Below are 144179 nucleotides of genomic sequence, written 5' to 3'. Positions count from 1 at the left end.
TTAAAGTTGTGCTGCTGAAGATTTTTTAGAATTCTTTTTTAGAAAAAAAAAGGCATTTATTTAAAGGAGTAGTTCACTTTAATGAAACATTTTTTACAGATAATGTACTCACCCCCTTTTCATCCAAGATGTTCATGTCTTTCTTTCTTCAGTCATAAAGAAATGATGTTTTTTGAGGAAAACATTTCAGGATTTCTCTCCATATAATGGACTTCTATGGTGCCCCCGAGTTTGAACTTCCAAAATTTAGCTTCAAATGGCTCTAAACGATCATAGCCAAGGAAAAAAGTGTCTTATCTAGCAAAACGATCGGTTATTTTTTTTTTAAATTACAATTTATATACTTTTTAACCTCAAATGCTCATCTTGTCTAGCTCTGTGTGTACTCTGTGTAGAGATTGAACAGTATATAAATTGTAAATGTTTTTAGAAAATAACTGATAGTTTCTCTAGATAAGACCCTTCTTTCTTGGCTCATTTAGAGCCCTTTGAAGCTGCATTTAAACTCTATTTTGGAAGTTCAAACTCGGGGGCACCATAGAAGTCCATTATATGGAGAGAAACTCTGGAATGTTTTCCTCAAAAAAACATAATTTCTTTACGACTGAAGAAAGAAAGACATGAACATCTTGGATGACAAGGGGGTGAGTACATTATCTGTACATTTTTGTTCTGAAAGTGAACTACTCCTTTAAGGCTGCACTCTGTAAATTTTGCCTCTTTGTTGCCATCTCTGTTTGAAACGTGCAATTGCAGTTATTTACTATATTATTTTTATTAATATTTTTTATTATTGTCATGTTTTGGGCTGTACTAATCAGAAATAACATTTGGAGTACTTTGATAACAAATCGAGAAGAAGAGTCCAAAAAACTGTCTGAGGAACAAATAGCATTTGTTTATGGCCAAATTGAACCAGGATTTCCAGGGCAAGAATCTTGGCAACATTCGTGTTTGTTCTTATCATTTCCGGTCAGGTAGGTGAAATATTAGGCTAATATCTTAATTAATACTGCTCGTACGTATCTTTACCATCTATTATATTTACCTTGTCAAAATATTTAGCCCTTTCCTGCTTACTTAGTCCTTCTCTATATGATTTAGCAGCTTCCACATTTTCTTTTATTGGATTAGACAGCATAAATTAGCAGAACAATGTATTCATTATAGGCGGAGCATGTGTAAGGCCGGGCCACTGGGATTTGGGGCAAAAAAAATGCAACTACATTGGGCAAAAATGCCCCTGCACAAACAAATTAATTACGTCTGTTGCTAACAAAGTGAAAATGAATAGAAAGTGTTGATTGTGGCATTAAATTAAGATCTGCTCATGATGCACCGTAATTCTTTTTAGGCGTTTTTACAGTCTTGCGCATTACAACCAATCACACGTGATTCTGTTGAGCTTGGGGAGGCAAAGGCCAATCAGAGGCATCAGATGAATATGTCAGGTTTGTTGAGTGAGCGCAAACCCTTGAATTCTTTCATCATAAACAACAAAGCCAGATGTACGTACAATGTAAGTGAGAGATTTATTTCACAGTGTAGACAGCTTTAGTGATTAGCCTATAACGATAAATTTGTTTAAAAGTGTTTAAACTCGCAATAGATAAAAGTTAGATAATGCCGCTTTCTGTAAAATGTATTCGCTGTTTGAATAACCGTGGAAATTAAATGTTATATTAATTACTATTCTACTAATTACTAATGTTTTTTTCAAATTGTAATCACGTTAAATACAAATTCAGTTCCATCAAAAATATTTTATTAGCCTATATGACACCCATTTGGGGGCAGTCGTGGCCTAATGGTTAGAGAGTCAGACTTGTAACCCGAAGGTGGGGAGAGTGAATAACCTCAATACCACTAATGAGGTGCTGCTCCCCGGGCGCCGCAGCAATATGGCTGCCCACTGCTCTGGGTATGTGTTCACGGTGTGTTCACTACATAGACTGGTTCACTACTGTGTGTGTGTGTGCACTTGGATGGGTTAAATGCACAGCATAAATTCTAAGAATGAGTCACAATACTTGGCCACACATCACATCCTTTCCTTTCCATGTCTGGTTCTTTCCTTAAACAATGAGTTTGTAGTTCCAAGATTTGGCTGCCATCTGAACATGTAGGTAACATGTAACATACCAGATTTACAATAAAGTACGCTACAAATGGTGATCAAATCTGACGGTCGCAAAAATAAATAAATTTAAAAAATCTGTGAAATTTACGGTTAAAAAAAATGCCTCGGGTTTCGTATGAAACCCTAGTTCCTCGAGGGAACGAGACGCTGCGTCGGAACGCTTTGGGAACGCCTCCAGCGTGGTAACGCTCTGAATACGTGTGAAATCCATCCAATAGAGAAGCGCGTGTGACATCATGGGCGGGTGACGTCAGGAACCAGGAAGCTATAAAAGCACGTGCGGTGAGCGCGTTCGGCAGCTTCTGCCACCAGGTGCGCTTGCAGGGATGCCGGGATTGTGGTAGGCGATGCAGCGTCTCGTTCCCTTGAGGAACTAGGGTTTCATACGAAACCCGAGGCGTTGGGAACAATATACCCACGCCACCAGAATTCCAAAGCCCTGCAATATGTGAAGCAGGAAGAGAAGGGCAAAAGAAGCCCAAGAGAGGCTGCCGAGAGACAGGGAGAAGGGGGCAGAAAGCCCGGAATAAAGGGGGCGAAAGTAGCCCACAGGTAATAGAACTGATAGGCAAGAAGAGAGGGGCCGCAGCCCACTGATAGGTTAGAGAGTTCTACTCGTAGAAGGTGCATCAGAATGAAGGGCGAGGGAGCCCGGCATATGGGGGAGGTCTAACTCATAGAACCTCACAAATGTAAGTGGCGTGGACCATCCCGCAGCGTTACAAATATCCTGCAGGGAAACCCCTGCTAGGAAAGCCTTGGACGCCGCAACTTTGCGGGTCGAGTGAGCCTTGGCTTCCAACGGAGAGGGAAGACCAGAGGACTCATAGGAGATAGAAATGGCATCCGAAATTCACTGACTTAAGGTTTGCTTAGAAGCTGGAAGACCTCTATTATGGGGACCGAAACAAACAAATAACTGGTCCGTCTTCCTCCACAGGGCAGCTCTGTGGACGTATGTGTCCAGTGCTTGCACTGGACACATACAGTTAAGCTTCTGTTGTACTGGTTCCGTGAAGGGAGGAGGACAGAAGGCCTGGAGCACTACGGGCCGTGGTACTAGGTGGGGCACCTTGGGCACGTAGCCCGCCTTAGGGTGCAAGAACGCTTTGACCATTCCAGGGGCAAAGTCGAGGTAAGAAGGGGCCACTGAGAGGGCCTGAAGATCACCAACTCTCTTAAGAGAGGAAATAGCCAAAAGAAAGGCAGTCTTAAAGGACAAAAGCTTGTCCAAGATCTCTTCAATAGGCTCGAAAGGAGGTTTACAGAGAGCCTCTAGTACCACAGCCAGGTCCCACATGGGGACCCGTGAGCGCACCGGGGCCTCAGCCTCAGCGCACCCCGGAGGAAACGTGACACCAGGGGAAGTCTCCCAAGGGAGGTAGCACTGAAGGGGGCATGGAAGGCATATATGGCCGCCACGTAGCCCTTCAGTGTAAAGTGTGCGTTACCGGCCGTAAGGCGGGCTTGCAAAAAGTCCAGCACTGAACCTACTGGGCAGTGAACTGGGTCAATCTGGCACTGATTGCACCAAAGAACAAACATGTTCCACTTCCCGGTGTACATTTTCCTCGTAGAGGGAGCTCTGGATTGGAGGATGGTCTCAACAACCTTGGTTGAGAGACCGGAAGCTAGGAGGGCCACACCCATAACTTCCATAGCTCCGGGCGAGGGTGCAGGATCGCACCCCCTGCTTGTGAGAGGAGATCCCTCCTGACAGGAATTTCCCAAGGAGGGCCGTCTAGGAGAGAAATCAGGTCTGCAAACCATGCTCGACCCGGCCAGGACGGGGCCACTAGTAGGAGGTGGATTCCGTTCCGGCGCACTCTCTCCAGAACTCCCGGGAGCAGAGCGATCGGGGGAAAGGCATACAGACGAAGCCTTGGCCACGTCTGTACCATAGCATCCAGTCCCAGGGGAGCTGGATGATACAGAGAGAACCAAAGGGGACAATGTGTGGTCTCCTGGCTCACAAAGAGATCTATCTGGGCTCTGCCAAACTTGCTCCAAATAACTTCCACCACTTCGGGGTGGAGTCTCCTTTCCCCGGGCCTCGGTTCCTGCCTCAACAGGACGTCTGCTCCGACATTGGGATGTCCAGGGATGTAAACTGCTCTCAGCGAGAGGAGTTTTCCCTGGGACCACACAAGGATCTGGTGTGCCAGCTTGTTCAAGGGGCGCGACCGCAGACCTTCTTGGTGGTTGATGTAGGCGACCACCGCTGTGTTGTTGGTGCGGCCCAACACATGGTGATTCCTTAAGTCTGGGAGGAAGTGTTTCAAAGCTAGAAACACGGCCTGCATTTCCAGGCAATTGATATGCCACGTAAGATGGCATCCACTCCACAGAGCTCGGGCTGAGCGACCACTCATGACCGCTCCCTAACCGGTTAGGGATGCGTCCGTCGCAAGTGTGACACGGCAACAAGGAGCTCCCAGCACCAGGCCCTTATTCAGAAACCAAGGTTTCCTCCACATGTCTAAGGCACAAAAGCATCGCCGCGTGACCTTGATCATGCGAAGCGGGTTTCCCCTCGGGGAGAACCCCTTGGTTCTGAGCCACCACTGTAGAGGTCTCATGTACAGCAGGCCAAAAGGAATCACGTTGGACGCAGCTGCCATGAGACCCAGCAGAACTTGAAACTGCCTTACAGTGAGTGAGCGGCCTACTTTGACTCTCTTGACTGAGTTGAGAATCGACTCTATCCGAGCGGGAGACAGACGTGCCCGCATCGTGGTCGAATCCCAAACTACTCCTAGATAAGTGGTTCTCTGAGAGAGAGAAAGAACACTTTTCTTGAAGTTTAGTCATAACCTCAGAGCTTTCATATGGGCAAGAACGACATCTCGATGCCGAACTGCCACATCTCTCGACTGTGCCAGTATAAGCCAGTTGTCTATGTAGTTGAGTATGCGGATGCCCTGGAGTCGCAGCGGAGCCAGCGCAGCATCCACACACTTGGTGAAAGTTCGGGGTGAGAGTGCTAGGCCGAAAGGAAGAACTCTGTACTGGTACGCTTTGCCCCCAAAAGCGAACCTCAGGAACTTCCAGTGTTGTGGAAGGATGGAGACGTGAAAGTAAGCGTCCTTGAGATCTATCGTGACAAACCAGTCCTCGGACCTGATTTGAGACACGACATGCTTGATGGTAAGCATTTTGAACTTGAGTCTCAGAACTGCGTGATTGAGCAGTCTGAGATCTAGAATCGGACGTAGGCCTCCATCCTTCTTGGGAACAATGAAGTAGCGGCTGTAGAACCCGGACTCTCTGAGATGAGGGGGGACCACCTCGATGGCCCCTTTCCTCAAGAGAGTTTCTACTTCTTCTTCCATGATCAGAGCCTGCTGGGGGGCCACAACAGTGGCGAGAACCCCCTGAAAAGGTGGCGGCTGAGCGCCAAACTGGATTTTGTAACCTTTTTCCACAGTATGCAGGACCCACTGAGATACATTTGGCAGAAGTTTCCACGCTGCTAAATGTTCTACTAAGGGAATCAGCCTCTCGAGGCTGACCTCTGGTGTAATTTGAGATGGCGAGTCCTTCTGCACCGCTACGCGAACGGGCGGATGACAGAAGGGAGGCTCGCGAGAGGCCGCTGCGCCCTGAAGCACCGGGGCTGGCAGGGTTGGCAGACCGGACTCTCGAGGGCACTGGGGTGATGTTATACTTTCCCCAGGAGGGCCTGCCCTCAGAGGTCCCAGACCACAGGAGTCAGGACCTCTTTGTCGAGGACTTCCTCGCCTGGAAGTCCCCTAGAAGCCCCCGACTTGGAGCGTCTTTGGGGCTCCCCCTTTTGACGTTGGGGAGGCGCCCGAGCAGCAACGCTCCGCTTCTGCTCTTCGCGGTACGAGGAGCGGGCACTCAGATGGGGCTGCTCCTGCCCAGCAGCCCCAGAGCTAGAGCGGCGAGGAAGGAATCTCTGGAACGCCGCCGCTTGCTGCCGAGACTGTTGAAACCTGTCGACGACTGATGGTACAGCGTCGCCGAACAGGCCAGTCGGCACCAGCGGGGCGTCTAGCAGGTAGACCCTGTCGTGATCTTTGATATCTGACAGGGTCAGCCAGACATGTCTTTCTGCGGCCACCATGGCTGCCATAGACCGCCCAATGGCGCGGGTGGCCTCCTTGGTGGCACGCAGAGTGAGGTCGGCAGTACGACGCAGCTCGCTGATGTCGACCGCCGCCCCTTCCTCGCCTTCACCCAGCTCTTTCAGTAGGTAAGCCTGGTATGCCTGCAACACCGCCATGGTGTGCAGGCAAGCTCCAGCCTGACCAGCTGCTGAGTAACCCTTCCCCAGCAAAGAAGATGTAACTTTAAGGGGTTTGCTGGGGAGTGCCGAGGCCTTAAGGGACGATGTTGAACTAGGCGACAGATAGCTAGCCAGCGTCTGTTCTACCTGCGGCATCGCCCCATACCCGTGCTCATGCGCCCCAACCACGTTACAATAGCTGGAGGCGGTGGGGGAGTGCACACGGGCCAAGAATGGTTTTGCCCACGATCTCGACACCTCAGTGTGGAGATCAGGGAAAAACGGAAGGCCTCGGCGTGGAGGGATGGGCTTGGGATGCAGAAACCTCTCATCTAACTAGGTCTTAGTTTTCTGGTTCCTGGCCACAATGTCCGGCCAATCGAGATTTAATTTGGCTACGGCACGTGTGACCACTTCCATGAGCTCCTTGTACTCAGCAGGCTAGGTGGGCGTGGGCCCAGCCTCCTCGACCATCTCCGCGTCTTCCTCCTCGGAGGAAGAGAGACGGAGGGACGAGTGCTCCTCCTGGCGGGAAGAAGCCGCAGTGTGGGCTTCCACACCAGAGAGGGGCAGGGATCTGCCAGAGGAGGATGGAGAAAGGGGCTTGCCCGTCTCCAAACTCGATAGCAGATCCATTTGTGAACCCCACAAATGCAAGCGCCACTCTGCCTCAGCAGAAGCAGGACCTGATCCACGGGGAACGCTAGTGAGGGCTCCTTCCTCGAAAAGAGCCCTCCGGGAGCGAAGCGTGCGGAGTGGCAACCGCAAACAATGCACACAATCAGCCTCCTCAAAGGCTGACTGGGCATGCCTCGCCCCCAAGCAAGCAACACAGAGCGTGTGTGTATCCTCAGCCGTGATGTAACGCTGGCATGGAGGAACACAACGTCTGAATTGCTTGTTATCACCCATTTCCTTTTTTTTTTTTCTAAGTCAAGCACTCAAAAAAAAGTAGAGCAAACTGGCCCTGAAAAGCAGTGCTGACAGACAAACATTCACATAGAGCGCGCAAGACAGAAGCTGCCGAACGCGCTCACCGCACGTGCTTTTATAGATTTCTGGTTCCTGACGTCACCCGCCCGTGACGTCACACGCGCTTCTCTATTGGACGGATTTCACACGTATTCAGAGCGTTACCATGCTGGAGGCGTTCCCAAAGCGTTCCGACGCAGCTTGATGTTCCCGAAAGGGAACTTGCAGCTGGGGTTGGTAAAATTTGACTGTAAAAATATGTTAGCAACATGTTCATTAACTGTACTGTAATTTCATTAACTGATAAAATGTTAATACACCAACCTTTTGAAGTACTGAAATCTGATAACAACTAAAAGCAGGTGGTGATGAGAAAGACATGAACCAAAGCTCATCACAAGTAGCTTTTAAATACTAACATATATAGAAGGTGCACAGTGTCATTCACACAAACACTAAACACCATCATGGTAACACAAATGAAACTAAAATAATGCAATAAATAATAATTTAACAATATCAGATGTAACATACAACCCCAATGTACAAAACTGATGAGAACACACTAAGAAGAAACAGTTATTTCAACAACAACAAAAAAAAAAAACATCAAATTTGAAATGTAATGCAGGGAATTCTGAGAATGACAATTTACAGTTATTCACTGTAAATTTAACATTCTTTTTCACTTCTAAATGAAATGCAATGTCCAATACAGTTTTTTTTACCGTATATAGTATGGGAATTTACCGTCAACTATTTAACAGGCTTTTTTAGATTTTTGTAGATTTTTTACAGTCTTTTACCGTTAAATTCGCTGTATTTTTTTACAGTGTTTCTTAGAACTTGTTCTGTTTGAAATACAAATCTTTTGTAAATGCAGTGTAATCCCACATATCTGTATTCCCACATATCTCGGTGAACAGAGCAGAGGCAGAGAGTTGTGTGCGCTCTGGGAAAGCAAGGCTTCACGCTCGTGCGGCAGTACCAACAAGTCTCAGAAACTAAATAAGTTTTGTCCAATAAGTCACTAGATTTGTTGTTAGGTACTTTTTTGGAAGTCGCTAAGGGGGTCTAAAAATTTGCTAAATAAATCAACAAAGTTGGCAACACTGTACAGACATAATTACAGAAAGACGAACAACCCGAACCACTCAAATTAGAAAACATTATTACAAGCTTATCATTTGGATCATTTTCAAGCAGAAAAAGTTAAGGAGTGCAGTTTTTTAATTTTGTAACATTCTAAAATATCTATAAATGTCACTTATAAAGTGAATAAAGTAATTTCTTAAAAAAATCTTACTGACCCTAAACTTGGGAACTTGGGAGTCTTTTGTCATGCTTGATCAGAACACAGTACAATGGTTGCCTGTTAGACACTAATTATTTTATTTACATTTTTTAAACAATTTTTTATCAAAAAGGAGGTTATTGTGGACAGACACTGTTAATAGCGTTTGTATGTAACCTAAAAAGCTGCTAAATTAGTCCAAGTTGCATATGTATTACAAAATTGTGTAATTTAGAGATATGAGGTTGTGATTCTAAGATAAAATCTCAAAATTTTGACTTTATAAGTCACAATTGTGAAATGTTATGTGTCAATTACAATATACAGTATACCGTATTATACTTTTTATTCTTTTAACTCCCTGGCAAAAACCATATGTTTCCCCCGGATTCCCCATGGGCTCATAAAACCTTAATCTGTCCTTGTTTAAATATATGGCTTTTTTGGAGTTTTTTGTAAATTTATGGCTGTGTGCAGGATACAGTCTCAGGGTGGGTTCTCTTTTTAGGAAATGTGTGTGTGTTTAAAGGAAAGGGTGTTGGTGTCAAAGCCGTGAGGAGGGCCGTGGTCAAATTTCCATGATTTGTTCAGGAGTGATGTTCATTTCCTGTTGGCTGGAGTGCGAGTGATTATGCTTTACTAGACGGCAGTGCTTTTGAAACCCTTAACTTTGGCATTCTGAGTGTGCGTGTCATGATTGTGTTTACTGGAAGGAAATTCATAGCATGAGTTCACAGAGGCCTTTTTTTCTTTTCTTTCTTTTTCTCCTCCTTCAAGGCTGTCCTCGGTTTGTCCGTCTGGTTCGGCCTCCTAGACACCACAACTGTGCCACGCACTTCTTCCTCCACATCTTTTCCTCTCTCTCTTTCTCTCTCGCCGTGTCTCTCTTCCTCTGTCCAGTCTCTCAGTAGTGGTCCTCTCTGCTCTCGTGGGGGAGGTTGGAATATCTGGTTTCCTGAACAATGGAAATTCAATCAGGAAATGGACCCGAGGTGTCGAAAGAAGGAGAGTACGCTCGCTCGTCTCCTCTCGCCCTGCGGCCTGCGAACGCTAAAGAGGACCTGGAGGAGAACAGGCGCATTGAGAAGTTTGACATCCCACTCAGCAGCCTGAAGCAAATGTTTGAGAATCCACCAGCGCAACATGTGGTGAGTCTTAGAGCGAAAGAGAAGGAATGAGACAATGACAATGGAAAGAAGACAAGCTCTTGAGTCTGTTGATGCATGCAGAGAGATAATGTGTGCATTAGAATGTAATTGTCTGATATTTTGCTGGGGGGTACAACTTAACTAAAGAAAGAGAGCAGATGGAAAAATAGAAGAGAGAGAGAGAGAGGAAGAGAAAAAGAACCCCACTAAAAACAGCTGCTGCTGCTGCATGTTTAAAAAGAGTCAGTCAACTATTCCCAAGATTTTCACATCTGATTTTCCAAGCATTCCAAATATAATTTGAAGATTTGTATCACTGATATTTGTTTCCCCAAATCATTCTTTGGTATTTAAATTCTATTTTTTGGGACTTCATTTATTTTATGTGAACATATGTTATAACAGATAATGAATGGAAAGATTCAAATTGGTTAGCCAGATTACTTAGGATTGTGTGTTTTTTGAAGCATACATCAGGATAGAGCATTAAACGTTTTGGGTCAGCAAAATGTATTTACACTTTTGAAAGAAGAATTTATTTGATGAAAAATGGAGAGAAAACAGTATTATTGTTAAATAATTATGTAATATAAACCTATTTTAAATTGTATTCCTGTGATGGCAAAGCTGAATGTTCCATTACTTCAGCCTTCAGTGTCACATGATCCTTCAGAAATCATTCTAATATGCTGATTTGCTACTGAAATAAGTTTTTTTTTTTCTTATTTCTTATGTTAAAAACAGTTGTACTGCTTAATATCTTTGTGGAAACTATGATACCCTTCTCAAACTTATAAACGGTAGTAAAAACCCATAAATTTCCAACAATCTGGCATCCTGTCTGACAAATGGCTGCAGAAGATATCTGGAGATCATATCAATGACTTTTGTGAGCTTCAGTTTGTTTCCCTCATCATGGTTTGGTGTCTACAGTAAGTGAGTAAGTTTTCGGATATACAGCATATGTGAGGTCCTCTTTGAACGTGAAGTGCTTATATATTAATATAAGAGACAATGAATCAAAAGGAATACCCAGTTGAAAAAACTGCTGGTTGGATATGTTTTGAAGCATGGTAGCTGTTTAAGCTGTTCTGAGCTGGTCCTGGGCTGGTTATAAGCTTGTCTTGAGGTTATGACCAACTAAGGGCCAGCTTAAACCAGCTCAAACCAGCTACCATGCTTTAAAACATACCTAACCAGCATATACTCTTTTTTTTCAATAGGGTAGTAAAGTGGCCCAGATTCTATTCCTATTCTTGCTCTAACTTGGTTGGATGGAGAAGTTTTGGTTTAACTTGCAATCAACTTGGGATTTTGTTTTTCAAAGCATACTTACACATTAGTCAGCTATGTTATCAGAGCAGCATATCCAGTTTCCCAGACCTGATCATTGGCAGGATAGCCTGTTTAAGCTTCCATGCTGGTCTGGTCTAGTTTGGAACATTGCCAAGCTATTTACCAGCACAGCATAGCAGATAAAACCAGCATAAACTTTATAGGTACACACCAGAACATCTGCATCTAATCATGGTGACCAGCATTAAAAACCTCTGCTGTCTTTTCAGGAGGGTTAGCAGGATGCCAGGTTTGTGCTACTGTAAGTTATCATACCTGTACCTGAACAGGTTTGAAAGTTTAGTGTTTGACAGTCACGGTTCAGTGAAGTGACACTGATGGGAGGGCTGAGAATGAAAAATTAATGAGACAGGGATGAGAAATAAGTGATACAAGAATGAGAACTGAAAGAGCAGACATGAAAGGAGTAAGAAAGACAGTAGATTAAGAGAGAAGATCAGTTTCAATTATGCGTTTCATAGTTTGGCGAACTGCTCTGTGCTGGAAAGCGCTTGTTTTGCTGGCCTTTTGCATAGGAACATTTAATCCATTACATTAAACTGTTGTGAGCTCAGAGAAAAAGAGACAGAGAGAAAGGTCACAATCTGGAAATGCAGAGAACGTGCATCAGCACACACACACACACACACACACACACACACACACAAAACACACAAGAAAGCTACAGACACCCACAACAGAAGCAGCCACTTGCAATAAACTTGTGGGAAGCAGAGCAACTGTGCGCTGACGTGCTCACACACACAAATGTTTCACTATGTTATTTAAACTTATTTTTGGGGTTCCTTCCACAACACTGGCTTTCGTATAAATAACCCTATAATTTGCATGTGGGTAATGTGTGTGTGGGGGCAGAGTAAAGCCAACAGAACAAAGTGAGAGAGAGATATATAGAGATATAGGGAATGAAGTAATTAGTTTAGCATGGTTTGGTTTTACTCATACTTGCAAGAACACACACACATAAACAAACAAAAGCTGCAAGCTAAAAAGAAGAGGATGAATGGTGTTTGAGTTGTGGTGATGGCCATCATATTCTTTTGGATACTGCATTGGAAATATTGTTGTAAAGTCTCACACTTGTTGTGTGTGATGACTAGAGTCACATGGAATGTGCAATAGCAGAACTGAAATGGCAATCATTCACAAAGTTCTATGCTTCCCCTTCTTTTGCATGTTAATTTATTAAATAATTTGCCTGTTTAAAGATGCTAGTTTGATATACAGTAAGCTACCACTAGAAGGGTAGTACTCCAAGCTCAGTTTAGAGTTTAAACACATTTCACCCTTTGCAGATCCATATTGTTGAGGTTTTCGTGTCATAGAGGAACATTTTAAAAGCCCAAAGAACTTTTTTTAAAGAACCTTTTGTGCAATGGAAAGGTTCCATGGATGTTAAAGGGATAGTTCACCCAAAAATGAAAATTTGATGTTTGTTTGATTACCCCCAGGGCATCCAAGATGTAGGTGACTTTGTTTCTTCAATAATACACAAACAAAGATTTTTAACTTAAACTGTTGCAATCTGTCAGTCATATAATGGCAGTTAATGGGACCCATTGCTTTGAGAGTCAAAAAAACATACACAGACAACACCAAATTAAACCCTGCGGCTTGTGGCGATACATTAAGGTCTTAACACACAAAACAATTAACACAAAATTATGATTGCTTGCTCTTCATCACTGCTGGCTGTTGTGAACGCGCTCAGGACAGTTGGATATTGCGGTGGATCAGAGGTAAAAAGTTATATAAATACCGTTAAGTTTCTTGCACAAACCATTTGTTTTGTGTGTTAAGATCTCAATATATTGTCACGAGCCGCAGGGTTTCATTTGGTTTTGTCTGTGTATTTTTTTTTTTGACTCTCAAAGCAATGGGTCCCATTGACTGCCATTGTATGACTAACAGACTGCAATGGTTTTAGTTAAAAACCTTCATTTGTGTTCTACTGAAGAAACAAAGTCACCTACATCTCGGATGCCCTGGGGGTAAGCAGATAAACATGAAATTTTCAATTTTGGGTGAACTATCCCTTTAAAGATTATTCTTGGAACCATAGATGCCAAAGAAGGACCTTTTTTTTTAAAGAGCAATTCTGTTGAAATTACACAGATTTCCCCTGAAAATGCTCTTTAGTATTGATCAGGCCAGGAATGATTCATTACTCTCCTTTCATAATGCCAAAATACATTGCAATGTGATATCAGTAGCAGTTTACATTCTCTTCAGTATTGTGACATACATGTTAAATAGATGATCAAAAACAAATAAATGTAATAGGTTGTTAATTGGATGGAGGCAGATCTGAATGCAAGCTTGTAGTCAGTTGTAAGAATTCTCACTTTTGAAAAGGATGTGTTGAAAACAACACAACCTGTGTTGTTTCTTAACACACCTCTGTGTCTTGTTGAGGACAACACATTGTGTGTTACTTTTAACTCAACCATGTTTTATTCTACACACTAATGACGCAAGACCAGCAAAAGACTATGTTCAAAACTACTAACTTAAGCTATAATTGTCCAGCAGGACAAAGAAATGCAATAGTTACTAGAGGGATTGGCCACATACAAATTTACATACTTACATTGTACAATGAAGGATGTATTGTAGACCATGCCCTTGAGGGATTGTTGCATATTGTTTGCATTTGCAAATTCACAACTATAAAGGGAGCATTAGACGACTTACTTTTTAGTTTCACATTTAAAATTGAAATAATATAAATCATCACCTTAGAATTATAAGGTTCTATCTGCATTCTGAGCACTTTTGAGATATTGAGCTTCAGAGTTTTTGCGTTCCATAGACTTCTGTAGATAAAACCCTTTTTGTTTTCTAAAAAAAGGCCCCAAATGTACACAGCTTACAAAAGAAACATCACATAATGTAAATAAGTTGTCACAGAATAAGAATAAGTGAATAACTCAATTTTGACAAAAATGTCAGATAGAACCTTATAATTCTAAGGTAACATATAAATTGAAAAATTATAAATTGAAATATTATAATTGAAATAAAGTGACATATAATTATTAGATAAAAAATGTAAACTAAGCTAAAATTACAAATGAATGGCAACTAACTGAAATTAGTTGAAGTTGAAGCACTAAAATGACTAATTGGAAATAAATAAAAATTAAGACTGAAACAAAAAGAAACTGAACCTAAATAGTAACATAAAAAAATCATAATTAAAATAACAAAAATACAACAAAAAATACAAAATTACAAACATTTGTTAACCTAAATAAAAATGAAAATATAAAAATTAAAGTGAATTCAACCTATTAATAAAAAAAACATAATAGTAAATAAAATTGAAATTTGCAGTGATTTTTTCTTTGGTGTTAGCCATCAGGGTTACCTCAGTAAAGAATTGAAATAAATGACACAAGTCTTGATGTCTTACATTTTTGTAAAGGTTTTCAAGATAGTTCCTGCATAAAGCTTCTGCTTGACAGAAAACAGAAGTAATAGCTTGGACTATTTGGAATTGTATAGAACTTTGGATTTTCCCATAGACTGTGACAGTTTGCAAAGGGTATGAATATTTTGGACATGCCACTTTTTGTTCAAATGTAAATAAAAGCTAAGTACATGCTGTCAAGTACATCGTCTTATTATCTTTTGGGAGAAGCCTGTGTCCTTTCCGGTCAAAAAAAAACAAAAACTTGCTGGCTGAATAAAAGTAACTTTAAGTCAGAATTTGCCAGGGGTATGAATAATTTCGGGCTTGATATATATACTTATTTAGTAAGTGTTTTATTTTGATTGATTTTATAATGACTTATTTAATATAACATTTTTTATGATTTAATCAATAAACTCACAAACCTCAGTTTGGGAAACCTTTGCAATTACTGTTTATCGCACTTCATATTGTTAATAACAGTGAATGAAATATATTTTGTTAATCTTTGTATCTATATGGTACACGATTGTACTATTTAAATCAATGCGATAAACGAGATAGCTCTGATTATATTACCTAAAATGTAATGTAAAATATTGGATTACATTACCAACTACAATTTTTGTCATATAATTCGAAATCAGTAACAGATTACAATTTGTAAGTAATCTGCCCAGCTCTGCTGATCAGATGCTTGATTCTTGATTCTGAGGGTTTTTTTGGACAGGAGAGCAGAATGAGTGACTGGTGTTCCTGATTGAGTGGCTAATTGTTGGCTAGATAAACACAGGAAGAGGAGAGAGATTGCTAGAGATCCATCTATCGTTTCTATCTGAAACATGACCTCTCCACCCCACAGGGGTTATTAATATTTCATGATCCCTTTGCAAAGACACACACACACACACACACACACACACACACACACACACACACATACACACTCTTTCTCTCTGTCTCTCTCATTCATTATTACTCAGTTAGGGTATACAGAGAGACTGCCATGAGTAAAGGCTGTCAAAAAAAGACTGAGAAACTTTCATTTCAGACATGAAATCCTCCTGTTATTCATCAACCACTTTAGAACAGAAAGAAATACAAATCCTCACATCCTGTTTAAAGTCTAGTTGGATTTTAATTTAGGTTCATCCAAGGTTTACATAGCAAGGACTTTTTAACTCTTCAGCAGGCCGTGAGCTGTTGTTGCGCATTCTGTCCAGGAGATGTCATAAGCAAATGTAAGACTGTAAATGTCTCGTCATAATGAACTGATACCTAATCAATATCTTCCCACAGTCTATTTATTCTATTGTAACTTCATAAATCTGCTGAAAACCTCAGCGAGGCAAAGAATGGTTCTTACGCAATAGAGTAGAGGAAATCATTGTTTGACTATGTTTGGATATGCGGTCTTTGTATAAACAAATATCTTGATAGTGTTTGAGATCTTATTTCAGTTTGTTTCTTTCAATCAAATATGTATTTTGAGTATTCAAAGAATAGTGTGAAACTCTGGGGAAAATGCCACAACAATCCAGCATGAATTCCCATTATGGTCTAGGCTGGGTTATGCTGGTTAGTGCTGGTTTAGTACATGACTAAAATGAGCAGAGGCAAAGAAATATTTTCGGACATGCTGTAAATCATAAAAAAAAAATAATAAAATAAAATTTACTCGCACATCAGTCTGTAAAAACGTTTGGGTCTATGGGCATTTCAGTGGGATAATTGTTTTTAATATATTTAAATATTACAGTTTCACACGCATACCCTTGAGAAAAAATAAGTGCACTTAATTGTATTGAACATGCACTTGTAGTGTTCTTCAAACCTTAAAAAATGAGTGTGTGTATAAACCATGCTCTTTCTGATAATATATTAATGAAATAATAGGTAACTTAAGTGTACTTAAAGAGAGTACACTTTTATGACTGTTTATTTAACACAGCTAAGCTTTTACTTTTTAAAGTGCATTGAAGTACATTAAGTTTTACTTTAAAGTCATTTTAAATTATTGATTTAAAATAAACGATTCAAGATTGTTTGTCATACTTTTAAAAAGTACATTTATTTTAAAGTACCATATTGACTAACATACTAAAGATAGTGTAAAGTGCTTGACAATAATTTTAACTGTGTTAAGTGTGTTATTAATAATAAATTTAAAGGTAGTATTTATTTACATGTAATTACAAATATATTTAAATACATGACATATAAGTCATCCTTAAGCTGTAGATTTTAACCATAAATCAAAGACTGTCTAAAGTTCAGCTAATTGCATTTCTATCATGACAACTCTCTGAAGATTTTAGCATGGTAATGAATGTAACAATGTTAATGTATTTGGTCTTGGTGGAATAGATCTGCTATGCTGCTGAATTGCTGCTCAGTTGGTTATTGCTGTTGTTGTAGATTATTGTTGTAAGTATAGAAACTTGCTACTTCCAATACATATACTGATACAGTGCTGTGAGTATTTAAGATGTACTGATGCTGCAAAAATAGCAGGTATAATAACCTGTAGCAGATCTATACACACTGTAAAAAGTGAACAGTTGGATCAACTTAAAAAAATTACTTCAATTGGTAACACCTAAACATTTTAAGTTTTTTCAACTTAATTTTTAATTAATTTATGTGATAAATTAAGTTGAAAGAACTTAAAATGTTTAGGTGTTACCAATTGAAGTAATTTTTTTAAGTTGATCCACCTGTTCACTTTTTACAGTGCAGGTGGAGCTGGGGAGGTGGAGGGTTTCAGAGAATCTCAGAGGAGCACTGCGAAATGCTCTAGTGAATGCTAACTAACCATTGAAATGTAGAGCAAAAAGCTCACTGGCTTGAACCAATCAGCTTGTGCTAAGTAGTTAAATGCTGTGAATATCATCAGTTTGCTTTAAGGACCCCTGCCATCGAGTTACATGATAGAACTTGGCATTTATTTTAATATCAAACTGTAATACTATGCAGTACTTAAAGGGGTCGTCGTATGCAAAATTTTTACATGTTGTTTGAACATTAATGTGTGTTGGCAGTTCAACCATCCTACAATGACAAAAATCCACCCAGTGGTATTTTATTAATCTTTAAAAGTAATATCCCCTTGTTAAAATCAGGTCATTCTCAGCTTCTTGTCTGTGTGACAGCACACCGACAGAGGCCTCTCCCATGATAGTTGATTGACATGAGCATCTTACCTTAGACCCGCCCTCACCGAGCTGAAACAGTCAAAATCTGATCGCCATTGTGTGACTCAGGTGCAGACAAGAATGTCTCCGATTGAGCGATAGAGGTGTTATGTTGTTGGATGTAATAATAAACACAGCAGTCGTCATTTACTCCCAACATCTGAGACGCTGACGACGCAAAGGAAAACATTACTTTCGTTTTTAAAAGGAAATCGCTGGTCCCGATTGACATATGCCTCTATGTTCGTGCGAATCGTTCCTGATACAGCTTCACCCACAGCAGAAGTGAGTATAAAGGTTTTTTTATGCATCTTTGCGAATGGCCTTTCTTAATAATGTGCTAAATGTGACTAAACATGGCTAAACGTGGCTAAATGCGGCTAAAGTAAACATTGCGTCTCATAATCCCTCAGCAGAGAGGGGCGGAGTGAGCAGAGCTCATTTGCATTTAAAGGGACCCTGCAATAAAATTAGTTTTTGCAGAGCTGATTTTGACAAGGTAAAAGGGTGTTTTTTTACACTACTATTGAGAATTTTTAAACAAAGTATATTATAGACTTTTCATTAAGACCCTAAAGAATCATATGAACTTGTGGAAAATGAGCATCAGATGACCCCTTTAAGTATATTCTACCAGTCAAAATTTTTGAACAGCAAGATTTGTTTTTTAAAGAAGTCTCTTCTGCTCATGAAGCATGGAACCATGAAAAATTTGGTATCATTCAACTTGGCATGCTGCACTGCTGTGATTTTGGCCAAAGTTAAAAGCAAAAATATCAATCTCTAATATCTCCTGACCACTAGGTGGCGCTGTGCCAAAACTATGTGAGTAGCTTCAGGTCATGGTTATTATAACACACACCAAGTTTTGGTCTCAATACGGCAAACCGTTGCGGAGATGTAGTTTCACATCCATTTTTGCATGCTGTTCGTCAAATTCGTTCACACGCTATTTAAGAACAATTTGACTAATCAACTTTATTTCCATAACTTTTTGCCAGCATGGTCTAAAGATGATCTGAGACAATTTTGGTGAAAATTAGATAAGGAAAAAGAAGAAGAAGAATGCCAACAGATACAATAGTTACCTAAGCACCTTCAGAGCTTGGCTCCTTAAAATGTTTCTTGAACAGCAAATCAGCATTTCTGAAGGATCGTGTGACACTGAACTGGAGTAATGATGCTGAAAATTTTGCATTGATCACAGAAATAAATTACATTTTAAAATATATCGAGTTTACACACTGCCTCCGAAACTTTCGTCCGTCATAAAAAAATGGATCAGGATGATTTTTTGCGTTTTCAGATCTGTAACAAGCATTTTTATATCTTTATATCTCACAATTGTGACTTTTTTCCTCAGAAATGGGAGTTTACATCTCACAAATTTGACTTTATAACACGCAATTGCATGTTTATATCTCACAATTCTGAAAAAAAGTCAGAATTCTGAGATACCATCTCGCATTTGTGAGGAAAAAATCTCGCAATTCTGACTTTATTTTTTGCAATTGCGAGTTTATATCCCACAATTCTGACTTTATAACTCAAAATTGTGAGTTTATATCTAGCAATTCTGAAAAAAATAGTCAGAATTGCGAGAAAACGTTTTTATTATTATTTCCTGCTATTCTGACTTTATAACTCACAATTGTGAGTTTATATAACATAATAATGACAAAACACAGAAAATAAAAAAGGTTTCAATCAAAATTTCTTTAAAGCTGCAAATTCACCTTATGTAGACCTTACTCTGTTTACATATCACAAAATAGCTATGTCTGTCACTTTCTCATAAACACAAGATGAAGATTTGTGTTTTCAGATCCGTAACAAGCATTTTGATAGGAAAGGATGACGAATGTGAAAAAAAAAAACGAAAAAATGCATACGAAAATTTCTCAGTGTACTTTACCTTTACAAAACTTTTGACTGATAGTTTATATTAAGTGCTTAATAAGTACTCTTTTTTAAATGTATGCTAGTGTCTTCCTTTTCACAAGGGTATAGCCATTTAAACATTAGAGATGGAAGAATGTGATAAAATTGCTTTGCTGAGCTTGTCTATGCAAAGTTATATCCAATTTGTCCTGTCATGGCTATGTAAAACTGGTACTTTCAGGGACTACATAACAATGAGAAAAAAATCCACCCACAGGAATTGGTTAGTAAAACAAAATTACACATTTATCTGCCTAAAACTGTAGTCCCACAGCTAAAAGAATGATGACTACTTATACTACTTTTCATAGTAAATGTAGGCCTACTGTATTACTGTAAAAGCATTTTTGTTTGTTTTTGTAAACCAAGCTCAGACTCCAAATTATGTTCTGTAGTAATCGACAGCATTGTCAAACCTCAATTCAGTTTTGAACCCGCAACATTCCTTAACATTCAGCTTTGAATAGACATGAACTCATGCTATAAGCTAAAGCTAGCTGGCAGTGAATCACTGCCCTGCTACTGCTAAATATACCCTACAAACACAGTAACTATACTGCTAAAAGTGTAGAAAGTATTAGGTGCTGTCATCTCACTCTTTTATAGTTATCCCTGTGCTATGTGTAGCACTCAGGCTAAATGCAGCTCCTTGTGACTGTTTCTGGCTGCCTTTAGTGTTAAAAAAAAGAAAACAGAACTGTCGGTCAAGGCCTGGGGACAATAACTCAGATATTTAGATGTTTGGATGTTCACGCACTGTCACAGGGTGTTCAGTATGTGTTTTTGTATCATCTCAAGTGTGCATGGTAATCATACCTTGTCTTCACCTTATGTAGATTAACCTGCGGCCTTGTTCAGACTACAAACCCTGTCACCCTCAATCATTCATTCTTTCTTCCTAAAAAGCCTCTCAGTTTGTTTTAAAATTGTTGGTGGGAATATTGTTTGTGTTAGCAAGAAGATGGCTATAGATCTGTTTGTGAATGTGTGTAAGAGAGAGAGAGGGAGCTGCCCCGCTGTCTTGTTTTTCTAACTCCAGGTCAGTGACTCATGTTTAAATATGTCCACTTATCACAGAGACAGGAGAGTAATGGGAGACTCTCAGTGGTGCTTACAAAAACAGGAAATCCCCTTACACACACAAACACACAAAGGTGACCAGATTTCTGAAATGAAAACCAAGGACATTTCTGGTTCAGCATATTGAATTTTTATGTTGTACCGTCATGTTGTACTGTGATGAGCTATAGTAGCCTATGTCATACAACTAAAAATTACATTTAGTCATCAGCATACACTTAAAAACTGTTATAGACTGTTAATAGTAACTTACGACCAGCTTTATTTTAATAATATTTATATACACCGCAAAAAATGCTTTTCTTACTTAGATTTTTTTGTCATTTCCAGCCAAAATATAAAAAAATTCTAGACGAGTAAAACTTATTGTCTTGTTTTCAGAAAAAACTAGTCAAAATTAAGTTTATTATTGCTTGAAACAAACAAAATAATATGCCAATGGGGTAAGAAAAATTAGCTTGTTTTCTTTTTGAAATAAGATTTTTTTTTTGCTTACCCCGTTGGCAGATTATTTAGCTTGTTCTAAGAAAAAAATTACCTAATTTTGACTAGTTTTTTCTGAAAACAAGATAATAATTTTTACTCGTCTAGAAAATTCTTCTTGATTTAAGAATTTTTAGATATTTTGGCATTTTTTGCAGAGTACTATTATAGTTTTTTTAAAAAGTTTTTTTATTTTTTTATTTACAGTTTCATTTACAATTTCAATTTTTAGTCATTTTGTTATGTGCTTTCGATTTGTTTTAATATTACCATTTAGATTAAATTAAATTATATTTGTTTATTTTCAATTAGTAGTTTTAGTTTCTACGGAAGCATATTTCTGGCATTGAATTTAAACATTTTAAAATGTAATCTCGACTTTGTATCTCGTAATTGTGACTTTTTTCCTCAGAAATCTCACAAATCTGACTTTATAACATGCAGTTGCATGTTATGTCTCACAATTCTGAGAAAAAAAGTCAGATACAAACTTGCATTTGTGAGGAAAAAAGTTATCTCGCAATTCTGACATTATTTTTTGCAATTGCGAGTTTATATCCCACAGTTCTGACTTTATAACTCACAATTGTGAGTTTATATCACACAATTTGTGAGATACAAACTCGCATATGTGAGAAAAAGTTTTTATCTCGCAATTCTGACTATTTCTTGTAATTGCAAGTTTATATCCTGCTATTCTGACTTTCTAACTCGCAATAGTGAGTTTATATAACATAATATTGACAAAAATACAGAAAATAAAAAAGGCTTCAATGAAAAATTATTTAAAGCTGCAAATTCACCTTATGTAGACCTTACTCTGTTTGCATATCACAAAAAAGCTATGTATATTCTCATAAACAGAAACACTTTCTGATTGTGTTACCATTTATTCTAAGTAAGTGAAAGCAGCTATTAAAAATATTAACCCAAAAACTGGGTTTTTTTCTTCTGGTGATTTGTATTGGTTGTCATTGTACGCTATTAGTGTGTCGCAAAATTGAAGGCGCTGGCACATATAAACACTATATTGGATTAGATGACGTCTCATGTAAACAGTTCAACTGATGCACCCAGAGAAGTCATGCTTGTCAGGTGGTTCAATAAACAAGACTTCTGTATAGGATGCACCTGTGTTTTCTTTCTAATAAGGAAGCATAAATTAGACTACTGAGAAGTGCACATGCAGAACCAAAATGGGTGTTTACCAACTAGTACACATTTTTAAAAACTACAATTGTTGTTTTTCAACTATTTTTAAATAGACTTACTAAAATTACAAAGGCTCAGCCCAAAACCATGCCCCAGTGGATTAGACCAAATCGGCTTAATCAATTGTAAATGCCCATCATGGTAAAAAAAAAAAAAAAAAACACTAGTGTTTTGCAGAGATACATGCATCATCTTGCGTTCATTAACTACAAATTGCTGTTAGTTTAATGTCACTATCTTTGCATGTGTGCTATTGAGTTTCATTAAAAAATGTCAGTGCTGATCCAACATACTTTTAACATTTAACAGTCAATCTCAACCAAAATGATGGTTTGGATCAAAATCCAACATTGTATCAATGTCACCATGCTATCTGAAAAAGTCAAAATTGTTTGGGAGAAAAAAGTCAGAATTGTGAGATACAAACTCACAATTGCAGTAAAAAGTCAGAACTGCGAAATACAAACATGCAAAAAATAAGTTTTTATCTTGATATTCTAACTTTATTTCCTGCAATTACCAGTTTATGTCTTGCAATTTTGACTTCATTTCCCGCAATTACCAGATTATATCTTGCAATTCTGACTTTATTTCTCGCAATTGCGAGTTTCTAAGAAATCTGAGCGGGAAAAAAACTGAATTGTGAGGTTGTATTACCCAATTTCTGAGGAAAAAAAAGTCAGAATTAGGAGGTGTAAACTTGCAATTGTAAGAAAAAAAGGTTCAAATTGTGAGATAAAGTCGCAATTACCTTTTGATATTTTTATTCAGTGGCGGAAATGCCTTTAGTACATATTTCAGCTTAGTGCTTATACAACCTTTTTTTTGGCCTTGGCAACATTCTTAATTTTAGTTTAGTTTAAGTTTTCATATTATAAAACTTTTATATAATTTTAACTTTATTTCACTCAACAAAAATGTTTGTTTCTCTCCAAATGAGGTTCATTAACTTCTGTTCAATCATTTCATGTTCGATTAGATTTTACTTCACTTTACAGGCCACCAAAAATTAGAAGTAGTTACCCAAAAACAGTTTTGAACACAGGTATCGGGTTTGTTTTAAAACTACAATGATGGTAGTACCATGGTATTCTCTAAAATACTTTAAAATGCCATGGTATGTGAATTTGGTATTATTTAGTACCATTATATGTATCTAATGACGAGTTCCAGGCAACCCGTTACCAGTGTTTTTCCAACCTTCTACCTGTGAAAGTGCATTCGAACGGCAGTCAAACCCGTGACTTCCCACCCGTGAACTTGTACTAGATCGATGTACTCCCATTTCTGCACTCTGACGTCACATAGCCCGCGAAACAACAATGGCAGCCCCTACAGATGCGGTGTTTATGCAAGTGGTACATGGTGAAAAAATAAACTTTAGGACAATGTAACGTTGCAATCAAATTACTAATAATATAATAATAATAAATGCACTCAGGCAGTTCAGTGTGACTTGCCTGAAACGCTACAAAGTTGTGAGTCGTGGTGATTTATGGGCTCAAAAACCTGCCTGAAACGCAGCATAACTACAATTGTATGGTCATCTGATATATGTCACAGTACTTTTTGTAAGGACAAACATATAAACACACAATATTGGCTAGGTTTATTGACTGAGATAATACTACTTTAGGAAATAAATGGCTAGAACATAAACTGAACAAACTTCATAATCTGGAGTTTGTTCAGGTGAATTAACTCACAGCTTTTTAATCTTTATCCAGCTAAAATTTTAACTGCATAAGAGATTTAACAGGATCAGCTTTTAACTAAAGTTCTTGACAACTAAATTTTCTCAGTGCATTTGAGAGCATCAGCAGTGTTCGATAGCACTTTGACAGTAATGACAACATGAGAAACTGACGCGTCTGTTTATTAGAATTCATTTACAGTAGTTAGCCTTTAATTTACTTGCAGGGTAACTGATAAAGTGAAACTCTGCCTTTCAGTGTGTGTAAATGAAACCACCTGTTCTCTGCTGCCCAGGGTGAACTTTGACCTTCTGGCTCAGTATTGGACAGACTCTGCGTGTGCGTCTTACACCAGATGAGCTGAATAGTGAAATATGACTCCACAGGACACAATCAATGTGTGTGTCTGTGTGTGCATTAGCATGTGTGGGACAGTGTTGATTTTCCCTTCCTGATGCTTTGAACTCTATTCCACAGCTGCATGAGTACTTTATGGAACATCTGATAGGGGAAGATTTGATTTGCAAATTGTTTTGTGAGCAAAACAGACAGAGAGGAGTTAAGAGAAAAAGAGTCATAGAGGGTAAAAATAGCATATGCTGATGTGTGTTTTGATATATTGTGAAATAATTGTGAAATATTATTGCAATTTAAAATAACAGTTTTCAATTTTAATAAACATTAAAGTATTATTTATCCCTGTGATGCAAAGCTACATTTTCAACAGTCTTCAATGTCACCTGATTCTTCAGAAATCATTCTGAATTATGATCAACATGCTGATTTATTATCACTGTTGGAAACAGTTGTGCTGTTTTTTTCTGGTCTTATTTCCTCAAAATGTTTAAAACTCTGCCGATATCAAAACATTACCTGACACAGCAACATTATCTCAAAAAGTGAGCTCATTCTGAATCTATGGAGGCCAATTTCTGGGACAAAATAAAAGTCAGAATTGTTAGAAGTAAACTCAGAATTCTGAGAAATAGACTGAATTCTGATTTCTTAAAAGATACTTGCAAAAACATACATAAAACATTAAAATAATGTGAACACGAACTATAACTGTACACTCTAACACTAAATGTTCATATAAATACAGCCCAACATACCATGTTAATATGCAAGAATTTTTTTTATTGAAGCCCGTTTCTGCCACTGAAAAATAAAAAAAGGTAATTGTGACTTTTTATACCACAATTTTGTAAATTTTTTCTCAGAATTGTGACATAAATGTCCAATATTTGAGTTATACTACAGGCCCATTGAATGCTTGAATCTGATTGGCTGACGAACGTTCTAATGGTGTGCATTATTTTCAGGGAAACGCACGGCGAACGTAGTTCCAGGCAGCTCTTGACCGCAGTACATGTCTATATCACTTTGCCACACGATTTCAGTTATTTCAAAGGTCCTTACAGCCCAAAACAGCAAAATAACCAAAACCCACAATGACACTGGCCAAACAAATAAATACAGTAAACAACAGGATAAAAACGACAAATTATGTCCATGTTTTTGCTACAATATTAAGTTTTATTATGTACAGAAAGCACAAACTCTGTTTCTCCCACTCTCTCTCCCTCACAGATGCACACACATACAGTTAGCACATACGTTAGCATACGCGCTAATGTTGTTAGCGCTGTTCTGAAGATTAACAACTTAAAAACGACATGACAGTTCTCACACGCAAGGTAACAATGGTGTGGTCTTGAAGAAAATTAACTTAAAGTTTAACTATTAGTAGAGACGATGCGGCCAATCACCTTTGAGAGATGCACAGACTTGAGAGAGGTAATTCATGCACTTAATCTCTCTTTCCCTCTCTCTTTCTGTCTGTCTGTCTGCCCATCTGTCGGTCTGTCTAAACTAGATTATTAACTGCATTAGTTTGCTATCAATGGCTCAAATGTTGTTACTAGGTCTAAAATGATGTTTTGGAACTAGCAACGAAGCTGTTGGATGAGCTGCATAAAAAAATTAATCCTACTCACAGTAGCGTTTTAAGGACAAAAACTGGTCGAATGTCTTGAAATATATCATCTGATCGATGTCTTGAGGTGTGGTAACTGTAGTATAAGTGGAATAATCGACTTCGGTCCATTGAATTCTATGAAAATAATGCTCCGCTTCGCGTCGTGGCCGCATCACCACCTTGGGTGTGCATTATTTTCTAAGAATTCGACGGCCCGTCGTCAATTATTCCTTATATAATATCAGAACTGCGAGATATAAACTCACAATTCTGACTTTTTTTCTCAGATTTGCAAGTTTGTATCTAACTTTGACTCTCGCAATTGCGAATTTATAACACACAATTCTGAGAAAAAAAGTCATAATTGTGAGATAAAAAGTTGCAAAACATTTTTTATTCTACTATTTCTAACACTACACTCTAAGGAAAGTTCATATAAATACAGCCCAATATACCATGTTAATATGATAGAATTGTCTGTATTGAAGCCTGTTCCTGCCACTGAGTTAAAAAAAAGGTAATTGTGACTTTTTATCTCAAAATTCTGAGTAATTTCAAGTAATAAACTCACAATTCTGACTTTTTTTTCACAGATTTGCACAATTTGGACTTTATAACTCACAATTGCGAGTTTATAACACAATTCTGAAAAAAAGTCATAATTGTGAGATAAAAAGTTGCAATAACATTTTTATTCTATTATTTCTAACACTACACTATATGAAAAGTTCAGATTTGTAAGTTTATATCTCGCAATTGTGACTTTTTTCCCACAATTGTAAGTTTATCATCATCAGTTTATCAAGTTTAAAAAAGTCAGAATTGTGAGTTTACATAACGCAATTAAACACTTTATAACACGCAATAGTGAGTTTGTAACACCATTTTGAAAAGTCATAATTGTGAGATAAAAAGTTGCAATAACATTTTTTATTTTACTATTTCTAACACTACACTTTAAGAAAAGTTCATATAAATACAGCCCAATATACCTTGTTAATATGAAATAATTTTTTGTATTAAAGCCCACTCTGCCACTGAATAAAAAAAAGGTAATTGTGACTTTTTATCTCACAATTTATCTCACCATTTTTTTTTCTCAGAATTGTGGTATAAATTTGCAATTTTGAGTTATAAAGTCAGAATTACGACATATAAACTCACAATTCAGTTTTTTATTCTCAGATTTGCAAGTCTGTATCTCACAATTGTGATTTTTTTTTCTCAGATTTGCAAGTTTATATCTTGCAGTTGTGACTTTTTTTCTTGTAATTGTAAGTTTATATTACACAATTCTAAGAGAAAAAAAAGTCAGAATTTTCAGTGTATATCTCACAATTTTATAAAAGTTTATAACATTGCGAGTTCATGTTACACAATTCTGACTTTATAACTTATAATTGTGAGTTTATATCACACAATTCTGAGGAAAAAGTCAGATTTGCATGTTTATATCTTGCATTTGTGACTTTTTAATTGTTATTGCGACTTTATATCTTACAATTCTAAGAAAAAAAGTCAGAATTGCGAGATAAAAAGTCGCAATAACATTTTTTATATTTTATTCAGTGGCAGAAATGAGCTTCCATATGTTTTACCCATTTATTTAATTATGAATTAAATTGTGTTGTGTTTTATGTTTGAAGGAAGTATCCATAAACTTACTGGAAAATGTACTGGTCATTTTCTGTCAGGACCTTATCTGTTTTTCTATGGATTTTTTTGGTAACACTTTACAATAAGGTGTCATTTGTTAACATTAGTTAATGTATTAACTAACTTGAATGAACATTGAACAATACATTTATTGCACTATTTATTTATCTTTGTTAATGTTAGTTAATAAAATGAACCTTATTGTAAAGTGTTACCATTTTTTTTCTTACGCATTAATGTTGACTGTATTTTTAACACTATGTGACTTAAACTCAGTGTAAAGTCATTAGTTATTAGTTTAGGTGTGTGTTACGGCAGAATAGCTTATATGTTTGCTTTTGTTGCGTGTCTAATGACAGTAATATTCAAAATACACAGAGACTGAAAATACATTTAAACAAATGTCATAAATACATTTCCTTTTGTTTGTATGTAAATATGTTTCACAGTTGGCAGTTTATTCCAGTGTTCTCAGTCTCGTTCCCCATTTATGTTCCTGTTTCAAGGGCATTAACTATTGACTTGGTGACAGCTTTCAAGCTTCAGGTGAACTCTAGCTTATATAACACAAAACGGAGTCTTGTTGATATACTGTTAATGATAAATAGACAAAACAAACACAAACGTGTGCTTCACGTAGCACGGTTTCTGTTCCGAACTTTAGTTTGAGGTCTCGTGGAACTGTCAAATGCAAATGAAACAAGGACTAGAAAGTGTTTTTAACCACACCTGCCTCACTCTCTCTTTTTCTCTCTCTCTCTAGGAAGTGAGTGGTTCATATTCATCTAGTGGCAGAGTTGCAGACAAATATATTGGTGTAGGGGAAAAAATGTCGAGTCAGGACTCAAACTTTGAAGGATGTGAGTATCTTTTGGCTTTTTTACTATAGTAATTCAGTTTAAATTGAACACAAGAATTTTTGTTAATTCACCCTAAATATGTATATCTTTAGCTATTTAAAGGCTAAATCAGAAAACTGCTTGCAATCTCTTCATTTTTTTTTCATGTGATTTATGTTTGTGGAAATTTAGTGTGCGTGCATGTGTATGCGTATAAAGGTGACATGATTAAAGACTTCGCACATTGCTGTCTAGCATGATGACAACTGTGATTTAGTGCTCATGCATGTATGTGTATGTATGTACATACAGTACATGTGTTTGGATTTCTGCTGCAATCTTGTTCATTAGGCACTTATTTCTGTTACTTAGAGTTTTCAGACACAGGATAGTCTTAAAAGAATCCCTATTATATCCAAACTTTACTTCAGATTCCTTGAGTGTACATGTTTTAAATATATGCAGTGACAATAGTATGCTAGTGGGAGGCCTGTGTAATTGAATAGGTTTGTTTGACAGGTGAGTTGATTTGTATGGTCAGTGTCTGCATTTGTCTGTCTTGGTTTATCCCTCTTTCATTCTTCAAATCTGGCTATCAGCTCATCTTTTAAATAGACAACCTTGTTTACGATCAGTTCACACACGTACACATGCATTCACACATGCATATCCTGATAGTAGAAGTGTGTTGCATTCTCTGTTAGTGTCTGACGTCATGTCATGCATGACTTTAAAGGGATAGTTCATACAAAAATGAAAACCCTCATGTTGTTCCAAAACCGTAAGACCTTTGTTCATCTTCTGAACAAAAATTAAGATATTTTTGATGAAATCCAAGATCTTTCTGACCCTGCATAGACAGCAATGCAACTGACACGTTTATTGCCCAGAAAAGTAATAAGGACATCATTAAAATAGTCCATGTGACATCAGTGGTTCAACCTTACTTCTATGAAGCTATGAGTATACTTCTTGTGCGCAAAGAAAACAAAAGTAATGAATTTATTTCATTTCTTCTCTTTCATGTCAGTCTCTGTCACAAGTTATATCAGTACCACAATGCATGTAACTGGGTCTTGAGCATTTCAGTTGCTTTGCTGTTTATGCAGGGTCAGAAAGTTCGCAGATTTCATTAAAAATATCTTAATTTGTCAGCGCCGATAGTCTTGTGATTAATGTGCTAACATATTGCAAGTTTGATTTCCGTCTTGAGGTGCTTTTCTTCTCTCTGCCTGATACTTTTCTGTCATTTCTCCACTGTCTTGTCCAATAAAGCATTTAAAAAGGCCATAAAAAATAATAATTAAAAAAAGAAATCTTAATTTTTGTTCCAAAGATGAACGAAGGTCTTATGGGTTTGGAATGACAGAATTTTCATTTTTGGGTGAACTATACCTTTAATGCTGTCCAGTATTTGTTATAATTGTATATTTTCTCCTCAGTCTTCTACTTTATTTCGCTTAACTTTTTATCTCACCTTTTTTTAAGGGCCAAAGCTGGCTGCCTAGATTTTTCATTTTTTTTTATTAAATTTTTTTAAGTTTTGTTAAAATTAAAGTGACATCAAATCAGGGTTATTATAGTTAGCTAAAATTTAAACCATAAATAATAATAATAATAATAATAATAATAATAATAATAATAATAATAATAATACAAAATGAAACAGTAAAAAAAAGTTACTTATAATAAAACAAAATCTTAAAAAAAACATTCTTATTTTAATGTAGTTCAACTTGATGTACTAAGTAACTAAAACTGTAAATCTTTACAATAAGGTTTCATTAGTTAATGATAGTTAACTAACATGAACAAACAATAAACAACAATCAATCTTTGTAAACAATATTAATTTTTGTTAATGTTAGTCATGTTAATTCACAGTGACTTAACTAATGTTAACAAGCACAATTTTGATTTTAATAATGCATTAGTAAATGTTGAAATTAACATTAACTAAGATTAGTAAATAGTGTAGAAGTAACTAATGTTAACTAATTAATTAACTAGTTAATGATAACTAATGAAACTTAGTGTAAAGTGTTACCACTAAAACTAATGAATCAAACTGTCAATTTGAGTGACTGAAGTCCTGACTTATTTCTAACTCTGATGCCAACACATACAAACAAATGTAAGACCTTTCTGGAAGTGCTTTATATTAATCAAAAGAGCTTTGTAGTAGCTGTCACCTCCTCCTCCTCCTCCCTTTAAATGGAGAAAGTTCTGTTGAAAACTGTGTTTATCCTTATTTATTCACCCTCATATTGTTCCAGGTTTGTATGTTGTTTTTTCCAGGAAACACAAAAGAAAAAATTTCGAAGAATTTTCCAGATAAGTTTCCATGTCTGCTAAGTTCCAAAAACACAAACACCATATGACTTGTGCGCAACAAGTCTTCTAAAGCCATAGCTTTCTATAAGGAACAGAATGAAATTTAAATCATTATTTATATAGTTTATTTATTTATTTATATTAATAATCATTTATTGAGATTATTAGGTTTTGCAGCTGTTCATCAAACAAAGCTGTCGCTTCAGAAGGCTTGTAATATAGCTAACGTGTCCTATGATAGCCTACACCAAACGTGTTTGCTAAATGATTCCTTTAATCGCTATATAAATTTAAACATGTGAAACGGACTGTTTGTGCATTTTATTAAAGCCAAGGATGAATGACCCTAAAATCTCTCAGACAGCAGGGTGCCTCTCCCCCTCAGTGTGTCTGTCTGTCTGTCTCTCTGTGACTACAGGTTAAGGGCATGTTGAGTAGCTTATCTAAAAAAAGGCCGAGCAGACTGGCAATCTTTTAAAGAGGAGGAGGGTAATGGTAGGGGCTTCTGAAATACAACCAGCTGTCTCTACCCTCCATCACTCTGAGGTGAACTGGACAGTAGACTGGAGCTGGTCTCCAAACACACAATCTCACACTTTCACAAACAGACGCTGGGTGTCTATAGGGATCTCCAGGTGGGATCTGGATTGTCCAGGTGATAATATAGAAGCTTTGAGGAACATAGAGGAAACTACGGACCCATTTAGGTGAGTGCGTTCAAGCGGAAGTGGTTTCTGATGTAGATCTGTTGTGTGTCAGTACTGTATATCACTAGAGAGGAAGTTTTTTTGGGAAGATGCATGGTTTATAATTTAACCAATTTGCTGAAAAATTAACATAATTGGTGTTACAAGTATTGATCTTGAGCCTTATTTAGGTTAAAATCAAAATAGGCTGAGTTGAAAACTAATAAGTACACATTTCCAGGTTTAAAGCGCATAAGGCCAATGGCGCACGCGCATGTGTTCGAGAGCGCTCATTAAGATTGCATGAAGAGGACACATGGCATATTGTTATCATAATGGAGTTGAGCTAAATGAATATTGATGAGTTTTATTTATAAAAACAAAAAGTAACAAAAGGCTTCTTTTGCCAACCAAAGACTTTCAGATTTTCCGATAGCTGTTATACTTGTTTACGTGGCTTTTTCAGCAACTCCAAGTTTTGGGTTTTAGCAATTTAAAAAGCATTATGCGTTTCATTTGACAATAACAGTTCACTACCGTTGAACTGATTAGTAGCAGCTGGCTTGAGAGGCACAGTTTATTGTTTATATAAACAATGTGAAGAAAAATGTAAAATGAGACGAGACATGTGAACTGTATAAACTGTATTTTGTCTAAAGTGCATTGCATTGAGTGTCATACATGTCGGCTCACTCCGTGAGTGTCTTAGAATAGAGTCCCAGAGACCGGCTTTCTGAATTTAGCCTGTAAGCTACTGCTGCATTCCATAGACTAGAGTCTAAAATATTATACAGGCCTGCTGACATAATTCTTACACACTTTAAATCACACATTTAGCTGGTGCCTACTGACAAAGTGAACCAAAACCAGACAGTAATTTATCAAAATAACAAAATAGCAGTTAATCTACACTTCCTATTTCTGTTAATTATTGGTGAAAAAAAAAGTCAGAACTCTTGGTAGAGAAGTAGAAGTCTGAATGATGGACAAGTGACCGATATAAAGATTGCCAGGGCTTTGCATTTTAGGAAGTCACCCTTCCTGGCCGTCTCACACTCTCTCTCTGTCCCTCTCTGAAATATGAAACTAACAGGCCTTGGTTTAAAATAAGTCTTCTTTAATTGCTCTCGGTAGTTTGGTTACTTCACATCATGGTAATGCGCGATAGTCTAGAAAGCCGCCAACCCCTGTAGTTCTAGATACTTGGAGGTTTTCTGGTATGTTCGTCGTCCACCTGATGTCTTTTTCTTCCCGTCATGACAAACGAGTGCGTGATCCCTCTGTCTCCACATCCCCTCGTCTCTGTGTTTGAAAAGTGTCAGATACCCTCAGGTGTAGAGTTTCTGTTCAACAGCTACAAAAGCCTGCTTATTCTGGATCTGAATCATCTCTAGCCCTCTGCTGGGCTAGTTTTACACTGGCATGCTCTGAATAACTGCTCTGCTAAAATTAACGGTTCGGGAAACATATCTTGGTCACATGGTGATACGGTCATGCTTTACTGATGCAAGAAAAGCAGTGTGGGTGTATGACACAGTACAAAGATCTGGCTTGGAATCATCAGCGAATAGCATTGCAGTACATCCTCCGTGGGGTCTTAACTTTAGCAGTGATGGAGAGAATTCAAATATTCAATCAATGGTGAATTTAAAATGTGCAGCTATTCAAAGAGCTAGCATGTGTCTGCCAATAATGTTTTGATATTTCATTTGTAAATCTTGATACAATAATCAGTTTATGTTTATTGTGTTTTCACAGTAATGTCTTGTGTGATTTTTTTTTACTTAAGAATGAAATAATTTTCTTTACTGTTACAAAATTGGACAAATATTTAATATGGTATTCTGTGGAAGTTTTACAACTTTCTCACAAGCTCACAATTCTGAGTTTACACCCACATTTATTTTTTTGAGAATTCTAAATTTACATTCTGCAGTCTTTATTTTTTTACTTAGAATTCTGAGTTTACAATTCTTTTTTTGTTTCCACCACTGAATAAAAATGTTTAAAAAGTTTATTTCTCACAATTCTGATTTTTTCCTATCAGAATTTTTTAATTTATACTGTATCTCAAGTGAGTTTATATTTTTTCTGCTAGAAAAAGCCATAACTACAAAAAACATCTATTTTAAAATGTTTTTTAAGAAGTCTTTTCTGCTCACCAAGCATGCATTTATCTGATCGAAAGTACAGCAAAAACAGTACAATTTTTGAAATATTTTAACTATACAAAATAATGAATATATTTTAAATTGTAATGTTTTTCTGTGATTTCAACACTGAATTTTAACGTTATTACTCCAGTCGAATGATCCTTCAGTAATAATTATAATATTCTGATTTGCTGCTTAAAAAACATTTTTTATTATTATGTTGAAAACAGCTAAGTAGAATTTTTTCAGGTTTCTTTGATGAATAGAATGTTCAGAAGAACAGCATTTATCTGAAATAGAAATCTTTTGTAACATTATACACGTCTTTATCAATCCTTTTGATCAATTTAAAGCATCCTTGCTAAATAAAAGTAATAATTTCTATCATTTATTTCACCCCCAAAAAATACAAAAAAAGTATACTGACTCCAAGCTTTTGAATGGTACAGTATAGTGTATAATGATGCAAAAGCTTTTTATTTCAGATAAATGCTAATCTTTGGATCTTTCTATTCATCAAAGAACCCTGAAAAAATGTAGTCAACTGTTTTATATTGATAAATATTGATAATAATAATAATAAAACAGCAAATCAGCATATTAGAATGTTATCTGAAGGATCATGTGACACTGAAGACTGGAGTAATGATGCTGAAAATTTAGCTTTGATCACAGGAATAAATTACATTTTAAAATATATTTAAATAGAAAACACTTTTTTTAAATAGTAAAAATATTTCAAAGTTTTACTGTTTTTGCTGTACTTTGGATCAAATAAATGCAGGCTTGGTGAGCAGAAAAGCCTTATTTAAAAAAAAAAATACTGTTCAAAAACCTTTTACATCAATAGTGTAACATCAACTAGAGATAATATATTTCTGGCTCATACTGATAAGCCTAAAAATGTTTCATGTAATGGCTGATTGATTATTATTGGCTATTGATGGCCAATAATAATATATATATATATATTTTTTAAATAAATGCATGTGCAGATTTTAATTAATTTTTTTTATTTTATTTTAATTGCTAATAGTTATATTTAACAGTGTTCAGAAATTCTTGGTGCTTTAAATGAGTGACAGATAAATTTATCAATATTGGTAAAACCAATACATAAAAAAAGAAACTTTTCTATTGCTACTGACAGGTAAAATTATACTGCTCATCCTCATAACTTCCCATGTAATATATGTAAAAATACCTTATATGTATACAATCCTTACCAGAGCTGGTAGTGGTGATAGCTGGGGTGATCATCCAACATTGAAAACCATGATTGATGAGAACGACGTGCATGCTTTATGACATCATTCCTCATCTTGTCATTGGTGCCATCTATAGACTGGGAGACAGAGAGAGAGAGTCAGCATTAGCTGTCACAATACATCCCTGTTGTCAGTTTGACTTTGTCTGGCTAAATTTACTTTTGAAAATATGACAGATGATGTGATCTCTAATCTAACATTAGTTTCCCGTGAACCACTCATGAGACCTGAGTCATGGAGAAGAAATGCATTTATTTATGTTACAGTTTCAAGTTTAATAGCAAATGATGCACATCCTGCAACCTGACTGTGTGTGTATTTCAGCTGCGGGCAGCGCAGGCGAATCACCATCTAGAGAGGGACACGCTGACGGTGAGGGTGAGACTGTGCCTCTCAAGCAGAGACTGGCCTTATACCAAGCTGCCACTAGCAAGGAGGAGAGAAGCCCATCTGTGGTATTTACCAGCATGAACACTCATGCATACACACAAACACGCATGAACATATGCTGGGGCACTCACTCATATCATATTACCTGTAGTGAAGAAAAAACAGGCAGAGATTTCCTACTTCTTGTCTAATGCCTTCTACTTCTTATTTAATATTTACGATTCTGAAAAAATCCTTTCAGGCCATATAAGCATGCAGTACTTAATGGCTGTGTAATACATAATAGATGCATAAATATCCACATTAAATCGATTTGCACTTTATTGATCCCATGTGGGAATTTGGGTTGCATTAAATAAAGAAAGATGGCAGTTACTGGATGTGGTGAAGTATTACACAGTGTCCTAAACAATTTGTGCTTGTATCTTAACCAGCTACGACCATGGAAATACATTTTGTCAGTTGTTTGGTTTTAATAGAGCCTTTTCATTGATATACACAGTAAGATTTTTAATGTTTTTTTTTTTTAAAGAAGTATCTTCTGCTCACCAAGTCTGTCTTTATTTGATCCAAAGTACAGCAAAAAAAGTAAAAATTTGAAGGCTTTTTTTAAATTGTTAGCATCATTACTCCAGTCACATAATCCTTCAGAAATCATTATAATATGCTGATTTGCTGCTCAAAAAATATATTATTATGTTGAAAACATGAACAGAATTTAACATTATAACTGTCTTTTTCATCACTTTGGATCAATTTAACGCATCCTTGCTAAATAAAAGTACTAATGTATACCCCCCCCCCCCAGATTTCAGATTTTTAGATCTTTCTGTTCATCAAAGAATCCAAAAAAATGTACTCAACTGTTGATAATAATACTAATAATAAATGTTTCTTGAACAGCAAATCAGCATATTGAAATGATTTCTGAAGGATCATGTGACTGGAGTAATGATGCTAAAAATTTAGGTTTGATCACAGGAATAAATTACATTATAAAATATATTCAAATAGAAAGCAGTTATTTTAAATAGTAAAAATATTTCACAATAGTACTGCTTTTGCTGTATTTTGGAGCAAATAAATGCAGGCTTGGTGAGCAGAAGAGACTTCTTTAACAAACATTGCAAATCTTACTGTCCAAAATCTTTTGACTGGTAGTATACTATTACAGTTTTTGTTATTTTTATGTTTTCAGTTTTTATTTTAATTTTAGACTTTTAGAAATTGTATTGTGTGTTTTTGACATTTGTATTATTTTTTAATGTCTATATACTTTTTAGTTTGATTAGCTTTATTATTAAAGTACTTCAATTTAAACTAAACATGAGAAAAATGAGTAATATTGCCTTGGCAATTGAAATAAAATAAGTATTAAGTTTTTCAATTTTATTTTTGGTTATAGCTTATAATAATAATCCTTCAGTAATGACCTCAGTTTGTAGACTAGAAGGTTCTGGAAGTACAAATTTGCATATTTTCTATTTTCTAATAGGTAATTTGCTGAATTTAGAATATGTTATGTTTGGAACTATATTTATTTCTGCTGTGCAATGCCATGCAGTCATGAAATCCCATTGGTTCAAAATCCTGGTCCCCATAGCTGTATATATTAAATATCAAATATGTTCTGGTTGTTTGTTATTGTGTCACATTCTGCAACATTTGTACTTTCTGTGTGGAGAGAAAAATTTCTTGCGACTAGATTTCTGGTTAGCACTATTGGTAAACTAGTCTTTAAGATCTGTACAATGTAGAATGATTTAATACTAAAGGATTAACAATAATAAATATTGATATGACTTGTCAAATGATGATGTGTGTTCAGTTCTAAGTAAATGAGGAAACTAAAAACTTTGTTTTCAACCTTGTAGTGCCCTCTAGAGGAGAATCGCAAATCTATTCTATCTATGTACTGTACTTTATGTATATTTATGAATGTGTCTTACCATTTTATGTTGTGTTTTAAGGTCATGGACAGCTCTGAGCCGTGCTCTCTGCCAGGCGGACTGGCCAGCGTCAAGAAACAGTTTGAAAGCCAAGAGCTCAGTTCCTCTTCTGCATCCCAAAGCACTGTTACAGAATACCACTACCAGCAAAGACAGGTACTGTGGATGAATACACAAGGGATGCAGTTGTTAATGCAATAAACATGACTAATTTTCATATCACAATGCACTGAGCAGCGCTTTGTTGTTGATTACATCATACAGATGCATATCGTGTATGTTTGTTTAACAACAGGTGTTCTCTGTCTTAATAGCAGGTGGTGAGCTCATCAGAGGTGACGGTACGAAGCAGTGTTAAAGAAAGCAGTACCTCAAATGCTCAGGTATACCCACACAAGATAAAATCACATTTATATAATAGGTGTGATGGCCAATAAAAAATTCTGTTATTATTTATTCACTCTCATGCTGTTCCAAACTCAATACAGTTTACAACAAAAATTGAGGTGTGTGCTCACTGTTTTCATGTTAGGTTTCCCTGGACCAGAATGTTCATCAGAGTGTGGCCTCAAGTTTTGGGGATCATTATGATGAGAAAGGTAGTTTTTTAAAATAACAAATTGCATGATGGCAGGTTACCTCATAACTTTTTTCAAATTTCATCCTTCTCACTCTGTTTTTTAACCTGTTAAAGTGATGGTAATTGGAGGAGAGAATTTGCCAAAAGTTTCTACTCAAGTCCTGAAACAGCAGCATGAAAAAAATATTGAGGACGCCACTCCACCCAAACATATCAAGGTAAAGATTTTGTATACTGATGTAATATGCTCTACCTGCAGTGGTTACTTTATTTATATATTTTATTTAATCGCTTAAAATACACTGCTGTTCAAAAGTTTGGGATGTTTTAAAAAATATATTTTCTGTTCATCAAGTCTGCATTTTTTAAAATTAAAAATACAGAAAAAAACGTAATATTTTGAAATATTATAAAAAATTTAAATAGTTGTTTTCCATTGTAATATACTTTAAAATATAATTTATTCATGTGATGCAAAGCTGAATTTTCAGTCTTCAGTAAAACATCCTTCAGAAATATACAGTGCCTTGCAAAAGTATTCGTACCCCTTAATTTTTTGACATTTTGTTTTGTTGCAGCATTATGTTAAACTGCTTTAAATTATTTTTTCCCCACATCAATTTACACTCCATACACCATAATAATGACAAAGCAAAAACCAGATTTGCAAATTTTACAAATTTATTAAAAACAAAAAAACACTGAAATAAGTATTAAGAATATAAGTATTCATACCCTTAACTCAGTACATAGTTGAAGCACCTTTACAGCCTCAAGTCTTTTTGGGTATGATGTGACAAGCTTTGCACATCTGCATTTGGCAATTATCTGCCATTCTTTGCCTCACCTTTTCATCTCTCAAGCTCTGTCAGCGTGGATGGGGGCTGGCAGACATTTTCTAGAGTCCTAGTTGTTCCAATCGTCTTCCATTATGGATAATGGAGGCTACATGCTTCTGTGAACCTTCAATGCAGCAGATTTTTTTTCTGAACTCTTCCCTAGATCATTGCCTTAACACAAGTCTGTCACTGAGCTCTACAGGCAGTTATCTTGACCTCAGGACTTGGTTTTTGCTCTGATATGCATTTTCAGCTGTTAGACCTTTTCTGAGAGGTGTGTGACTTTCTAACTCATACTCATTCAAATGAATTTGCCACAGTTTAACTCCACTCGAAGTGTAGTAACATCTAGAAGCAGTATGAATGCTCCTGAGCTAAATTTCGAGTGTCCCAGAAAAAGGTATGAATACCTATGCAACGGGATCTTTTCAGTTTTTTATTTCTAATAAATTTGCAAAGTTGTTACAAACCTGTTTTGTGCTTTGTCATTATGGTGTATGAGATGTAGATTGATGTGGGAAAAAAGTAATTTAAAGCAGTTTAACAATGCTGCAACAAAACAAAATGTGAAAAAAAATGAAGCGATATGAATACTTTTGGAAGGCACTGTATATGTGACCACAAAACTAGTCATAAGGGTCAGTTTTTTTAAACTGAGATTTGTACATCATCTGACAGCTGAATAAATAAGCTTTCCATTAATGTTTGTTAAGATAAGACAATATTTGGCAGAGATACAACTATTTAAAAATCTGGAATCCGAGGGTGCAAAAAAATCAAAACATTAAAAAAAATTACCTTTGAAGTTGTCAAAATGAAGTTCTTAGCAATGCATATTACTAATCAAAAAATAAGTTTTGATATATTAACAGTAGAAAATTCACAAAATATCTTAATGGAACATGATCTTTACTTATTATCTTAATGATTTTTGGCATAAAAGAAAAATGTATAATTTTGACCCATACAATGTTTTGTTGGCTATTGCTACAATTATACCTGTGCTACCTATGACTGTTTTTGTTGTCCAGAGTCACATGTTGTTATATTTTAAATAAATGCTGTTCTTTTTAACTTTTTATTCATCCATCAAAGAATCCTGAAAAAGCATTGATAATAAATTAGTATATTAGAATGATTTCTGAAGGATCATGTGACACTGGGTCAAAAGTGCCTATATTTGAAGAAATGCCCATATGTTAATCATACATAAATCAAGTTTGCCTACACTGACTATTCTATTCAAGCATATTTCTTTCTATCACTCCTTTTCTCTGCTTCTGCACAAAAATAAAAGTAGAATATATTTTATGCACAAGATCATGTATTGATAATAGATTATGCTTATCTTTTCCTTCTATACCTACAAAGATTGATCTTGATTACAACCAGTTTCCTTGGGCCCCAGTAAATGTTTCTTCAAAGACTACTGCCACAGGCAGCAATGAGACCATGTCTGTCACTAAAACAATGCAAGAGGCCTCTACCTCCTCTGTGGCTTCCTCACAATATGAGGCCGTGGAGCAATATTCACAACCAGTATCTGCCACGCATCAGTTTCAAGTGGCTGCCCATGTCCCGGAACGTTGTTCTTCCCCTAAGCCAACAGATGCATCTACTTCAACCAAATATGTTGTTAATAAAGAGCAGTACTCTAAGCAGAGGAACCTCTATGAACTTAAGCGTCTCTACAAGCACATTCACCCAGAAGTGCGTAAAAACCTGGAGCGTGACTTCTTCACAGAAGTGACAGACACAGAGCAAACCTATGTGGATAGTGATGAGGAGGTGAGCAGAGACATTCAGCAAGCACGCTACGTTTTTGAAAACAGCGGAAGTACCAGTCCTAGCAAGTGCGCAAGTCCAGAGAGAGAGTATTTGGAGTGGGATGAGATCCTGAAAGGTGAGGTGCAGTCAATGCGCTGGATGTTTGAGAACAAGCCCCTAGATTCCATTAAAGATGGCACACCAGATGAGGATGAGGGAAAGAACATAGCTCAACAAGAAATCATCGCTGGAAACGATGTGAAGTTTACTACGTGGATGTTTGAAACACAGCCTATTGATGCTCTAGGTACAGAAAAAACAGACTCAGCCGAGGACAGTGGGAAAGTTGATCTAGCAAGGGGAGATGTCCAGACTGCAACATGGCTGTTCGAGACACAACCGCTGGACACACTCAACAGAATTTACCAAGAGGACGAACAAGAGACACAAGTGATGTACACTAAAGACATTGCTGGTGGTGATGTGAAAACTGCTAGGTACTTGTTTGAAACACAGCACCTGGACACACTTGGACACACTGAGACTATCGATGAAAGCCACTTCCTGCAGCTGAAATCAGAGCTCGAAGAAGTCAAGGGTGAGGTAAAGAAAACAACCAAGATGTTCGAGACGCAACCCATGTGTGTCATCCGCGGTGACTCTGGCGAAATGCTGGAGATTACCAAGGTGCGACGAGAAGAAACAGAGAAAGGTGATGTCAGGACATCACGCTGGCTCTTTGAAACTCAGCCTCTGGACCTGATCAGCAAAGATCCAAGCAAAGTAAAGTTAATCTGTGGGGTCTCCATGGAGGACAATTATCAGGGTGGGGTGAACAGAGGAAGGTGGCTGTTTGAGACAAAGACACTCGATCAAATCAAAGATGAAGAATGGGAAAGCACAAGGATTCAGAAAGAGGAGATCTTAGGTTCAGATGTGAGGAGACACTGCATGATCTTTGAAACACAGCCAATGGATAAACTCAAAGATGATACCAATGCAAAACCAATGGAGCAAGAAGACATTTTAGGTGGTGATGTTACTTCTGCTAGGCATTTGTTTGAAACAGTGCCAATGGAGAATCTAAAAGAGTTAGCAGAAGTTGGCAAGCTGCAAAAGATGGTAGCTTCAGAAGAAGAGAAAGGCGATGTGAGACACCAGAGGTGGTTGTTTGAAAGCAAACCACTTGAGCAGATCAGAGAGGAGAAGAAAGAGATCACACGAACTATTAACCTAGAGGAGCTTGAAAAGGGTGATGTCACAAATTACAAAGAAATATTTGAGACCATGGACCTGAGCAAGTGTACAGACACACAAAAAATACAAGTGGAGGGTGTCACCAGTGGCTCAGTAAAATCAAATAAAGTATTATTTGAGTCAACACCATTGTATGCTGTACAGGACAGCTCTGGACACTACCATGAAGTTAAAACTGTGCGCAGAGAGGAAGTTGTAAAAGGAGATGTGAGAAGCTGCAAGTGGATGTTTGAAACTCGTCCCATTGATCAGTTTGATGAGAGCATCACTAAGTTTCAGATAATCAAAGGAATATCTAAAGAAGAAATCCAGTCAGGAGATGTCAAAACTGCTAAATGGCTTTTCGAAACTCAGCCCCTTGATGGCATTAAATACTTTAACTTAGAGGAAGAGGACAACAGGAAAAACGAGAGCATTGAGATCCAAAGAGGTGACGTTAAAACATGCAGATGGTTGTTCGAAACCCAGCCAATGGATGTCTTGTATGAGAAAGTAGAGACAAAGACTGAGGACACCACAGACGTCCAGAAAGGAGATGTTAAAACCTGTACATGGCTTTTTGAGACTCAGACTCTTGACAGCATCAAGGATGAGTCTGAGACAATCCTGAAAACTTGCACAGTAAAGCAAGATGATGTGAAAGGTAAGGATGTACGTCTAGTGCGTTTCCTTTTTGAGACTGAAAACCTGGAAAACATCACTGATGATGAGGATCATAGTGGCTTTAAGCGAATCACTCAGATTGACATTAACTCTGGAGACGTATCACGAATGAAGTACATCTTTGAAAATCAGTCATCTGATATAATGACTTCAACATCTGAGGAGACCATGCAGAAACTTAAATGCTGTCAAGCAGAGGAAATTCAGAAAGGAAATGTGGTGAACTGTACCTGGATGTTTGAAAACCAACCAATTGATTCCTTCAAAGAAAATTCTGAAGAATTCAAGGAGTCACGCACAGTGACAGATATTCAGGGAGGTAATGTTGATAAAGGTCGCTTTATTTTTGAGACATACTCATTGGATAAGATTCAGGAGGATGCATCTGATACTGAGATCAGCAAACTCCAAAGCATCATACACAGGGAGATTGAAAAAGGGGACGTAAAAAACTATACCATGATGTTTGAGACTCAACCACTGTATGCTATCAAGGACAAAGAAGGACACTATCATGAGGTTACTACCGTCACAAAAGAAGAGATTCTGCGAGGAGATGTGGTTGGGGCAAGATGGTTGTTTGAGACAAAGCCCCTTGACTCAATAAGAGACACAGATGAGGTGTACATCATCAAAGCTGTTACTGAAGAAGACATCCAAAAAGGAGATGTCAACACAGCCAGGTGGAGGTTTGAGACTCAACCTCTAGATGAGATTGCAGAGGATATGAAAGTTTGTGTTAAAACAGTAGCAGACATTCAAGGGGGAGATGTGAAAACAAACAAGCAGCGTTTTGAAATGGATGACTTATCCAAGAAATATGTAAAAACCGTTAGTGTCAGTGAGATTCAGAGAGGAAACGTGAGAAGCTCCACATGGATGTTCGAAACACGTACTATTGACAAGATCCGTGGTGAAGGTTCGGAGTATGACGAGATGGAGAAGGTGACACGTGAAGAAGTGGTAAAAGGTGATGTTAAGCAGTCTGTGTGGCTCTTTGAAAAGGAACCACTTGATCACATCAAGGAGGTTGATGAAACAGATATTGTTATTTCTCGTGAGGAAATCCCAAAAGCTGATGTGAAGACTACAACATGGTTGTTTGAAACCACTCCCCTAACTGAGTTCAATGAGAGCAGTGTGGAGAAGAAAGAGATTGTTGGTAAGAGCATCAAGACAACCCTGGAAGAGCTGTATACTCAGAAAATGGTTGAATCACAAGGTATTCTAATTGAGGCCGATGAGATTGGAGATGTCAGAATGGCTAAATTCAAACTTCTAAACCAGGACACTCCAGAGATCCAGAGAGAAGAGGTTATACATGGAGACCTGAACAATATTATGATGAATCTGCTCAACAGACGTGAGACAACAGAGAGGGCAATCACCATAGACAGGGAGGAAAGAGGAAATATAAACTCAACTGTCCAACAGCTATTTAATCAGAATAAAAGTGATAATATTGAGAAAGAGCAAATTATTAGAGGAGATATCCAAGAGGCAATTAATAACTTGCTCAAGCAAGAAGGATCTTCCAAGCGTGGCATTCTGATTCAAGAAGATGAGAAAGGAGATGTGAGAATGACCATATACTCACTCCTCAATCAAGAAAGTGAGAGCAGTATTGAGAAAGAGGATATAGTTAGAGGAAATATTCGTGGAACAGTGCATAGGCTGCTGGGCAGTGCTGATGCAAATGACTCTTCTTCTAAGATAACTGTGGCAGAAGCAGAGAGAGGAAATGTCAGTTTTTATTCTACATGTATTGAGTCTGGGGCACTGGACTACCTCAGGCAACTTCAGATGGGGACTGATGAAACTGTTGAGGAAAAAGTGAAAGAAATGATTATTGGAGGTGACGTAGAACAAACTAAACAGATTTTAAGAAAGAGCCAGCAAACAATAGGACGAACTGTTGCTGAAGATGATATTGTACCTGGTGATGTAATTAACACAGTACAGGTGTTTATGATGGAACCCGTAGTTTCCCTGGATAACATGCAGAAAGTGGAGATAGTAAAGGGAGACTTGAGAGCAGCTCTTGACTCTCTCACACAAGCTGTAAACCAAAGGGTTTTTGTAGAAAAAGAAGAGATAGTCAAAGGAGATATCTGCACAACACTTAGGTCTCTTGAGGAGGCTCAAAACCAACTGAAAGAAGTAGAAAAGCCTGAAATTGTTCCTGGTGACATCAGGGGTGCATTAGAATCTCTTGAAAAATCATCATCTGTAAAGACTGAGGTAATTATTGAAGATGTGGTCCCAGGGGATATTAGGGGAACCTTGAAATCCCTGGAGGAGGCAAAGCAGGCGGTCAAAGAGGTTGAGAAGGAGGAGATTGTTAAAGGAGACATTCAGACTGCTCTCCTTAATCTCCAAGAGGCTTCAACTGAAAAGAAGGTTTTCCAGCACCAAGTAAGTGAGCAGGGTGATGTGAAAGGTACCATTCAAATCTTCCTGGAGCCAACCTCATCCCCACATATGCAGAGGAGGCCAAGCACAGAGGGTGACATAAAATCCTCCATCAAATCACTTTATGAGCAGGAGCAAGTGCAAATTGAGAAAGAAGAGGTGATTAAGGGAGATGTTCAGGGCACCATTAAATCCTTGATGAAGAAGAAAGAGCAATCAAGCCACAAATCAAAAATGAATCCTCACAAGAAAGCTAGAGTTCTTATTAAGAATCCAGCTCCCCCTCAACAAGCAGCCCGTGAATGCCCGACCGGACCTAAAACTGAAGAAAAGCCAACAAATCCACCTCCTGTGAGAAACACGCAGCCAAGCAGCACACAACAGACATCAGAGATCAAATCTTCAGAAAGTCAGACTTCTTCTGAGGAGCATCATTCTGCTACTAAACAGATAACGACAGCTGTTCATTCACAAGAGTCCTCTCAAAGCTCTCAAAAGATAAATGTCAAGGAGCAACACATCAAGCAAAAACAGAATGCTCCTAGTCCAGTGCTAATAAAGAAGAAGAATATTGGAGGTCAAATGACTGAGAAGAAATCTGAAATTGCAGCTGTGTCTTCAGCAACGAGTGCATCAATGGAGGCATCACAAACTAACATTAGCATGAAGCAAACTCAGGAGTCAAAGACAGTCACACAGGTTCAGACGACTGTGACAACAGAACAAACCACCTTAACCCAGAAGCAGAACATCAAGAATTTAAAATCAGAAAAAAATGTTAAGAGTCTGAACCGCAATCTCAGTCCCAAAGGAATGATAAAAAAAGTGAAACCACAGCCAGAGATTCACTTTCCACCACCTCCAAGTTCTCCTCCACCCCCGTCTGAATCAGAGCTCTCTTTGCCTTCTCCTCCCTCACCAGTGGCAGAAAGTGATGTCCAGCCAGCCATGTTACCACGCCCTCCTCTGGTCATGAGACAGGACAGTGATCTTCCTCCACCACCACCTCCACCCCCTGTAATGGAGTCAGACGCTGAATTCTTTCCACCTCCTCCTCCACCCCAAGATTTCCTCCCTCCTCCTCCATCTCAACAGGAACTCAGCTCTGTTGCCCATCCTGAAAAACCAAAGGGCCGAACTTTATTCAAGGTGCCCAAACCTGAGCCTCCCAAGCAACCACAGCCTAAAACATTTAAATGGCAGAAAAAACAACCTGCACCTACTCCACCACCTCCTCCTCCTCCTCCTCCTCCTTCAGTGGCAGAGCAGAGTGAAACAGTTGCATCAAACATAACCACAGTTACCGAAACTACAGAGAACATCACCAAGCAAAAGGGATTGGTTAAACCAATTGAACCTCCGGCTCCACATATTACTAAAGTTTCATCAGCAATACCTGTGCTACAACCAGCAGCTGAGGAACCCCCACGCCCTAAAAAGGTATTTGTTCCACCAGTGAAACTCCCACCTCCTCCTGACCCTTCTGCTCAAAAATCAAGACCTGGAAGTAAATTCAAAACACCACTCATGCTTGCAGAGGAGAGGTATCGCAAACAAAGAGAGGAGGCTGAAAAGAACAAGGGAGAAACTACTCCCACCTCACCCCCACCTACTAAACCATTTAATGTCAGTGAGATGAAGGCTGAAACAGAGTCAAGCACACTGAAGGCTGAGCAGCCTCAAATTACTTTTCCGACAGAGCAAGAAACATCTAAAGAACCAAAGGCTAAAGAGAAGCCAGCCATGCTTCCCAAAGAAACAGCAGAAAAACCTGCCCCTCCAAAAAGTCCACAGATTTCACCAAAGCAAAAACCACCTGCAAATTTTCAGATAAGCAAACCTTCATTTCCAAAAGTTGGCAAGAAAACAACCACAGAATCTGTTAGCACTGTATTAGATAAAAAGCAGTCATCTACTACTGCTGCCTTAGAAATTAAAAGCCATCCAGCCCCTGCAGTTCATCCAGTTTCTGTTGCAGAGCAAGTTGAGAGTACAAAAGCTCGCTCTGTAAAACAAGAGAGCATCCAGGCCACAAAAAACATTCAAAGTCAGATCACTACTTCTGTTCAAGCAGAAGAGATTAAGAGTGTAGAGACTTCTGTGGCTCAAGAAGTCAAGAAGGTTTCTTCTCAGACCACAAAGATCCCTAAGGTGACACCTAGCTTTAAGGTGAAAACATTTAAGGTGCCTAAGGTAGAGAAGCCGGAGAAACAAGAAGAGGGAAAGGACACAGTTCAGACAATCAGCACAGAGCAAACAGTCACAGAAACAGGAAAAAGTGATATGTCTCAAGTATGCATGGGTCAGGAGAACCTCCAAAAATGTACCAGCTCTGAAGTAAAAGTTGAGAAAAAGGAGGAAATGAGACAAACCAAGCAAGACACCAAAATAGAGGTTCAGTTGAAGAAGCAAAGACCAACATCACTTAAGCAGCCACCCCCTGTGGCACCAAGACCATCAGTTGAGATACATCAAATACAACCAGCAGTATCAACAGAGGTACATCAAGGACAAGGGCAAACATCTGTCATAAAGTCCCATCAAGCAGTAAGAGAGGAACATGTCCAGATTCATGAAGAGAGAATGGTCACTCAGAGCACAGTTCAACAACAAAGCACTCAACAAAAAAGTAAATTTCAGATCAAGAAGCAGGTAAAGCCTCCAGTGCGGCCTCCAAGCAGAGAGGAGGTCATAAAACAGTCAATGCAGAAGGAGGAACAAAACAAAACCGAGATTACTGAAATGAGTGCATCAATGACAACCGAAAGTTCTTACGTACAAAAATGTGAAGAGATTCAAAAACTGTTGAGTTTCATCAAGGAGTTTGAAGGAGCTCCTGCAAAACTGAATCCAAAGTCATTACAGACAATGCTGAGTTTTATTCCTGATTGGCTAATTGGTTCTGAAGAGAAGGCTGATTTAAGTCGTACTCAATACAACAAGCAAAAAATGAGAGAGGTCATAATCTACGTGCAGAACCTTGCCCTGGCTAAACTACATTTTTTAGAGGGAAATTTGTCAGAGATGGCAAAAAGTGAGTCATCACAGGAGAAAACAATTGTAGGTGGAGCCACACAGAAAATATCTAAGATTACTATTGGCTCAGCAAAAATAGAGACTCAGAAGAAAGTAGTGGAGGAGAAGAAGATAGAGTGCCAGAGTGATTCAAGGGTAGCGGAGCTCAAAATGCAGCCTGAGCTAAGAATGCGGACACCATCACCTACGTTCATCTGTATTGAGTCAGCAAAGAGGACAGACTCTCCCTTGGGAGTGACTCCATCGCCCCCTCCGTCTTACAGGTCAGGTGCCACACCAACACCTCCACCTCGCTGGTCTGAGACACCGAACCGTCTAAACCAATCCACCCCCTCCCCTACAATGAGTCGCTCTGAGAAGCTAGCTAAACTGAGAGATACCACAGCCAAACTCTCGCAAGGCATGACTCCACCACCCATCCCTTTACCAGAGTACATGATTAAGGTCCAAACAGATTTGGAAGGGTCTCGCTCATCCAGCTGTTCAGAGATTACAGCTGAGACTCACATGATGGAATCATCCCTGACAGACATCACAGATATCCATGGAGACTCCATGATGACCGTAAAAGACAAGCGTGAGTTTTTTGAAGAGGCTCAGAAAGCAGAGGTCAGTCGTTCATATGTACGCAAAGATCCTATTGACATCCCAGAGCGTCTTGGACCAGACACAGAAGATAATGAAACAGAGATTCCAAAATCCATCGACGTCCATGAGAGAATGCTAGAGGACTTGCCCAAGGTTGACCTGTCCAGGCTTGTTAACAAATTTGAGTCTCCCCAGCCTAAAGTTTATGTTCGGAAGGATCCCATTGTGATTACTGAGAGACTTGGAAGTGACACAGAAGATGGTGAACCTGAGAAGAAGTCATCTTTGGTGGAGGACATACCAAGCTTTGATATTAAAGCCCTCAAGAATGTCTTTGAGATGGGTGAGCAAGCCCACCAGTCTCTAAAGGAAGAGAGAAAGAATCTTGAGAAACAAGAGCAAGCACCTGAAGGATTCTCTCAAACTAAATCTGTGACTGAGCACTTCTCTAGTGTAGATGACTTTGGAAACACTGTAAAAGGCTCAAAGACTGAAACAACATCCCACGCTCACAGTGTGACAACCCGTGGTGATCCACCAACTTACGCAGATGTTGTAAGAGGAAATGTTGCTGTCCTGGATGTTCCACCAGAGGCATCTGCAGAGGAGTTACTAAAGAGCTTCCAGCAGACATGGGCAGAGAGTGAAAACGTCTTCAAAAACCTGGGCTTCACGGTGTCTGAGCAGCACAGATCACGGACTGTTTCACACCAGCACCAGACTGTTGTCACCGGTAAACCTATGAGACAAGCATGGAAAGGTTAACAAGAGTGCAGAGTGATGACTAAAACAGCAATGGTGTGTTTGCATTTGACAAATAGTGATGCATTCCTTTTGTCTGCACTCTTAGTTTGTGTTCATAATGAAGTGCTGCTAAATTGGATATCATAGTCAAAGTGAATATGATTATTATTTTGTGATCACTGACTGAATATTTGAAGTATTGCCCTTTAATGAGACTGTACTGAGGTCCAAATGTGATGTTTGAATTTGTAGTGCACCACCCTGAATGCATGTAGTGCTTAAAAGTTTTTACTCTAACAACTAACAGCTTCTTGTTTCTTTTTGAGATTTTTTAACTCACCAACCTCATAAAAGTGTAATGAAACTGTCGGGTGTCTGTCCATGCAAGTCTGTGTTTGTGTGCTAATGATTTAAAAGCATTTTCTGATGCTAGTGTCTCTCTCTGACAGAAAATACGGGTGCCAGAGTCCGAACTGTGTCGGGTATGTCGGAAGAGGGTGTATCCCATGGAGTCCCTCATAGCGGACAAGCAAAACTTCCATAAAAGCTGTTTTAGATGTGCCCACTGCAGCAGCCAGTTAAGGTAGAGGCTTTTTACACTAATCCTAGATGTTTTCAACATTTTAATGTGTTACAGTGTGGAACAGGAAGGAAAAATAAGGAAAAGTTGGTATGCATCATGATCCCATGCAGGTTTAGAAGTTTATCTGATTGGAGAGTAATGAGTATGTTGGATTGGAGTAATAATGAGTATTATTAGAACACTAGAATTTTCAGTAGAAAATATCAGTTTATGTTTCCAAACATTCATTTTGCCATTAATTGTAATAATCCAGTGAGATTTTTGTTTGCACAAGGAGTCAACAGTCAGTTCTACACACAGAGATCTGATCTCATCATCCAGTCTGTCTGGAATGACATGAAGAAACAGAACAAACTGAGACAGACTAAATCCAGAAGAACTGTGGCAACATCTCCAAGATGCTTCAAGAAATCTACATGCAAAGCTATAGTACTGTTATAAGTTTTAAGCACTGAGGAAATGAGGATGCTGTGTAAATAATGTCATAAATAGATTTTCTTTTTCAATTAACTTCTATTAACTAAATTAAATCAACATTTGGTCTGAGCATCCTTTGCGTTTAAAGCAGCTTTTTCACTAGGTGCACTTGCACATAGTTTTTCAGGTAGCTTTGCAGGTAGGTTTCTTGAAGCATCTTGGAGGTGTTGCCACAGTTCTTCTGGATTTATTCTGTCTCACTTTGTTCTGTTTCTTGATATCATTCCAGACAGACTGACTAGAAGATGATGAGATCAGATCTATGTGTGGAGCACTGGCTGCTGTCAGACTTCTTGTGCAAACAATAATTAATGGCAAAATGAATGTTTGGAAATGTAAACTGATATTTCCTACTGACATACTGCAGCAAAAGATAGAAATAACTGACTTAAAACCATTTTAGCTGGTGAAAATACTGGTGTTCAAATAATTTTGGTCACCACTTAATTTCAGATTAATACGATATGATACAAATATGATATTTGTGTATGGCTGATATCTCATATTTGTGTTTATCTCTCTGCTTCAGTCTTGGAACGTATGCTTCTCTCCATGGACGAATGTACTGTAAGCCACACTACAAACAACTTTTCAAGGCTAAAGGCAACTATGATGAAGGGTTTGGAGAAAGGCCCCACAAAGAACTTTGGAGTACAAAGAATCAGAACTCATCAGAGACGACTAACACGAAAAACAACCCTCCTGTCAGTTTAAATGTCAAAGTAACTCAAAGCCCAGAAGAAAATTACCCCAACACCGCAGAGATAATGACTCAAGAAAAGATGAATGATGACATTAAGAAGCCAGCAAATAAAATGGCAGTTGTTTGGCCACCCCTCAGCGATTCCCCAAAAAAGTCTTTTAATTTGGAGGATGACATAAAGGTAGTCAAACCTGTCTGGCCCCCTCAAGTTGAATCAGAACTCTCAGGTAAAGAGAATAATGAACCAGCAGTAAATAAGAGGCAAACTGCAATTACTAGTGGAAACTCAGCAGAAAATGCTCCTAAAGAAAATAGTGGAGGGCTTATGTCACCCATAAATATGCCAGAAAAAACATCTACAGATGCTAAAATAACTCAAGAGACAGAGCAGCCAACACCAAAACCTGAAACCGCTGAAGGGGGAGAGGATGCCAGTAAAACAGGCAAAGCCATTGAGCCCTCCAACGAAAGCCAGCAGACCACAGAGCTAAGAAATAATGAGACAACTCAGGCAACTGAGACAAAAGAAGGAAATGAGATGAATGGTCAAAAAGTTGAGGAGGAGTTGGAGAATGGAGTCGTAGAGGAATCTAAGAATGATGTGGAAAGTGACAATGCAAATAATGCAAATGGTACTGAAGAAAGTGAAAAGAAAGTGCACAGTGAAGTAAATGAGGGAGAAGAGGTAAGAGTGACAATGATAGATGGTGAAATACAAAATGGCCAAACAGCCAATGGCAATGCAAACAACAATAACAACAACAGTAACCTAATATTGGACAATGAGGCCAGTTTGGCAGGAATCAGTGAAATTAATGACGAACCAGAGCTGCTGGACTTCTCCTCCTCAGGGCCATTTCCTACTCAGGAATCATTTAAAGAAGAGGTCAACAGTGAAATAAGGGCTTCTGACATTTTCCAGCAACTTGAAGAGGACAGCTCTTTCTCATCCCGTGCCAAATACTCGCATGACACGAAAGAGGCAGAACAAGAACAGCCCAAAACCAAACCATCGGTTTGCACTGAGACAGACGACAATCCAAGGTTTAGTGCCTCACGTTTTCTAGATGACATATTTGCAGGTTTTGATGACAGTTCTAGTTTGCTTCCTGACTTTAAGGATGACATTTGTAGTAAGGAATCAGCTTCATCTCAGCTGGATGACCTTCTGGGTTTTGGAATAGAATCAAAAGGGGAGACGGGCCAACACACGGAGGCGGAAATGAGGAAGAATCCGTTCGATAAAAATGACACCAAAGATGTTGGGCTGGTGAGTGAAGCCAGCAGCCTCTGGCAGGATGAAAATGACTTCTTGTCCGTAGAAGATCAAATTAAAAAGAACCGATATTATGACGATGACTGATGGAAAAAGTAAAAATTAACACTGTTTAATCTGCCATACACTCATTTATACACAATCAAAGCTTCTTGTAGAACAGTATCAAAGCTCTGTTCATGGAGAGATGAATGTTAGCATGCTCGTATTGTATTTTATACTCAGCTCGCCGCAGACAGCACATTTAACCACAGTCTGAACCTTTTAAAATGCTTTATTTAAAGCACCTGGTGTGCAAGATAAATTGGGGAAATATGATAATAGTGTTTTTTTGTTTGTTTTTTTTGCTGTAAACATTTAATTCAGAATTCACGTATCTTCGCCTGTGTCTGTTTTCCATGCCTGCAAGTTTGCAGATATTCTTTTTTTTTCTTTATAGAACATTAATAGGGGGTTATGATTTCTGCTTTTGTTTGGTAGAATTCTTCACAGATTGTCTGTCTTACGGTGGTTAGAATGAATTGTTTCTATTATACTGCTACTGCATTGGCAATGAATAAAAACATGTTTCTGGAATTATCAGTATCATCTTTTGTGTTTCACCAGCATCATGTTCTGTATTTTTCATATGAAATACATGATCCATTCATAGCCAAAAAAACATGATCAGAAAACCTACCCATAGTTAAGTAGTTAATAAAATCAAATGCTAAAGATCATTTTTAAAATAACTCTTTATAATCAACCCTCATTGTGTACAGTTACAAGCTTTCAGTGGTTTAAAGTATTTGAGAAAATATAATTAGTTATTGTACTTAAGTATTTATTTTTGTCTACTTTGTAGTTTTACTGAGTATCAAAGATATTAGCAACTTTACTCTCTACTTATGTACTCTTTACTCCAATACGTTTGTGTTGAGTAACAATTACTCATTCCCACTAATGTTTAAAAGAATGCAAATCAGAATCAAGGCAAATACCTCATCAACTGATAAAAAACATACAGCAATATCCACCTTATTCTTCAACACGGTTACCCGGATGCACGGCCATATTGGAAATACTCTGATGTAAACAACAGCATGGATTGCACAGTTAATGTACTACTAAATACGTTGTTCTGCTAATTTATGCTGTCTAAACCATGGGAAAAAACATGTGGAAGCTGCTAAATCCCCTGGTGAAAAAAACAGCTAAAACCAGCCTAGGCTGGTTGGCTAGTTTTAGCTGGTCAACCAGCCTGGTTTTAGCTGGTCATAGCTGGGAGGCAGGCTGGTTTTAGAGGGGTTTTGGCCATTTTTCCAGGCTGGTCAGGCTGGGAAACCACCAGCTAAAACCAGCCATTTCCAGCTTAAACCAGCTAAGACCAGCCAACCAGCCTAGGCTGGTTTTAGCTGTTTTTTTCAGCAGGGTCTTAAAGAGAAAGTCTTCGTAAGCAGGAAATGGCGCAATATTTTGATAAACTGAAGTTAATAAGTGGTAAAGATACATACAAGCAGTATTAATTAAGATATTAGCCTAAAATTTCACCTACCTAACCGGAAATGATAAAAACAAACACAAATGTTGTCTAGATTCTTGCCTTGGAAATCCTGGTTCAGTTTAGCCAACCACAAACACCTTTTGTTCCTCAGACGCTTTTTTTTTTTTCACTCTCTTCTCTTTGATTTATTATAACTTTTGGCATTCTATAGTACTCCAAATGTTTTTCCCGGTCCGACCGATTAGTTTTGTTTGGTTTAGTAACAACTAAGAGATATAAGAAGAATAACAATATGCAGTAAACTGTTTGCACTACAAAAAAGTGTGTTCAAAATTTATAATACATTAAAATAACATGGTAAGACACCAATATGCAATATCAAACAGCAAAACCAGCTGTTTTGTACAGCTAAAAATAGTTGGCCTACTATAAAATCTACAAATGGCCGCCGCGTCTTGAACTGTTTATCAACAAGACTATGTTGAGATGAATCAATACATAAATGAGCTATTTACCTTGGTGTCCGTTGTGGTCATTTGGAAATATGTGGAGACATATAGTTTAATTCACAGCATTTACTTCTTTAGAACAAAAAATACAACTTATATATCCTAGGTACATTAGAAAAATATCGAGCGAAAGCCTGAAAAATGGCGGGCTGCATCAGTCAGAATGTTTTTAAAGGGGTCATAGATAATGGCCAATTACGAATAATATCACTATAGCCTATTTTATATAGATTTTTTTATTTTTACAAATTAATACATTTACATAAACTATACAGTCCAATAGTTAGAACTGTTATAAAACGTATACATTTTCATATACATTAACTATCGATATTTTAATGTGTTAGGTGTTTTACAGTGAAATGAATTTAGATACCAATCTTGCCTTATCAAAAGCAGTCGTAATCTTGACCCATGCTTTGTAGAGAGGGGTTGCAGTATGAAGTGGAGAGTGTAGGTTGGTCAAGTGAGCAGTAGGGGTAGGCAAGCACTGATTCGCCTTCTGCGGGCGTGCTGCTGATTGGACAGCGCTCCATAACCCGCTGCAGCGCACCACCTCGCAACCATTCGACCGCTTGTTCCATACACCGTCCGTTCGCATTGTGCTCAGGAGGAAACTGGCTGGATTTCACCAATGCAGATAATTTGACCGAAAAGGTAGGTTCGCAATGCACTGCCTCGTTGTAGTTCACCGAGTGTGTCGAGCATCTGCGTTTGTACAGCGTCCTATTCTGTAGGTGACAGGAGCAGCGCTACAAAGAGTCATGTGATGTTATGTTCTGGTTTTGGGGTAAAAGGAGAGATGCATAAAGCATTCTTTGCGTTTATTTTGAATCTGTTACCTGGAGACCAGCATTCATCCGCTTTCATCCGTGAATACTGTGAAACGTAAACACTGTGACATAACAGCCTATAAATGATGTAATATAAAGTTCAGCTACGCCATTTTTAACATTTGTTCTTTAAAAAAACATAACTGTTATGTAAATCATTGGCATGCAGTTCAAAGTAGGGTATTTGTTTTCTACTAGTAGCTTGTAGTAATACTAACCTATTTATGTCTTTGCTAGTCAATTGCCACTGGTAACAACTGGCAAATGTGGTCTTTGATATCAACTATACACTTCTTACTAGTACCTACTGCAGTTGTTTCTGGTACTAGTTTCAGTTTTACTAGTAACTGTTTATCAGCTAATATCACTACTTAATTTTTAGTTAGACTGGATCTTTGTTGAACTTGTTAAATGCTAAAGGCCACACCTTTTCATGAATTAAAACTATAGGTTGTTTAAAACTTATGTTTGTGGATCACATTCTTTTCATGTTCACTTAACATTGTTTTACTCTTTAAAACAATCTGTACATTTTCAGTTTCCTCCCTAAACATTAAAAATATTGTGCATTGTCATTGTCTTCCTTCATTTTCCATCAGCACATATGGTTTAACCTTTTAGTTTTGGTTATGAATTACCCTTTAAGTGGATAGTTCACCTAAAACTGTAAGGTCTGTCATCATTTACTCACCTTAATGTCATTTAAAACCTGTAAGCAAAATTAGCCTCCACTGGCAACACATTGTCACAATACTTTAAATACTATTTTGTGTTTACCCCCTTAATTGGTGGTCTATGACGGAAATGTCAAATGTACTGCTATACATCATATTTTGCAGATTGAAAGAAGGCTCTCCTATGGATCTGACCTCTGTCAGTCTACATTTTATTTAGTAGAGAGAGATTTAAAAAAAAAATTTACAAGGCAGTTGGCATCCTGTTAATACCGTCAGCTATATTTTTGCCATGATTTGGATGGTTGACATGCTTTGATTATGTTCTTTTGGGAATTAGTTCTGCTGAGCTAGCAATCATGCCCTCCTGCATAATCAGGAAACTTTTAAGGATGCTTTAAAGTTGCACTATTTCCATTTTAAGCTTTCTTGTCCGTGTGATCAAACACATGGGATGACATTTAATAAGGTGTCTGAGAGCATGCCTTAACGCTGACTTTTCTATTAAATAGTTATGACTCTTAATAGCGCCTGGCATGCACCCTGAGGCCCTGGTGTAGCACATACTGTACATTTGTTTGAACTCCTAAGGTCTTGGTCTCCTGTGGTATGATTGCACAATTATAGCACAATGATGTGTGGCATGCATTATTATTTCAAATTAACTTTCTCCATGTTGATCTGGTTATTGACTTACATATAGTTTATCAGTGTTTTTGTTCTTGCATAGTGATATTTCATAGATATTGAAGTGAGAGGTATACATTCCCATTCATATTACTTTGGCCTGACTTTTTCATTCTGAAGTATGAGTTTACCGCAGCACTGGTAATATAATGTCATTGTATTAGTGTGTGTCTGTGTGTGTGTGTGAGTGAGATTTCTGTGTAAGTAGAGCAGCTTCTCCCTGAGCTGAGGGAGAACAAACCCACTTGCATACCAATCACATTTTCTTGTTTAAGCATCTCTTATCCACATAAATATTTAAAGAGTAGAGAGTGTCTTATTTTCTGAAGTGCAGTTGAAACAGTTCTGGTTTATACCAAAGCAGTTATTAGACAAAACCCAACAGGCTACCATAAATGTAAAACACATTAATTGGTATTGAGAGAGAATTAAACCGATTCTGACCATGAAACGTCTGTCTTTTTTGTTTCGCCACTTATCATTGATTTCAAATTTTAAACTTAAGCTATGTGAATGTAGAATTCAAACTAATTGACTTTAGGCTAATGGGTTAATTTCCATTTTTTTAATTGGAATTTCAATTGTGGATTTCTTTTTAAATTCTGATTATGTTCCTGAACTTATGTTGATTTTGAAAATATGTGAAAAACAGGATGCAGAATTGTAATTCGATTTTTAAGGAAGTCGAATTAACAAGAGAATACCGTTGAAAAGAATTAATGTATCTGCTGTAAGTGTAGTTACTACAATTCATTTTTCATTATGAATTACCCAATAATATGTTGTCGTACAGACATAATTTTTCTCCAGAGAAACATTACATGAAATTAATCATTAATTTTGTTTTCAGTACTACGTACACTACCAGTCAAAAGTTTTTGAACAGTAAGGTTTTTAATGTTTTATAAAGAAGTCTCTTCTGCTCACCAAAGCCTGCATTTATTGATCCAAAGTACAGCAAAAACAGTAACATTTTGAAATATGTTTACTATTTAATATAACTGCTTTTTGTTTGAATATATTTTAAAATGTAATTTATTCCTGTGATTTTAAAGCTGAATTTTTAGCATCATTACTCCAGTCACATGATCCTTTAGAAATCATTCTAATTAGAGATCGACCGATATGGGTTTTTCTATAGCCGATGCCGATGTTTAGAGGTCAGGGTCAGACGATGGCCAATATGTGCTGCCGATTTTTTTGGGCCAATTTTTAGGGCCGATATCTTGAAGTTCTTCCCTTTATTTGCATGCTAAAATGTCACACTAATAATAAGTGGATGCACATCATTTCTAAACTTAACATAATGAACAATGAACACAATGAACCATCTTTCAGTATTATTATAAAAGATTTAACCAAAGATAACCAAACAAATCGAACTGACCAAGTATTAAATATATAAAACAGATAATATTTGTCACACCCCCGGACTTTTAGTTTGGTTTCTCCCATCAATTCCCCCCGCAGATCTGAGTGTTTTGGCTTCTCCCTCATTGTCTCCACCTGGATGTGTAATCAGTCTGTATTTATTAGTGCTGGGGGTAAACGATTATTTTTAAAACGATTATTCTGACGATTATTTTATCGAATAGTCGACTATTCTAATGACTAATTAGATGATTTATCTTTTTTTTTTTTTTTTTTTACATAGTTATCAGTTTCCTCCTAAAAGATCCTCCAAAATCGAAGTTGTGCTGGTGTGGTATGCTAGCTCCATCTTGCAAAGACTGCATATAACTATACCGTTACGTTTCTGGCTGTGTTTAAAATATTCCCACACCTTTGAGGTAGGAAGGCGAGTTGTTTTCTGATGACAGGTCTTGACATTAAGCTTTGACATGTGCTTGTCCTTCGGACAAGTAAATCAGACATTCACTTGTCCGAGTAAAAAAATTACTTGTCCAAGGCAAAAAAGAGCCTTTTTTTGCCGTAAATTAATCTTTTCTGAAGCAATAGTCTCATCACTGCTCTATAAGGTCTTACTTTAATCAGAATATTTGTGATATTTGCCTTAAATTGATTCTAGGACACTTTTTAACTTTATTTATCTAACCTTACTAAATGTGTCATCATTTATATTAAATTCTGAAATTTTATCAATACATTCAATTAGAATAACTAGACTCTGTATGGTTACCATTCAGATTAAATCAGTATCAACAAACTCCATCTTTCCACTGCACAGGAAAAACCCAGTCTGCATTGAAAATGCTAATGTATTTACTTAGACTGTTTAATGAAGATAAGAGGTTCCAAAAAATGCATTCACACAGTAAAACTGCAAATACATAAATAATGTTATAAGATTAATGTTGTACTTTTTTAACATATAAATCTAAAATGTTGAAAAAATGCATTACTTTTAAATTATGAAACGAACCACCAATAGGTGGCAGTAAGTCACTGTCTTAATGAGTGAGTCACGGATTCAACCATAGACGGATTCAGCCAGTTTGTTCACTGACTCACCTCATTCATTAAATTAAATGCTAAATCATTCAGTATTGAAACACCGCTGTGTGTTTGTCAGATTTGCGACTGTTCTGCTGCTTATTTCGTTAACAAAAACAGTCAGTGATTTGTCTAAAAATGTAAGTCAGTTAATATTAGTTAATATTAAATACTAGTTTATTGAACTATTGTTGTATAAAATCAATGTCACGTTTGCAATCGTAATGTTGCTTACCTATATAATATGTTATACAATATTTATCTTTTTTTTTCTGCCGCAGTATGTTTGTTTCTTTGTGTATGCTGTTACGCCTATTAGTTTTAAAATTTCCGTGAGTCAGATAGGCTGCACGTGCTTGATCCTTGATACTGTCCGTTTTCAGTCACCGTTTACACTGTAAGTAATACACTCTGAATCATTCTCACCAAAGTTTCGGTGCTACGCTAGTTATTGTTTGTTATTGATGTATCAGGTTACTTGTCCGGTCGGGCAAGTAAAATTCTCCTTCACTTGCCCATTCACAAAATCCACTTGTCCCGGACAAGCGTTAATGTCGAGCCCTGTTTCTGATGACATGTATTGCTTGGGAGTGCAGGCTGCTGAACCTGAGAAGTGGACGGAGTTTCGTTATCCATGCTGCTTTGTTTTGGTCGCCCACATGCATCTGGTGAGTGGGCGTGATGTGTCGACTACTGGATTTGACGTCAACGTTTTTTTAGAACCGAGTCGTCGACATCATCGACGCGTCGCTGCAGACCTAGTATTTATGCCGCGTTCCAGGCAACCCGTAACCCGTGTTTTTCCAACCTTCTACCCATAAAAGTGCACCCGAACAGCAGTCAAACCCGTGACTTCCCACTCGTGAACTCGTACTAGATCGATGTACTCCCAGTTCCGAGCTCTGAGGTAACATAGCCTGTGAAACCACTGTGTCAGCACCTACGGGTGCGGTGTTTATGCAAGTGGTACACAGTGCAAAAATAGACTTTAGGACAATATAACTTTGCAAACAAATTAATAATAATGTAATAATAACGAATGCGCTTAGGCAGTTTGGGGTGACTTGCCTGGAACGCTATAAAGTCATGAGTCATGATTTAAAGTCGTGATTTACGAGCTAAAAAACCTGCCTGGAACGCAGCATTAGTGTGTGTGTTTTCCCCTCAATGCTGTCGGTCTTTAATGTTACCACTCCGTGTTCCTGTGTCTGCCTGTTTCCCGTTGGATTTATTAAATACTTCTCATTTTACTACGTCATTGTTCGTCTGTTCCTGCCTGAATCGTGACAGAAAAACAGTCCGAAACAGTTTTTTTTTTTTTGCGTCATACCCCATTTTTATTTCTCGTTTGCGTTTCCCAGTCTTTTTGTTTCCATTGTGTTTCCCCCATGGATTCCTTCCTACGTCAGGAATTCATCCTCCTCCGGCTCAAGCAGGGGGATTTACCGCTCGAGGGATTTACGCTCATGTTCCAGCTTGTAGCAAACACCACCAGCTATCCGGACGACGCGCTCTGTGTGTTCTATGACGCTAGCCTCAACGCATCATGCAGAGCGCCGTCGTCCGAGGACGGCCCTCGAGTGGACTTCGCCGCATTTGTGGAGTGGACACTGGCGAGAAACAAACCCTCGTTTTCCACCCGTTCCCAGGAGAACCTCGTCAGTGCCACTCCAAACTCAGAGCCCAGCCAGCCACCCTGACCCGCGGATTACGAGCCTGAGCCCATTGTAGACGGGAAGCTCGAGCCCGGAGCGACAGCAGTATGGAGCGCCGATGGGCTCAAAACTTCCAAACAGGTGCGAGAGCCGGCCATTACATCTGCGACGGTGGAGTGCTTCGTGGAGCAAGAGAGGGCGGTAGAGAGCCCTGCCCACTGCACCACTAATGGGGGTGAGCATGAGCACAACTCTGGGGATTTAATAGACTTTGTCACGGAAATACCCGTCTGCCTGGATTTCCCACCCACCCTCCCTCTTCTGTCTCTGCCTGATTCTCCGCTGGTTCCGCCCAGCCTTCCAGAATCCCCGCTGTCTTCTGTCTGTCCCCTTACTCACCCTCAGCCCACCATCTGTGCGGTGGGTTCGCCGTGGGTCTGCCAGTCCCTATCGGTGTCATGGCTGGAGGATCCCTCACCATCGCCTCCAGCCTCAGAGTCCTGGACTCCGCCTCGGCCCTCCGACCCTGCGGCTCCACCCCGGGTCTCTGCTCCCTCGTCTCCACCGTCGCCCGTCGGTCCACCAGACCCGCGGATATAATAATTCACTACGGGGGCAGCCGTGGCCTAATGGTTAGAGAGTCGGACTTGTAACCCAAAGGTTGCAGGTTCGAGTCCCAGGTCCGGCAGGGATTGTAGGTGGAGATTGTGAATGTCAGCACTCTCTCCACCCTCAATACCACGACTGAGGTGAGTCCCTTGAGCAAGGCACCATTCCCTCAACTGCTCCCCGGGTGCCCTCCTTTCCTTTCCTATAACCACCCACCGTGCATCAGTGTCTCCGAGCGAGGCGGAGTAATCACAAAGCTGCATTGTTTGTGAGAGCCGCCGCCTTCTCCACCCCATGCACAGAGTGAAATTCTCCGACTCCAATAGAGGAAAAATAAAACAGAACTTATAACACTGGCTAATATGTTAGCAAACAAGCTGCTGATAGTTTTAGACTACAGTCCTTAAACTTAACTGCAAGTAAACAAACCTTTAACCAGCCGTAGCATTATGCCAGTTCCCGACGGACCTATGATTTTCTTTCACTAAGTGAAAGCAACACTTCCTAGTTTACTAGTAATATATAGTAAATATTTGGCCATGGGACTTTGAAATATCAGAATTTAAGCCTTACATTTATCTCTCAGAACTGTTATTGAATCTTACAAAAGTTGTGGCTTGGGGCCCTTCACAGCAGCGTGTTTTACCGCACCAATAACAAGGGGCTGCCCGCAGACGTGCCTGACTTTAAATCGCCGCTACTAAACACGGATATCGGCCGATGCCGATATATTAAAAAATGGCAAATATCTGCCCGATATATCGGCCTAACGATATATCGGTCGACCTCTAATTCTAATAGTTTCATTTGTTGCTCAAAAAACAATTCTTCTTCTTCTTCTTCTTCTTCTTCTTCTTCTTCTTCTTCTTCTTCTTCTTCTTCTTCTTCTTCTTCTTCTTCTTCTTCTTCTTCTTCTTCTTCTTCTTCTTCTTCTTCTTCTTCTTAATAATAATATGTTGAAAACAGCTGAGTAGAATATTTTAAGGTTTCTTTAATAAATAGAAAGTTCAGAAGAACAGCGTTTATGGAAATGGAGAAATCTTTTGTAACATTATAAAAATCATCACTTTTAAACAATTTAAAGCATCTTTGTTATATAAAAGTAGTAATTTCTATCATTTCTTTTCCTAAAAAATACACTGACTCCAAGTTTTTGAATAGTATAGTGTAGAATGTTACAAAAGCTTTTTATTTAAGATAAATGCTGATCTTTCTGTTCATCAAAGAATCCTGAAGAAATTTACTCAACTGTTTTAAATATTGAAGACTGGAGTAAAGAAAATGCTGAAAATGTAGCTTTGATCACAGGAATAAATTACATTATAAAATATTTTTAAATATAAAACAGGTATTTTAAATAGTAATATTTCATTTTTTTTCTGTACTTCAAATAAACAAATGCAGGCCTGGTGAGCAGAAGATACTTTTTAAAAAAAAACATTAAAAATTCAAAAACTTTTGACCGGTAGTGTATACATTTGATATTTGGTATTTGATTTATGCATATATTTCATATCTCATGGAGGCACACAATTTAAAGGAGACTTAGTCCTTATAGCAGATTGTTAGCTGCATTCAAATTCACATTTTATGTACGACTCTGTGTAATTTATGCTGTAGAACAAAACAATCTCATATGGTAACACAAGCCTGGTTTTATTCATACTGTAAATGGACAACAGCCATTCGAAAATCCCAATGGAAATTCCTGTGGTAATCTATGGCAAATTAGCCTTCCAAGTTTGGCCTACAAATTGATGGCATGACTGTACAGCTCTATTACAATTAAACATCCTGTGGCATGCAGCCATATCAATTAAATTCCGACTCATCAACTGAAATGAATAATACTGAAAAAATATCTCATTGATTTGAAACATCTGCATATTTTAAAAAGGGTTTCAAGGCTGTAATTTATATAAATTTACCTATGTATGTTTGCTGCGTGTTTGTTTTGAGCAAACAATATAAGCAAATGTTAAAAAACATGACAGTTGTTGCTGTTGAAACCAGTATTAGGAAGGATCATACCTACACACACTGCCTCAAGATTTATCATTAGTGAGAGAAGCAGTGCCAGCCATCTGTTTATTGATCAATAAATCACAGAAAGCCTTACGTTAGCAAACACAATTATACACATGACAAATATGCAGCCATTGAACCAAGAAATATGGTTTAGACTCTGACAGACATTATTTACTTTTATTCATTACGGATTGAGTCAGTCAGAGACAGAGAAGAGAGACAGACAACTCAGAGCATGATTGAGTTGTTTTATTGTTCATTTTTCTCACTCAAATTGCCAATTTTTTGATTTACACTCAAAAAAAACAAAAGAAATTTTGAAGTACGAAAGTGGAGTTTTATGAAAACTTAAATGAAAGTATTTTTAAATAGTGATTGTAATATGATTAGATATACAGTATATTTACTGGAAAACAAAACAAAAATACTGATGAAAACATGTTTGCAGTGCATTTAGTGCAACTAAATTAAGTTATAGTCGCAGTAATGGTCAGTGAAAGCACTATTATAGCATTTCCACACACATCTTTCTCCATCTGACTAACTAAATCTGTTGTAAATCAAATTATATTACATCTGCCAGACTAAAACATAATACTCATCCATCAGTATTCAGCTGCATGTCCTGTTATTTGCCAATAACATGACGTCTAAACGTCAATGTCCAGCTAGTATAATTAGTAACAATAGGTTATGTGAACACCATAAAATATATCCAAATATATATATAGCTATGATCGCCAAGTATATATCTCTTCAGTTTCTCTCTAATTCAGCCTTAAAGATAGTTCTCCCAAAAATTTAAATTCTGGAAACATCTGTTTTTATATGATTCTAACACAAAGGAAATATTTTTGAATAATATCGTCTCCAATCATTTCCATTTTAATTTATTTTAATGAAAGAAAATGGTGGATTTGGACAGTTGTGCTCCAAAATGACAAAAAACAATTACCATAAAACTATTATAAAAGTAAATTAGCTATATACACTACCGTTCAAAAGTTTGGGATCAGTACGATTTATGTATTTTAAATAAGTTTCTAATGCTCATCAAGGCTGCATTTATTTGATCAAAAATACAGACAAAAAAATTATATTTTGAAATATTATTACGATGTAAAACAATTTTCTTCTATTTTAGTATACATTAAAAATCTAATTTATTTCTGTAATCAAAGCATTTTTCAGCATCATTACTCCGTGTCACATGATCCTTAAGAAATCATAATAATATACTGATTTATTATCAGCGCTGGAAACTAATATTTTTTTTGGAACCTGGATACTTTATTTCAGGATTCTTTGATGAATAAAAAGTTAAAAATAACAGCATTTATTTCAAATAGAAAAAATCTTCCAACAATATACACTACTGCTTAAAAGTTGGGGTCAGTACATTTTTATTCTTTCTATTTGGGAAGAAATTAATACTTTTATTCAGCAAGGATGTGTTATATTGATAAAAAAAATGATAGCAAAGACTTATATTGTTATTCATCAAAGAATCCTAAAAAAGAATCACAGGTTCCAAAAAAATATTTGGTAGCACAGCTGTTGCTAGATAATTCTAACAATAAATCGGCATATTAGAATGATTTCTGAAGGATCATGTGACACTGAAGCCCGGAGTAATAGCTGATGAAAATTCAGCTTTGCATCACAGGACAAAATAATTTTAATGTATGTTAAAATATAACCATTATTTTATATTGTAATGACATTTTGCAGTATTATTGTTTTTCTGTATGTTTTGATCAAATAAATGCAGTCTTGGTGAGCATAATAGACTTCTTTACAAAACATTACAAGTCTGATCCCAAACTTTTGAGTGGAAGTGTAGCCTACCAAGTCATGAAAAAGATAGAAAGGTATTTGAAACAAGCAGTTGAAAGAAATAGTTGATTAAGTGAAGTCATTAACAAACTGGGCAGCAAGACAGGTAGAAAAAGTCTGTGTATGGGTTTGGAATGACATTAGGGTGAGTAAATGGTGATAGAATTTTCAATTTTAGCTGAACTATCCCTTTAAGGGTGAAAGAGAGAGAAATGAGCTGTAGATAAGGAGATACATATATATTGTGGTCTTAGAAGCTATAAAACAATCCTGAATAGCTTTCTTTTTTTATGGTTAATGACCCAGAAACTATTTCATGCATATGCAAATTCACTGTCACAGAGAGACACTCACATACAGACATTCATAAAAGTGATACCCTACTTTGTTTTGCCAAAGTAGCATGCTGAAGGTTAATCACTGCACTCAGAACTGTTTGACTGGATGCCCCATGGCAACAGCAGAGTATCCCACGGCAACTGTAGACAAATGCTGTATTCCGAAAAGCAAAATGGTGCCATCACTTGGATACATAATTACCAAACAAAAGACTAGAGCAACAAGATGGAGGTTACATATGACTGTGACTGACAAATCTGAAAACACTGAAAGTGTGTAGGTGTGCATGTGTGTGATCATCCATAAAACAAACACACACACACACACACTTTTTTTATTCCAAGAAAAAAAAAATTAATAAATGAATATGTAATGTGTATCACTGCAAAACTTGTTCTTTAGCTTCCATACTGTGACATTTGCAGTATTTGCATGTTTCTGACCTTTTTAAAGAAAAGGAAAGGGAGTCTGTTGATCGGAAGCAAAGAAGGGGGACTCAGGATAAAGAATAGGTTATGTTTGTATAGTGGAGAGTCTTGCTTACCCATTTTATTTTTAGGACCAGAAAACCCATCATTCTCAATCTTAACCTATTCTCCCTCTGTTCCTTTGCTATTTCTACCTACTTTTGACACACCTATTAATAGACATGTTACAATGCATATTTATACTATATGTGTGTGTGTGTGTGTGTGTGTGTGTGTGTGTGTGTGTGTGTGTGTGTGTGTGTGTGTGTGTGTGTGTGTGTGTGTGTGTGTGTATATATAGCAGTTTGGGATCAGTAATATTTTATTGTTTTTTTAAGACGTTTCTTATGCTTATCAAGGCTGAATTTATTTGATCAAAAATCCAGAAAAACTAAAATTTATTTCTGTGATGCAAAGCTCAGGGTTCCCACAGGTCATGGAATTTCTGGAATATCATGGAATTTTAAAAGGTCTATTCCAGATATTAAAAGTCAGGGAATATCAGGGATTTTTGTTTGTCGCTTTAAATTTTGGTTTCCATTTATCAAAATGTTATTTTTCTTTACTGTATTTTTTGTTTTGTTATGGTTAGGCTATTTTTCAGTGCCGCTTGTCCACTGGCAATCATGCAGTTACCAATCTGTACATATTAAGTAAGGCAAACATGCCAGGAAAATGTAAATGTGAAGAGCTTTGGCTGCAAAATGACCATTTCAAACACTGGGTGTTAAAAGTAGATGACAGAAAAGCACAAAGTAAATGTGAAGAAAAATAACAAGAATGAATGATGAACTTGGTGACAAAAAAATCCCTCCGAGTGTTTAACCCCTGAAAGTATCAAAAACATAAATGGAATAGAAATACAAAGACTCCGGTTCCATTCTTCAGGTTCACTCCTGTACTTGAATAGGAGAAACTGCAACGCACAATATGGCGAAACCTTCTAAATGAGGCTGGTCTACACTCTTAAAAATAAAGGTGCTTTAAAAGGTTTTTCACAGCGATGCCATAGAAGAACCATTTTTGGTTCCACAAAGAACCATTTAGTTGAAGGTTCTTTAAAGAACCATCTCTTTCTTGCCTTCCTTCGCCACAAAGAACCTTTTGTGAAGCAGAAAGGTTCTTCAGATGTTAAAGGTTTTTTATGGAACCTTACACAAAAAAGGTTCTTCTATGGCATCATGAAGCACCTTTGTTTTTAAGAGTGTAGCCTGAAAAATAAGCTTTTTAGACACTATTTGAGCATAAGAAACAACATTCATGGGGCAGATCATTTCAAATTTTGTTGATGATTTGAAATATGTAATTTAATTGCGTGTTCAGCGAGCAGTTTTTGAGATTTTAGGATTCCCCCATTTATTTAGATAGGACTTGGTCTTGTATGAGCTGACCAGAGGCATTGCAAATATGGCTGCTGAGCGAACACACTTTACTTACAAGGGACTTTGGATTACCTTAGTTTTGTACTAGAAACGTCTGTGAACAAGTAAATAAAGCTTGCAAATGGATGAATTTAAAATACTGTCTGTTGCCATTTTTTTTTTTATCTGCTCAGTGCTCAGCAGAACAGCTGCCTGTATTTTCGTTCATTATAGATCATGGAAATTCAGCTTTTTAGTCAGTGAAAATCATGGAATTTGACATTTGGCTTAGAGTGGGAGTTTTCAGGGTCATTACTCTGGTCTTCAGTGTCACATAATCCTTCAGAAATCATTCTAATATGCTGAAATATTATCAGTGTTGGAAACAGTTGTGCTGCTTAACATTTATTTGGAACCTGTGATACTGTGATGAATAGCTTTTATTTAAAATAGAAATCTTTTGTAACAATATAAACTACCATTTAAAAATGTGTGGTCAGTAAATCTTTATTCTTTAAAATTAATACTTGTATTCACCAAGGATGTGTTAAATTGATCAAAAGTGGTAGCAAAAACTTACATTGTTAGAAAAGGTTTTTATTTTGAAAAAATGCAGTTTTTTTTTTTCACTTTTATTCATCGAAGAATCCTGAAAAAGTATTACTGGTTCCAAAAAATATTAAGCAGCAATGTTGCCATCATTGATAAAAAAAAGTACTAAATCAGCATATTAGAATGATTTCTAAAGGATCAGGTGACACTTAAGAATATATATATATATATATATATATATATATATATATATATATATATATATATATATATATATATATATAATGCATGCTGATTAGTTGTCAACGTCAGAAACAGTTGTGCTGCTTAATATTTTGGAATTTTTGGAACCTGTGACACTTTTCAGGTTTCTTTGATCAAAAAAGTTCGAAAGAACAGTATTTATTAAAAATATTAATCTTTTATTACAATATACACTACTGTTCTAAAGCTTGGGGGCAGCACATTATATATAAAATTGATAAAAATGATAGTAAAGATTTATAGTTCTAAAAGATTTTTAATTTGAATAAATTTTATTGTACAGTTAAAAATAACCCAGCTCTGGGTGAAATATGGACAAACGCACTAACCCATTTTATTTAACTCATCTATTGCTTAAAAATTACTGTTAATAATAATATATTTATAATAATAATAATATTTATTAGTAATGTGAATAAATATAATTAAATAATATAAAAAATAACTATTAATAAACTCACTTTTTGATTATTGCTAATGCCTCAAATAATTATGTCTTATTTTTAATCAATTTATTTTTATTTGTTTTTACCTATTTTGGGTTCATTTTAAGCCAGCCATATGGTAATTTTTAAACAACAGTTGAGTTAAAACTACCCAGAAGGCTGGGTTAAATATTTAATTCAACCGCTGGAACAAAACAACCCAATCGCTGGGTTTGTCCATATTTTACCCAGTGATGGGTTGCATTTAATCCAGCATTTAACTTAATAAAAACTATATAATCATTAAAAATTGCTAAAGTTTTAGCTAAAATTTAAATAAAAACAAAATATAAAAACTTTGATAGTATAAAAAAGTGGCATATGATTACATGATAATATGGTTTATGCCTGGTGTGTTATGTGTTGAAGACACTTTATACTGACAGAAAACATAGCGATGCCTCAGTCACTCCTGTGTCTAACTAAGGGTAATAGAGGTTCATAGAAACAATACAAACAGGCCAGAAAAAAGGGATGAGTCACTTTTCTCTCCCAAGTGAGGTTCTGAGGGAGCTAAGGGGGCCCACAAATTGCCTCTGGCTCCACTGTTGGAATCCTTCCCAGACAATTGCTGCTGATGTTGTTTGTTTGCCATCTTTTGTGTCTTCAGGTGCAAAAATTCTGCTGAAGTGCTATTTTATAATAGAGACAGATAGATCTTTTTACCAGGTCTGCCTTTCATTTACAGTCCCACTGGTAATACTAACACCTTCTGTTTATGTGTATTTTCGGTTTGTGGGGGATTTCAGTGTTCTATTAAGTATTCTTTTATATAACATGTTTATGCTATATTTTGTATGCTGCAGTGTATGTACACATACTGGAGTACATAAGACATGTACATACTGTACTGTAAGTCTAATTCGAACAAATTTATACTTGCATACAGTTTATTTTGCACTTACTGTATTTGTTTGTCTGTCTAATAATTCAGATGCAATACGGTAACTGGAGAACCCAACATGCTGAGAGGGCTAAATATAGAATGATGATCATAAGATATCAGTACAGCATGTGTGTTTTTCACTACATACAACATTCACAAACATTTCTCCTATATTTTTCTGTTTTTCTATTTTAGATTCACATACAGCCTAAAAGTGGGATCTGGGAAGAAAACAAACACCCCTCATATGCGAAGAGCACATCTCGGTTTTCTGTGACCTACAGAGAGAGGCATCCTGCAGCACCTGAACTGAGAAGCATCTCTGTCCACTCCAGCCTATATGCTTTATTAATGATGTCGGAACAGACGCAATGCAGTGATGACCCACAGTGATAGAAGGTCAATCACTGGAAAGTGGATGCAAATCTCAGCACAATTGGAATTGGAGTATAGACGCTTCTAGAAACATCTAGAACAGTGGTTCTTATCTATTTTGACTTTTTGTCAGCAGTTTTCAATGCCTAAGGTAGGATATTTCTGCTAGTATTTCTGCTATAATCATGAAAAAAATTGCTTGTTTTTAATCTTTTTATAAACACAAATTGGGAAAAAAGATGAAATAGTAAATGAGGGGATTTTAAGTATTTTAAGCATTTGAATATGTTTTAATTTATTAATAATATTATGAATAATAATAAATAAATAATAATATATTCAAGTGAATAATTTTAAGTTATCCTGCAGCCCCCTTGCGGGCCCTAGTGGGATTGCCTGGTTGAGAAAAACTGATCTACAGTGAGAGAAAAATTTATTTGATCCCTTCTGATTTTGTACGTTTGCCCACTGACAAAGAAATAATCAATCTATAATTTGAATGGTAGGTTTATTTTAACTGTGAGAGACAGAATAACAACAAAAAATCCAGAAAAAATGCATTTCAAAAAAGTTATACATTGATTTGCATTTTAATGAGTGAAATAAGTATTTGATCCCCTATCAATGACCAAGATTTCCGTCTCCCAGGTGCCTTTATACATTCTTTTAAAATAAAGTGTTACCAAAACCTGTCCACAGAAGCAGTCAATCAATCAATCAGATTCCACCATGGCCAAGACCAAAGAGCTGTCCAAGGATGTCAGGGACAAGATTGTAGACCTACACAAGGCTGGAATGGGCTTCAAGACCATCGCCAAGCTGCTTTGTGAGAAGGTTGACAACAGTTGGTGCGATTATTTGCAAATGCACAACTGTCAATCTCCATCGGTTTGGGGCTCCATGCAAGATCCCACCTCGTGGAGTTTCAGTGATCATGAGAACGGTGAGGAGTCAGCCCAGAACTACACAGGAGGATCTTGTCAATGATCTCAAGGCAGCTGGGACCATAGTCACCAAGAAAACAATTGGTAACACACTACACTGCGAAGGACTGAAATCCTGCAGTGCCCACACGGTCCCCCTGCTCAAGTAAGCACATGTACAGGCCTGTCTGAAGCCAATAAACATCTGAATGATTCAGAGGAGAGCTGGGTGAAAATGTGGTCAGGTGTGACCAAAATCAAGCTCTTTGGCATCAACTCAACTCGTGTCGTGTTTGGAGGAGGAGGAATGCTGCCTATGATGTCAAACATGGAGGTGGAAACATTATGCTTTGTGTTTTTTTTTTTTTCTTCTAAGGAGACAGGACAACTGTACCGCATCAAAGGGACAATGGACTGGGCCATGTACCATCAAATCTTGAGTGAGAACCTCCTCCCCTCGGCCAGGGCATTGAAAATGGGTTGTGGATGGGTATTCCAGCATGACAGCGACCCAAAACACACGGCCAAGGCAACAAAGGAGGGGCTCAAGAAGAAGCACATTAAGGTTCCAGAGTGGCCTAGCCAGTCTCCAGACCTTAACCCCATAGAGGATCTATGGAGGGAGCTGAAGGTAAGCCTTGAAACTCTAATGACTTGGAGAGGATCTGCAAAGAGGAGTGGGACAAAATCCCTCCTGAGATGTGTGCAAACCTGGTGGCCAACTACAAGAAACATCTGACCCCTGTGATTGCCAACAGGGGTTTTGCCACCAAGTACTAAGTCATATTTTGCGAAGGGATCAAATACTTATTTCACTCATTAAAATGCAAATCAATTTATACAAATTTTTTTTAATTTGTTTTTTTTTTTTTGTTTTTCTGCCTCTCACTGCTCAAATAAACCTAGCATTAAAAGGCTCTTTGTCAATGGGCAAAAGTACAAAATCAGCAGGGGATCAAATAATTTTTTCCCTAACTGTAGAATGTGAATCAGTCTAAAGCCCCGTTCACACCAAGAACGATACTGAAAACTATAACTATAAGGATGAGAATAGCAATGTTCACACCACAACTATAATGATAATGATACAGGGCAATGATATCGTTGGGATCACTTTCAGAATGATTTTTTTTTAGCTGATGAATGATAAAACACTGACAGCTAATCAGACTTCATTCAAATTTAAAAGGCTTGTGCATTTGAAACAGCAGGCAACATTGCAAACAGACATTGCACAGCAAACAGAGTAAAACATAAAATTGCCTCAGGAATTCAGCGCTAGTTTGGACAACATCATCTTGAGTCCATATTGTATTTATTTCCACTAGCATTACATTGATTATGTTAAAGACATGCTAGATTCACTGTTTAGATGCGCTCGAAACGTGCATGCTGAGGACATCTACTGGTTAAAATCGTGTAAATGCAACAAAAATAGACAGTTATCTTTTACTAGTGTAGTTATGGTTGTATTTATAGTTATCGTTATCGCTCTTGGTGTGAACGGGCCTTTAGTCTGTTTTCAATAACCGCAAATGAAGGAACACTGATATCCATTTAAATGACTGGTGGCATTTGGTCTATGAGGAAAATGTTGAGTAATGTTTGTGTTTCTAGAAAGAATGCTTCTGAACACATCTAAACCAGCACTGACATCAAAAGATGGATGGTTTGTGCTCAACTGAGCAATGTTTGTCAAATAACTCCAACGTGATTGGCCCTGTGGGCTGTACGCGTGTGATTGACAGGTGATCCAGCCACTGACGAGATGCCATCAAAGGTGTCATGCCTGTATTTGCTGACTGTGGTCTGCTGGGCCAGCGCGCTGTGGTATCTCAGTGGCTCTCGGCCTTCAACCACCTACGTGGGTCAGATAAACTTCACGCCCCGGAAACCTCTCCCGAGGCTGTCGAAGAACGACTCCTTCAGCAATATCCGAACGCGTACTCTGAACCCACACAATTTCAAGTTCCTCATCAATGAGCCCAACAAATGCGAAAGCACAACACCCTTCCTCGTTCTCCTCATCAGCACCAACCACAAAGAGTTTGATGCCCGCCAGGCGATCCGGGAGACGTGGGGAGATGAGAACACGTTTGGTGACATTCGCATTTTGACGCTGTTTCTTCTTGGGTACAGCCCTGAACCTGTCCTCAACCAGATGGTGGAACAAGAGAGCCAGATCTTCCATGACATCATAGTCGAGGACTTTGTGGATTCCTACCACAATTTGACTCTGAAGACTCTCATGGGTATGCGATGGGTGTCCTCGTTTTGTCCCAACGCGGAGTATGTCATGAAAACAGACAGTGATATATTTGTCAACATGGACAATTTAGTCTTTAACCTGCTGAGACCCAACTCCAAACCAAGACGCCGCTTTTTCACAGGTCACGTGATAAATGGTGGACCCATACGTGATGTCCACAGCAAGTGGTTCATGCCCAGGGAGCTCTACCCTGATACCAGGTACCCACCATTTTGCTCTGGCACTGGATACGTCTTCTCCGGAGACATTGCGGAGCTGATTTATAAAACATCCCTCCATACAAGACTCCTACATCTGGAGGATGTGTACGTGGGACTGTGCCTGCGGAAACTAGGCATTCAGCCTTTCCAGAACAGTGGATTCAATCACTGGAAAATGTCCTACAGTCTTTGCCGCTACCGAAAAGTCTTGACTGTGCATCAGATCTCGCCAGAGGAGATATTGAGAATATGGAACGATATGTCTAATAAGAAACATCTCAAATGCTAGCGAATGCGAGATGGTTGTGGAATAATGTGATGTTGAAAACATGGTTATTTATTGGTATGAACAGGACTGGTTTGATACAGCAATACAGTTGGTTTACTTGCAACACAGACCACACTCATGAAACCGATTTCAGTCTGTGGAGCAATATGCGCAGGGTTAAACTGGATTCACAAGGTACTTGCAATGATTATAATGGTTTTAAACTGGTGTTTTGGGCCTTACATACTTACAAACATTATTCATATACTGTACCAAGCCGCTGTGAATTGCTTTATATTGAAGGGATAGTTCACCTGAAAATGAAAATTGTGTCATTATTGACTTACCCTCATGAGGTTCCAGACCTGTAAGGACACAAATTAAGAATTTTTTGAATGAAATCCGACTTTGCTTTCTGACTTTGCATAGACAACAACGCAACTAAAACGTTATGGCCCAGTGGTTCAACAGTAATTTTATGAAGCTTTATGAAGAATTGTTGAATAAAGTCGATTGTTTTGTTTTCTTGGCGCAGAAAAAGTATTCTCGTAGCTTCATAAAATGAATAGTCACATGGGCTATTTTTTAAGATGAACGAAGGTCTTACGGGTTTGAAACGACATGAGGGTGAGTAATTTTTCAGTAAATTATCTCTTTAATAATACCAACTTTCAAAGGAACAAAGTATTATATGAGAAATAGCAGTGCAATATTTACTATCCCAAATGTTTGCCATAAACTACATTTATTCTGTATATCTCTCTAAAAATGAATGATAACTAGAATAACCCATGGGAATGCATATTTATGTGTAGTTCAAGCCTTTGCAAAGCAGTAGAGCTCAGTTTCATAACTGTGGTAGGTAAATTATGTTGCTTTTTTAGGTTACAATTAAATAATAGATGCAAAAATAGATGGTGTAAACACACTTTAATTCTGCATGCAGTACGCACTTTTTTTAAAAGGGGTTGTATTATTTTTTTGTATTATTTAAATTGTATATTTTATTATATTTTTTATATAATTAATTTTGTAAATACCTTACTGTTTTTTTTCTGCAAAATTTAGTTTGTGACTATTTTCCAATCTCTCTTTTACCTTTAAATCTGAAAGCTACAGTATGAACATTTAGTTGCTTATGATGACCTCTTTAACATAAGGAGCTATGCAAAATACTCCAAGCAATCTGGCTAAATTTGAGAAACATGCTTAAACCAATCGCCCAAGCATACTGTAACCCTGTAATACCACTGGGACAAAAGTGTTCACTTTTCACTTTTACTAATAGTAGGTACTTTGTATTTTTGACAACCATCTTGAGTGATTGTGTGCTGTATTACTGTATATTTATCCATTTGATTGTACTGCTGATGGATGAAAGAAACAGGACGGGAGTAAATCTGTCTTCTATTGTAATAATGTAACACATAGCACATATGACAAGGCCATGCTGGGACCATGCACTTTATTTTGTATCTGAAAACTCATAGACAGGCTCGTTTTACACTGCTAACTGTGTATTTAATAAACATATCCACTTTTTCTTAAACAAAAGTGTACTGTAAAGGTGCCTCTGCATGTATCCTGACATGTCTTTTGTCCTTAAAAATAAACACTGGTATATCTATAGCAGTAGGCAACAAAACATTGTATGGTTCAAAAAAAATTATAGATTTTTCTTTTATGGCAAAAATGTTAGGATATTAAGTAATTTCTTACCGTAAATCTATCAAAACGTAATTTTTGATTAGTAATATGCATCGCTAAGACAACTTTTAAAGGCGATTTTCTCAATATTTTCATTTTTGCACCCTCAGAATCCAGATATTCAGATAGTTGTATCTTTGTCAAATATCGTAACAAGCCATAAATCAGTGGAAAGCTTATTTACTCAGATGAACTGAGTCTTATGGTTTTGTGGTCCAGGGTCACAATTGTATGAATCTTCTGTTGGATCAAAACTGATTCAATTTCCACAAACCCTGCTTATCTTACTAGATTAGCTGTTAAACTGTTCAACATTACTGACATCTGTTGGCCAAGAAATGCCAAATCAACCTTGTACTGTACAAAGAGATCCATCCATCCATCAATTCTCCAAACCACAAGAGAGCAATGTCAAAAAATCTGATCCTTTAAGACTATTTCTGTTAGAAACTCTTGCCACAATTTCACCAATATTTGGGTGCTTATTGCATTTATTATCGGACACTGGCTTCTAGATTCTGCCATTAGAAAAAAGGTTAAGTTTCTCTTAAAGAAAACAAGCAATAAGTACATTTTAATGACCCTTTTAGTACATAATTAAACAGGTTTTACATTCATGACCTTCATTTACATTCCCATCCTGTAGTGCAATAAAGAAAGAATGTTGCTAAACTTTGATTAAAATACAACAGACAACTTTTGAAGAGTAAACTTAATGGAAGGAAAAATCACAGTAAATCAACATGACCAACTTCAACCCCTTACTTGAATATGCAACAGGAAAGCTTTCACCCTTGATGCCATAGTTTTATATTAAAACAGCCGTAGCTAAAATCTAATCTATTGTAAATTGTACATTTATAAAATTTTATTGTTGTTCCATGATAACATATTTCCAGTCAGCTGTTGTCAATGGCTCATGGCTAGTAGTTGCTTTACACAATGTTCCTTCCTGCGGTGCTGTACGGTTGTGATGTGGAGGGGTGGAAAGAGTTTGATTTCAGGGAGGAGGAGCTTGAGACTGAACGGCTCCGTCTGTCTAAGCTCCGGCGGAATGCACGAGGGCTGCAGCGATGGATTTCCATTCCTACATGGGTGCTGACCTGAGACGGACTCAGACTGAGCCTGTGATTCTGAGCTCTGGACTCGTACACTTCTACTGACGTCTTCTTGTAGCTAAGAGAGGGAGAAAAATATTTACAAAATATCTAAGCATCATGGGAAGGCTAATAAAAAAGATGAAGAGCTCAGTTGGAACAACTATACCTGCCTTCTTGTGACATGAGTTACAGTATTTGAATTAGTATTTATCACATGAATTGCGGTTGTTTCCAATCCAGTTTATTTTTCAATTCAGAAGTAAGCTATTTCATGTAAATGTGTGAAACTTCTTTTTTTATTAACTACTATAATTAAATATCTAGAAGAATAATGAAGTAAATTAAATTGTAAAACTGTTTCCACTACAACCCAGTGTGTTTAAGACTATACTACTATAGAGGGTTTTCACGATGTGTCATCAATTGGCCATTTTGGCAGCAATGAATGTAAACTATTCCACTAAACTGAACGAAACTCGCAAATTTAGCTGATTATTGCTGCTGAAAATGGCCAATTATTGTCATGTTTTGGGCTGTACTAATTGGTCAGACAAGGAAAAACATTTAGAGTACTATAGACTACCAAAAGTTATAACAAATCAAGGAGAGGAGTGCAAAAACTGTCTGAGGAACAAAAGGCGTTGTGGTTGGCCAAACTGAACCAGGATTTCCAAAGTAAGAATCTTGACAACATTTGTATTTGTTCTTATCATTCCTAGTCAGGTAGGTAAAATATTAGGCTAATATCTTAATTAATACTGCTCAAATCTTTACCACCTATTCACTTTAGTTTGTCTAAATAGTGTGCCCTTTCCTGTTTGAAGTCCTTCTCTATATGATTTAGCAGCTTCCACACTTTTTACCCATAGTTTAGACAGCATAAATTAGCAGAACAACATATTCAGTAGTACATTAACCATGCAATTCATGCTGTTATTTACCAAATTGTGACGTAAGTCCAAACCCTCCAAAAAATCATATCAGAGTCATATTATGCATTTTTTAGGTTATCTAACAAAACATATTCAGTGCAGCTTATCCACTTTTTTCTTCATGTAAGAGTGGGCGCGGCCATTTGTAAATTTAATGGGTCTGGCTTCCGGTCTCATCCGCGTCAAACAGCTGTACAAAACAGATGGTTTTGCAGCTTGATATTGCAAATTGGTGTTTGTATTGTCTTAATTATGAACACACTGGTTTGTAGTGCAAACGGCTTCACTGTTTACTGCACGTTATTCTTCTCGTTATTTCCCGTAGGGCATTTCTGCATCGAAGAAAAGGGTGGATATGGCAGTATTATTTCCTGCATGCCTGCTGTTTAAAGCATCCATTGTTTCGGGACTCCTATGATACCTAAAATGTCTAAATGGGCAGTACTCTTGGTTTTGGAACAGGGCTATAAAGTGTGTGTGGGTAGAATGTGAAGACTTCATCACGGTGTAGTGTAGTGTGCACTTACAGTCGCAGCAGTAGAGAGGAGAGCACAACTGAGACAGATGAAGCTGCCATCGCAGCAGAACCCATCCACGGCTCCACAACCAACCCAACCGGCATAAACACACCTAAAAACCCAACCAGCATAAACACATCCATCTCTTACAGAATGCACACAGTACTAGATGTCAGAAAACACTGGTAACACTGTGTTTGGTTCTATTTACCTGCAGCAATAGGGATGCCAAGCAAGTTGTAAATGAGAGCAAAGACAAAGTTTATCCGGATTCTCTGCACCGTCTTTTTCGATAGCTCAATACTTGCCACTACATCCAGCAAATTATTCTACATCCAAAAAAAAAAACATATAATGAAGGCCTGAACTGTTTAATTGTTGATATTTCATAGAATTCTGAGAAATAAACTGACTCACCCGTATAAGGACAATATCTGCTGCTTCAATGGCAACATCTGTGCCTGTTCCTATAGCAATGCCCAGATCGGCATGGGCAAGAGCGGGCGAATCATTGACCCCATCACCCACCATTGCAACTTTCAGACCTTGTTCCTGCAATTCCTGGATTCTCGCCACTTTATGGGAAGGCAAGACTTCTGCAAACACCTTTTTGATGCCGACCTGTGTAACAAAACACAGTGTATAGCACACATGCAAATTGGATGTCAGAAGTGTGGCCTTTCCATTAGTGACATTTTGGTGAAGTTTCTCAGCCAAAAAGAGGCATTGCTAACAGTGTAGCAATTTATGAGGCAAAGTTGGGTCTTTCTGTGTCAAATCAACCAAATTTCAAAAACTTCCCTGGCTTGAATTTTTGATTTTGCTAATATTTTTTCTGAAGAAAGTTAGACCTATATGGTAATTAAAGCCAAACTAATAAATGTAATTGATGAATAAATGGCAAAATGGTAAAAATTACTTCAGAAAGCTGGCAGCATCATGTTTGTTATTTTTACACAGAGATTGGTAGGTCTGTTAGTAAAATATGTTGATATTATCTTTGTTGCATTATGTGCCAATAGTGACCATCCAAAAATGGGGAAACAGCACTTTTAGTATTAAAGTATTAAAGATATCTTAATGCCCTTTTAGATATTCGGCCTTGACAAACTTTCCTTTTGGCATCTTCATTTTTAGGGCTCTATATGATTCGGTTCCAGAGATATTGGAATGTTATGGATATTATGATGCTGCCATCTTTCTGAAATTATTATTAATTTTACCCGCTTGTAATATTTGAATCTCAGGTAAAAATTGGCATTTTGACCCCCCCCTCCACAAAATAGTGGGTTCCTCAGTAAATATTCATCCATGACATTTAATATTTTGGCTTTCATCACTATTCTTTTTTAGAAATAAATATTAGCAAAATCAAAATTTTGAGCTGGGGACCTCTGGTTGAGTTGACACAAAATGACCCAGCTCACAAACCAAGTAGATTTTCACTGGTCAACATGGTGAATCAACGTGACCACATTTTGTGAAATCTCCCTGCGAGAATTTTTGCTGTCATGTGAAATTCCTGGAATACTGAAATTACAGGATGTTTTCTTTAATAATTTGTCAAACAACAGTAAATGAAGTCACATAAGTGAAATTTAATCGTAGAGATGTATGAATCACTGCTCATAGAAAAGTCAGTTTCAATTAAGCAGCTTTCTGTTGGTCAGTTTCATGAATTCTTGAGCGAAATCTGTTTTCACCTTAATGTGAAACTCACAATGCGCAGATTCCTACTAGAATGACTGGATTTTATTTGTCCCACAAATTCTTTGGCATTGTTGTGTATTTGAACCCTTTCCAAAAATGACTATCATTTTGAGATTCATCTTTTCACACTGAGGACAACTGAGGCACTCATATGCAACTATTACAAGAGTTTCAAACAATGCATTAAGAGCCAGGGGTGTAAACCTTTGAACAGAATGAATATGTGTACATTTTTCTTTTTTTGCATAAATATCATATTTTTTTCATTTAGTACTGCCCTTTAGAAGCTACAGAAGTTACTTACATGTTTCCCAGAAGACAAAATAAGTTACATTTACCCTGATCCTAAAATTCAAAAAGTTTTCACCCCCCAGCTCTTAATGCATTGTGTTTTCTTCTGGAGCGTCAGTGAGCATTTGAACCTTCTTTAATAGTTGCATATAAGTCCCTCAGTTGTCCTCAATGTGAAAAAAATGGATCTAATGGTTCTAAATTCAACTATTTTCTCTTGTGGACTATATGTAATCGTCTTTTATGTCAAATATTTTATTCAGGTGAGTACTAAATAAAAAATAACATGCATTTTGTATGATCCTCTTATTTTGATAACATAATTAACATTTTCCAGATTTTGCAAGGTGTATGTAAACTTTTGACCTCAACTCTATATGCACCTGTGTGGCGATGGCCCGGGCTGTGCGTCTGTTGTCTCCAGTGATCATAAAGACCTCAATTCCCATACTGCTCAGGGTATGAACAGCAAGAGCTGACTCTTCCTTCACTGTGTCTGCCACAGCTAACATAGCACACAGCACACCTGAGAAACAGAGACAGGAAGCCAGAGAAATGGGGAGGGGGTGATCTTGATCTTTTGAAATAAAAACCTAGAGATAATTCGAAGATGGGCTAATTATAACAAACTACAATCTGAAATTTTCTAAGATTATATGTGGAACTAAAAAAAGTTTTTTTGATATAATAGTATCACATAACATACCATCGATGGCCACAAGTATGGCTGTCTGTCCTTTAGTCTCATGGCTGCTCATGGCATCATCTACATCAGCTGTGACCTCCAAACCATTCCTCGTCATCCACTGTCTGTTCCCAATCAAAACAGAGTATGAAGGGCTATCTGGAAAAACACATATACATATATCTGTACTGTATATCTGTCTTCATACATTAGGAGTTTAACTCATTCAAGAAAATTTGAGCCACAACCACATGGAAATAAAAAAGTGAAGGGGACACATCATGGAAAACAACATTTTCTTTTGCTTTTCAGGTTTTGAATAATTAAGATTTTTTTTAAAGGTTTTTGGGAAAAAAAAGTCTGACCAAAGCTAAATTTATTTTAACATAAATACAGTACGAATTGATATATGTGAAATATGATTACAATTGAAATGGAATATTTTCTATTTTTATATGTTTTAAAATGTCATTTATTCCTGAGATGCAAAACTACATTTTCAGAATCATCTCTAATCTAGTATTCAATTAATAATAGTGGTTTTTATCAAATTGAAAATTAATGTTTGTGGAATGTTTCTTGATCTTTCATCTAATTAGCATATTAAAATGATTTCTGAAGGATCACGTGACACTGAAGACTTTATCATCACAGTAATAAATCACAAATTAAAATAGTAAAGTTCTTGTAAATTCTAATAATATTTCACACTATCACTTTTTACTGTATTTGCATCAGTTAAATGCAGTCTTGGTAGCATACAATGCAAATATTAACAGAATTATTAATTGATTATAAAATGTGATAAAAAAAAAAAGAAGAAATGTTACCAAAGGTTAGAAAAGAGTAATGCACAAAACTCACACTAGGAGGCAGCAAAAACACACGTTTACCTTACCTGACCCCGAATCCGTGTCTGCCACCAGACTGCTCTCATCTGTGGTGACTCCTTGGAGGGTAATAAGAAGTGGTGTCTGCTTTGCATCGGATGTGTTTGTTTCTTGTGTCTTCGGGCTGTTCTGCAGCAGATCCTCAATGTTGGAGACTTTACAGCTGATTCCACAGCCAGGAACAGCCTGGAAGTCATGGCAGTAGCCCAGAGTTTCTGTTCCCAACTCCTACAGAGAAACAGATTTAGAAGCAGACAAACCGATTTAGAAACCTCCTTTAACACCAAAGAGCAGTTTTATTTATATAAACAGATAGTTTAACTGGAAGTGGATGGAAAACAGGCTCTCCTGAATTTCCTGAACATAAAGCCCAGAGGCTGCATCATATGAAATTGTACTGCTGCTTTTCCCAAACCTGTTTGCAGTGCTTGGCGACAGCCATGCCCAGTGGGTGTTCACTGCTGGCCTCTGCGGTGCCCACCACAGCCAGAACCTTCCGGAGAGGAAGCTTTGCCCGGTCCCACAGGACCAGTACTCGCGTCACCTGCGGCACACCATTAGTGATGGTCCCAGTCTTATCGAACATAACAGCCCTAACCTGCAGGAACAACAGGGAAGGGAGTCGAATTCTAACAGACTATTCAGTGAATCCTTAAAGAATCTAAACATTTTGTCTGAGCAATATTTATAACTGCATCCTATCACTCTACATGAATATACTTGACAATTTTGGACGTAAAAAAGAACAGAATTTTGTAAAGTAATAGGTAGGCCTGTATATACAGTTGAAGTCAAAAGTTTGCATACACCTTGCAGAATCTGCTAAATGTTTATTATTTTAACAACATTTTAAAGACATTTACACATAATATATGTAAATTATTAGTTGAATTCATTAATTCTTAATACTGTGTTGTTACCTGAATGATCCAAAGCTGTTTTTTTTTTTTTTTTTGCTTTTTTTGCATTTTTGTATATTTGTACCCTTTCCAACAATGACTATGATTTTGAGATCCATCTTTTCACACTGAGGACAACTGAGGGACTCATATGCCACTATTAAAGAAGGTTCAAACTCTCACTGATGCTTCAGAAGGAAACACGATGCATTAAGAGCCAGGGGTGTAAACTTTTTGAATTTGAAGATCAGGGTAAATTTTACTTATTTTGTCTTCTGGGAAACATGTAAGTATCTTCTGAAGGGCAGTAATACCTGAAAAAAAAAATTATATTTAGGCAAAATAAGAAAAAAGTACACATTTTCATTCTGTTCAAAAGTTTACACCCCCGGCTCTTAATGCACCGTGTTTCCTTCTGAAGAATCAGTGAGCATTTAAACCTTCTGTAATAGTTGCATATGAGTCCCTCAGTTGTCCTCATTGTGAAACGATGGATCTCAAAATCATGCAGTCATTGTTGAAAAGGGTTAAAATACACAAAAATGCTGAAAAACCAAAGAATTAGTGGGGCCTGAAAGAATTTTCTGAAGAACAGTGGGCAGTTTAACTGTTTAGGACAAACAAGGGAATCATGAACAACTACCACTAAACAAAAAAACACACCTGTGGATTATTCAGGTAACACAGTATTAAAAATCAAGTTTATTTTTTATAAATTCAACTATTATTTTCACTTGTGGGCTATATGTAAAGGAGGCCAGGTGCGGTAGGACCCGGGTGTGAGGGGTTACATATATGTAAACATCTTTTATGTGAAATATCTTATTCAGGTCGGTACTAAATAAAAAACAACATGCATTTTGTATGATCTCCCTTAATTTTGGTAAAATAATTAACATTTTGCTGAATTTGCAAGGTGTATGTAAACTTTTGACTTTGACTGTATATTAATTATAACAAATTACATTATAAATATTATATCTATTTTTTGATGCTATGCTGGATTTTTATACATCAGGGTTATTAGTTAGTTAACTTAAATTTAAGAAAATGAAACTAATAAATATTACATGAACACTCAGCAAAATTACTAAAACTAAAACAGAACTAAACACTAAAACTGAAAATTTATAATAAATATTTAAATATTTAAAAAACTAGAAAAAATTGTATTTCGATTCTAAATGGGACACTACCATTTAAAATTTTGTGGTCAGTAGGATTTTTAATGTTAGTGTTTGTAAAAAAAATAATTAGTAAATAAAGTTTCTGAAAGAAAAAAAAACGTCTCATGCTTACCAATGTTGCATTTATATAAACAAAACAGTAAAAATAGTAATATTTGAAATATGACATTGAAATATTATTACAATTCCAACGAAATGTTTTCCATTTTAAAAATGTAATTTATTTCTGTGATGGCAAAGCTTAATTTTCAGCAGCCATTACTTCAGTCTTCTGTGTCACATGATCCTTCAGAAATCATTACGGATGAATAGAAGGTTAAAAAGTGTTTTTAGTTAGTTGGTTAGTTAGAAATGTCTACTGTTATCAATTGAATGCATCCTTATTAAATAAAAGTATCAATTTCTTAAAAAAAAAAGCTTACTGACCCCAAACTTTTGAACAGTAGTGTATATACATAAATATCCAGCAAAGTTCCTACAGATACCATTGCAGCTGGGATTTCAGCCTAATAAATACAGACTCAAAAGAAGGACTTATGATTGAGCATTGCCTTGTGGGCCATCTCCAAAGGTTCTCCTCCCTTTATGAGAATGCCATTCTGAGCGCCCACTCCTGTGCCCACCATAACAGCAGTGGGGGTCGCCAGGCCCAGAGAGCAGGGGCACGCAATGGACAGAACCGTGATGGCGGCCTGGAAGGCAAAGCGAACGATCACCTCTGCTCGGGGGATGTTTTGGTCATAATCCTGTGGAGATCATATTAGGTTAAAGATGTTAAATTGTTTTTTACTCACATGCAGATCTATTTGTAATATAAGTTCATGAATAGCTGTTACTCACAGGAAAATACTTTGCCAAAACGTTAAAGTCCAGAAAGCCAACGATGAGCCATGCGACCACTGTCAGCACGGAGACGACCACTATGAATGGAACGAAATAGCCACTCAGTTTGTCAGCTAACTGTTGAATCGGTGCCTACCAAGAAAAGAGGACAGTAACATCACAATTGTAAATTTGCATAATGATATCTAACATGTTTTTTTAATCAAAAACTAAAGGAAAAACATGAATATGTGCAAAATGAGTGCTGTCAGAGTTCACATGTGAAAGGATGTTATTGATTAAATGTTTCTCATAAATAAAATGAAGAAATACTTTATTTTAAAGAAACAGTTTAGCCAAAAATTTTAATTAGCTGAGAAAATGAGATTTCAAATACTGTAGCTGATAAAAACATCACAAGTAATCCAAACGGCTGCAGTCCATCATTTAATAACTATGTGTTTGTAATGTTTGTATAGACTATTTTGGCCAGAACTGACTGTTTAAAGTTACTTAAAGGTTGTATCAGCGATTTCTAGCCTGAAACATAAAGTGTCAAATTCAGCTGACCTTTCATCACGATCCGCTCACAGTGTTCCAACCAATCAGCGTCAGGGGTTTGGTGTTGTGGACTTTCGCTCCGCCTCCCTCACATCCCTGCACCAGTAGGAAAGTCCACAACACCAAACCCCTGACGCTGATTGGTTGGAACACTGTTTGTTTATCTGTGGAAAGGTTGGTAGTGCCGATTGTTTTTTTGGCATATCTCGGACCCTAGGCTGACCAGAGAGACGCGTTTTTTTCACAGACAATTTATGGGGCAGGCAGCGAGCGGATCGTGAATAAAGGTCAGCTGAATTTGACACTTTAAGTTTTAGGCTAGAAATCGCTGATACAACCTTTAATGATCTATTACATATACAGTATATCACAAAAGTAAGTACACCCCTCACATTTCAGCAACCATTTTAGTATATCTTCTCAAGGGACAATACTATAGAAATGAAACTTTTATATATTTTAGAGTAGGCAATGTGCAGCTTCTATAGCAGTATAGATTTACTATACGTTCTGTGCGTCGGGTGCAGAACCTGGATTCAAAAAACAGAGTGCTGTAAAGGCTGCAGAAGTAGAAAGTCAGCTTGTCAGTGCTCAGACCATATGCTGCACACTGCAACAAGTCGGTTTGCGTAGGCGTCGTCCCAGAAGGAAGATTCATCTTAAGCTGGCTCACAAGAAAGCCCACAAACAGTTTGCTGAAGACAACCTGTCCAAAAGCATGAATTACTGGAACCATGTCCTGTGGTCTGATAAAACTGTAAGATAAACTTGTTTGGCTTAGATGGTGTCTAGCATGTGTGGTGATGCCCTGGTGAGGAGTACCAAGAAAATTGTGCCTTGCCTACAGTCAAGCATGGTGGTGGTAGCATCATGGTCTGGGGCTGCATGAGTGCTGCTGGTACTCAGGTGAAGGTGATGAGGTGGCCAAGTTCCAGACCTGAATCCTATTAAGCACCTGTGGGGCATCCTCAAGCATAAGGTGGAGAAGCACCATGTGTGTAACGTCCAGCAGCTCTGTGATGTCAACCTGTGCAGTAGAGCTGCACGATTAATCGCACGATGTTGTGAGGCGCGTTTAGTCAATGAAACCGGTACTTTGATTAGTAGTAAATCTCCATCACGTGCGTTCAGCTGGAGCGGCAAGTAATACACAGAGACGTAAATCACTGACAAGCTACGCCAAATCGTGCTCAAAATCGCATTCGATTTTGAGCGCGATTTGGCGTAGCTTGTCAGTGATTTACGCCTCTGTGTATCAATTGCCGAATGCTGAACGCATGTGCTGAATGCACGTGATGGAGATTTACTACTAATCAAAGTACCGGCTTCATTGACAAAACGCGCCTCACAACATTGCGTGATTAATCGTGCAGCCCTACTGTGCAGCTCTGGTCAATTCCATACCCAGGATGATTAAGGCAGTGCCAGATAACAATGGTGCTAACACAATATATTGACACTTTGGACAAGTTCACTTAGGGTGTACTCACTTTTGTTGCCAGCTATTTTGACAATAATAGCTGTATGCTGATTTTCAGGGGACAATAAATCTATACTGCTATACAAGCTGCACATTGACTACTCTAAAATATATCCAAGTTTCATTTCCATAGTATTGTCACTTGAGAAGATATGCTAAAATGGTTGCTGAAATGTGAGGGGTGTACTCACTTTTGTGACATACTGTATGTAGCGTTTCACTTAAAGGGATAGTTCAACCAAAAATGAAAATTCTGTCATGAATCACCCCCATGTTGACAAATTAAGATATTTTTGATGAAATTCGAGAGCTTTCTGATGCTGCATAGACAGCAACGCAACTGACACGTTCAAGGCCCAGAAAGGTAGAAAGGACATCATTAAAATAGTCCAGATGACATTAGAGGTTCATCTGTACTTTTATGAAGCAAAGTCATTATTTTGGTTTTCTTTGTGCACAAAAAGTATTCACTTTTCGAAAAGTATTCACTATTCTCGCAGCCTTATACAATTACGGCTGAACCACTGATTTCACACACTGCAAAAAAATTCTTACTCAGATTTTTTGTCTTGTTTCCAGCCAAATTTTTTAAATCAAGAAGGATTTTCTAGACAAGTAAAAATTATTGTCTTGTTTTCAGAAAAAACAAAGTCAAAATTAAGTGGGCTTTTGCTTAGAACATTTAGAACTTTGTTTCAAACAAAAAACAAGACAATAATTTTTACTTTTTCTAGAAAGTCTTTCTTGATTTGAGAATTTTTAGATATTTTGAATGGAAACAAGACAAAAATTCAAAGTAAGAAAAGCATTTTTTTGCAGTGCATGGACTACTTTTTTGATTTCCTTATCTTTCTGGGCCTTAAATTTGTCAGTTGCGTTGCTGTCTATGCAGAGTCAGAAGCTCTCTGATTTCATTAAAAAATATCTTAATTTGTGTTCAGAAGATGAACAAAGGACATGAAGGTGAGTAATTAATGACAGAATTTGGTGAACTAATTTAATTTAATTAGCTTTTCATCAACTCACAAACCCCCTGCCGTTCTCTCACAACCCCTGCTCTAAAAGGTTTGTTTGTGCACATGTGTGTGCATTTTATGTTTGTGCACATGACTTACCTTTGATGTCTGGGCCTCTTCCACTAGTTTGACTATCTGGCTGAGCGTGGTCTCTGCCCCTACATGTGTGGCTTCCACTAGCAGAGCTCCATGAGCGTTAATAGAGCCTGCAATCACACAACTGCCTGGTTTCTTAATGACCGGCATCGGCTCCCCTAGAATGACGAATTGACTTTCAGTTAGGATTTCAGATTCGTATCCATCAGGCAGCTTTGGACCTTTGGGCCAATATAATGCCAGTGTAACTAATGAACATGATAGATCACTAGGAAAAAGCAGAAAAAGCTAAAGAGGAGGTGAAGCCAGAAACCAAAAATCATACTTTGAAATGGAGCAGGCACAACATTCAGTCTATATGAAAAATGAATTTTTCGACAAATGAGATTTGTGTAATTTTGAGTCCTTTCTCTTATCCCAGCTTATATGCGCACTGCACCTGTAAATGTGAATGAACATGATTTTTTGGTTGCACATTCTCCTTTTTAAAGTCACTGGGAAAACCCACAAAGTATTTACTATGACACTGTTTACAAATGTAGACAGATTGAACATCCTAAACCACACAAACTCCCACTGACTGAGTCAAAGTCTTACCAGTGATAAGGGACTCATCTGCCATTGACGTGCCTTCAATGACCTTCCCGTCAACAGGGAACTTTCCCCCTGGTGCCACCTTTACCACGTCGCCTCTCTGCACCAGGTCCACAGAAACCTGTTCTTCTCTGACACATGACAGCAAATTGACAGGTTAGTCTTACAAGTCTCGAGCAACACGGCACACACATCAATCAACACCATTCAGTATTCTGAGGTTCTACTAGATCTAATGAAATTCATTTATGCCAAGGGTGCTCAATCCTGCTTCCTTTGAGAGCCAACTTCTATTCCAAAGGTCGACATCCCACAGCATGCTAGCTATTCAACTGAACTAACATTTTACTTGCACTCACAGCAGTGCTGTTGCACTAAATCAGGTTATTCTGTATTTTTGTTGCTTTTTCGCTCTTAATAATTATTTGAGGAAGTCATTTATTTGGAGTTTTATTTATTATTATATATTTAGATTTAATTAAACTAGATTTTAAAGAAGTCTCTTCTGCACACCAAGCCTGCATTTATTTGATCCAAAGTACAGCAAAAGCAGTACAGTTTTTAAATATTTTTACTATTTAAAATAACAGTTTTCTATTTGAATATATTTTAAAATGTAATTTATTCCTGTTATCAAAGGTAAATTTTCAGCATCATTACTCCAGTCTTCATTGTCACATGATCCTTCAGAAATCATTCTAATATGAGGATTTGCTGTTCAAGAAACATTTTTATTATTATTATTATAATTATTATTATTATTATTATTATTATTATTATTATTATTATCAATATTTAAAACAAGCAAGTTATTTTTTTTTTTAGGATTCTTTGATGAATAGAAAGATTCAAAGATCAGCCAAAAGCGAGAGTCAGTATGTTTTTTTTTTTTTTGAAGGAATTAATAGAAATCAATACTTTTATTTAGCAAGGATGCTTTAAATTTATCAAAAGTGATGATAAAACATTTATAATGCTACAAAAGATTTCTATTCCAGATAAACGCTGTTCTTCTGAATTTTCTACTCAATATTTTTTTCAACATAATAAAATAATACATGTTTTCTGAGCAGCAAATCAGAATATTAGAATGATTTCTGAAGGATCATGTGATGAAGTAATGATGCCCAAAATTTAGCTTTAAAATCAAAGGTATAAATTACATTTTAAAAATTTTTCAAATAGAAAACTGTTATTTTAAATAGTAATATTGTAATAGTAATATTTAAATTTTTTTACTGTTTTTGCTGTACTTTGGATCAAATAAATGCAGGCTTGGTGAGCAGAAGACACTTATTTACAAAACATTAAAAATCTTACTGGTCAAATACTTTTGACTGGTAGGGTATATATTTATATTAGTGCAGTAAAATGTTTGAAATTCTGTAAATTCTGAAACTTATTACAATATAATAAAATATTAATAAAATATGCACTAATGTTCATATGTTTGGATTCAGTAAGAATGTTTTTTAAAGGTTATTTTAATTCAGCAAGTACATGAACATGATAATAATTAATAATAATAATTAATTAATTCAAATTAGTTTCTTGAGCACCAAATCAGCATATTAGTGAGTTATTGTAATTTGTTAAAATTACAGTTTTACTGTTTTTACTATTTTTATCAAATAATTATAGCCTTGGTGAAAAAAGACTTTATTCAAAAGAATTAAAAAATCTTACCAATTCTGAACTTAGTGTAATAATACTGTAAATAATCACTTTTACTTGTAATAATTTTATTTTTATAACTAAACTTAAATGTTTACATTATTTAATTATAATTATTATATTATTAAATGCATTATAAATACATTTTCTGCTTTAAAATACAATGATTCACACATGTTTTAATAATTATAATTAAAGGTGCTGTAAGGAATTTTATTTTGTATTTATTTATTTTTAATATTGCACATACAATGTCTCTAATATCTGGCAGATGTCATTGAAATGTGCCCTGGGAAATCATAGCTGTCTCTGTGACAGCCCTCTGTAAACAGAAAAAAAGGAGTCAGAGAAGCACTGCTTATTTTTGTCAGAAATGCTCTCTGCCTGTCAATCATTTTGTGCATTCGGGTTTGCAGGCATGTCCTTGGAGCATGGGGTTTTGGGCCGAGAACTTATCACGGGAGTTAAGGTATTCATTTTGATAACACTACATTTGATACATATAAAAAATAAGGCTGATATCAAAATATCATGAAATTAGAAAATGGAACATCATGTCAAAAAGTATCTAATGACTAGTTCACTAATGAGCTTATTGAGCACCCCTGAAAAATACTCCAACAGCAGCTAGTTTCTAATTAAAAGCTCATATAATGACTTCTTTATAGAGTTAAGTGAACCTGATGATGGTGTTGTCTCTTCCCAGGGACACTATAGTGGCATCCGTGGCCTGAAGTGACATCAGTTTTGCAAGAGCTTCAGATGTTTTACTCTGCAAGGACAAAAAAAAGAAAAAATGTTTTTCTAATGCTCAAATGGCAAGCCCACAGACACATTCCAGCCTTAAGACCACCTGTTTTTTGTTCACTAAGACCACTGTGTCATTATTTGAATTCACTGTTTGTTGGCAGCTTGTTGTACAGTAATGGTGTAATCTATTTTTAAATAAACACCCACCAAAATGGCATAAAGAAAAAATAGTACATAAGTTGCCATCCTTTCAAAAGGTACTACACTTTAGCTACTAATATGTACCTTATTCTAACTTTTAAACTACAAATCTGTAGTGAAACTATAAAAAAAAAACTTATGTATTATCAAAACACACATTGCTGGATATTTTGTGGCTGTTCTTGTTACTAATTAAACCAAAGACAGTTCAGAACCACTTGAGAAAACTCCTCAAACTGCAAAGAGCATTTTATTACTTTGGCATTTTTATAACATAATGACAGCTTTGTCACATGAAGCATGTCTGTGAATGCATGAGAGAGAGATTACAGCAGTAGACATACCGTAGTAAACATATGGTCATAAACCACCGGTTCTGCTATATTTAATAAGCATTTTTCCAGTATAATGAGTACATTAATACAAGAAATGCATTTAAAAGCAATCAAAAACCTCAATGTGCAGACTAGTGCTGTGACATATGGCCTTACCAACTTGCTAATAAATTAGACTGTATGTGAAATATCAAAATAAATATCAAAATATGGATACATTTCATTCTTATGGTAACAATTAAATTAACAGCCTTTTTTTTCAAGTCAAAAACTTTATTTACAGTCCCTCAAGAATTTTTTCAACTTTTTGTTGCTTAAACTGCTTTAAATTACTTTTTTTCCACATCAATCTACACTCTACACTACACCATTATGATAAAGCAAAAATAAAATTGTCACAACTTCGTAAATTTATTAATGTCAGTATTTTGTCCTGTCTTGTTCTGTTCTCCTAGTGTTTTTCCCCCTATGTTTCCAGTTCCTATGGTTTAGTCCTTGTCTCCCCCTTTAGTTCTGTCTCATTTGGTCTAGTCATGCCCATATTTGTATTTCCCCCTCGTCATCCTATTATCTCGTTTGTAACCACGCCCAGTCTTCAGTGTATTTAAGTCTGTGTCTGCTCACTACCCCTTGTTCGTTGTTAATGTTACTAATGTTTCATGTGCTCATTTCTTGCTCCTGGTTTTTGTTTGTATCATTTTCAAGTATTTTTGTTTAATAAACTGTTTATCTCATCTACTCCGGATCTCCTCCTCCATCTCCACTCCTCAACCCAGCCAGACTGTGACAATTAAAACTAAAACAACTGAAATAAGTACATTGCATAAGTATTCATACCAGTGAACTCAGTACTTAGCTAAAGCGCCTTTACAGCCTCAAGTCTTCACCTTTCAAGCTCTGTCAGATTGGATAGAGTCTGCCAGACATTTTCATGCTTCTCCAGAAATGTGTGATTGAGTTCAAGCCCAGGCTCTGGCTGGACTACTCAAGGACATTCACAAAGTTGTCTATGAGCCACTTTTGCTGTGTGTTTACGGTCATTCTCCTGTTGTAACATAAACCTTCTGCCCAGTCTGAGGTTCTGAATGCTCTTGACTGGGTTTCCATTAAGGCTATCTCTCTATTTTGCTGTGTTGAGCTTTTCTTTTACTCTGAGTCTCTCAGTCCCTGTTGCTCAAAAACAACCGCACAGCATGAGGCTGCAACCAGCACACTTTACTTTTGGGATTGTACGCTCCAGGTGACGAGCAGTGCCTGGTCACCTTCACATATGATGCTTGGAATTGAGGCTCATCAGACCAGAAAATCTTGTTTCTCACAGTCTGAGGGTCCTTCATCTGCTTTTTTGCAAATTCCAAGTGTGTTTTCATGTGTCTTCACTGAGGAGAGGATTGAGTCTTGCCACACAGTGTTGCAGTAATGTTTGTCCTTCTGAAGGTTTCTCCTATCTCCACATTTAATCATAGAACTCAACTACAGTGACCATCAGGATCTTGGTCACCACTCTAACCAAAGCCTTTCTCCATTTGCTCAGTTTGGCCAGGGCGCCAGCTCTAGGAGAAGTCCTGGTTGTTTCAAAGTTCTACCATTAAGGGAGACTACATGCTTCTGTGAACCTTCAATGCAGCAGAATTTTTTCTGAACTCTTCCCCAGATGTGTGTCTTAATGCAGTCCTGTCTCTGAGCTCTACAGGCCCTTTTTGTTTTTTTTGTTTTTTTACCTCAGAGCTTGGTTTTTTGCTCTGATGTGCATTTTCAGCTGTTGGATCTTTTATTAAGACGTGTACCTTTCCAAATCATATCCATTCAATTGTCTTTGCCACATCTACAAGCAACATGAATGATCCTGACCTACATTTCAACTGTCTGAGATAAGGGTATGAATACTTATGCAATGGAATCATTTAAGTTTTTTATTTTTAATAAATTCGCAAAGATGTTAAAAACTATTTTTTGCTTTGCTATTATGGTGTATGGAGTGTAGAGTGATGTGGAATAATTTAAATCAGTTTAACGTAAGGCAGCAACATAACAAAATGTGAAAAACATGAAGGGGTATGAATACTTTCGCACGGCACTGTAATATGACTAATGCAAAATACATTAGGATGACCAATCAACAATAGATTACATTAGGCTAATATTTACATATGAGATCACTTTATTAACCTAAGCACCGGTTAATATGTCAAAATGCATATTTACTATACCATTAACGTATTAGGCTGATACACCATGCTGCTTTTATTTGACGTTATTATAATCCATTAAGTATTGTCAGAAACGGCACTTTGTCATTGTCTTATAAGCTAATAATAAAGAGAAATTACAATACTGATCATTTGACTGAGCTCTGAGCCACAAGTACTGTATTTATGAGAGTTTTTTGATGTTCCTTTACCTTTGCAACATGCTCCAGCCAGCGTCCCAGAGCGATGAACATCAAAAGCATTGGAGGAGTGTCAAAAAAGGTTGGGGGACTCTGTTTGGCTCTTTCAAAAATGGCTACGATCAGTACTATAAATGAATACAAGTACGCAATGGTGGTCGCCAATACAATGAGCACGTCCATGTTGGCTACACCGTGTCTTAGCGAACGGTATGCTTGTTTGTAGAAGTACTGGCCACCTAGAAACTGAATGGGAATAAAAGAAAATCAAAAAAGAGAGAAATACGATATTATTGATTAATCAGATGGTCATTCAAACTATTATGTATGATCTCAAAGTGGCACTACACTAAATTCTAAATGTTGAAATTTTGCATGAGAACATTCTATGCCCACATAAAAATAATCAATTATTATTAGATGAGACCCAACGTTCTTCTATAACCTGTAGTGGAAATACCTGAACAAATGTGCAGAGTATGAAGAAGATCAAGTTAATGATGGAGAGACCAGGTAGGATGTTCTTTTCCAAATACATGGAACCACCATGTTCCTTGTATTGACTGTCATTCACCATCATGTAGATCATCAGAGCCAACACTGGGATCCCAAAAAACAGGCTGATCAGAAACGAACGCCTCCATCTGCCAATACAGACCAGTTTACACTATAACTTATTGCAATACATACACTTACACTTTGACAGACACACTCACGCACACACACACAGAAGTAAGTGAGGATGAATAATAAAAAAAGATACTTTCTGTCGAATTTCCTTTTTGTGGTCTAGTGTGTTGTTCAATCCCTCATTTTTAATTAAAGACGCACCAAAACCCAAACCCTAGAGAATATAGAGAGAACAGACAAATGAAATGAGAGATTAAGCATGACAACAATACAATGATTAAATAACATTAATATTAAAACCTAATTGATCCTCATCCTTCTTAATAATATAAATATAACTTTACCTCAATAATTTGGATGATATTTCTAATGCCTATCAAATCCGGGTCAAACTTCACATGAGCTTTGTTTGTTGCCAAAGCAACAGAAGCGTGCAGTATTCCGTTTGTCCTCATAAGTTTGGTTTCGATGTTATGGACACAGGAAGCACATGTCATACCGGTGACCTGATGAAATATCAGTGTCAAGACTGAAATCCAAGAATGAAACAGGCTCACAGGGCTGTAAATTGCTTATATCAAACTATTCTTTTGTTGAATTCTACATTAGACCTTCATAAGGATTTCTATTTCATCTCTTTTCCCGCTGGTTCATATAAAAAAGAGGACAAAGTAAAGTTTTTTCTTTAGCTTTTCTTTTCTCTAATGTAAATGTATTGCCTTATGTAGAGATCATGTGTCCGCTAAATACAGGCACTTTTCAATCCAAGCAGTGAATTTTTTTTTTTTTTTTTTTTTTTTTACTGTTTAAAAATAGCTAATTGTTGAACGCAGGTACTGGAAAAGAGAATCAGTCATGTGATTTGGCAAATACAAAAGGGAGAAAAAGCCCATAAACTTCCATACTCTTACACTTTAGTTTTAATTTTTGCATTATTGTTTAATTATATTATTATGACTATTGTTAGCATGTTATGATGATATTATAATTTATTGTCTAAATTTATATCATTATTACAACTTCATAATAGCCACAAAGTATCATTACCACGGTGTAAATCATTTACAAATAAATACAAGTGTTTCAAACAACCTGTGTAAAAAAATAAATTTTATAGGAAATTGCAATTAAAAAATATTTAATATTTAAAATATATATATATGTAATATACACACTACCAGTCAAATGTTTTTGAACAGTAAGATTTTTAATGTTTTTTTCAAGCAGTTTCTTCTGCTCACCAAACCTGCATTTTTTTATCCAAAGTACAGGAAAAAATTGTATAATTTTGAAATATGTTGACTATTTTAAATAATTGTTTAATATTTGAATATATTTCAAATATTATTTGTAAATGTAATTTATTTCTGTGATTTCAAAGCTGAATTTTTAGCATCATTACTCCAGTCACATGATCCTTCAGAAATCATTCTAATATTCTGATTTGCTGCTCAAAAAACATTTAGAATTATGTTGAAAACAGCTGAGCAGAATTGTTTAGGTTTCTTCTTAGGCTTCTGATGAATAGAAAGTTCCGAAAAACAGCATTTATCTGAAATAGAAATATTATGTAACATTATTAGTTTTTTTCATCACTTTTGATCAATTTAAAGCATCCGTGCTAAATAAAAAATGATTTGCTGTTCAAGAAACATTTATTATTATTATTATTATTATTTATTATTATTATCAATATTTAAAACATTTTTTAAGTGAGTGCACTTTCAGGCTTTTTTTATGAATAGAAAGATCCAAAGATGGGCATTTATCTGAAAATTTATCTAAAAAAAAAAAAAAAAAAGATTATATATATATATATAATATATATATATAACAGATAACTTTTCAGATTAAAGCAAATCATTATTATTGCTGAAAAAAATGAAGCTTTGAATTAACAAGAATAAATTACATTTTAAAAGACATTCAAATAGAAGCAGTTATTTTAAACAGTAAAAATATTTCACAATATTACTGTTTTTTCTGTATTTTGGATCAAATAAATGCAGGCTGGTGAGCAGAACTACTACACTAAAAACATAAAAAATCTTTTGATTGGTAGTGCACTTATAAATTAATAAAAATGTGGTGGTAAAGATGTTTTTGTGAAAACATTAAATAAATTACTCATTACAAAAAATATCAAGTCACAAATACCAAAAAAGAGAATAGGACAAGGAGAACATATTGTTTGGTTCACCCATAATTGCACCCAGACACTCACAGAAAGATCCAAGACACCGTCCTGGGCTGTATTGTCTTCCATCACTGTGGCACCAAACCCTAAGCGAGTGATGAGCTGGACGATCTGTGGTGGGTCCAGAAGCCCTGGATCATACTTTACCTCTGCCTTACCAGCCATCAGAGCGACTAATACCGATTTAATACCTAGACATCCATCAACACAAATAAAAATCAAACCACTGTTCTACATACATATGTGACCCTGGACCACAAAACCAGTCATAAGGGTCAATTTCCTTTAATTGAGATTTATACATCATCTGAAAGCTAAATAAATAAGCTTTCCATTGATGTATGGAAAATAAATTGGAAAATCTGGAATCTGAGGGTGCGAAAAAATCTAAATATTGAGAAATGCCTTTAAAGTTGTCCAAATTAAGTTCTTAGCCATGCATATTACGATAGGAAATTTACAAAATATCTTTATGGAACACGATTTTTACTTAATATGATTTCACTTATACAATGTATTTTTGGGTATTGCTACAAATATACAGTGCTACTTAAGACTGGTTTTGCGGTCCAGGGTCACATATATGACATTTAATTTATTTGCTTGATCACATAAATAGAGTTTTAAAAAAGTACATCCTGAATGGCATTTTTACCTTCATGTTTTAACAGATTTCTCTCAATGTTGGCCACACAGGATGCACAGGTCATCCCTGTCACATGAACAAAACACTTCCGGGTCTCACTTCCTTCTTGGTTGTCTTTGGTGATTTCACTTGCTGAGGATTTGGATCTATGGCTTTGTTTTGGAGCACTTGGCTTTTGATTACTTGATGAAGCCTCATGAATTCCAGAATCTTTGAAAAAGAGAAATTATGTGTGAAAGAGAGGGAAAAAAGCGTTAAAGACATTCAATGCTTCTACTAAATAAATGCACAAAATTAAATTTTTAATACAGGTTTATTGTTATAGCTTGCTAAAATGATTTTTAGATCCCAACAAACTATGCATTTTTGGATTTAAGTTTACTTAGGATCACAGCTTAAAAAGTTATAAACATTTCTAAGAGAGAGAGAGAGTGAGAGAGCAGTCTGCCTAAAGCCCCTTTAATCCGATTAACTCTCCCACTGTTCCTTTTAAAGGTTGCCATGTCTGGGTTTTGAGTCATTCAAGAACACTTCATGTTATTCTAGAATGGCAACCTGTGTGGTATCCAATGATACCATTGTTCTGGATAGATTTTGCTGGCAGAGGAGAAGCCACTGTCTAGACAAGATAAAGATTTGGCCAATTTGGCGATATCCACTTGGTTTTACAGTCAGTTAAAGATTTAAGCCCTAAAGCCTCTAAACTACACATTTAGTACAAACAAAAATAGGTGCTATTTAGTAAACAGTAAGCTTGTGTTGACTTATCAGGTACATATATAAAGTTTCAGTATCATATGGTCCTTGTAAGTATGTGTATTCTGATATGTATTCACAACCTTGATCCAGCCACGCTTCGAATCCCATGTCCTCAATTGCCGCCCTCAGTTCTTCTGCACAGGTCACGCTAGAGTCAAATGTTACAATTCCCTTCTTTTCCTGTAAGTAAACTTTAATGGTACGTACTCCGGCTCTTTGGGACACCATTCCCTCTATGGCTTGAACACAAGAGTTGCATGTCATTCCTTCAATTCTAATGGTGGCAGTCTGAATTCGGGCAGAATTTGATCTGGAGTTCCAACCAGGAATGGAAACCCTAAAATTCCCTGGTGGAATCTCCTCTAAGAGGCCTTTAACTGTCTCCAGGGTTAGCAGTGATGGGTCAAATCTAAGGTCCACACTTCCTTTTTCAAGTGAAACGAAGACCGAGTTGACACCTACCACTCCTGACAAAGTCTCTGTTATGGTCTTTACACATGACCCGCAATGCATCCCTTCTATGCCTAATGTCACCTCGGACCAATCAGTCACCGAAGGCTGCGGTTGACTTGGCATGGCCAGAAGTGAAGCATCAAACCCCATATCTTCGATATGTTTTCTCAAAATTTCAGGTGTTATCTTTGCAGGGTTAAACTTCACAGATGCTTCTTTATCACTCAAAGACACCTGGATACTAACAACACCTTCAAGACTTCCAATCCGCCCTTCAATAGATCGGACACATGACTGACAGGTCATTCCCAGCACGCGGATCTTCACCTCGCTCTCCTTAATGGCTAATTGGTTGCCCAAATTGCGCTTCTGTGCATTGTTGCCTTCTGGTTCATAGCCAAGATTATCAAAAGCAGCCGAAGTTCCGTTTTCCTAAACAAACAGAAAAAACTGAGAATAAACTGATGAACATAGCATTTGTGAAATATAATGTAGCTTAACTTTGAATTAATGGCATATACTACCAGTCAAAAGATTTTTTATGTTTTTAAAGAAGTCGCTTTTGCTCACCAAGCTTCCATTTATTTGATCCAAAGTGAAGCAAAAACAGCAACATTCTGAAAAATTTTTACTATTTAAAATAACTATTTAAAATAATTGTGTTCTATTTGAATATATTTTAAAATGTAATTTATTTTAAAGCTAAATTTTAGCATCATTGCTCCAGTCATATGATCCTTCAAAATCATTTTAATATTCTCATATGCTGCTCAAAAATATTTTGTATTATTATTATTATTATTATTATTATTATTATTGTGTAAAAACAGCTGAGTAGATTTTATTCAGGTTTCTCTGATGAATAGAAAGTTCAGAAGAACAGCATTTATCTGAAATAGAAATCTTTTGTATCATTATACATGTCTTTATCATCACTTTTGATCAATTTAAAGCATCCTTGCTAAATAAAAGTATTCATTTCTATTTAAAAAAAAAATACTGACTGCAAGCTTTTGAATGGTTTAGTGCAGCGGTTCCCAACCGGGGGGTCGCGACCCACTAGGGGGCCTCAGTGATCCTCCAGGGGGGCCGCGAGATATCTTAAAATTGATGTAAATATTATCCTATAATTGTTTAATTTCATTATTAATGCGCTAAATGAGAATAATAAAAGCACAGCCTCTCTCGTGTTCTGTGATTGATTGCTTCAGACTCGGCGCAGCAAGCCTCGCACTGTTTAATACAGACTGAATGGCGGCTCAAAACTTCCAAATGCTGTACGCAAACTAATGTTACATCTCTCGTCTGCACGCATGAAGCAAACTGTCGTAAAGGTAAAAGGTAAAAACGATTAGAGTCATAATAACGAACTTGCGCGTGCCTAATGTCTCGTGTAAATCAGAATCGTGCATGAGACACGCATAAGGCCCCGATCACACCGAACGCGTCTTTTAGTTCTAAAAACGCAAGGCGCACAGCACTGCCTTGTTTGGTGACTTTTAATAAAAGAGCAGTGTGCTGCGTTTTTTTTATGTTGCTAAGCAACGACCAAGACAGCTGTCCTGTCAGTCAAATCAAAGGATTATAGCGCGAGCGCTCTAAAATCTTACGGTGCGTTCACGCTACAGCGTCAAATCCACGCTCAGTGCCGCTAGCAACGCTACAACGCCACTGCTTTGGGGAGTGTCTAATTTAGGGCTGAGCACACCTCTGAAAAACAATGTTCACACCCTATTTACGTTCCATTGTCTTCTTTTAACGGCGGTCCGCAAACTAAACTGTAGCGTATACTAACAACATGCAAAGTACATTTACTTTTGCGTGACTTTTTCAATAATATGTGATTTCAGCTCAGTAATCCACCAGTTTCGGAAACACGCGTCATAGTCTTTCCTTGCCAACTTCTCACACCGATTGGTTGTCGCCGGCGTTTTGCGCTCAAAATTTGCATAAAGTTGAGGAATGCCCAACCTTTTGACGCTGTCAGCTGCTCTCAACGCTTTCTCCGCGCCGCTTCCGATCCCAAAATGCACCACGCAACTGTTTACGTGCAACTTCCATGTGAATGAATTGAAAACGCTCGCTTCGCCCCGCTCGCTACGTGCCAGTGTGAACGCACCGTTAGTTTTTTTGCTGTTAAGTAAACTGTCATATTAGCAGAAACCCTAAATAATACAGCTCCGGGTTACTCACGATAGACACCAAAGGTTTCTCTATTTCTTGCAGTCTCCGGACTTTTTAAGCAACGGTAAACTTTCATCACCACAACAGAAGGCCCGCCTCTCCATTCATTCGATTGGACAATGGAAAAGAACGCGAATGACGTTGGGCGTTTTTCCGCTCAGAGTTGATTTTTTTTCAACTTCAGGCGCTCAGAGCGCTCCTGCAAAAACGCGAGCCGCAGCAGGCGGCGAAAACGCGAGGCGCCCGGTGCGCATAAGCGGCGCGCAGAATGCTCACTGCCAACAGAAAACCATTCAAAAGAGGCGCCTCCAACTGCTAAAACGCGTTCGGTGTGATCGCGGCCTAACGGTGCGTTCACACTACAGCGTTAAATATGCGCTCACTGCCGCTGGCAACGCTACAACGCCACTGCTTTGGGGTGTGTCAAATTTAGGGCAGAGCACGCCTCTGAAAAACAATGTTCACACCCTATTTACGTTCCATTGTCTTCTTTTAACGGCGGTTCGAAAACTAAACTGTAGCATATAATGAAAACATGCAAAGTACATTTACTTTTGCTTGACTTTTTCAATAATATGTGATTTCAGCTCAGTAATCCACCAGTTTCAGAAACACGCGTCATAATCTTGCCTTGCCTACTCTTCACAGCGATTGGTTGTCGCCGGCGTTTTGCGCTCGAAATTTGCATAAAGTTGAGGAATGCCCAACCTTTTGACGCTCTCAGCCGCTCTCAACGCTTTCTCCGCAACGCTTCCAATCCCAAAATGCACCACGCGACCGTTTACGCTCAACTTCCATATGAATTAATTGAAAACGCTCGCTTCGCCCCGCTCGCTATGTGCCAGTGTGAACGCACCGTAAGTCTGCTATTGATTCACAAACTATGCGCGCTCTCGGGGCTCTGATCCCTATCGTATTTTTGCGTGAAATTACAAACATTTGCCTAGTTGTCCAAATTAATGTGAGTGTTTTATAATAGATGCTCACCCATAGAAGAGGAGTAAGGCTCGGTGTTTATGAGCATCAGGCGCGCACTGACAGAGTTCACTGATCCCGTCTGGGTCGAACCTTCACATTGATGTGTTTCAACAGATTTAGAATGTATTTGCTGTAGTTTGAATTCGTGTATTATTTTTTAATGGATACAAACAGTAGCTATTCAGTCAGTCAAGTTCAAAGGGATAGGTTTAGTGGTCTTTCGGTATCTCCCTGTTGTAGAGCAGGTTCACTTATTTAAGAAAAAGTACTCTTAAGTTCTCTCTTAAGTAAAGAATGTCTGAAGTAAAATAATTTTAAAAGTTAGAATTGAGCAGAGGTTTTCTTTAAAGATTATAAGGTATATTTGAAGTTTTAATTTAAATTTTATTTGAATTTTGAGGTTTTTTTTATAACATGCAGTAGAAGAATAATTAAGGCAAAACAAATGTTTTGGTTAATAAAAAAGTTTTAAAAATAAATTATTTTTTTCTTTACTGTGGAAGTACAGTATAAGATGACATGTCAGGCATAGGGGGGCCTTGCAAAATTGTCCGGAGAAGGAGGGGGGCCCCGGAGTAAAAAAGGTTGGGAACCCCTGGTTTAGTGTATCATGTTACAAAAAGCTTTTTATTTCACATAAATGCAGATCTTTGGACATTTCTATTCATAAAAAATCCTAAAAGATTTTGACATTTTGGATCAAATAAATGCAGGCTTGGTGAACAGAAGAGACTTCTTTAAAAAACATTAAAAATCTTACTGTTCAAACATTTTTGACTACCTTCAAGGCATTTTAAACATTTAGTCTTGTGGAAACACATATATGCACTCAACTGAACTCAATAAAATTGCTGAGGCACTACAAAGCACTTGCTAATCACACACAGAAGTATTAGCACAAAATTTTCCCATTACACAGCATCAAAGAGCAGATTAGTAAAGGTTGTCTGACTGAACAATCACAAGACTTGGAATTTACTCCTGCTTACTACTAATGACTTTTGCACTATTGAGTGTTGATCCAGAAAGGCATTTTTATTTGTACTTAACTTTACATTACCGTTAAGACCACTTACTATCTTATACGTGCTAAAGTTTCTCTGTGACCAGAATATCACAAGACTGAACAAAGTTTTACAGTGGCAATCATTATTTGTATTTATTACACGCCTCTTTGGAATGCTTGATTCTGATTGGTCAGTTGAGACATTTGCAGGTTCGTTCTTTTCAAATAATCACCGCTCCAAAGTAATAACGCATAGCCGGTACTACTTGTATGTTTAAAATCCCTCCGTGCCAACAAAGATTACCGTTTGGCGCCATCTTGTGACAAACACTGGAAAACCACAATTAACAATGGAAAATTTCGACATTAATCTATTTAAATGGTCTTACTAAAGTACATAGTTTGAATGTTAGTCACGTGGTACTATATCGGTCCGCGGAAGGATAAAAATGTTAATCTAAAACAAATATGCCAATAAAAGGTTTCAAATTCATATTCATGTCCAGTTTTCTTCCTTATGTGGCAAGTAGCCGTGTAATAAGCGGAATAATGTACAGGCAGCCTGTAGTTATCGCGAAATAAGCCCCTTCAGTGTGATACAAGACCCTCCGCTTCGCGTCGGGTCCTGATCACACTGTCGGGGCTTATTTCTGTGATAAGTACCGGCTGCCTGTACATTATCCCTTACATAAATGAATGTCATTGACATTTAACCTTGATTTAAAAGTCAAGAAGTTAATGCTCATTCAAGTGGATAAAGATGGAAATATATATAACCTAACAAATTGTAGTTGAACGAGTTTTTAAGTGAGGATCTACTTGTTTAGACTTCAAACATGTGGTTTGTTAATAAGGGTAAAGTCTATTTGAAAATTTGCTTCTATGTATTCACAGATGTGAGCTCCAGGGCGTCAGCGGCCATTCAGAACTTATGGACTTGCCGAGAGCACCCTTACCTCAGCCAGATCTTCTGGAATTTGCTGCTGGCTCTGATGTCTCTATAATAGTTAAACATGAGATTTAATTCATTTTGGGTAAATCTAACAAGCAGTCTTTGGTCTAATTAATCTATTATTTGTTCCAGAGTAAATAGTTTTGGCTGAGGGCAATCTCATCACGTTATATTTTATATAAATTTAATTCTGTATATTCAGAGCCCTGCCTATGTACTTTTGACTGAATTGCCTATAGCAACATTTATGATGGTTGTTGTTGTTCATTAAATATTAGTTTTCAATAAATGTATATAAATAATTTTAGTATTTAGTATTGGTAAACGGTGTATATTTGTGATGGTGATTTTAGTTACATTATTCTGTCATTAGATGGTGACAAGAGACTGTTTTCATGAATAAATCAGCAGTAAAGACTTTTATACTGAGAGAGACTAAAACAGGGTTGTAAACAAGGAAGTTCTATTTACTTCAACAACACATTGTAAGATGCAGCCAACAAATGCACTAAGCAGCGCTATCATCGGAAATCACTCTTAACAAAAGAAAGGATAGTATGACAAAGATATTGCTTTCCTTAGTGCACATTCAAACTAATGTTTTATTGTGAATATGAGACTGACCTGAAGAATGAATACTGTATCAGATGCAGGTATTCACACTCATTCAGTCCATCTCTCTCTCATAATACTCTACGTAATAAAGTGAGCTTTTAATTCAGCAATATTTTAAGCTCAACGTTCCTCCATTACTAGTTCTGAAGTGACATTTTTGTTTTAGTAACGGGGGTTTTGGCTTAACTGTTAAACTGTCAATTTGAGATTTTAATCTGTGGCAGAAAGAAGTAGTTCTGCGCAAAAGAGGGTTTTTAAAGACTCTTCGTTGTTTTTTCTTGCCGTCAAACTATTGTATAAACGCAATATCATATGGCTGTATATTGGCACGCTGAGATTACCTACAGCACTCTGCCTTGTGTCTACGGCAAAATCACAGCCCTGCCGATCAGTGGTGGAGGTAACGAATTACAACTACTCACGTTACTGTAATTAAGTAACTTTTTGGGGTATTTGTACTTTCATGAGTATAATTTTAAGTCTGTAATTTTACTTGTACTTGAGTACAAATTAAGCTAAGTAATTTACTTCGTTATTTTTAAAATCACAATTCATTATGGAGTACTGTAATTTGAATTAATATTTCAACCACTGACCGGCATTTCGGTAACCAATAAAAATATCTCAACTTAACGAACCAATGAAAAGCCTGGTACGTTATTTGAACCGAAAAACAAGTTCCAGCTACTGCAGATTTACGTGAGATGACCGTCATTTTACAGTCAAGAAGTTATTGATTGACACATGGATTATGTATTATTTATTATTATTTGTTTTTCTAATTAAATCGTCTCGTTCAGTTTCTGCTGAAACTGAACAAAAGGTTCATAAGGTAAACTGTGATATGATATGTTAGTATGCAAGGTCCGTGTTGCCGAGCTGTTTGTTATCCCACGGCACTGGGATAAGTTAATACTGTTTACAAAGTTACAAAAGTGTTTTTATTATAAAACACACAATGGTAAAAAGACTTACAACTTAATTTTTGTGACGTTGTTTTAATTATTTTATTGTATGTATGTTTAGGGGTGTTGTTCTGTGATTCGCACATAAACCACACTTGACAGTTCAGTTAATGCCGTTTACAAAGTTTCAAAAGTGTTTATAGTATCTTTAAATGTGTTTTGTAAAATGTGTTTTATAGTCTGGATCTTGTCTGATTTAGCAATTATGGATAATTCAATAAATACCACCAGCTAAAAAGTAATTAGTACTCTGAGTAGTTTTTATGAAGAGTAATTTGTACTTTTACTTAAGTACTTTTTCACACCACTTTTACTTGTAATTGAGTATAATTTCAGCAATATAACAGTACTTGTAATTGAGTATAAATTTGCAGTACTCTTTCCACCACTGCTGCCAATATACAGACATATTGCATACCTACTATATATATAAAATTCAAAATGAAAACAAAAAGGCAGCACAGTTGATCTGCTTATGTTGAAATACCTACTTCAGGACAACTGACTTCATACAATGAGAAAAAAACACAATGAGACCAACTAGTAATGGCAAAAAAGCACAAGAAGTTACATTTGAGAAAAGACCCAGCAATTAGTCTTACATTTTTTTTAATCTAATGAAGTTCAGACACTTTTGTGTTGCATAAGTGTCCAAATTTCCTGGCAAGTGTATGTATACAGTAAAATACATATAGGCAGGATAATAGGAGGGACTATTTATTATTTGTAGAAAAGCAACACCAACACGAGAATTTTAAAAATCATTAAATATTAAGTATTAAAATATCTTATTGTGAACACAATTTTTTCTTAATGAAACTTGCTCTGTGTCCTGTTCAAACTGTTATGAATGAAACTAACCTTATATTCTTTGGATCCATCTTTACTATTTGGTGAGTAAGGACAAACGCACGGGTCCGGCCCACAGCGGCACACAGGTTTGCAGTCTTCCATGCAAAGTTGCTCCCCATTGACTGACCCATTATCAGGCGACTTTGAGATAAACTTGGCAAGATTACTGAAAGGACTGAGTTTACTCATTGTGCCGGTGTCCCAGCAGACCTAAGTCTAGAGTTTAGATTACTCTTCCTTAACCAACTGTCGAAAACCGAAATTCGCTAGTCTGTGGCATATCGGTGCTGTTGAGTGAAACGATTGTCCCGTGGCGTGACGGTCCCAGCGCATTTAAATCTCCGCAGGTTTTTGCGCTCCGCGTGTCATCGCTCATCTGCCGCTGTGGATTTTGCACTCGTCACCGCCTGGCAAACTTTTTCGCGTCACATTTTCTGTCAATGATTAAACTGAATGATGTTACCGAGCGCAAAATGTAAATAAATAAAGGTTATAAATCAGTTCCGTGCAAAGAACACTGTTATGACTCTTCTGTGTTTCCAGTGTTAATTCTTCTTAGTCAGGCTTCTACACTAGAAAAAAACGACATACACTGAAGGGACCTCCCAATGAGCCAAACGAGGACAACCACTTGATATGGCAAGCCATTCAGGAAAAAAATTCATGTGTATTGTGTGAATATGGATTGGTTCACTGGTTGAATGTATGGTTTAATCACAAACGCATTTGTTCATAATACATTGGTATAACCAGACATGTATTGGTTTAGATACATCGGTCTGATCACATGCAAATGGATTTACTCCTGTATACGTTGGTTCGTTCAAGTAATCATTGGGCTTCTCAATAATGCATTGGTATCGTCAACTATGTATTGGTTGAGATAAATCGGTTTCCTCAATTATACATTGGTTTGTAAGTATATTGTTTTCTTCAGGTATATTATGGTTTAGATACATTGGTTAGCTCAAGTATACATTGTTTTTTTTTTATCTGTAGATTGGTTTAGATACATTGGTTTACTTAAGCTTATATTGTTTTTTTCAATTACATATTGGCTTAGATATATCGGTTTCCTCAACTGTGTATTGGTTATTATATATTGGTTTATTTAAGGATACATTGGTCTGTATATATTGGGTTCTTCAGGAACATAATGGTTTGTATATATATATATATATATATATATATATATATATATATATATATATATATATATATATATATACATACATATATATATATATATATATATATTGCTTTATTCAAGTATATATTGGTCTGTATATATTGGTTTCTTCAGGAATATATTGGTTTGTGTATTTATATATTGGTTTATTCAAGTATATATTGGTTTAGATATACTGGTTTCCTCAACTATGTATTAGTTAGTATATATTGGTTTGTTCAAGTATATATTGGTCTAGATACATTGGTTTTCTCAACTATGTATTGGTTAGTATATATGGGTTTATTCAAGTATATATTGGTTTAGATACATCGGTTTACCAGTGTTTCTCAACTCCAGTCCTCGGGACCCACTGCTCTGCACATTTTGTATGTCTTCCTCATTTAAGGCACCTGATTTTGATCATCAGCTCATTAGTAGAAAGATTCATGAACTGAACTGAGTGTGTCAGACTCAGAAACATACAAAATGTGCAGAGCAGTGGGTCCCGAGGACTGGAGTTGAGAAACACTGGTTTAGACTAATCTAAAGCTGAACAAACCAATGTATACTTGAGCTAACCAATGTATCTAAATCATAATATACCTGAAGAAAACAATATACTTACAAACCAATGTATACTTGAGGAAACCAATTTATCTCAACCAATACATAGTTGAGGAAACCATTGCATTATTGAGAAGCCCAATGTTTACTTGAACGAACCAACGTATACAGGAGCAAACCCATGTGCATGTGATCAGACCGATGTATCTAAACCAACACATGTCTGGTTATACCAATGTATTATGAACAAATGCATTTGTGATTAAACCATACATTCAACCAGTGAACCAATCCATATTCACACAATACACATGAATTTTTTCCTGAACGGCTTGCCATAATTTGAAACTCAATGGACTGATTAAACTCTAAAAATGTAAGACTTCTGTAAAGGGTGGGATCAGATTTACCTTATTATAAAAATAATCTCATTTCCTAACAAACAATTCCCCTGTGGCACAACCCAGATAGCATACTGATATGTTGATGGTAAAGAGGTAATAGTGATAATCTGTATCAATATAAAAATAGTTTTTTATAATATCATATAGGAGTAACATTGAAGTGCATACTAAATTAAGTATACAAGTCAAACGAATCTGCATTGTGATTAGATCAGATAGTGTGTTATATGTTGTCATTCCCAACAAATCTATTTCCTACGATTTTTTTTAATACATGAACATGAGCTTTTTCAGTTGCCAACTTAACAGTGTTTTGGGCCTTGGCCTTTTTACCAGCAAAGAGGGCTTTTATCCTTTCACTATTCACTGAATTAATATATTATAATTGACAGTTTTAAAAAAAACTGAGATTCATAAACATTATTTTGAGTCAAATGTACTAATATTTTACGGACACAAATCTGCATCATGACTGTTAAAAGTTAGATAAAATCACCTCAAAATTATCCTTTAGAAATAGTGCATAGCCTACTGTAGAGACAAACTGGTGTTTGGTAAGTGTTTTGGTGGTTTTTGTTGCTATTTCGTGATTTAAGGAAAAAACAAGATCAGGTTGTAGCCTAATGCTGTTGTTAAACAGCGAATCAGTAGCAACGAGTGCAACACCTTACTGAAATACTGAGTAAAATAAACGCCAACCAGCGGTGAACAAGTCAAAAACAATTGAGGCATGATACAGATGTAGTATTTTAGTCTTCCACTAGGGCGCATGCGTGCAAAGCTCAAGAGTTGCACATGATTTATAGCATTGAGGTAAATAAAGGTCTGTACATAATTCATTGCTCTTTAGCGAACTATGTAAAGTAGATATACCACATGGTAGGCTATATGAACATGGTAATCTACAGAGTTGGGGGCTATTATATCAAATTACCATGGTATTATAATCTGATACCATAGTGTTACAAAACGTACTACCACTGTACATTTTGTAAATGTTTTCAGTGACTGTTATAGTTAAACAAGAATGTAATAACTGACACAAAAACACATTTGTGAAACCTACATAGTCTATCAGTCTTAAGATAAGGTTGTTCTTTTTAAATCTAAGAAATGCAGTATTTTGCACTGACTTTTCTGCCATCTCTTACCTTCCCCATACTGTACACCAAGAGGATCTTCATATCGCCTTCAGAGAAGCACACGTTCACGTTGTTGCTTTGTTTCGATCAGATAATCTGACTTTTCACATCAGTCACATGACAGTCATGAACTTTCAATTGTCTTTAATTACCAATGACATCAGCATCCACAGAAACCTCTTAAAAAATGCAAATGCAACCGGTGCGAACATAGCCTACTGTTTTTTTTTATCTAACTTAATGGAATATAACTATGCAGTCATTGAAAAAGTCTGGCCAGACTAAATTTAATGATTTGTTGATATAGGGGAGACCAGGGAGTGTGACAAGTCAGAAAGGAGCTGTGGTGATGTCCTCAATATCATACACTCCAATCACATTTTTACTGTTACAGGAAAAGTGGCATATGAATGTGAGCAACATTGTAGATTTTATGACCAAAAAACTGATTTTCATATTTTTTTTTTCATTAAGATTATTTTTATCAATCATTGTGTTGTAGATACAATTATTTTACTTACATAACCTAAAGTAGCTTTTTCATGCTAAAACAGTCTGATATGTTATGCCTGTTTGGGGTGGGGATAGTTGTAACAGTTAATTAAAAATGTTACAAACAACTCCTTATGATGATTCCAATAAGTCCAGTTATCCAATCACATCCTTTATTTAGGCAAAGTAATGTGAGGTTTTTGTTGCACATTAAGGGATTTATGTCAAATGTGTTTCCATCATAGTTTATGCTCATCTTCTTATTGGATAAAAACACTATCCTCCTTATATGAGCACATACAATTTATTTTTTTGTGCACACGTTTAGCATTTATACGCATCTTGACATTCCAAAATTCACAAAAACATAGGAGGATGGCAGCACAGCTAGTGACAGAATACAGTACACACAAACCCCCACGCAAACACAAACAAAGCAATTGTTTTTGTGCTAAATTTAAAGTCCTAAAATGAATACAATGTTTTTGTCACTTTAAATGGTTCCCTTTATTCAAAAAAACTGATTATTCTTTGTTCTTCAATCAAGTTTTTGCATAAATTTGCATAAAGTGTGGGTCTTATTTCAGCAAATTACTTCACACTGTTACATCTATCCCTAGACTGTGTTACAACTAGGTTGTAACAACAGAACTTTTTGTATTTGACATTAACTCACATACTCTGATTATGCAGTACATGTCCAAGTGAGTTTTAATTGTAGTAGATAAATGTGGCTACCATATATCAAAGTTTGAAAGATCTAGCACAAACAACCACTAAGTTACTGATGCTCAAACAAAAAGTGTTACTTTCATACCTGGCCTCCCCATCAGCCCTGAATATAAGCAGCTAATGCACTAATTTACTTTGTCTGTATTTGTTTTTCATTTATACGCCATGTTGTGATTTAGAGTGATTTGTTTGTGAGTTCATTTACCAAATCCCATCCATCTGAACAGACCATTGGGAGTTGACTTTAGAATCGACCCTCGTTGTCAACTCCGAAATCGCTGATGTTTTCACTGATTCTCAAATCCCTGCAGTATATCAGCAAAAAGTGAACGAAATTAAGCAAGGAAATGTATGCAGTACAGTCAGTTTGCGGTTCGTAGCCTATGTGTTGCAGAAACAGCACAGGCTCAGTGTAAATAAGATGCGTTTGAAGTGCACTATGGTCCGCGGCTGTTTACTACCATTATTTTGATTTCAAATTCAAATGTTGTTACTGTCTCTTAGCATAGTGATTATCTTTTTACACAGTAAGACTACCATTCATAGACATATTGGTTTAAGCGCAATATTATTAAATGCATTTTACTTCTGTATAGATTTATATTAGCAATATCACATGAGTAGAGTTGAGACATATTGGCACGGTTGTAATTCACCATAGTCTAGGAGTGTGATATTGTGTTTATACAACACTCGGCACGAGTGTGTAAATACGTAAACAAAATAACCACAGTGTCTTTTAAAGCTCTCTTTTGTGCGAACTACTTCCTTCTGCCACAGATTCAAATCAAAGTTTGACGGTAGATCCGCTGAGCATAAGCTTCCGTTGCTAATTCCAAAACGTCACTTTTAAACTAGTAACGAACGAACATTTAATTGAAAACCTGCAGTTGTATGTAAGGAATAATTGACTACGAGCTGATGAATTCTTAGAAAATAATGCACACCCGAGGTGGTGGGTCTAAGCGGAGTGGTCGTTACACCTGTGGTGTGCATTATTTTCGTAGAATTCAACGGACCAAAGTCAATTATTCTGCTTATACTATGGTTACCACATCTCAAGACATCGATCAGATTATATATTTCAAGACATTTGTCCGGTTTTTGTCCTTAGATTGCTATTGTGACCCAATATTTCCCCTTTCTTTTTTATCTTTTTAAGAAGAGAACAACAAAATATTCCTCACTATCACAGGCTGGTGATACACAGGGCTACTTTTTGAGCGATGTTGCTTGGGCACTTTCCCATTAAAAATGGGTAACAAATTTCTATCTGGATACTTTAGATCAGTAGTGGGCCCTGTGATCACCTGGTTGCCTGTTGACAGCAACATTGCCCAAAGTTGCCCAGCAACATTGCTCAAACAGTTGGCAAGTTTATCATCAGCTTAAGTGTGTAAGGTTTCTGTGTGTGACAAATTTTTAGGATGACGAATATGAAAAAATGCATACGGAAACTTTGGACACAGCAGTGCAAGTGCGCCAATGAATGTTAAACTTTAATAAAATATTGTCCGAAACTTTTAAACATGAAAAATTCTGCAGTTGTAAATGCCTCAAAGCATGTCGATTTTTCTCAAAGGAATTCTTTTACTCTATTCCGTGACTTTCTCTTTCCCTTTTCTATGTTTGGGTGAGTTAAAAAAATATATATATAGCAATTTGTATATTAGAAGTATTTTCATTGATAGACTTCATCCGAATTGACACAGTCATAATTTTAAAAGATTTTGATCTGGAGGAGTTGAAAGAGATAACAGTGAGTTTCCTCACTTTTCCGTCGAATATCCTTCAAAAGAATTCCTTTAGTCCAAATTTAATTTTGAGGAAAACTCTTGTCAGTTTTGTGAAAAAAAGTGACATTAAAACCACTGAGCACATTTTCATTGACTGTAATCACCCAAAGCTGTTAATTGTCCTGCATCAATGTTCATGCCAACCTTTTAGCTATAAAAGTTAAGTTTGGTGTATTAAAAAAATATTGTACACAACAATCTTCTTGGATTTGCTAAATTCTTTATTCATAAATGTAGGTTTTTGAAAACTTGAAATTATTGCTTCATCCCTGTGCACCTTCCCAAAAGCTATTACAGAAGCCAATTGTTTTAGATTTAGATTTTTGTAGATTTTATAACCCCTTTTTTTAGATTTATTTATTTTAATCATTTATTAATTTGCTTTTAATCTTTTGATTTGCTTTCAAATTCCACCCCTGCCATATGTTGTAATCCTTATGATGTCTTGTAATTTGATACTTGTTTTTACTGTTTATTTGAAGCTTTGTGAATTTCTTTAGTTTCAATTTTAAGAAAAATAGAGGGCAGGGTTTTGTTTTAGCACACCTCTCCACCAGTGAACTAACGGTTGGAGGGGGGGAATGTGGATATTCTGCCAAAAGCTGTCAAACATGTCATCAGAGAAGGAATGCCATTCCAGAGCAGAAGCAAATTCTTGATTACCACAACAACTTTTTTCAGTGTATTAACTTGCACGGATTAATTGTTCACCTCAAGACTAGCAATGTGCACTAACAAAGTAAATAGTGTAAATTTTGATTTTATGAGGACTCATCTCTAAATTGGACTAACTGGACAGCCACGCTATGTGTGTTGTTTTAATAAGGATTTAAGGCATTAAGTTGCAGGGAAATAAATTGTCTAATACGACTGCAATCTTGTGTTATTCCTGAGCTGTTTTGATGTAAAGTCAACAGAGCCTGAGTTGACTCCAAATAAAATTGGAACATCCCTAATAAATCTCTCTGTATAAAGAGACCAAACCTTCCTTGTAAGGTTTATTTATTCTACCCACATATAATACACAGGTCTTCACAATACAGTCTATAATATTAATAAATTAATGAACATGAAACTATTTCTGTCCAAATACAAGATAAATTGCAACAAAAAAAACTCTTAAATACTTTGGCATCTTCAAAAGAATACTACCAAAAAATGAAAATTCCCTCATCGTTTACTCACCATCGTACCACCCCAGATGTATATGACTTTCTTTCCTCAGATGAACACAAAGATTTTCAGAAAGATAATCAATTTCTGTGAGTCAATATAATGCAAATAGAAAGTATGGATGTGACAGTGTGGAAATGTTCACAGCGGTATATAAACTTGCTACGAAACCAGTATTACCAGTAACACTGAGGGGACGGGGCTCTGGATGCTTTCGCTTTAACTTTGAAAAAATAGCTGTCTGTTGCGGATACATCTGGGACTGGGTGGTGTATAGAATTTCCCCTTGCTAGAAATCATGTTCAATTACCCTCGGTAGAAATTGTGGCGGGTGGGTATAGCAAATAGAACTCACATTTTGGGGGCCCCCTCAGTAGAAATCGCTCTTGATTTCCCTCAGTAAAAATTGGCGTCCGGGTGAGGGTATAACATCCCCATCAGTAGAAATAGTGTTTGGTTACCCTCGGTAGAAATCGTGCTTTGGGGGCCCTTAGCAAGTCCCCCGCTTTCGGTTACCCTTGGTAGAAATTGCAGTCCAGGGGCAACTATAGTGATCCCCCTCAACAGAAATCATGTTTGGGGGCCCTCAGCAAGTGGCCCCTGCTTTTGGTTACCATTGGTAGAAATTGTCCTTAGTAAGTGGTTCTGGGGTGCCCCCCTTGGTAAAAAATGACAGTCCGGGGCAGGGAGGTATAGTGATCCCCCTTGGTAGAAATCACGTTTTGGGGCCCCCTCAGTAGAAATTGCATGTTTCTACGTTGTTTTCTACTGAGGGTAACCAAACAGCAAGTGGTCCCAGAAGGCCTCTATCAGTAGAAATCGCGGCCCCAGGGACGGAGTGGTATAGCGATCCCCCTCAGTAGAAATCGCGTTTTAGAAATCATATTTTGGGGGCCCTTAGCTAGTGGTCCCGGGGGAGGGGGATGTATAGCAATCCCCCTTAGTAGAAATCGCGCTTTGGGGGGCCCCCTCCGTAGAAATCGAGTTTGGTTACCCTCGGTAGAAATCGTGCTTTGGGGGTCCTCAGCAGGTGGCCCCTTGGTAGAAACCGTGGTCCAGGGCAGGAGGTATAGTTATTCCCCTCGGTAGAAATCGCCTTTTGGGATCCCTCAGTAGAAATCGTAGTCCAGGGACAGGTATAGCGATCCCTCTCTGTAGAAATCACGTTCAGTTACCCTCGGTAGAAATCGTACTTTGGGGGCCCTTAGCAAGTCCCCTGCTATCGGTTACCCTCTGTAGAAATCGCGTTTTAGAAATCGTATTTTGGGGGCCCTTAGGTAGTGGTCCCGGGGAGGGGGATGTATAGCAATCCCCCTCGGTAGAAATCGTGCTTTGGGGGTCCTCAGCAGGTGACCCCTTGGTAGAAATCGTGGTCCGGGGCAGGAGGTATAGTTATTCCCCTCAATAGAAATCGCCTTTTGGGATCCCTCAGTAGAAATCGTAGTCCAGGGACAGGTATAGCAATCCCTCTCGGTAGAAATCACGTTCAGTTGCCCTTGGTAGAAATCGTACTTTGGGGGCCCTTAGCAAGTCCCCTGCTATCGGTTACCCTCTGTAGAAATCGCGTTTTAGAAATCGTATTTTGGGGGTCCTTAGGTAGTGGTCCTGGGGAAAGGGGAAGTATAGCAATCCCCCTAAGTAGAAATTGCGCTTTGGGGGGCCCCCTGAATAGAAATCGTGTCTGTTACCCTAGGTAGAAATATTGGTCAAGGGGTGAGTATAGCTAGTGGTCCCATGGGGGCCCCCCACGGTACAAATCACAGTCCAGGGGCGGAATAGTATTGTGATAGTGCCATAGTAGAAATTGCGTTCTAAGTGCCCCCCTTAGTAGAAATAACATTTGGTTACCCTTGGTAGAAATCATGTTTTGGGAGCCCTTAACAAGTGAATCCTTGGTACAAACCACAGCCTGGGGGTGAGGGGGTATAGCGATCCCCCTTTGTAGAAATTGTGTTTTGGGGGTCCCCCTCAGTAGAAATCACATTTGGTTACCCTTGGTAGAAATCATGTTTTGGGAGCCCTTAACAAGTGGATCCTTGGTACAAACCACAGCCTGGGGGTGAGGGGGTATAGCGATCCCCCTAGGTATAAATTGTGTTTTGGGGGTGTCCCTCAGTAGAAATCACATTTGGTTACCCTTGGTAGAAATCATGTTTTGGGAGCCCTTAACAAGTGGATCCTTGGTACAAACCACAGCCTGGGGGCGAGGGGGTATAGCGATCCCCCTTGGTAGAAACTGTGTTTTGGGGGTCCCCCTCAGTAGAAATCACATTTGGTTACCCTTGGTAGAAATTGTTTATTGGGAGCCATTAGTAAGTGGATCCTTGGTACAAATCATAGTCCGGGGTCCAGGGGGTATAGCAATCTCCCTTGGTAAAAATTGTGTTATGTGTTTTCTACCGAGTGTAACAGAACAGTAAGTGGTCCCGGGGAGCCTCCATTGGTAGAAATCACGTTTTGGGGGCCCCCCTCTGTAGAAATCGCATTCCGTTACCCTCTGTACCCTCGTGTTTTGTGGACTCTCAGCAAATGGTCGATGGGGGCCTCCCTCAGTAGAAATCGCGGACCAGAGACAGGGTGGTATAGCGATTCCCCTTAGTAGAAATTGCTCTATTGTGTGGGTTGCGTGGTGCCAAAACACACTACTGAGCATAAACTATGTAACGTTTATTAACAAAAACGAATAAGACGAGGCATAGCATACCCTGCACCACATGCTGTATTATATATTGACTAATAAATAACATAAAGTTTAGCAAACATTGTGGAATCAAATAAATAAAAAATAAAAATAAAAAAGCCTCTGTAGCATAATGTCAACAGCAAAGACAATAGCCTTTTCATAATAAAAACAAAAAGAAAATTAAAAGTACATTGGCTGTCGGTGACAGTGCTTGCATGTTTTTTTGCCATGAAAACCATCTTCTTTTACTTTACTTTTACACTTTGCTTGATAACCAAATTCTCCATCCGCTATCATTTCCTAGTAATTTTACCTGTGCACACCTTCACGCCTGTGTATACACCCGAAGCGCTCGCACTGAAACCACCTCTCTCAATCTCTTCACGTGATTAGTAAAATCTGACTCCTGCTGTGGCTCTGCAATGCACGCTGTATGGAGCAGAGCAGACACTTTCAGTTTACAGTACCACGGTGAGCAAGTTTTGTATTCAGTGTATAGTCAGTAATACAGACTACCTCAGCAAGCCTAATGGAAATTTTAAGATATTGATTCATCAACTGAGCTTGTGTGATCTAAGCATTGTGTTTGCATGATTTTTCAACTTTAAGGGACCTATCCACTTGCATTATATGGACCCAGAGAGATGGATTATTTTTCAATTTAAATCATTTTAAAGCATCTGCCTCCTCTTTTGGCTGTGAGCCGTAGGTAGTATCTTCTGCTGACTGTGCTGTGCTGCACAGGTGGACACATATTAAAATAAAAGACTTCATTTGCACCTACAAAAAGACGGTCTCTAAGGTCTGTTGATGTGAACCATAATTTAAAACCCTCTGGAGTCTCACAGATGGCTTACTACCTCGTCCCTTTCCTGCTTGTTTTGTGTGTTCCCAGAGTTTGACCTGTCTGTGTTGGAGAAGCTCCCAGACCGGCTGCCCTCTGCCCTCCTCTTTAATGAGTTCTCCACCTTCAGGGGAATCCCAGAGGAGCTGTACGCCAGTGGAGGGATGGTGTTGACCAGTATTAGCTGCAGAGGCCTCCTCTCCTCACGATAGCGACAGCGCATGTACCGGGCAAAGGCGGCACGGTAAGTCTTATTGAAAAGTGTGTAGATGAAAGGGTTGACCGCTGATGAGAGATAACCCACCCAAACAAACACATTCATCAGTCCCCCCATCAAATCTTCATCACACGCTGAACCGCATACCACCGCCATCACGTTTGTCACGAAAAACGGACACCACATGATCACAAAGAGAAGGAAGACCACGCCAAGCACTTTAGATGCCTTCTGCTCATTGCTGATAGATTGCACAGAGCGACGCCCGGATCCTCTGGAAGCCCCATCACGGCAGAGAGATGAACGCGAGAAAAGACGCTCTGAGGACAAAGAGCCTCGTGGGATGAGTCCAATAGTAGATGACCATTTTGGCCGCACGATAAGTTGGTCCAGGCACAGAGTCGCTTCACTTTGCAGAGCACTAATGGTAAGGATGTAGGTGACGACCATGATGATGAGCGGGATGAAGAACGCCACAAAGGAGCCAATCAAAACAAAATTGTTGTCCGTCAGTTGGCAGCTTTCATTCCGGAAGACTTTGGTGTGATCGTGCAGGCCGAGGACTGGGACAGGCATGGAGATAACTTGAGACAGATGGAGACAAAATGAGAGTGAGAAGACAGCTTGGAGCTATGGTTTGGCATACCAGTGCTAATAGATGCAGTCTCAGTTGTTTAGAATTTCAGAAAGCAATTTCCGCCTGCGTTTGGTGCGATCTAGAACTTACCCACAGAGATGGTCCAGGCTGCTATAATTTTGACACGGGCTCTGGTTAGAGAGTTTGAGCGGCTGTGGTGGATGGGGTTACGGATGGCGATGTATCGGTCTAGAGAGATGGTGCACAGGTGCATGATAGAGGCAGTGGAGAAGAGAACGTCCAGGTAAATCCAGATTGGGCATAAGGCCCAGGGAAGTGGCCAGGTGTAACCTAACATATGAAAGACACAAAAAGTGTTACATTTTGAACAAGACTGTAATTGTGCATCATGGGTTACAGTCATAAAGTGTATTACATATTTATAAATAAATACATGTATAGGCTACATTTAAAATACAGTTATGCAATATAAATCTTTCTGGGGTTATAGAATGAGGCATCCATGAAGCTATGTAAGCAAGAAAATCTGACTTTTTATACAAAATATGTACCGCTTTAAATTACTTTTTTTCCACATCAATCTACACTCCATCCACCATAATGGCAAAGCAAAAACAGAATTGTCACAACTTTGTTAATATATTAAAAATAAAACAGCCGAAATAAGTACATTGCATAAGTATTCATACCCTTAAGTTAGTACTTAGTTGAAGCACCTTTACAGCCTCAAATCTTTTTGGTATGGTGTGACATACCAAATACAGCTTTGCACATCAGAATTTGGTAATTACCTCCCATTCTTCTCCTCATCTCTTCACCTCTCAAGCTCTGCCAGGTTGGGTGGGCACATTTGGCCACAGACACGAATTTTCAGGTTTCTCCAAAAATATTTGATTAAGTTCAAGCCCCGGCTTTTACTGGGCCACTCAGGGACAGTCACAGATTTGTCTATAAGCCACTGTTGCTGTTTGTTTAGTTTCATTGTCCGGTTGGAAAGTGAATCTTCTGCCCAGTCTGAGGTTCTGAATTCTCTGGACTGGGTTTTCATTAAGACTATTTCAATATTTTGGTACATTAAACTTTTCTTCTACTCTGTCAAGTCCTTTAGTCCCTGCTGCTGTAAAACTGCATCACAGCATGAGGCTGCTACCAGCACACTTTACTTTTGGGATGGTACTCTGCAGGTGATGAGCAGTGCCTGGTTTCCCCCATACATGATACTTGGGAATTGAGGTTCATCACAGTCACCTGCTTCTCACAGTCTGAGGGTCCTTTACATGCTTTTTTTGCAAAGTCCAAGTGAGTTTTCATGTGTCTTCACTGAGGAGAGGACTGAGTTTGGACACACCACCATAAAGACCAGATTTGTGGAGTGTTGCAGTGAAGTTTGTCATTCCATAAGTTTCTCGTATCTCCACGTGTGATCAAGGAGCTCAGCTAAAGTTAATATTAGCTTCTTGGTCACCTCTCTAACCAAGGCCTTTCTCCATCAATTGCTCAGTTTGGCCAGGAGGCCAGTTCTAGGAAGAGTCCTTGTTGTTTTCAACTTCTTCTATTAAGGGTAATGAAGACTACATGCTTCTGTGAACCTTCAATGCAGCTCTTCCCCAGATGTGTGACTTGACAACATAATAATGTTTCTGAGCTCTACAGGCAGTTTCTTTGACCTTAGGGCTTGGTTTTGCTGTGATATGCACAAATCACTTATTCAATTGTATTTGCCAGGGTAACTTCACTCAAAGTGCAGTAACATCTACAAGCAATATGAATGTTCCTGAGCTACATTTCAACTGTCCTTTATAAGGGTTTGAATACTTATGCAATGGAATCATTTGAGTTTTTATTTTAAAAACGTATTATTATTTTTTTTGCTTTGCCATTATGGTGTATGGAGTGTAGATTGATGTGGGGGAAAAATAATATAAAGTAGTTTAACATAAGGCAGCAAAATGTGAAAATAATGAAGGGGTTTGAATACTTTTGCAAGACACTGTATGTTAATACAGCATATTTTAAAATGTAATTTATTCCTGTGATGGAAAAGCAGCCATTACTCCATTACTAATGGAAAAGTATTATATAACAATGTTAACTGGAATTTGTATTACACAGAAGCAAAAACTGTAATGTTTAAGAATTACTGACAAAAGAATGTTCTACACTCTTAACAATAAAGGTTCTTTATTGGCATTGATGGTTCCATGCAGAAACTTTAGCATTCCATTGCACAAAAGGTTCTTCAGATTATCAAACTGTTCTGCACACTTCACATAAGAATTGTTTACTAATGGAGAATCATTTTATATAGCGTTGCTGTGAAAACTCACTTTCGGAGTCTAATACATCATTGTTAATCTGAACTTTCAAATCTAAAAATCTTCTGCTTCTTTAAGTCTTTTTTACCACCAATAATAATTATCCTGAATAGTGTGGGTTCCAGTAGTCACTGGCAAAACAAAGTGTTGTATTTCGCAAGCTTCATCCTTTCATTTTGCTGACTCACAAAGAAAACATATATTTTCGAAGGCACTGTCTCTGTATTTGATTCCTTTGGGTCTGAGTTCAAAGGAATATGAAATGAGAGAGTAGAAGACTCTTGGGTGCAGATACAGACGGTTGTAGTCATCAGCAGCACAATCACACTCATTGGTGTGCTTCGAACTGTAAAGTCATAGAATTCTCACAACAGGTTCAGCTGAAATACAAAGAGCCTGGAGCATACCAGAGCACAACCATGTTTCATGTAGGCTATATAAATTCAATTACTCTTACTCGGTTATATAATACCATTACATCATAGATGTGGGAATTACATGTTTCAGGGGGCAAAAGATGATACCAGCTGTGCACTAGTTGCGGTCACTCAAAGTTCTGCGTTGTGTGTTTGCATGATTTAAAAACAATGTGTTAAGCTTTAGGTGGACTTTGTTTTGTCTATGTGTTCATGGACAATTCTGATCTCTAAATGACAAACTTCATCACTAAAGGAAGAAGAAAGAAGGAGAATAAATAATTTAGCTCTGTGTTATCGTAAATCTGCCCATACGTCATTTAGTGAAGGCCAGCTGTCATAACACCAAAACCACGTACGTCTGATAGAACAAGGAGGTGGCATGTTTTATTCTCCTTGGTCAAACTATTCAGGACATCAAACAGGAAGCATAACCGTTTTTTCTGCACAAACACACCAAAGCGCAGCATCGTTACGGCATAATTAATTCCTCATCAAAGCGCTGGAAGGAGTAGGAAGAGGGATTTCTCTCCCCATGCGTGAATACAAGCAGGCTAATTTAGGACACACCAGACGGCCCAACACACACTCATTATGCGCTGAAATAAATCACCTTGCAGCAAAATGTATGGAGGCCTAATTATTGTACTAAAGAGAAATGCATCATTTTCCAGAGATACAAATGTTACAAGAAGGTTTACAGTTTACACCGTTGACCGGGAAGAAATTCACTGGAGGCATCCGATGAGTGCTGATTCAGTAAAACAGCTCAAATAAAAAATTTGTGTGCACGACACTAGACACAAATTTACAGGATAGTTTAGGCTTCTAAACAACTTAATGTCTATAAACAGCATCTGTGGTGTGTTGTTTGCAACCACAGATGATAACACACTTTTTTCCTGTAGTAGTAAACAGCATGTCATAGATTTAAGGCAGTACATGATGATTTGTCCCTTGATTTGTAAAAATGACAAAAAATGTATTTATAGTAAAAGACTTACCATGGAAGGCAATGGTTCAAGGCTAATGTGCAGACTGTGTCTTCTGTACCAACTAAATAAATAAATAAAAGTGTACTATTTGAAATGCCTAGTTCGGCCATGAAACTCTAGATGGTGCTGGATGATGGGTTGTTGCGTACGCAACCAATGAGCTTGCTGCTTTCTAAATGGCTGGTAGCATTCACTTAGACATTTCACAGCATGCTTTCAGAGTTACTCTGAAACCCTTCACCTTCGCTAGCTCCACCTGTATAGATCTGCTACGGGTTATTTTATGCTTGTGCAGCAGCAGTATATCTTAAATACTCACAGCACCGTATCGCCATATGCTTTGATAGTAGCAAGTTTCTGTACTTGCTTGCAGCAGCAGCTGCAATAATCTACAATTGACCAAATATATTAACTTTGTCATATCCATTACTATGCTAAACTTTTCGAAGAGTTGTCATGACAGAAATAAAGTTATTGAAAGGCAGTTGTAAATGGGCCATTCTACAGAATTGGTGCTAACTGCTGTCCCACAACCAAAAAACACATTTAAGCATGTAAGTTTAAGTATTCAAATTCTAGATGTCTAATAAGATAATTTTAATATCTGTTATTTATTATCTAACCCACAATAGTATCTCAAATATCAGTAAGCTTAATATATATAAAATCATCATTTAGTGGGTACTTACAGTCGGGAGATGGCTGTCCTAAACCCTAACACCTATTGTCAACTTATGAATTTTTTTTTAAGTGAAGTTAAAAATATATATTTATTTTATATTTTCTTTGTAAATTATGAAACTTTACATAAAGTGTCTTGCATTTTCATGTCACTCACTACCGAAACAGTGTATGTTTTATGTAATGGAGGCCAGCTAGTAGGTGCTGTACAGTCGCTAGAGGTTGCAGCCTTTAGCCTCCTTGTTATTGGATGAGACTAATATTAACTATACCCCTACATTTATGATCAGGAAATATTCATGTGTCTTTATCTTATAGCTACAAGGTGTGAGTATAGGCCCCATCATTTTAATGTAAATGTGTTCAAAAATCTGTGTGTAATTTTAAAGAACTTCACTACTGACAGTGACATCTTTTTCATTTGGTAAAGTTTCCATACCATAACTGTCATAACCAAAACATGTAATTACTCAGATACCACACGTACGTTTGCAAGATAAACATCTTAAAGACATCTAATAGACGTCTATTTGATATCTGATAGGAAACGTCCAATAGACATATTGCAAATGAGCAAACTACTTCTTGCAGATGTAAATTCAGACGTCAGATAGACTTCCCCGAGATGTACGTGTGCTATCAGGGTATTGTTTTGGTAGTGAGTAAAGGAAACACATAATCCTTTATTTTGGGAAAAAAAAATAAAATAAATTTTACAGTTACGCAAAATTTTAGTATGTTTTAATAGTGTTTTAGCATGTGGGTTAAAATTCTGTAATGTGATGTGGTCGCTACCAAAACATTACTGTCACTACCAAAAATGTCCTGTCACGGCTGAAACATGGGATGTTTTGTGAGAAAATAAAGTATACTGAATTGTCAACTTATGATCAATGTTATGATAGTGTTTGGTTCAATATGTATTCAAACTAATGGATCTTTAAGTTTGAAATCAGTATGATCAACTTTTTGCCTTTTGGATTCAAAATATAACAAATCTTATAAATAACACTTGAAATATTGTTAAATTGTAATTGTTATTAATTTACCTCTGAAAACATTTGAATAAAATAGAAAAATATATATTTACAAGGAAGTTGTAATCAAAAGCTTAATAGGTCAATATAACCTCTCTTATTAAATTATATATTACTGTGTTTTGGTAGTGACAAATTTGGCAAATATTCAAATATTCCAAAACTTTCTGAAATGTGTCCCATGGATATTAAAAACAGGGTGATATTATACATTTCTTTATAAATAGATAACTTAATTTAACAGTGCATCTTTTTCTACTCAATACTATTATTTATTCATAAAATGATATGGTTTTTATTTGGTTAAAATTGTCATGATTAATCTCAACGCAAAAAGTTTATTAAAAAAAAATAAAGTTTACACATAAATTTGACAGCCCTAAAAAACATTGGCCCCTTAGCACCACCACACTTTTGATGTTTTCTCACTGTAAACAATGCCTCTCTAGTACCTTGTGCATATTTTATGTGTATGTTACATGTTTTAGTGGCTTAAAATGGCATTATGGGAATTGAAAGACTGGATTTAACTTTGCATTGCAAGATTAGGAAGCAATTTTATCACATTAGCATCAGTATTAAAGAGGGTTTTCACATTATGTAATCAATCCGGAAAGTCGGACATTGCAGTGGCACTGAATGTAAACAATGGCACTGAACTGAATGAAATTCGTACATGGGCTTGGCGAAAAAAAATGAAGTACTGAAAGTAATTTACTATGTCAGGATAAGAAACAGAAGGAAGAATTGACAGGTCATCAGTCCACGACAAAGGCGGCAGATCGTACAGATATTTACCACCTATTAGGGCTCAAAGATATGGACTGTCATATGCATGTTCCAAAATGTAATTTGTGTGGAAATATTACATTATTATTGTATTTAGTGTGTAAAAGGCCATTAACAGTCAGACATAAAGAGGAGAAAATACTCTAGCGGGCAAATCAATCTCACTGTTCACAATGCACAAAATATTGGAAGAAACTCCTAAATAATGAATTGGGGGTAGGAGTTTATATGAATGTATATCTGCGGGGAACTATCTGTTTTCAGAAAAGTTTGCTTTTTATCTAGTATCTGTATAATGCGTTATAAAGCAGTGTTAAATGTTAACTGCTGTCCAAAGGCAAAGCGCAGTAACTACACATTTGGTCAAAATTGAGTTAAGGCTTAAAATTACCTTTTTGACAACTGTTTTGTCTTGTGGCAAAGTCTCCTGGTTCAATTTTGTCCCGTTTTAGAGAAACAAGAGTGTCAAAATTGCATTTGCAAATGGCAAAATTGTAAAATTACCACGTTCTAGCTTTGTTTCACACAACAGGTTACTTGTTTGTTGTTCTTCTTTTGTTTAAATTGTGTGAATTTTTTTTTTTTCAGCTATTGTTTTAAAGCAACCTAGGTCTGTAATGAATTACTTTTTAAATAAAATGAGCAGAACACTCTCTGTTGTAAAAGGAGCAGATGACTCTTAATATTGAGGCTTACTACTGAGCAGTTGTAACATTCACAGCATGCAAACATCAATATTAAAGTTGTTAAAAAGAATCAATATGTAGTAAGAAACACAACAAGAAAGTTGAATGAACACATTTAGTTTGTAGATACTTTGCTTTTGCAAATGTGTTTTAGTTTTTTCAGGTAGTTTTTCCTAAGAAGGCATTACATGAATGCATTACCACTAATCTACCCACAACATGTTTGACTGGCTGGTGTAAAAACTTTTTTTTCTCAGTTTCAGTGTTGGTGTAGTTACTGCACTTAGCCTTTGTTGGGCAGCGTAGTGCAGCTTTGTTTACAGGAGTTACCAATGAAACACTATTGCTTTCTAGTGTTGAGCCCTGTATTAACTTTAGATTTGTTGAAATATACACCCTCTCTTGCTTACTAAGTCCTTCTCTATAAAATTTAGCAGCTTCCACACATTGTTTCTGTGGTTTAGACAACAGAAATGAGTACAACAACGTCTTCGGTAGTACATTGCAATGTACAATCCACTGCTGTTTACATCTAAGTATCGCCGCAATGGCCACGTATCCAGGTAACCGACCAGAACGTGCAAACCCTCTTAATAAAAAATGTATTTATTTTAACAGCGATTTTGGCTTAAATGCCTTGCCACATAACCTTCCAGTGTGCATTACTGTAAATGCATGATGAATACATATGTAAAAATGTAAAGAAACTCACCATAGAGGATTGTCACCATGGCTACTGGCATTACAAGGATACCCAGAAGCATGTCTGTAATGGCTAAAGACCTCAAGAAATAATTTGTTGCATTCTGTAACTTCCTCTCCAAGCTCACAGCCATGATGACCAGGATGTTACCCGTCACTGTGATGATTATGACCAGTGAAATCAAAAGTGCCACCCAGTTCTTCTGGACATACTCAGAGGTCAAAGAGTCTGTCCTGTTTCTGTCTTCACTACCATTGCAATCCATAGAGTTATTGAGAACCTTCTGCTCCATGAGCCAATGCTCAGTGCTTTTGTCTCTTGAAATCTCAGATGATATTCCAGACGACCTGAGTTCAGCAGTCGTCCCATTCAGGGCCATTAACAGATGTTTTTTTTTTAAGAGCGACATCGATTAATTTGTGGAACCCATAGTCCATAAGAAGCATTGCACTCCAAGTCTGCACAAGCCAAAACGTTCCAGTTTGAGATCGACAACATGTTCACAGTCACCTTCAAGAGCCTCCTGTTTTCCACACCCCTGGTTGTTGTAGACGGATGTTTAGAGCTCCTTGAGCAGATGGATTGTGATTCAGAGGAGGCAACTTTACAGCTGCATTTACAATGAGAAAGAATGAGAACACATGAGAGACTGGAAAACACTGATGCTTCATGCTCACAGCTGTCCTAGTTTAAACAAAACACCACATAAACACACAAAAACATGCTTCATTCCCATATTGCATGCAACCAAAATTTCAGACTAGTGGTTTCAGCAGCTAGACTCATTTAACAATGTAGAGTTTATGTTTTGTTTATATACATTACCGCTTAATCTGGAAGAGTTTTCCTGTTTCTAGTCACTGCGAACACCAGAGCTGGAGAATGAGCCACTGATGATGCGTGCCTCTCACATCAACCCAACATGTGGTCCTGTTCCATTCATCCTTTCTCTTCTCCTTTCAGCACTTCGCTCTCTTATCTCCCTCCCTCCCTCTCTCCCTCGCTCCCTCTCTCTCTCTCTTTGCAGATAGTTCTCTCCAGCTGTAACTAAAGCCAGACTGTTTGAGCTCCCTCCAGAAAGACTTGCCTCTGAGTGGTCCCTTTGGTGCTTGTCAGCTGCAACAAAGACATATGAACCTTTTTTATTCCCACACACAAACACAGATATTCAAATAAGCTCTTCAGGCAGGAAACTGAAGGGGGATCTGATGGAATGTCCCATTTAACCTTTTAAATGTGTTGTAATTCAAGGAAAACTGGAAATGGTACAAATGTAGAAGGATATTTAGAATAAATCAGGTGTTTACAGCAGTGTTGCCAGACGTACGATAATTATCGTATTTGTACCATAATTTTGACCTCTGTACGATGTACGATCAATAATACCACAATGTACGATAATTTCAGAATTTTGTGACACCATGGTTGTTGTAATTATAGAGCTTCTATTCTCAAAGATCTAGCTGTGTGGATCCTACGTCTACCTTCATGATTGTGAGGAGACGTGAACGTGGCGTTACGCATGTCTTTCATCCAATCTTCCGTCTTCTCAACCAATCATCATAGAGAATGGCTCTCTCTCACGAGCACAAGTTAATGTTCCTGTCGCACTTAGGTCAGTTGTTTCAAAACTGAGGTTGTTAGTTTAACATAAAGTATAGAAAATGAGTGCTGAAAGGAGAAATAGCTGTAACATCTAGATAAATATCTTTATTTTGAACGTTTGACTCAAATACGATAATTTTCTCCCAAATACGATAATTTTGAGCTTCTGGTACGATACTTGGACATTTCCAATCTGGCAACACTGGTTTACAGCAGCACTTTCCAGGTGGTGTTCTCCACAAGGGGCTGGTTAAACAAAACATACAAGTGTTTTACAACCATACTGATGGCAGGTGGACCATCAAAATGGGTAGTTCACACAAAAATGTAAATTCTATTATAATTTACGATATGATACTCTTATGTTGTGCCAAACTTGTATGTATTTCTTTCATAGGTGGGAAAAAAAATGAAAAAGGTCTCTTTTTTTAAAAAGTCAATGTGGTTTGGACCCCAGAACTCCTCAAAATGTCTTTTTCTATGTGTGTTTTCACAGAAGAAAGAAACTCAATATAAAATGGCACTGAGCATAAACAATGCCACTGAACTTAACAAAACTTGCATATTTAGCTGATTATTACTGCTGAAAATGGTCAACTATTGTCATTTTTTGGGCTGTACTTATCGGTCAGATGGAGAAAACAATTGAAATACTATAGACTGCCAAAAGTTATGACAAATCAAAGAGAAGAGTGCGAAAAAATGTCTGAGGAACAAAAGGTTCGTTTGTGGTTGGCAAACTGAAACAGGATTTCAAGGGCAAGAATCTTGACAACATTTGTGTTTGTTCTCATCATTTCCGGTCAGGTAGGGCAAATAGTAGGCTACTATCTTAATTAATACTGCTCATACGTGTCTTTACCATCTATAAACTTTACTTTGTCAAAATATTGCGCACTTTCCTGCTTACTAAGTCCTCCTTTATATGATTTAGCAGCTTCCACAAGTTTTTTCCATGGTTTAGACAGCATAAATTAGCAGAACAGCGTATTCAGTAGTACATTAACAGTGCAATCCATGCTGTTGTTTATATCTGAGTATCTCCAATATGGCCGTGCTTCCAGGTATCTGACCAAGCTGTGGCGTAAGTGCAAACCCTCTATTGTATTTTAGTAGGGCTGTGACATAAATTGATGCATTGTGATTTGTGGATCAATTCTGAGATTTTCCAAATGCATCGTGATTCTCTCTGGAATCGATTCTGAGTTTAGTTTGTACCAAGAGATGATGCACTAATCCAGTTTTTCAGGTTCATGTGTAAGGAATTGGAAGCAAGCAGAGTACGGCTGTTTCTAAAGCATGCAATGCCATCTACTGTTAAAAACTAAGATCAGAGTCGATTCCAGAGGGAAACTTCGATGCATTCGGAAAATCTCAGAATCAACATTGGACACTGCATGTAATTTTACAGTAGTATACTGTTTTCAGAAGTGAAAAAGATTTGAACTTCCCAGATTTTTTTTTAATTTGGTGTTTTTCTTGTAGAAATAACTGTTTCTTCTTAGTTTTTTTCTTATCAGTTTTGTACCTTAGGGTTGTATGTTACATCTAATGTTGGTAAATTAATGTTTTTTGCATTATTTCAGTTTCATGTGTGTTAGCATGATGGTGTTAGGTGTTTGTGTGAATGACGCTGTGCACCTTCTATATATGTTAGTATTTAAAAACCGCTTGTGATGGGCTTTGGTTCATCATGTGACATTCTCATCACCACCTACTTTTGGTGGTTATCAGTGTATTACAAAGGTACAAAACAGATTTCACTACTTTAATAGGTTGGTACATTAACATTATATTAGTTAATGAAATTATGGTTTTATATGTAAATTTAAGTTAAAAACCGTGAAACCTAAAACGTTGCTACCGTGTTTTTTATGATAAAATTCTGGCAACCATAGCTGCAGTTTTTTACCGTACATTTTACGGATCTTTTTTCATGGTGTGTGGCTCCTGTGAGCAAAGATGGCAGATATTAAATTGTGTACACCCTGCCCAATTGCTCCAGTCGACCAGCTGCCATTGAAAAAGTCAGTCACATGTGTTTACACATAATTCTTTTTGGATTACAATCCGCCATAAAAACCTGCAGCATGTGCGAATTTCCTGCAAATTGTACCACTCAAATTAGAAAACATTATTACAAGATCACCGTTGTGAATCAGCTAAAGTAAGGAGATAAATTTGAAGACTGGCTGGTTATGTACTTGCTCAAAAATAGATTTCAGTTCATTTTTAACCCCAAAAAGTTACGGACTGCAGATTAAATAGATGATTTTCCCCAGATATTAAAGGCCTCCTTGTGGGGTAAATATAAGAATGAACTATAATGCATAGACCCTTGCAACTTCAGTTAAGTGAGAATTAGTAGCATGATATAACATTAACATCGCATTATTTTCTTTTTGTCCCATTTACCCTTTTTAATCCTGAACTTTAAACACATTTATGTCAAAAACAGTAGATTGGGTCATTAATTAAGCAAATATTTATAAAAAGAACAATGTATTTCATCCTGCGAAAGGTGTTCCACTGATCCCCCCTTCCTTTAGGTTACAACCTAAAATAATCCAGGTAAATTGATAAATTTCCACAGAAGACCTCTGCCATCACAGGATATTAATAATGCATTATTAATACACATCATGAATTAATATTTAATCTTTTCCAAAAATACATCCTCACTTTTATTAAAAATGGAGAAAAAATGATATACCTCTTCCTCTAGGCAAAATTGGGAGAGATGGATAGAGGTAAAAAATTGGCGAGGGGATAGAAATAGATACAGAAAAGAAAGAAGAATAAAAATAAGGCAGGACTGGGAAAAAGTAAAAGCTGAGTAAACACACGGTGAGAAAGAAAACTAACAAGGAGAGACAAACAGAAAGTGAAAAGAGGAAAAGCAGAAAATCCATACAACATTGTTCATGCTAATTCTCCAAGGTTTGCGATGAAAAAAAGCAAAGTGAAGGACGGGCCAGAGAGAGTGTGGCAGGGAGGGTAAACAGTAGCAGAAGGGAAGTGCTCAAACTGTAGAGGACAGAACAGGGGGAAAAACTCCACCTCACCTGTTTCGATCCATATAAATGATGGATCGCTCGGGCTGGCAGACAGACTGATAGAGCATTCTCTTTCACTCACTCCTTGGTAATGGAAGTAGTGTGTGTGAGAATAAGAAGAAGCTGGATCAAGAATGTGTGTGTGTGTGTGTGTGTGTGTGTGTGTGTGTGTGTGTGTGTGTGTGTGTGTGTGTGTGTGTGTGTGTGTGTGTGTGTGTGTGTGTGTGTGTGTGTGTTTGTGTGTGTGTGTCAAGAGGCTCCCGGCTGTCCTGTAATTGCTCACCTGGGAGCAGTAGGAGACAAGGAGAGCGAGATGCGATTTAGGTGTCAGACTCTGTTCTGCACACACTGCTGTGATTATGAACCTCATCAGCGTTCCAAACCTCACCAGGCCTGGAGAACATGATATGTTTAACTGTAGGTGGTCTGGAAGAAGCGCAGAACCAAAGCTGTACTGTACTGTTTAGCGCCCAAACGAAAAAGTATCAAAATCACACAAAAAAAGATTTCATTCTGAATGTGATCTGTTCGAAGCAGAATCCTAGATGTGCAAAGCTGGTGCTTATGTGACTATGGCAAAGGACAAAGCACAAATCATCAGACAAAGGAGAGAGTATGAAATGATCAAAGATTAAATAATAGTCAGGAAAATAGGAGCTTAAAGCCTCATAAACACTTGAATTTTTTCAGAGGCCCAAACTGAGCAAAAATATGCATTTTGAGAGATTCCGATAGATTCTGATATAACAATACAATGCAAAAAAGGCTTACTTAGTATTTTTGTCTTGTTTCTAGTCAAAATATCAAAAAATTCTTAAATTGAGATTAGTTTCCTAAATAAGCAAAATGATGCAAGATATTAGTCTAGTTTGCATTGGGGGAAAACAAAATTAAGTGTGTTTTTCTTAAAACAAGTAAAATTATCTGCCAGTGGGGTAAGTAAAATACTCTTAAAGAATACTTTACTTACCCCCACTGGCAAATAATTTTACTTGTTTTAAGCAAAATTACTTAATTTAGTTTTTCTCCCTGGAAACAAGACTAAACATCTTACGTCATTTTGCTTATCTAGTAAATGCATCTCAATTTAAGAATTTTTAGATATTTTGACTATAAACAAGACAAAACTACTAAGTAAGACCAGCCTTTTTTGCAGTGTATAACTGCCTACTTATATAAAATGCACATAAATAATAGTTGCCTCTCCATATTTTCCAATAATGCAGGTGTAACAACATTAAGCATGTTCTAATTGCCAGCATTGCTACTATACATGAATCTCTGTAGACTCCTTCAGTTCCCACAAACACAGTATGATCTAACAAATACACATTTCTCAGGCGATCCCACAGTCTACAGGCCCGCACCAGCTGGGGAGACTGTTGGCTCTCGTTTATCTGATAAATACTTCATGGCAACAATTAGCACATCCCATGTGTACTCAGATACAAGCCCTCAATCACATTAGAATCTGTTTGAATTATATTAGCGACTAGTGTAACTATAATGAAGATGTTTTGTAGTGCATGTGGTAATGCAAAATGGAATCACAAATGCGCACATACACACACAAAACAATTGTGGCAATTATGTCAAAACATTTATGCATTTAGCAGATGCTATTATCCAAAGCAACTTTAGAAAGAGCACAGCAGGAACACAGCAATTTGTCAAAGAGACAAAATACTGGAAATACAATGCCAGGTTTGTTAGACAAGACTAGGAAGCAAGCTAGACAAGAGGAGAAATGTAAAGAAGCTGACTTTTTCCATGTTCAAGTGCTATAACCGGGTCCTCAGTGCATCTACCAACTCAGAAAATGTGAAAAAGAACAACCCAGTAACTTTGTTTTGGTAAGCCTTTTTCTGCAAGCATGTGAAAAAACGAGCGCGTTAAATTTGCTCCCCCAGTTACGTGGTAAGGGCGCCACCATCTAGTTTTTGCAAGCGACAACGGTGTATCAGTTCTAACGCCATTGCAAAAGTTTGAGCAAAGCATGCTAACTGTTCTGTCGTTGCTGCACAGATGACCACAGATCGCTCCCAGCTTCAGAGGAGATAAAAGAGCAGTGGATTTATTGATTTATTTACTTCATATTACGCCGCTGACACACAGATCTAATATAAACATGCAATTTCTTTCCCAGCTGTTTACCATCACAGACATAACCGAATAAACTAACAAAAACTTGTGTGTATTTAACAGTTTAAGCACAATATGACATAAAAAAGAACTTAGTTTAGTACTCACATGCCGTGTGACAGCCGATTCCTGTGTGTGTGCTTCGGATGTGTGCGCTCAGAAAACCCCATATCACAAGTTTAAACTAATATGGTTTAAAACACATGATTTCAGCAAGATAGGCATGATAATCAAAACCAAACAGATGTTTTTTAGCAGTATCCAAGGTATAAGCTGTAAAGGCATAGTTCTATTTAGGAAAAGGGGGCGGGGAGCAGCAGCTCATTTGCATTTAAAGCACCATGCATGAAAACAGTGTGTTTCTGCTTTCAACCAAAATAGACATTTTTAAAATGATATAGTAAATGATGTGTGGGGTATTCAGAGCTGAAACTTCACAGACACATTCTGGGGACACCTGAGACTGTAAAAAAGGTCATAATAGGTCTCCTTTAGAAGATGATGCTGTATGGTATCAGCAGTATGGTATCGTTTGGAGATCGGCTGTTCATTCCACCAGAGAGGAAATAAGAGGGTGAAGGTTTTGGAGAGTGACTTCATTGTTCACTGTATAAACATTGTAAAGAAACAAAAAGGCGTCAACTTCCTCATTCTCTGACCTGAGCTGGCAGGAGGGAGGGAGTGTATACTTGTGGGAGGTGCTGTTCCAGTAGCAGACTCTGCAAATCCAGCACCACAACCTTAAATTTGATTCTAGACTTAACTGGGAGCCAGCTAGCCACTGTCTTTGGCTGATTGAAGGCCAGACATGTTGCTGCATTCTGTATAATCTGCCGAGCCTTAGTGGCACTGGCTAGAAGGCCTGCCAGTAAAACATCGCCAGTAGTCCAGATGGACAAGGAGCTGCACAGCATAGGCTGACAACAAGGGTCTGATTTCCTGATGTTGTAAAGTGCAAAGCTACACAACTGAGTCAACTCATAACTGTCTTGTTAGTCTCCGTCTTAGCAATTCGAGCTGTAGATGATGCTTCTTCAACAAACCAGTGTTTCCCGAGCCGGTGTATCCAAAACAAAATGAGGGCAAACATGGAGCATTGAGGAGGTAAAGTGCTTTTTATGAGCTCTTTGTGAGTTCGAAGGTGGTGAAAATAAAATCATATGCAACAATGAACGCACTTATTAGTCCAACAGACGGCATTAGTTGAATTCGACCGATCAGTGAATGGGTACTCGTCTGCAACGCCACTTTTTCCTTTTGTTGGGAGTGTTCGGTGAGTTTAGTCACAAAAATATACATCATTTAACCTGATCAATCAGGTTGTGAATGTATCACTATGTCTTTAGGTTCGGTATCTTTAGGTTCGCTGTCAAAAATGCCAGTGTAAATGCTAAGCGGACCATGACCAAATATATAATTTTCCCAAATGAACCAAACAAACCGAACTACAGTGTGAACACACCTGAAATAAATAGGTCAGGTTAAGGAAGACATCAAAAAAGTATAATGTTGATGTGCCTCAAGGAACAGGGTTGGGTAACACTCATCTAAACATAGGTTTGAAATAGATGCTTGAAAGGCTGGCAGAGATACAAGCTCAAACAGTGGCACCATCAGGTTGAAATGAAAGAGCTGCACATCATCTGCACAGCAGTAGTAGGAGAGCCCATGTGCCTTTGATCGTGCCCAGTGAAGTTACTTAAGTGAAGAAAAGTAGAGGACCGCGCACTGAACCCTGAGGCACCCCACCTTGGAGCACAGTGCCTATCTTTAATATCTGCTGGCTCCTACCAACTTTAAAAAGTTATTATATGTTCTGAAAAGATTTAAAATTCATTTAAAATAAAATTAAAAATTTCAGAATCAGACTTAAGGGGAAATCCTGATTGTGGGCTTAAATAGGACTTACATGGAATATTATCATCAAAAAAGGCTAACTTGAAGACTGTGTCTGTAAGGCCTTTTATCACATTTACTCACTCTCACGACTTTCATTTTGGCAAAAGGCTCCTTTAGGGTTTTCTATTATGTATGAATTAAACAAAAATGCTTCTTTAATATACTTTATTATTTCGCTTTTTGCATATATGGAGAGCCATAAACATCATATATGTTGTATGCTCTTTAAAAATGCACCATATGGCGAATCAGATGAGAGTTATTAGGAAAGTCAAAAGAGGAGAAGACAAAATACAGATAAAAATAATTGACACCCCTGGCAGAATAGTGTGTGAGAGGGTTGGGTCGAAAAAGGGGGCTGAAATGTAGTTACCAAGGCAACAGAGTGTCAGTTCTCAAACTGATGAACAAGTTTGTTGAGGACTCACGTCACCCTGTCTGTTTCTTTTACACTTTTATCAGTAGCATCTCTCTATCTCAACCTCGGAAAATTGATAACTGAGCACCGCCTTTAAAGCATAATCTGAAACCAGCTGTCAACTAGGCGTACAACAAAAGTAGACACTTTTAAACAACAACATTCCTTTCAAACGACTCCACCCCTGTGTGTTTTCAAAGACAGGACTTTTACAAGACAGTCTTTTAGCATCAAATCCCTCGGGCAACAGCGGCTCTGTGCTAACAGTTACACATTGTGTCTTTAATAGCGTGAAAGGAGCATGACTGATGCAGCATGTCTCATTCAGCAACTGACAAACTGAGAGCACAGAGAGAAAAACAGTCGGCACATGTGCGGTGGTTGAGTCTCCAGGGACCACCTGACACATCGCTCCATAACAGCAGGTGAGGTGGGAGGGGTGCGGAGACATCCTCAACTTCACCTCTCTCACCTCTCTCAGCAAAAGATTTATGAACCCCTGTCAGAGCCGCACAACTAATGAGAGAGAAGATGGGCGAGAGAGGGAGGGAGGGAGAGAGGGATGAATGGATTGAGAAAGGCTATAGGGAATATGATGAGAATAACTAATAAAGGGATATGGCGTTGGAGAGAGGTCGACTCTAAAGGCTCAATTTGAGGCTTTTGGTCAGGGCCATTTATAAGGATTGGGGTGCAAGTGAGGTGAAATATCTGCATCAGTCTGTTCTTACGAGGGCTGTCAAATCGATTAATTGCATCCAAAATAAAAGCTTGTGTTTACATAATATATAAGCAATATCACACTTGTAGACATGAGACCGCTGTATATGATGTGATTCAGCCATAGGTAATCACAGCGTGCCGATATATAGCCATATCTTACGTTTAAGAGTGTGGTATTGCGTTTATACAACAGTTCGACGGCACAAGTGTGTAAATACATAAACAAAATAACAACAGTCTTTAAAAGCCCTCTTTTGGGCAGAATTACTTCATTCCACCACGGATTCAAATTTAAAGTTGACAGTTTAACAGCTGAGCCCAGGCCTCCGTTACTAATTCAAAAACGTCACTTCAGAACTAGTAACGAAGGAACATTGAGTTGCTTCTTGTATTACTGTGTTAAAAGCTCACTGTATTATGTGTAGAGTATTATGAGGGAGAGATGGACTGGGCAATTGTGATACAGCATTCATTCTTCAGATCAGTCTCGTATTCACAAAAAAACATTAGTTTGAATATCTGCTGAGGAAAGCATTATCTTTATCGTAACATTAATGTCCTTTCAACTGTTAAGGGTGATTTTGCTGCTCAGTGCATTTGTTTGCTGCGTCAAGCTGTTGTTGAAACTAAAAATAACTTCTGTTTCTAGCATTTATTTTTCAATGTAAAAGTCTTTACTCTTGTCGCCATCTAATGGCAGAACAATGTAACACTTTCGTGGCGGGTTCAGTGCAGAACAGCCGGTGACGATCTGGAGCTCACCTGTCCGAAAACGCCAACACAAATTTTCAAATAAACGTTATCTTTATTAACAAACTGCATATTATTATGCATATTTTTTATATACATGTATGTGTGTGTATTATACATATAAATATACACAGTATACACACATATTATGTAAACACAAGCTTCTGTTTTAGACAAACAGATTAATCACAATTAATCTATTTTATGAATATGTATTTCTGAAATATATACATGTATTTGTGTGTATTTATATACATAAATATAAACAGCACACACACATATCATGTAAACACAAGCTTTTGTTTTGGATGTGATTAATCGTGATTAATCAATTTGACAGCATTCGTTCTTACAAGGATTGCTATTTTCAGAATTCATTTAAAACTATTTGATAACATTTGTAGGGCCCAAATTCATTAATATTTCACCAGATTTAGTTTACACTTTTCTAAATTGGGTTTTAATGGTTTAACTACATTTTATTCTAATAAATTAATAAAAAATAGACTGTGCATAAAATATCTAAAGGATAAACATAATAAACATGAAGAAGTGCAAAGACTGTATCAATGCATAGAATATAATTAATACATCAATAACTAGTCAAATGTAGGCTACAGGACAGATAATGTGAAAACTGAAAACTTTAATAATTTATTACAGTTTTAATAGTGCCCTATGAAATGTGTGTGTGTTTTTGGTGGAAATTCTGTGTTGTCTGTTTTATTTTTTCTGCATTCTGTTTTATGATTTAACAATTTTATTATTAAAACAGTAATAATCAAATAAATGCATTAATCTTTAACAAATTAATTAACACTGAATCTTTTAAAATGTAATCAGATAAAATTGTAACAATTTCTTTACATTATTGGCAAAAAACAATGTAAAAATGTACTGTTTAAATGCAAACATTGACAAAAAATTGTGATTACATATATATTTTTAAAATATATTTTAATAAACCGTTTTATCAATTTTGCTGTTGCTATTACTTTGAGAACTACCATACAACAGTGATATATTTCTGTCATCATTTTTTCAAGGAGAACCAAACATTTATTTTGCCAGGTGGTAGTAAAGACTTGAGTTTGTGAATTTTAACGATAGGTAGTTTTAGCAAATTAAATGGTCTGAATTGTCCTCATATAGTGAGAAGGAAGAGACTGAAAACACCAAAGGAGTAAGGTATGTGTAGTTGACGAATTTGCCGCTCATTCACACAGAGACAGACTTCATATTTCAAGCAGTCTTTTTGCAGTCGAATACTCATAGACACTAGTCCATATCGTGGTTTGATTAAGTGTAGGCTATAGGCCTACTTGTGATTAATTTATCCATGTTTTGCCCATTGCCTTTAGACAGTAAGTTCCATTTGAATTAATGGATTCTGTGATTCAGTCCGCGTTTTCCACAACGTGTTAATCATAGGGCCCTATTTTTGTCACTGGAATTTGTAGGGCAATGGAGTAAATGATACATTTTGATATTCTAAGAATGGTTTAAATCCATAAATTGCTTTCTGAAAAGTTATTACAGACAAATGCAAATCTCTAATATAAAATGTTCCAGGATGTCATTTCAACTTAGTTCCAATGAGTTCACAGGCAGAGCCCTGAAGAAGTTCTCCTCCAAAAGCTGAGGATAATTTCAGCCTCAGGGGCGTATCAACCTCAGCGCTGCGAGAAAACATTCAGAAGCCCCACTCCACCAAAAATAAACAGGTAAATATGAACAAGCCTGCGGCATGGTGGGAAATTATGTAAATTCATTTCCACTGAGGTGAATCTTGACTTGAGCTATACCGATCGTAGAAGTAAAAATACCACAGTAGCGACTGGCTGTCAACAGAGATATATATCTCCAAACAGCTGAGAAGTGTATTACATTGCAACGGAAATGTAAGTATTGACTAAAATTTGATGCTTTGGTAATGGGCGACAAACTGGCGTCAATCATTCATTTCATCGTCGCATGTTCACCACAACTGGTGAGAAGCTGCACACTTTCAGCAACCATTTGAAGCTTTGCTTTGCAAGAATATGTTTGTTTTAAATATTTATTTGCCAGGGGAATATGTTAAAAACATACTTCAAGATACATTTTAGATGTTTATTGCCTTTTAAGTACAAATCTAATGCAGTTCAGTGAGGTTTATGTTTAAAACAAGAAATACAAATACCATGGGGATGTAAAAATAATAATTTTCATATATTTTAACATTTAATTATATTTTATTATACACCAAACACCTTCATAACTGCATTTCATAACTGATAAAAATGTCTTATTAAAGAATTAACAGATTCATCCCAGGAATGCAAGGAGGAGAGCCTCCAAAGTTGTACAGTATATAAGGCCAACTACTGTGTGGCATAATTAAATAATATGAAGCAGCGCAGTATTGATTCACATCTAGTTGAAAACATCACATATTCTCTCAGAAGGGTCCATATCAACATGTGTTTGCTTGCTCCCATCTTTAAACTTTACTGAACATATTCCCATAAACATTTAAACACATTGCAAAGTCCTTTAGAGACTATGATGGAACATCTCTAAGATTGCATGAAATTAAAACTGTTGTTTAATAGGTGTACATCACCCTTGGCAAAGAAATATATTGTTTTAATTTATTTAAAGCATGACGCATTTGAAACAGCCAGCCTGAAGCCAAACTATTCCCCTCTCAAGCGTTTGTCCAAACAGTGCACTTTAATGACATTTCAGCTGATTTCAACTGATTGCACTAATGCAACATCATTACAGAAGTGGATTCATCAGTCGATTAATATTTGCATCTAATATCAATATTTACCTGAGCTAGTACAACAGAGGTTTGGTTGGTTTCTTGAAGTGTCTTAAGGACATTGCCTCAGTTCTTCTGGATTTAGTCTGTCTCAGTTTCTTCTGATTCTTCCTGTCATTCCAGACAGACTGAATGATGATTAAATCAGATCTCTGTGTGGAGCTATGGCTGTTGTCAGACTCCTTGTGCAAACAAAAATCTCACTGGATTATTACAATTAATGGTGAAAGCAATGTTTGGAAATGTAAACTGATATTTCCTACTGACTAACCCAGCAAAAGATGTCTTAAAACCATTTTTAGCTGGTGAAAATACTGATGGCCTAAGACCTTTGTTTGCACAGTATGTGTGTATATAAATTAATTTGTGTGTATACAAATTTGAAATGTTTTGTTAATTTTCAGCATCATTACATTACACCAGTCTTTAGTGTCACACGATCCTTTAGAAATCATTTTAATATGCTGATTTACGGTGCCTTGCGAAATTATTCACACCCCTTCATTTTTTTCACATTTTGTTTTGTTGCTGCCTTATGTTATGTTAAACTACTTTAAATTACTTTTTTCCCACATCAATCTACACTCCCTACTCCATAATGGCAAAGCAAAAAATAGGTTTTTAACATTTGTGCAAATTTTAAAAAAATAAAAAACTGAAAAGATCCCGTTGCATAAGTATTCATACCCTTTTCTGGGACACTCGAAATTTAGCTCAGGAGCATTCATATTGCTTCTAGATGTTACTACACTTCGAGTGGAGTTAAACTGTAGCAAATTAATTTGAATGAGTATGAGTTAGAAAGTCACACACCTCTCAGAAAAGGTCTAACAGCTGAAAATGCATATCAGAGCAAAAACCAAGTCCTGAGGTCAAGATAACTGCCTGTAGAGCTCAGTGACAGACTTGCGTTAAGGCAATGATCTAGGGAAGAGTTCAGAAAAAAATCTGCTGCATTGAAGGTTCACAGAAGCATGTAGCCTCCATTATCCAAAATGGAAGACGATTGGAACAACTAGGACTCTAGAAAATGTCTGCCCCCATCATAATACAATTAGGAAATCTTATGTATGACTGAAATATATGCATAACGTCACATGTTTTTAGTTATGTTAAAATGGCATAATCCAAATGGATAGAAATTTTATATTCAATTAAAATGAATAAATCTAACATTTAAATGTTTTACAAGTGTCAGCGCCGATAACCTTGTGGGCAGTACGGAGACATACAGCGCCGTTGCGCTTCTGGCTCCCGTGTTCGAATCCTGACTCGAGGACCTTTCCCAAACCCGCCCCCTATTTCTCTCCCACTTCGCTTCCTGCCACGTCTGATCTGTCCTATTATAATAAATAAATATAATAAAAATCTTAAATATATATATATTGACTAAAAATAAGCTAATATGGCATAGGATCAAAGTGTTTAGCATCACACCAGGGTCCGAGCAGATGTATTTTTTTTCTTGTTGGAGCGCTGCAGGTTTTTGAAATTGTAAGCTGTTCTTGCAGCTCGCCGTTCTAAATTAAAGGGGTCATCGGATGCAAAACTCGTTGTTTGAACATTAATGTGTGTTGGCAGTTTGTATACACAACCACCCTACAATGATAAAAATCCACCCAGTGGTATTTTTTTAATATCCCCTTTTTAACCACACTGACAGAGGCTGCTCCCAAGATAGTTGATTGACATGAGGCCTTACCTTAGACCCGCCCTCACCGAGCTGAAACAGTCCGACTCGGATCATCATTGTGTGACTCAGGTGCAGGGGAAGACAAGATTGTCTCTGATTGAGTGATTGAGGTGTTGTTGTTGTTGTTGGCTGTAATAATGAACATAGCAGTCATTTACTCCCAACATCTGAGCTGCTGAAGACGCAGAGGATTAACATTACTTTCGTTTTTGAAAGGAAAGCGACGATCCCGATCTACATATGCATCTATGTTCGTGCGAATCATTCGTGATGCAGCAGAAGTCAGTATAAGGATTTTTTTTTTGCATCTTTGCAAATGGCCTTTCTTAATAATGTGTTGGTTAGCAAGTTTGCTAAAGTAAACATTAACGTTAAGGCTTGTCATCCCAAGGCAGAGAGGGGCGGGGCCAGCAAAGCTTATTAGCATTTAAAGGAAAATGCAACAGAATAGATTGCTCTAAAAGGGCTGATTTTGACAAGGTAAAAAGTGTTTTTTACACTTCCATTGAGAAATTTTAACCAAAGTATGTTATAGACTTCTCATTAAGACCCTAAAGAAACATATCAACTTGTGGAAAATGGGCATCCGATGACCTCTTTAAAGAATGTTGATGATGGCGATCTTTTATGATAATAACGTTAATTAGGAGTCGTTTACAAGGCAGAGAGCTGAAACCATTCAGTTACGCGTAAGTTTAAGATCATTTGTGATTCATAAAATTCACATTTAAGACGCGTACACTGTAAAAAAAAAATCCGTAAAATTTACGGTAAAAAACTGGCAGCTGTGGTTGCCAGAATTTTACCGTAAAAAATACGGTAGCAATGTTTTACATTTTAAGGTTTTCGCTTAAATTTACAGGTAAATACCGTAATTTCATACTAAAAACCGTAACTCATATAATGGTTATATGAAGATGAAGTTATTTCAACAACAAAAAAATATCAAATAAAAAAATGAAATACAGGGAATTCTGGGAATGTCAATTTACGGGTATTACGGTTTCTTTTTCACTTCCAAAAACGGTATACTACCGTAAAATTAAATGCAATGTCCAACCCAGTTTTTCACCGTATATAGAAGTGGAACTTCCCGTTAACCATTTCACAGGTTTTACTGTATAATTTTTACAGTTTTTTACCGTTAAATTCGCTGTCATTTTTTACAGTGTATGTGCGTTTTTTGTATGTACGCTCATTCTATGAATCACAGCTACACATATTTGAGAGATGATCGTAATATTAAATTTAGGATGGTTTCTGCGCAACATTTTATAAATGAGGCCTCTGGAGTTTAGTTCCAACCCTGCTCCGAAATACATACTGTGTAGTTTTCAATCAGGCTTGAAGGACTTTATTAGCTGAAGCGAAACTCTGCAGGGCTATGGCCCTCTAGGAACTGATCTAAACCATCTTAATGCCTGTTCCTGAATACCAATGTCATTCTTTAATCTATCCAACAGTATGTCATAATCTATGATGTCAAACCCTGGACTAAATCAATCTAAGAAGTGAAATGCAGCCTTAGTCAGATGCTAGAAGCAAGACATTTATAATTTTACCAAGTGTGGTTTCAGATATTTTAGACATAAATCTAACATTTTAAACATAAATCATACTTTTAGGAGGTCTTGCACCAGCTGGGAATCTGCTATTGAGATGAACAGGAATGCTGCTGGATGGCTGGGGTATTACAGACCTCAACTGTGAGCTGCCACATTCAGTGCACTTTCCTTTATAGAAAGTTGAATTCTCACTACAGGACCCACTCTAACATGAAAGATGATCCAAGGGACTTGCTTTGCCAAAGAAGCACATGTTCTACATTACAAAAATAGACAGTGACAGCCTTTGAGTGCAATCAAACATCATCCTCTGAGACGCTTCAGTATTTTTATTGTTTTCTGCAGCCGCTGCACCGGTGGCTCTATGTCAGACTGAGAGAACACCAATAACACACATATTCCCTGTGAGTGCTTGTGCGTTTACTTAAAAGGGAAATGGTGCATTTCTCTTCAGGAGAACAGAGAAGACATCCTGCAGCGGCACTCGCTCCCGCCGGAAAACAGAAGGAGGTGAGAGAGGGATGAAGAACAAGGGGGTGGGATTTTCTTTTAATGATACTGTGCGTATATATGCGTGGTGAAAGATAGGACCAGTGTGTCCGAGACATTCTTTATCCAAAGAGGCGGATCTCCAAGTACATCTCAACAGTATAAATACAGTCCCACATAAATACGTCCTCCACTTAAGAAATCAAACAAACAATGACATTGACGATACAAACAACAGTAGGCAGTAACACTGACCCCATCTAAATCAATGGAACCAAAAAACCCAACAGTATGTTAGTGGAGGGATTTGATGGGCTCTGCACTGGGTGAGGTTGGTTAGCATGAAATGAGAGTTGCACCATGCAGATACACATGTGCTTTTACAATCTGAAAGCACTGATGAGACAGAAGGAACGGGGAAGCACAGAGAGACAGAAACCAGAGATGAAAGAAGCTTGACCAGGACACGGGTTGTGGAGAGAACTCTACTGGAGGTCTGAGACAACACAAGCTCAAGTGGTGGGCTTAGATTCAGTTTATATAAGATGGTTTGAATAGTGATGTGGCTTGTAGGTTTGCTCTTTTAGATGGGCAGCTGGAACTTGACATCAACCTGGGCCTCTTTGGCCAACGATACAATTTCAGAAAGCTTTACAACCTAGAGAAAAAGAGAGAGAAAGAATGGTAAATGTTTCACAGTAGACTTTTAATTATGATCAGCTTAATTATAAAGCAAAAAGTGATGAATGTTGATTAAAAGCAAAAAAAAAGCTCTACATAACAGTACATTTAATCAAATAAAAAAGAAATGTGACCCTAGACCATAAAACCAGTCTTAAGTAGCATGGGTATAATTGCAGCAATAGCCAAAAATACATTGTATGGGTTAAAATTATTGATTGATTTTTATTTTATGCCAAAAATCATTAGGATATTAGGTGAGGATCATGTTCCATGAAGATATTTTGTAAATTTCCTACCGTAAATATTTCAAAACTTAATTTTTGATTAGTAATATGCACAACTAAGAACTTCATTTTAGACACATTTACAAGATTTTTTGGCACCTTCAAATTCCAGATTTTCAGATAGTTGTATCTTGGCCAAATATTGTCCTATCCTAACAAACCACGCATCAAAGGAAAGCTTATTTATTCAGTGTATAAATCTCAGTTTCAAAAATATGTACCCTTGTGTCACATTTTTTAATGTATATGTTCTGCTTGGCTGTAATGATCATACATTCCAGAAAGACAAATTGCTTGTAGCTGGAAATCTGGTTTTTATAGTCATTGTATAATAATGAGATTTGCTCTGATTCTAATTGATGCAAAGTTGTATGGACTGCATTTTCTTTTGTACACGTTCCTGTTTTTAAATGACACAGGTGCAATTTGTTACCCTTTAATAATTGGATTAGGTGGCATGAATTAACAATGAACAGCATTTGTTTTTAAAGCATTTATTAATCTAGATGAATTTATTTATAATTTATTTTTTTTGATTGTTTGTTCATTCATAATACATTAAAGCCATTTATTATTTATACTTGAAAGACACATTACATATTTATTTAAAACTTCAAATATTTCTAATATTTATATTAGAAATTATTATTAAATGTATTACTTTTATAATATTCATTATTTTTTTATTCTAATAATTAATTGTATAATATAAACGTTTTAATTTCATAATTTTAACAATATTACAATTATTCCTTTTAAAATAAATATTTTTTATCATTAAAAGGTGTATTATGTACGGTGACGCATTGCTGCCGCACACTTAATTTTTTTCCCACTCAGCTATGTCGTTATAACGAGATCTTTTCTCGTAAAAACGACATCTTTTCTCGTTAAAACGACATCTTTTCTCGTTAAAACGACATCTTTTCTCGTAAAAACGAGATCTTTTCTCGTTAAAACGAGATCTTTTCTCGTTAAAACGACATAATTTTCTCGTTAAAACGACATAATTTTCTCGTTAAAACGACATATTTTTC

General features: G+C 37.1%; 5 protein-coding genes across 6 annotated transcripts in view; 2 read left to right on the top strand and 3 right to left on the bottom strand.

Annotated features, from left to right (window-relative positions):
- The first annotated feature begins 9422 nt into the window (after positions 1–9422).
- Positions 9423–51045, top strand: xirp2a (xin actin binding repeat containing 2a). Its single transcript, XM_073851425.1, has 10 exons — positions 9423–9803; positions 28576–28672; positions 35417–35547; positions 37453–37587; positions 37746–37814; positions 37964–38030; positions 38126–38229; positions 40222–49306; positions 49767–49900; positions 50907–51045. The coding sequence occupies exons 1-9, from the start codon at positions 9618–9620 to the stop codon at positions 49859–49861; spliced, it is 9969 nt and encodes a 3322-aa protein (XP_073707526.1). The 5' UTR covers positions 9423–9617; the 3' UTR covers positions 49862–49900; positions 50907–51045.
- A 3828-nt stretch (positions 51046–54873) lies between these two features.
- On the top strand, positions 54874–75656 carry b3galt1a (UDP-Gal:betaGlcNAc beta 1,3-galactosyltransferase, polypeptide 1a). Of its 2 annotated transcripts, none has more exons than XM_073851187.1 (3): positions 54874–55005; positions 69674–70004; positions 72525–75656. In XM_073851187.1, exon 3 carries the CDS (start codon positions 72545–72547, stop codon positions 73532–73534), a length of 990 nt encoding a protein of 329 aa, XP_073707288.1. In that variant the 5' UTR covers positions 54874–55005; positions 69674–70004; positions 72525–72544; the 3' UTR covers positions 73535–75656. The 2 variants fall into 2 exon arrangements, with proteins under 2 accessions (XP_073707288.1, XP_073707289.1); XM_073851188.1 differs by having other exon boundaries at positions 72394–75656.
- Positions 75657–75788: 132 nt separating this feature from the next.
- On the bottom strand, positions 75789–105963 carry atp7b (ATPase copper transporting beta). Its single transcript, XM_073851189.1, has 21 exons — positions 105597–105963; positions 97663–98467; positions 96833–97033; positions 96205–96368; positions 94325–94486; positions 94114–94194; positions 93811–94017; positions 93363–93596; positions 90356–90447; positions 88005–88132; positions 87411–87565; positions 84273–84407; positions 83984–84178; positions 81762–81944; positions 81355–81574; positions 80478–80615; positions 80155–80297; positions 78188–78391; positions 77982–78099; positions 77780–77882; positions 75789–76396 (listed from the first exon to the last, which is right to left on the bottom strand). Exons 1-21 carry the CDS (start codon positions 105774–105776, stop codon positions 76156–76158), a joined length of 4089 nt encoding a protein of 1362 aa, XP_073707290.1. The 5' UTR covers positions 105777–105963; the 3' UTR covers positions 75789–76155.
- A 9959-nt stretch (positions 105964–115922) lies between these two features.
- On the bottom strand, positions 115923–125404 carry htr2ab (5-hydroxytryptamine (serotonin) receptor 2A, genome duplicate b). Its single transcript, XM_073852455.1, has 3 exons — positions 125035–125404; positions 117533–117733; positions 115923–117389 (listed from the first exon to the last, which is right to left on the bottom strand). The coding sequence occupies exons 1-3, from the start codon at positions 125402–125404 to the stop codon at positions 116587–116589; spliced, it is 1374 nt and encodes a 457-aa protein (XP_073708556.1). The 3' UTR covers positions 115923–116586.
- Positions 125405–141999: 16595 nt separating this feature from the next.
- The window catches only part of sucla2 (succinate-CoA ligase ADP-forming subunit beta), a 22929-nt gene continuing 20749 nt past the window's right edge, over positions 142000–144179 (bottom strand). The window contains exon 11 of the mRNA XM_073851574.1: positions 142000–142832. Coding sequence (XP_073707675.1) covers positions 142758–142832 — 75 coding nt within the window. The 3' untranslated portion in view covers positions 142000–142757. The remainder of the gene's footprint in view (positions 142833–144179) is intronic.

Source organism: Garra rufa, chromosome 12, assembly GCF_049309525.1.
Source record: "Garra rufa chromosome 12, GarRuf1.0, whole genome shotgun sequence".
In the NCBI taxonomy this organism is placed as follows: domain Eukaryota; kingdom Metazoa; phylum Chordata; class Actinopteri; order Cypriniformes; family Cyprinidae; genus Garra; species Garra rufa.
Note: the sequence above shows the minus strand (reverse complement) of the source record. Positions and strands in the feature narration are given on the sequence as shown.

What these genes read in the sequence shown, in the direction of transcription:
- xirp2a (XM_073851425.1), top strand. Translation starts at nt 9,618, where the DNA reads ATGGAAATTCAATCAGGAAATGGACCCGAGGTGTCGAAAGAAGGAGAG. An exon ending in GCAGTACCTCAAATGCTCAG is followed by an intron (nt 37,815 to 37,963) that starts GTATACCCACAC and finishes TTTTCATGTTAG; the next exon opens with GTTTCCCTGGACCAGAATGT. An exon ending in GCACCAGACTGTTGTCACCG is followed by an intron (nt 49,307 to 49,766) that starts GTAAACCTATGA and finishes TCTCTCTGACAG; the next exon opens with AAAATACGGGTGCCAGAGTC.
- b3galt1a (XM_073851187.1), top strand. Translation starts at nt 72,545, where the DNA reads ATGCCATCAAAGGTGTCATGCCTGTATTTGCTGACTGTGGTCTGCTGG.
- atp7b (XM_073851189.1), bottom strand. Translation starts at nt 105,776, where the DNA reads ATGAGTAAACTCAGTCCTTTCAGTAATCTTGCCAAGTTTATCTCAAAG. An exon ending in CGAAGCGTGGCTGGATCAAG is followed by an intron (nt 97,034 to 97,662) that starts GTTGTGAATACA and finishes TCTTTTTCAAAG; the next exon opens with ATTCTGGAATTCATGAGGCT. An exon ending in AGAGACAACACCATCATCAG is followed by an intron (nt 88,133 to 90,355) that starts GTTCACTTAACT and finishes GTCATGTGTCAG; the next exon opens with AGAAGAACAGGTTTCTGTGG.
- htr2ab (XM_073852455.1), bottom strand. Translation starts at nt 125,404, where the DNA reads ATGGCCCTGAATGGGACGACTGCTGAACTCAGGTCGTCTGGAATATCA. An exon ending in CATGGTGACAATCCTCTATG is followed by an intron (nt 117,734 to 125,034) that starts GTGAGTTTCTTT and finishes TTCATATGTTAG; the next exon opens with GTTACACCTGGCCACTTCCC. An exon ending in AGCCTGGACCATCTCTGTGG is followed by an intron (nt 117,390 to 117,532) that starts GTAAGTTCTAGA and finishes ATCTGTCTCAAG; the next exon opens with TTATCTCCATGCCTGTCCCA.